Source organism: Equus asinus, chromosome 4 (genome assembly GCF_041296235.1).
Source record: "Equus asinus isolate D_3611 breed Donkey chromosome 4, EquAss-T2T_v2, whole genome shotgun sequence".
In the NCBI taxonomy this organism is placed as follows: Eukaryota; Metazoa; Chordata; class Mammalia; order Perissodactyla; family Equidae; genus Equus; species Equus asinus.
The window spans coordinates 140,546,187-140,685,715 of NC_091793.1; the positions used below are offsets into that span (position 1 = coordinate 140,546,187).

The following is a 139,529-nucleotide window of genomic DNA, read 5'->3' on the forward strand; positions in this document are numbered from 1 at the left end:
ATATTCAGAAAATGCAAAAAAGCATAAAGTGACAACTAAAATCATCCTTAACTCCACTGTTTTGAGAAACCAAACCCTTGACATTTTGGCATATTTCTATATTTTAAAAATATTTATGTGTGATTAGGTTGTACTTGCAATTTTATAACGTGCCCTTATTGCTTCACCATGAGCATTTTCCAGTGACGTTTATACTATTCAAAACCATCCTTTTACTGACTGCCTAAAGCATATTCTACAGATGTTCTCTAAGGCGTTTTAGAAAGCGGGGACTTCGAGGCCAGGGGAAGAACCCCCATGGGGTCTGCCGGGGTCAGTGTCAGCACGCCTGGACCAGGTCAGAACAATGGCCCCCACCAACGTCTCAGTCTCTGGAGAGGTCCCTCCTCTCACCAAGATGCCCCCAGAGCCCACCAGGCTCATGAGATTCAAGGACATCTGGACAGCATGAATTTCAGCAAGTTACTTTTATCAGTTTATTTCTAAAATAGAAATCACCCTTGGTAGCTTCAGCAGTTAGACACAGAGGTTTAAATCCTAAGTTAGAAACTGGAACACAGACAGCACAGCTCATGTGATACCTACGTGTAAGATTTGAAGAGGTTTGGTTTCCGTGAAGAGACGCTATCTCAGCTGGGAGCTGGGGACATGCGCACTCTCCGGGCTAGGGTGAGATGAGTGTCATGGAATGTGGAAGACAGTGCCAATGTGCATACCATACACAGAAGTGTATGCGTTTATTCCTGTCAAAATTATCAATATGTTCTTGCCTTTAATTTCATCCTCAATTTCAGCACTCAAGTACTCCTCATGCTGTCATTATGTCGTCATAAATGCCCTGAATAGCAAGTTTAGAAAGATAAAATTCTAACTTCTCTTAAAGAAACAATGTCCAAATATCCTTTTATTTGCCTTGCTTCACATGAAATGACTTCAGGTGTGGAATGTGTACATTATCCCTACATTCACCCCTTCCACAACGTGAAGACACAGCAAGAAGACAGCCGTATATGAACCAGGACGCCAGACACCAAACCTGCAGGTGCCTTGATCTTGCACTTCCCAGCCTGCAGAACTATGAGAAAGAAATGTTTGTTAAGTCAAAAAAAAAAAGAAAGTGGGGACTTCGTTGCCATCCTGGGACACAAAACCTGCGGTGCTGTCAAACCTGACTTCAAAGCAATTCCTGGTCCGTCTTACGCCGGAATAAAGTATGATCAAGCTAGATCCCAAAGATAAGTACAGCCTAAGAAATATTAAACTGACGATAAAACCCTAGCCAGGCTGCAATTTAGGAAAATAGAAACAGAATCTGGCATTATCTGTCAATAAACAGCTTAGAAAGCTTTTCCATAAAATTAAATAATTATGTGATGTGTTATCCACTACATTTGCAGCGGCATAATTACAATAATGAGACATATTTAATATAATGAGACTCTATATTTCAATAAATGTTAAGTCACGCCAAGCATGCTATTTGGTGCTGCCCAGCTATTAAACCATTTAATATTTTCCATTTAAATGTACGAGGTCCAGGAAGCACAGCGAGGAGAACTTTTTGCTGAATTATAAATATATTGAAGTGGAACAACGGACGCTTCTCTTGCATCCCGCGGGGCCAGTTAGCACCTGAGCCGCCAGGCTGCAGCCTCGGCTGGAGGCCGAGAGCCCCCTCCCGCGGACACAAATTGACGGCTCTTTGATGCACAAGAAAAAGAGCATACTTAATATTTCTCTTTCTTTCCTGTCATTTCAGCTACCCAAACGTCACAATAAATGTCACACTTGGAAATTCATCTGGAAAGAACCCCAAATGATTACTGCACCAGTGCACATAAGGGTGATAAATGCACAAAGCAGGACACTTGAGCCCAAACAGAAAACGGAAATGGTGCTGAAGCGACTACTGGGCAGGAGAAAAAAGCAGAGGCAGACAGATCAGACGAAGGGCCCAGTGCAGAGAAGGGCCTGGCCACCCCACCCCGGGATGGGTCTTTCCTCTGTGGGGCAGAGGCCTCAGTTTGGGATGAGTCGATGTGTCAGAGGGAGGGGGAAGACCCACGTGCCGACGGCTGGACGGTGGGCTTCGAGAGAGCCTGGGTTCCAGCTCCTCTGCCCCCACCGGCTGGCTGAGCGACCTTGAGAGAGTTTCTGAAATTCTCCAAGCCCTGGCATTCTACCTGGAGAGTGGGGGTGCTGACATTATCGACATACTGTCTGTCGGTGTTGTTGTGAGGGGTCAGTAAGACAGCAGAGAAAGCACTGAAGAGTGAGGTCTCCATAAACGTTATGATTACTATGCCATGACTTGCCCACGGTGCTTTCCAGGTAGACTATGGATTGGTAAGTGCTATTATTACCTTTTCGCCGTGGGGCAGGGACACAATTGCCTCCTCAAAATTCTTCCTTCTTTCTTAGCATCAGAACCACAGTTTTGTCTAGGACAGCGATGTGTCTGCGTCTCCAGCTTCCATGGATGTGGAGAAGGGTTGGTATGATTTATGTGGAAAACATTGGCTGGCCTTCAAGGAAAGCTGGCTCTGCCTTGGGGGGTGCGCTGTGGAAGGTCGACACGATGGCTGAAGCTTCCCCAGCTCTTTTGGAACCATAAGGGAAGGAGAGAAGTTACAAGAATCTAGAATCCCCGAGATCTCAGCCCGGAAAGTCTCGAGGCTCTCAAGCAATGCCGACCACCTTCTACCTCCAAACTCACTTTCTTGAGGGACGCAGGCCTTTAGGTCACCATTCCTTTGAGTTTGTTGTTATCTGTTACCAGACCAAATTGTAACTCCTGTATATCACATGATGTAAAATCCCTGAAAAATAACCACGGCTTCATCATTCAAGGTAACATTATGGGAAAGTCTCAGTGTGGGAGGTAAACTGAGTAACTTGTTTTTGAAACAAATGGAAAACTCAACAGACTGAGAACCAACGTCCTGGTGTTGCTGTGAGGATGGAACGAGAAGCAAGTGCATGCACAGACCTCCTGATAGGGTCCCAGGTGGTGAGGACGGTTCGTGGCAGCTCACCTTGAGCCCTCTCACCAAGGGAGACAGGCTGGAGAAAACCCGGCCTTGTCCTCAGAGGAGACACCAGGCACGGTCATTTTCATAGCTCACCAGCTGGATTATTATTATTATTTTCCTGACCCCGTTGAGTGACAAACTCTCTGCTCAGGAGGGTTTTGGCCCAGAAGCGGTTGGGAAGGCCGGGCCGGGAAAGTCAATGGGCCTGGGGAGGCTGGACGCACGCAGGAGCAGCTTCTACTAGGAGAGAGGGCTGGACGGCAGCTGGTACCCTCTGATGCCGTGTTTCTGGGATGTGAGAGACATCCTAGTTTGTACCCGATCTGAGTTCTGAACCGATCGTGTCCTTGCTCGGTGTCCGGGCAGGAAGTCCACTTAGACAGGTGTGGCTGCGCCCGGTCCTGCGAGCTCGGCTCGGCGTCTCCTGATTCTCCACCCAGATCTGCTGGTGAAACGACCCGGCTTCACAGTGAGGGACAGGAGTGAATTCAGCGGCTCGGTGTGAAGGTTTCGAGTGGTGGGAACATCTACAAGGACCTTCACCTCAAACTGTGGGGATCAGTGTGACCACGGGTGACCGAAACTTTCAGACGAATGTCACTGCCAGAAACCCTGAGAGAAGTCAGAGTTTGCATGCCAAGGAGAACTTTTTTTTTTTTGAGGAAGATTAACCCTGAGCTAACATCTGCCACCAATTCTCCTCTTTTTGCTGAGGAAGACTGGCCCTGAGCTAACATCTGTGCCCATCTTCCTCTAGTTTATATGTGGGACGCCTACCACAGCATGGCTTGCCAAGCGATGTCATGTCTGCACCTGGGATCCAAATCTGTGAACCCTGGGCCACTGAAGCGAAATGTGCGAACTTAATCACTTCACCACTGGGCGGCCCCAAGGAGAAATTTTTTATCGCCTCAGTCTGTTGTAGCATCACACTCTTTTAAGTTAAGCCATAAAGGAGCAATAAAATGTCAGAGACCATTCCCAGGCAACACACACTTATCTCATCTTAAGTTTATTCTCACTGGTCTTAGGAGACAAGCTTCTCTGACAATTGTTGGCAGTGTCCTGAGCATCTTATTGTGCAGCCACAGTGTCCCAGATGATGCCTCCCAGCCTTCTGTCCTGCTGATCCACGCTGTGACCTAGTTTAAGTGGGAGAGACATTTGCAGGCAGCCATTCAAGACATGTCATACATATAGAACTGGCAACCGCATTACAAAATTATAAATCATTTTATGACATTAAAAACAAGCTAACTTGGGGCCAGCCCCTTGCTGTAGCAGTTAAGGTCCTGTGTGCTCTGCTTCAGCAGCCTGGGGTTTGCGGGTTCTCATCCTGGGTGCGGACCTACACCACTCATCAGCCATGCTGTGGTGGCGACCCACATACAAAATAGAGGAGGATTGGCAATGGATGGTAGCTCAGGGCCAATCTCCCTTAGCAAAAAAGAAAAAAAGCTAAGTGAATTCTATGCTATATATAAGAGACACACCTAAATCAAAGAGATATGGTACCTCTGTACAGTGGAGTCTTCTGCAGATGAAAAGGAAGAAAGAATATCTCTATATACTGATGTGGAGTGTTCAGCAAGATATATTTTAGTTGAGAAAGATGGGTCCAGAACTGTGTTATGATATGCTGCCTTTTCAGTAAGTCAGGGTGTGTGTATATGTGTGTATGTATGTGTGTGTATTATATATACATATATGTGTGTATGTATGAATGTGTGTGTGTGTATATACATATATGTGTGTGTTGACAAAGAGTCTGCTTGACCAGACTTGACTCTGGCTCCTCTGAACCCACTCTCCAACAAGGATTCTTCCTTGTAGAATCCAGTTTTAGCAAGAATCCTGTTAAATCAGTTTAGGAGAATTCCCCTAAATAGCTGATAAATATGCTAAACTAGCAGTCTCTTCCTCAACCATCTAAGAAATCCAAGCAGTCTCCAAGCCTTGGGGCTATGCCCCTAGATCCCATTGAACAGCCCTAGATACTTGACGGGATTATTCGCCCCCCGCTTGAGGGAGAGAACTTCTTTAGGGTCACTTCTAAGGAAATCTTAAAGAGATCTGTAGGGCCCAAATGACAGCTTCGGATTCAGAAAGAAGTGGATGGGGAAGCTGGATGTTTAATCCACTTCCATGGACTTTGGAAACACCAAGATGGCGGCCTGGTAGCTCCTATCTCTCTCTCTGTCTCTGTCTCTCTCGTCGTTGCATATGGTTTACACAGCACGGCTCACCACAGATGTTCAAATTGTGGGATATGTTAGACCAGCAGTGGTTTGGACCCTTCCCATGGAGAGGGGACTCTTCTAGACCGGTTAGCAGGGTCCTTGCTATACCAGGCCTTATAAGGAAGTGCACAGACGGGCCTGGAAGAAGGGTCAGGAGCCCAACTAAAGTGGTCAAAGAATGTTTGTCAGTAACCATACTTGCTTTAAATAATTAAAAGAACAAATTGAATCAAATGAAGAGAATATAGGGAGAAAAAGTCTCTTCTGTTCTCTTTGGGTCTCTGGCTGGGCCTGGGAGTTAAACTGACATAACCTTGACATTTTAACAGGAGAAAAGCATAAAGTTTTATTAATTTTTTCCATGTACATAGGAGCCTTCAGAAGAGAATGAAAACTGACAAATAAAAATGGCAAGCAATAGGATATATTGGAGAATATGAGGAAGCCATTTGGTGTAAACCTAATTCGGCCTGACCTTGTCTTTCCAAAAGGGCCTGACCGAGGCCATTGAGCATTCATTGTGTATCTGCTTTAGAGATTCTCTATGGCAAGAGCAAAGGCCCTTGAGATAAAGGTGCAACTTCCCTCCCACTCCCAACATTGGCATCTCTTTAAGGATTAAGCATCTTTCCTTAGGCTGGAAACTCATTGCTGCGCTCACCTGTGACCACCCAGCTCCAGACAATAGACTTGCCTCCTGCTACGCCCTCTGAGAGAGCAGACCCACTACCTGCTGTGTCCATCAAGCACTGTGCCGACAGGGCAATCTTGTGACTATTGTGGGAGGGACATTTCAATCATATGTGAAACATCCTGTTTGGGGGTATATAACCACTCTGTATATCTCACTTCTTTGGTACCCTTTCTTCCTTCAGGAATAAAGGCCCCGGGCCATGGTCCTCAGATTTCAGCTCAGAATGAATCACCCAAATTTTCATTTATAGATTATTTTCGTTGACAAAACTCAAAGACGTGACCAGAGCAGGAAGCTTTTATATCTTTTAGACAAAGAAACAAGAAATTTGTGAAAAATTGGCAAGACAAAGGGGTTTGGGTTGGGGCAGTAAATTGTGAGGATGGAATTGGGCAGCTAAGGGTGAGTTTTGCAAGGTTCGTTTGCACAGATTCCTCGGCCCCAGTCCCTGTGTCTGGCGGTGAGGATGCCTCCCTTGTCCCGGCACTGGGAGGGACATGCAGCAGGGAAGTCGCAGGAGGACAAAGGGGTGTCAGAGTGGCCTTCTTGCACCAGCTGTTTCTCAAGTGCCTTTAATGCAAATTAACCACTGTGTCAAGGTGGCATATTTTGGGGTCACGTATTCTGGTTTCCTTCAGGAACAATCCCTAAAAATGGAAAACAAACAGAAACTAATGAACCTCTGTATCGAGCTGGTAGCATATCCACGCAGAGAAAAAATTACTTCAATATCCTGCCTGCACATCCTTGTGGGATATAATTTAAGGACGAAAGAACCGCGTTTTACATTTCGGTTGACAGTTACCATTAGGAGAGAACTGGCACTGCGTCACTGATGGCATATTCTTGCCTAAACTAAATTGAACAGAATCTAATCAAGCCGCTAGCTCTCACTGCCGTTTTACAGGAAATGCGGGGGATGGAGGAAAAGTTAAATGACATCATGACAAAGCTGTCAGCCTCGTCCCAAATGTGAAGCATTCTAAAGGGTCAATGATCCTCCAACAAATGTATGGTGTGAGGAAGAAAGGGGTGAGGAGGTCTTATAAGAAAGAGATCTAAGGGACCTCGTAAGCTAATAAAGGGTCTGGACCTTATTGAATCCTGCCTGCCTTTGTGACAATGTGATAACCTTGCATGAGCGCTGGGTGTTAGATGTGGCAAATAGAGAAATCCTTATCAGTTCTATCAGGTGGGATAAGGGAAAGGTGGTTATGTTAGAAAACATCCTCGTTAGCAGCGAATACCGAAGTATTTATGGGTTCAATGGTATGATATCTAGGAATGGACTTGGAGCAGAGTGTCCAGCCAGGGTATGGTGGCTGTGAAGTCACAGCGAGAAACAAGCCTTTGCTGTTTAAGCCACTGACATTTCAGGGTTGTTTGTTATTGTAGCATAACTTGGCCCATCTGACTTGGGGATTTTTTTAATACAATAAAATATAAAAGATGTTGAATGGATTCTGAGGGTAGCTGTCACTCAGTGGGTCATTGGTGACAAGGCTTCCCTACGTGGCGGAGGGAGAAGTTTGCACCATCTTTTGCTGTCCTCCGTCCCCGCGCACCGCACTTCTGACAGTCGCAGGCAACTGCTGACTTCCGTTTGCTGACTCCAGGAATGGCTGTATTTGTTCCCTGAGCACCTGCACGTTATTCTTCTCTGTTTTCAGAGAAGGTTTTTACATATCTGTTCACAGGAATGGAAGCAATCTCAGGAGGAGACACTCCAAACTTTGGGCAGTCTGTAAGTAGGCGTTCAAGAACATGAGTAAAGAAAACAAAATGTTTGGAAACTTTGACCTAGTCCGCGCCTGGAAACTCTGAAGACCAAGCATGACGGAGTGTGAGGACTTCCTGCCCCAGCTCCAGCAGGATCTGGAATTCGTCACCTGCCTTAACGGTGGCGCCATCACTTAGCAGCCCCTGGTCACTTAGCAGCCCCCAGCCCCACCAGTTCCCTCTGTGGAGCCCCACTGTGCAGGATGGTGGTTAATTTGCCCGTGGCACAAAACTCTGGCTAAGGCTTCGGAGGACCAGGCTTTGTCTTAGATCTTTTCCAGCGGTTAGGAAACCAGCTCTTTCTGGCTCCCTGCAGCGCCTGCTCCAAGAGTGCGGATGCAGCTGCTGATGCAGGGTGGCTCAGGAGGCCTCGTGAGCCAGGGCCTGGCGGCTGGGCCCAGTGCCCTCCCGGCGGGCGTGCAGGCATATCAGGGATGCCTCCTCTACAGCCTGAGCCAGGCTCGCCCAGGATTCAGACTTGCAGTGGCATGATCTGGACGGCTGATGCGGGCCGGGGTTGGCTGTTTGGATTAGGAGCCTCATGGAGAAGAAATTATTTTTTAAGGGAGGAAAGAGTTGAAATTCACAGCTTTGGTTCAAAGTCAGTGAGAGGCAAGTGCTGGGGGCAGGGCATTCTGAGGACAGCACGGTGGGCGTCTGTCACCCTGATGACCCCTGGGCCGGCTCCCTGGGCTGCACTCCTGAGTCCGGCGGCAAGGAGACACGGCTGCAACGAGCATCCAGTGAAGACAGAAGGAGCTGTCCCGCCTGGACCTCTGAAGGTGCAGAAAGGACAGGAGACCCCGCTTTGCAGCCTCAGCGAGAACACCCTGCTCCGTGGATGTCCAGCAGGCTGTGCCCGGGTCACCTCTGGTGCCCACTCCACGGGACTTTCTGTGCCCCCTGCCCCCTTGGTGCTTCTCTTCCCCATTGACCTGGATTTGGAATCCAGGCACTTTCCTGTGATTTTCACTCCTGACTTTTTTCAAAGATGCCCTCACCTAAGGCGTTCATCTGAGGCAGCTCTGACCTGATGTTTAGAGTCCAGACGTTGTACCCTGTCAACACACATGCTCCGCCTCCCTGGAAGGGTCTTCCTATCTCGCTGCAGAGCAGTCTGCCCCCTGCGAGGCCACCTCCACTTTGGCGCCGGTTATGGAGTGCTGACACCCCTCACCTCAAGGCCCCAGATGTTTCTCTGCCTCAGGGCTTCCACAGGCCCAGGACGGGGCTCAACGTACCAGCACTGACCCTCCCCTGAGGGACACAGACAGCCAGACAAACACCCTGCAGGGGGTCATTTCTTGGCATGATCCACACAGCCCCCATGGGTCCCTGCGGGACGGAGAAGAGCTCGCCCACATAGGCCCCTCGCTGGCATTCCTCTCCCGGGCTTCTCTCCCTTCCCTGTCTCTCAGCCCCTCACCTCCGCTTCCTGGCAACACCTCCCAAGCAAATCGCCTGCTCCTGGGCCCTCCTCAGGGGCTGCTTTTGGGGGAAAACCTGACACCAAGACACCTAGTTTCTGCATCTCCCGCCTTGCCGCCAGTTGAGACTCTCCATCCTCCCTTGTTCTCCAGGCCTTTCTTCCTAGAGCTGACGTCTCGCAGCGTCTCTGCTGAGACAGGGGGCCGTCTACTCGGTGGCCCACAGCCCAGCAGCTCTGAGGAGACTCCAGGCCCTTCTCCTCTCCCCTCTCCAGCGTCTGGGTAGAAAGAGGTGGTGAAGACACTGCTTTGTCTCCTGATATGAATGGCGGATGTACTGCGGCAACTTGGAAGGTGAAGTGGCTGCTCTGAGCTTGCTTTAACCACTTTTACTTCCATCCAAAGGGACATTTTCCTCCTTCGGTGCTGCTGGAGCGGGCGGTGGACACAGGGGCTCATGGTGAAGGCAGGAAGGATGTGGCCTTGGTGATATTGCGGTGGCTGCAGAGGCCCTGGCGCCTGCTCTGGCTGCTGAGCAAGGCAGATGGCGGGTTGCCTCAAGGACACCTTGAAGGTGCCCAACAGTGACGAGCAGCACATTTGGGAGGCGTGTGAGGGTGGGTGGGCATTCCCACAGCATGCATGAGATGGAAGCGAGGCCACCTTTTTAGATGATCTCTCTTGACTGGTGTGGCTGGAGGATGTGTGTTGCACTAAGACAGCTTGGAGTATTTCCCACGTTCCCTGAGTTGCTTAATTTAACTGAGCTGATGCACACTTACATGTTCTTTCATGGACAAGCCAGGCACGAAGGGCTATTTTCCCATAAAACAAAGCATGGTGGCAGACAGGCTGTGAGACCAGAGATGCCATCATATTTGAACGTCAGTAGAACCTTATAAGTGAGAAAGGCACAGAGGCAAGGGCTTCCTGACACCTTGAGGAAAGCCTGCAATGGGGAATGATTCGAAGAGATGAATCAGCTAAGAAAAATCCAGTAGGGAGGTCGTGTGGCTTAATTCTTTGGAATAACACAATTCATAAAAGGCTGTTTTAAGACACACAAACTCTTAGAACCTCAGGACTCAGGGGAGCACAAAGGAATGACATCTACTGAATGTGTTCTTAACTTGGGTACATAAACTCCCTCACTCTGGATGCAAACTGCTTCCTTTGCAGGATTTGTAGTTTCATCAGATTATCAATGGGGTTTGTGACCCCCAAAGATGAAAACCTATGGGTGCACTTTGAGAAATACTCTGAGTCACATAGAGCCACCTACATGTGACCTCCGCCCAGTTACTATTTGTGTGTGGATTTGTGCTTATAACAATGACGACGACAAGCACCACCTCATCCAGGGTGAGCCTGAGGATCTGAGGCCACGTGGACATGCATGCTCTTGTGTGTATGGAAAGCTCAGGTTTTGTGCTCAGACAGGTTTGGGTTTGTTGGGGAGGAAGACATTTCATCTACCCACTCAGGGTCCTTCTGGCCGGACTATGAATTAAATTCACATGAGACAGAATGACAGGAGAAAATTAAACAAAGCTTTATAACATGTGTACATGGGAGAGACTCAGGAAAACTGAGCAACTTGCCAAAATGGCAGAAGCTCTCATTTTAAATACCACCCTCAAATAAAGACAAAGGAGGATGTTGGGCGTGGGGGGAGTCAGTTACGGGAAATTACCAGAAAAGCACAGTAAACAAGAGTCAGATTATCATGCAGATTTAAGTCCTAGCCTTCCTCATTGATAAGAGTTTCTAGAGATAAGGCCATCCCCCCCTTCTTCCTGGTACAGAGAGGGAGACACCTTTACAGATGGAGATTTCCTTTACAAATGTAAATGCCTCTTAACAAAGGGTAACTTCTACTTTTCAGAGTTTCTCTCATGCCTGAAGTTTTTAAAAGTAAGGAGCCCAAAATAATCCTCATGCCAAAGAGACATATCTTGGGGTGGCCAATTCCAGTCCCCCATAGGTTCAAAGTCCAGTTCTGCTGTTTAATCATTATATGACCTTGACCTGGTAATTTCATTCCTTTTAGCCTATTTTCTCTTCTCTGAAACGGGAATTCTACCTCATGTGTCACTCTGAGGATGGAAAAGAGTGTCTGTGACCTCCTTGGAATTCCTTCTTTGGTCCCATAGCCTTTCTTATAGGACGGAGCGAAATGGCTGTATTGATCAGGTTCATTAATTGAGAACAGAATCCACTCGAGCTGGTTTAAGTGGAAAAGTAGTCACAATTTGGAGGCTGAAGAAACAGATCCTAGGCCGAGTGTTTAGAAATGACTCTCAAAGTCACACTGCAGAACCAGGACGCCCAGGAAGCTGCTGCATATTCTATCAGGAAACCATCTGCTAAAGGGGGAAGCCGCCACCATGGCAGTTGGCCATGAAGGCATGGCACCTGCTGACTCAGTCGGGAAGGCTTCCTGAAGAGGAGGCTGCCCCATGGCGGCCAGCTTGGGACCACGCACCCTGAGGCCACGGCCGCCCCTCCACAGCAGAGCTGGTGCCTGGTGCGCGGCCTCTGCTCAGGGGCCTCCAGAACCACGCACCTCTGACAACACTCAAAGCACAGACACAGGGACAGCAAGAGTGGGCTCCACCTCCTTGTCTGAGCAGAGGAACGTGAATCACATTGGGAGCCCCAGCTGTGAGGGAGTCTGGAACATGTGGGCGTGCTCATCTCTAATCTTGCACCCTCTCACACAGGAGGGCACACTGGAAAGAGAGTAGGATGGATATTGGGCACTAATCTGCCACATGCACCCTAGTACCTTTTGTCAAGATGTTACCTGACTTAACATCTGCTGCCAATCTTCTTTATTTTTTCTTCTTCTTCCCAAAGCCCCCCAGTACATAGTTGTATATTCTAGTTGTAGGTCCTTCTGGTTGTGGCATGTGGGATGCTGCCTCAGCGTGGCTTGATGAGTGGGGCCGTGGGGCCATGTTGGCTCCCAGGATCCGAACCGGCAAAACCCTGGGCCTCTGAAGCAGAGCACACAACCTAACCTCTCCGCCATGGGGCCAGCCCCAAGGCATTATGTTTTATCTTTTTTAATTTTTCAAATATAAAAGTAATACATGAATATATTCTCTTTGTAGAAGACAAGAACAGAACAGAAATTTGTAAGCAGTGAAAGCCCACCTCAGCTCCCACATTACTCCTCAGGGGAAATTACAGGCACCCATTTGCTCGCTGTCTGTCTGATATTTGTCTGGATGTGTTTGCACGTATAGGTATGCACACACATCTAAGAATTATTAATATGGTAATATCAGTCCTTGACTTTGCTTGGAAACCTTTCCATCTCAGACATCAAGATCTAACCCAAGGGTTAGCAAACTTGTAAAGGGCCAGATAGTGAAAACGTTAGGTTCTGTGGGTCAAATATAGTCTCTGCACATATTCTCCTTTGTGTGTGCGTCTAGTTACTCTTTTTTACAACCATTTAAAACCAAGAAAAACATACTTGGCTTGCAGGCTGCACAAACAGGTGGCAGCCCTGATCTGGCCTGCGGCTGGCTGCAGTCTGCTGCCCCCTGGGCTGACCTCACTATTTTTAACCCCTGGATGGGATCCCATTGTATGGATGTAGCACCATTTGGGGGGGGTGAGTTTTCTCACTGTAATCATTTACATACTTTACAGTTTTTTTCTTTAAGTTGCAATGTTCTAGAAAAAAACACTATCACATATTTCTCAGTGCATGTGTGTGAAAATTTTTGTACATAGTTCTCAGAGGTGGAATTTCCTGAACAAAGGTATATTCAGCCTAAAGTTTCATATACACAGTCACTTTCCCCTTGAGGAAAGCTTTTTACTAATATTATATGAGAATACGTGTGTTCTATCACCCTTCCCAGCCCTTAATATTATAACTGTTAAATTTTTGTTAATTTGATGAAAAATAAATAACATTAACGTAGAATATTCTTTTTTTTTAGTAGTGTATTTTATTTTTTTTAAACAGCTCTGTTGAGGCGTGATTGGTATACACAACCTGCACATCTATAACCTACATGAGTTGATGAGTTTGGACACATGCACGTCTGTGCGCCACAATCAAAGTAGTAGATACACCCACCACCTCCGACAGTTTCCTTGTGCGCCCCCTCTCTTCGTCGTGAGGACATTTAATGTGAGATCCACCCACCTTTTAAGTGCACGATACAGTCTTGTTAATTCAGGCGCTGTGCTGTGCAGCAGAGAGCCAGAACTTACTCACCTTGTACAACTGAAACTTCGTGCCTATTCAACCACAACTCCCATGTCCCCCAGCCCCAGCCCCTGGCAGCTACCATCCTACTTTCTGCCTCCATGAGTTTGATGATTTTACTTACATCATACACGTGGAATCACGTAGCCTTTGTGCTTCTGTGACTGGATTATTTCACTGAGCATCATGTCCCCCTTCATCAACGTTGTCGCATATTGCAGGATGTCTTCCTTTTTTTAATGCTGAAAAGCATTTCATTGTATGTGTATACGACATTTTGAATATATTCGGGCACATAGTGAAAGAGGGGGTGGAACGGCTAGTTCCCAAATCGGGAACCATCATGTTCAGGTGGGACAATCACCAGTGCTCAGTCGCCCTCCGCACCCTCTCCACGTCTTCATCGTCAGGAGCACTGCTCTTGGCGTGGAAGAGTCCTTCAACCTCTTGGTGAAAACTGCAGACTCAATTTGCTTTGCTTTAGCTGGAAAAGAGTAGTGAACAGACTATAGTGTAAATGGAGACCCAAGATCCTGAGATGAGCTTTAAAAACTTGGGACTACACATAGTGCAGGTACAAGAGGTTGGGGGAATAATACTTGACGCAGGCTCGGCGAGCTGAGGAGTTGAAAGAAACATTTCTTGGACTCTCAAGGTCTGGCAGTAGTGCTCCTTTATTCAGAGAATAGCATGGAGTAGCATGGGGACAGGACCCATGGGCAGTGAAGAGCTGCAATGTGTTGAGGGTTAGAACTAAATTTATAAGGCATAGGTATGTGAGTTATTTCTCTACAAGACGATGGAAACATGTTAAAAAAATCGTTAAAATGGTATCAGTGCAGGTGGGATCTGGTTATTGGGTGGTCCCATAACTTTAGATAAGAATTAGATCGGATCAGGTCAGGATGTCCACGCTTCCCTGAGGATGATACAGATGGGTATGCAGGGCAGGACACCTTGGGCTTCTCTCCCTGGCAGGGTCAGCCTTGATCCTCAATACTTACCAGGTTTCTCTCTGGGTTTTGTAAATGGAGAGTACAGTTCTTGGTCCAATAAAAATATGCAGATTGTATGTAACAAGTTTTTGTAAGCAAAAGTAATTTCCGTTACATGTATTCTTTCCTTTTTTAATATGTTGGAATTTGATGTTGTATCTGATGACTCTGAGGCTGTGCTATCCGTTTGTTAAGTAAGCGATCTCCAGCAGACCTGTTTCAAACACAAATACAAACTGAGGATTAAAAGTTTGCTTAAGACTCTGAGTCTGGGGTTTTTCATTTTCTCTTTGGCTGCCTATTCCATGGGACAAACCGGCAGGAGATATGAAAGAACACTTCAGTTGTGTCATCTATTATAGAAGGACACAAAGATTTTCTCCAAGTATTCTGTTATCTAGCTGCAAATACAGTAAATGTTTATTTTTAATAACAAAAGATAGCTTAAAGTGACACAATATGATCACAAAAAACTGCAGACACTGACACGCTGCCCAAGGGGCCTACTTGCAGATGAAGTGAGCACTGGCAGAACTTGCCCTTCTCACCCCTACTGCCAGCACCGGGGTTGAATTAGCTCCAAGGTTTTCTTCTAATTGCACAAAAATTTAAGGTCAGTTAAAATTTGTTGTGCAAATAATTCTGCATATGTATAGTCTGTGGATTTAAATGGTTCAAGCATAATAAATATTTATTTTTTAAACAGTTCCATGCATCACATACCACTTATAAAATCTTACCAACTGGGGCCCGCCCCGTGGCTGAGTGCTTAAGTTCCTGCACTCCGCTTTGGTGGCCCAGGGTTTTGCTGGTTTGGATCCTGGGTGAGGACATGGCACCGCTCGTCAGGCCATGCTGGGGCGGCGTCCCATATAGCTCAACCAGAAGGACCTACGACTAGAATATACAACTATGTACTGGGGAGCTTTGGGGAGAAGAAAAAAACATCTTACCAACTACTAAAATAAAGAGAACCACTTGGATGAATTGATTTTTTGAATTAAGCTCTGGAACCTGGGCCTCACTACAGTCTAACGAGCTGTACCCTGCCTGGGAGGTGATCCTCGTGTGCTATGTTGAGGAGTCAGCGTGAAGCGAAGTGGTCCTAAACAGTTGTTGGAAAGTGAGGTGAAAGGTTTCTACTTGATGATGTCTTCCAGAAGTTCTAACAAATATGGAAATCTGCCAGAGTTCACATGACACCCATGAAGGTGCCTGAAGAGATAGTTATGGCAAAGTCATACGCCAAAAAACAGCCCGGAGAAACTACAGTTTTATAGGTGATGTTAATATGAGAACAAAGAGGAGTTTCTTTTCTTTTCTTTTCTAAAATCTAAACAAGTTAATTCTATCTGTATCTTTAACAGCAAGCAAAATGAAGCAATACTGAGCTCAAACTGCTGGCTCTAGAGGTTAATCCTTGTAGAAACAGACGAGAGAGAGGAATTTCTGTTCTGAACATCCTAGAAGATTGTTTTCAGAGCCACAGTGTAACTATTTATGCTGGTTATTCATTCTCGTTGTGGCGAATTATGTCCGAGACACCTCTAAACAAACAAGGAGTGATTTAAAAGGCCACTTTAGTTAAAAGATTATCAGAGTACATTACTACAGCGACAAATATTGAAACCCGTGAATAAGACCCATCAAGCGACCTTCCTCGAGGGTCTCCTTCCCAGCGGGAGAGGATGGACCTTGCAGACAGAGGGACCTAACTGTTTAACAGGCAAAATAAGGCTCTCCTGAATACGGCGTAGCTCGCAGGAGCAAATGGTGCATCTGAAAAAAAAAATGCAGCAAGAATATTAAAGGGCGGGTAATAATTCTTACTTCATATTTGATCAAATCATTTCTTCATTTGCCATGGTGTTTTATAATAGACTTAGTGAAGGACTTTAAGAATCAAATTATTACTGACACTCTTATAAAGCAAAGCCTGATAAAATATAATGTTAATATACGGTAAATTCAAATGAATCAATATTTACAACTAGCTGATGGATGGTACGTATCTGACAGAATATTTACATATAGAATGCCTGATGTATTCTTACAGGAGTCAGAGATAGGGGTTGTTTTTACACACCATGCACAGAATACGCATTTTGCAGGGGGCTGGCCTGGTGGTGCAGCGGTTAAGTGAGCACGTTCCACTTTGGCGGCCCAGGGTTTGCGGGTTCAGATCCCGGGTACAGACATGGCACCGCTTGGCACACTATGCTGTGGTAGGCGTCCCACATATAAAGTAGAGGAAGAGGGGCTTGGATGTTAGCTCAGGGCCAGTCTTCCTCAGCAAAAATGAGAAGGATTGGCAGCAGTTAGTTCAGGGCTAATCTTCCTCAAAAAAAAAAAAAAGAATATCCATTTTGCATTATAAACCTATTTTAGAAAAACAGGTTCTCAATGCTCATGCACTTACATATTACATAATTATTACTTTATAGAAAGCAGAACGGCATTCCTCATGAAGGTACTTATTTTCAGCTGTAGTACAGAGTGAGCTGCTTCTTGGGTGGGACAGGAACCACATAGTCTTAAATCACCGAAGATACTACATGTTTGTATAATGTCAACTGAACTATGAAGAAAAAAACACTGTCATAATTAAAAATTTCATTAAAGCAAACATTTTGCAACCCAAATGAGGGTACTGTGGACCCTACATCAAACCTTTAAATATATTGTCCACAGCCTGTATACACGCTATCTATAATGGTATACACCACGTGTGATTCCATTTCTCCCCTTTCTTGGCACATCAGCTGTACTTCTTTTCCTATTTTATTATTTTTTGAATTTTTAATTAATTAACTTTTTTAACTCTTTCTGATGAAAAGTTTACTGATTGTATTTGTCCTTTCATAGAACCAAGTTTGGTTTCTGGGATGCAATCTGTACTTACAATTGTACAGATATAAGCAAGAAAACCCACCAGCTACTGAATTCACACTAGAAGCTGGTTGACCGAGGCGGGGAGAATTAAAATTACCAAATGCTTTAGAAAAAGAGTGTCAAAAAATCACATGAATTTTGCATTCACGCAGGTGATTAATTAAATACCTCAGACTGGGTTTTTATTTCTTTATCCAATAAGTATTTAGGATCTATTACGCACAGGCTCACATTTCTATTCTCATAGAGACCTCCAAAGACAGAGGGTCTATAGCTTTCCTTGCAAACTAAAGTCAATTTCAATATCTAATTTGATATCTTAAAAATTTTTTTAATAGTTGCCCTAGAGTGTGCAATATGAATGTACAACTAAGCCAAGTTGACTTTCCACTAACTATACAATTTCATGGGTAGTGTGAGCACCTTATAATCGCAAAATAATCCTCATTCCTCCCTCTGTGCCTTGTGTCACTGCTGTCACTCGTTTTGCTTAGACATACACATAATGAGCATATATGTACACACATAAGATACACACATATGCATACACACTGAACACACCGTTGATATTAATATTTTGAATCAACGGTTATCTGTTAGTTCAATTAAGAATGAGAAAACAAAGGTTTTTATTCTACCTTCACTTACTCCTTTGATGTTTTCCCTTTTTTAATGTTGATCTGGGTTTCTGACATATATTATTATTTTTTTTTTTCTAAAGAACATCTTTTGACAATTCTGACAGGCAGGTCTACTCGCAACAAGTTCTCTCTGTTTCTGTTTGTCTGAGAGTGTCTTTGTTTCTCCAGGGACAGGACGCTCTGCAGACGGCTGGTTGGGGAACAAATCCGACAGCAGCAAGGCCCGACTCCCTGAGAGGCTTGCACGCTGCCCAGCGACTGTCTGAGACACTTGCAGGAGCGTTCCAGCAGAGGACTCTCCCACGCTCTGCGGAGGCTGACTTTTGACTCAGAGAAGCTCAGAGAGAGGAGGGTGAGTGGTTATGGAGTGCTTCCTCCCCGGGGCACACAAGCTGGAGAAATGGTCCAGGGGCCCAGGCGCTGAGTCGTGGGCTCCTGGACTCCGGCCCAGGCACCACGTGGGCAATGTTGGTGGCACCTTCCACAGGCCTGCACGCATGACCCAGAGTGGCAGTGTGAGCCGCTCTCCACAGGGAGCACGAGGAGCACTCTGCTTTTGCCACTCCCCAGTTTTAGTCTGGAAATCAAGGTGACACTTGACAAAAAACCAATATGATGGAGCAGCCATCAGCAGCAAGTGTACCACAACCAGCGGTGCCCTTCAGGCAGGGGCCTGCTGTGGGGTCCAGGGGTGAGGCCAGGCAGTCCAGGGTGTCCTCTCCATGGGGCAGGACCCATCTGGCTCATCTGTGCACTTCCTTGTAAAATCCAGTTTTAGCAAGAACCCTGCTAAGTCATCTTCACCAGAACTGCCCTTCCCACCCCCCCATTTCTGGTCACCCTGGGCATCTGATCAGAATCCTCTTCCTCCCCCACCCCCAGGTGAGGTCTGATAACCCTTCCCTGTGTTCAACAGGTTTCCAATTTGTCGGCACTTAACTGTTTTAGCAGTCTCTAATGATCCCCTGTTTTTTTCTCATATTAGTTGTTCTATTTCCTCTTTCATTTCTGATTTTATTGGAGTCCTCCCTCTTTTCTTTCTCGGTTAGTTTAGCTAAAAGTTTGTCAGTCTTGTTTATCTTTTCAAAACCCCAACTCTTATTTTGTTGATTTTTTCCTCTTGTCTTTCTAGCCTATCTCACCAATTTCTGCTCCAAGCTTTACCCTTTCCTTCCTTCTGCTGGCTTTGGGCTCAGCATGGTCTTCTCTCTGCAGTTCCTGGGATGAAGCTCAGGTTGCTTGTTTCTGATCCCTCTTGTTCCCTGAAATGGGCATTTATCACTATGAAAGCCCCTCATACTGCTGCTTTTGCTGCATCTCCTGAGCTTCCCTTGCTGTGTTTTTCTTTTTGTTTGTCTCAAGATTCTGCTTTCCCTTCTGATTTCTTCTTTGACCGATTGGTTGTTCTGGAGTTGTGGTTTAATTTCCACATGTTTGTGAATTTTCCAATTTCTCCCCACTGGCGATTCCCACCTTCCTACCACTATGGTCGGAGAAGAACTTGATACGATTCCAGACACTTGACCTGTGGCCTGCTGGGCACTCCTGTGGGCAGCGCACAAACACGGGGGTAGGTGCCCTCTGGCCAACATGCTGTGCCTGACGCTGCCAGCGCCTCTCTACAGGGCAGCTGGACGAGGACTCAGCTTTTGGAGCTCCCCAGTTTTAGTCTGGGAAATCATGGCAATACCCAACAAAAAACAGTGCACTGCAGCAGCCATCAAGCCACAAGCGTGCCAAGTTGTAGTTTTTCTGAGAACAGACTACATGACTGCACCTCAGTCTTGGCATGGGCACTTGACTATGTTTTGTTTTAGGTTCCACTTAGCCAGAGTCCATTTCGTCTTCCTCTTGTAGGGGTCCTGTGTCTTTTGTTTTAATTCCACATTTTCCCCTTTTGATCAAAACCTGCCACGAGTGGTGTTGATGATCACTTTGGTGCTTGTCCCATTTCAGTGCCAAGGTAGCCTCTGCCTGCCATGGGTCCATCTAGTCCCACAGAAGGACTTGTGGGCTTAGCAGGACTCAGTTATCCAACTGAGTAACTTGGGCCATACAGGGCAGGGGTCTAGCCAGGTACCTGGTATAGGTCAATTAAGTCTCAGAATTGAAGTTCAGGGAGGTTCCTGCAAGGGTGGGCATTATGATTTGGGTAGGAGTTTCCCAGAGGTATTTGTGGAAACAAGCCAGAATTATTTTAAAGAATAACAAGATGATTAGTCCTAAAACCAACAATAATGTGAGGACCTGAAGACCTAATCTTAAAAGTGAGCCCAGACCTCAGAGTAACCAACTAAAAAGATCTGGAAAGCATGAAAGGGGGAAATAGGAATGAGGTTATACAGGCAGTCTCTTATTTATCATTAGGCAGGGCCATATTTGAGCCATCATAATAAATTGTTTCAAAGTTTTCCCGTTTGTGCCCTGGCAGGGAGAAATCCACCAAGATAACCCAGATGAACTAGAAAGGGGGAGTTGCCCACATATCCAATAGTTAGATTTTGATGTGTAGCAAAGAAATGAGCCCATTGTAAAAAGACATTGCTATTGGGGGTCCATTCAGATGTAGACTGGAAAAACAAACACAGTATAAGAAAAATCTTAAGTGACATTTGAACATCACAATGGTGACATTAAACAGTCATGGAAATGGATATACAGGCCTTGTCTGGGGTCTTGGGACAGCTGCCTAAAAAGGATGTTGGCTACTTCTCCTCCTGGAAGTTGTTATTGCAAGAAGGCTTTTTTTTTTGATGTCTGAGAGCAGAGTGGACTTCCAGTCATCTGAAGGAGGTGGTAAGGCCCTTTCCAATGGGGCTCAAGGGCTGCCTTCCTCTGATGATGTTTCCAGATACCCAGTCACCAGGCTCTAGACTGTGATCAATAGGATCCTTTAAATTGGTATCTGGGACACCTTCTTTAACTTGTTGATAGGCTGGAGCATAAGACCTTAAGAGACTTACAGTAGCTGGTCATACTACCATAAGACAACAAGAGATTGACAGAAGGGTGTGTACCAACAGACATTGATCTGCTAGTGGTCATCCCATGCGGGATCAGCTCATGTTCTCCAAAGAGGGCATTGTGAACTGTTGGCCTGACCAAAGGCAATACCTTAGGCCAGGGGAGTCCAGTCTATAGGTGTATAATGAAACCTCAAAGACAATTAACAGGACTAGAATTCAATATCTACAAAGACGTAACATAATTTTTCTCTCCACAATTACCCTCATCATTTTTTTTTTTACCAAAGATAATTATAGTAAAACTAATTTGTTTATATTAAAAATTTGGCCTGATTATTTATACAAGTGAAAATAAGAATACTCACTGAGAGTTTCTGAATTCTGGAGGGATCAGATAGGGAGAAAAAGTAAATGTTTCATCCTTGTTCACAAAGATCTATCCTACCAAATTATTAATAGATTAAGAGAAAAGATTTCTTTAAATTTGGAAAAACAAAATGTTAGAGCATCCTCCATCCTTATGTAATTAATATTTGTTCTTGATCTCTTGTTAGCAGGTTTTTTTTAAAGCCACCAGTTTCTCTGTTAGAATTCAGTAATTTCTTACTCATTTCTGTTTTACAATCTGAACGTCTATATTCTAGAGTAAGTGTCAGAGTCCTCTCCACGAGTCTCTCTGAAGATAAAACGCATCTGTAAAAGCATTGGAATAAAAGAATAGCTATCTGTAAATGACAAAAGATTTAACATTATAATGTAAATGATGAATAAATTTGGTTATTTCTGTGACATACAACATTTTAAGATAATAACTAGAATTACAAATATAACATTATACCAGGACATATTAGAAACTTGGAAAAGGTCATATACTTTTTAAAACATTATATTGATAACAGATATGCATTCAAGGATGTCTATAAGGGAGGCTGAGCATCACCTATTGACAATGCTTCCCATGCAATTCAACTACCAAGTAAACCTAATTGGTTTAATACATTCCTTTTTATAAGAAGACAACAAATTTTTTGAGAAGTCCCAGGGATCTGCTAGAAATTTTCAAAGTTGTTTTCAGGTCAAAAGGAAGACTTTATTTTGAAGTTGAATTTTGGGAAGTTTGTCAAAAATATCAAAAGGTTTTAGAACACTTGGTCAAATAGGATCATAGGTCATTGTGAAACAATACCGAGCTATCCCCTTAATCATGGTGACAATCAAAGATTTTTGGGTAAATACAGAGATTTAAATAGTTGTAAGAAAAACCTTAGCTTTTGTGATTAAAGACCTGATAAAAACAATATAGGAAATTTATTCTGATAAAACATAAAGTCCCTGCCTTTTTGGTAGACTACACAAAAGTAAAAAAAAAGCCTTTCAAATCTGTTTATCAAGAGCAGACTAAAAGTTCAAGGAAATTACCCTTTCGAGAGAAAACCAAATTCTAATTTTGCACCAGCTTACTTATGATTTTAAAACATTTATTTAATTAAATTTATTTTAATCTAAGCCACCAAGACCACACATAAAACTGTTTCCTCAGGGTTTTCCTTCCACAAACCTGTTATAATTTTCTTTTTTATGTTCAGAATTTATCCCATGCCTTTCTTTTTTCCTAGTATTTTAAGACAAGTTTACTTTTTTAACAAGACAAACAAATAAAAATATCCCCATTCCTTATATGTTCTTTACTAAAAGCATGCATCTAACTTTCCTTAAGTACAGAAATGTTCCCCTTATTAAATTTTAGTAGCTGTAATCACATATAATAATTAGAATTCTTAACCCATAGAAACCTTAATTTTTAGTGAAAACTAAGCAGCAAGCTATGATGAACTGTCTTTTCATGCTGTGGATGGTAGACTTATAAAATACTTTCTAAAAACACATGCTTTCTCATAGAAAATTTCTCAGCATGGCACAAAACTTATTTATTAATAAACCCAAATATTTTAACTTTTTTGTAGTAAGAAGCCAAAATTAAACAAACCTATATTTAGTAGTTAATGCCTAATATTTTATCTTATTTAGAAATTATCCAGATATTCAATAAATTTCTATTTAATTTAATTTAGCAAAAGTCTAAGGTTTCAAGTTACCAAAAGGTTTTGAAGTTATTTTTAAGTACCGTAACACAAAATTATTGTTAAAAAGTTCACCTAAAAGCTGTTTAATGTTATTTATACTTGTTTAGTTTACTTGTTTCTAATAATTATATTTATATTACCTACAAAAATTTCATGAGATATTAGACATAGTTAGCCATCAATTTTTGCTGCCAGATTTTGTAAAAGAGGTAACATGAATTTGTTTGGCTTTTGGTAAACCTCTGTAGAACAAAAGTTTTATATTTAATGTTTATAACTCTAAAGACGACAAACAAGTTAGCTTTAATATTGAATATTTTCCCAGATTACATGATGCTGAAATTCACTAGGGTTAATTTTTTTTCTTCTGAGGAAGACTCTCCCTGAGCTAAATTCCTTGCCAATCTTCCTCTATTTTTCAGTATGTGAGCCGTCAGCACAGCATAGCCACTAACAAAGCGGTGTGGGTCTGTGCCTGGGAACCGAACCTGGGCCACCAAAGAGGAGGGCACCAAACTTAACCACTAGACCGCTGAGGCTGGCCCCATTTGGGTTAATTTTTATTATATTTAGAAATAATTTATATAAGCACTTACTTTAAGACAGTTCAATAGAACTCTTAGAAATTATGCCATCTGGAGGTGAAAATGATCATATATATAACATACATACGTAGAGACCCCATAGCTATTGTTTTAAAATTACTGCCATGGATTAAGTAGAGTAAGTAATACAAAGCTCACTAGTTATGAAGGAATAGTTGAATCCAAATTTGGTTTCTGGCAGATGGAATGTAGCTGTTCACCAGAAAACCTCTCAGAGTCTCGTTAACTCTGGAAGGAGCCCATGCAGGGGTCTTCCTTCAAACATAGATATGTGAATGTCTGTAAAGCCATTAACTTAACAGATTTTCGTATAGTCTTTTCTTTTAGGTGCCTCTTATCTCTTCATTTTTCACTAGGTTTCTTGCAACAAAACTTTCAATGGGGCTAATTTGGAATTTTGAAGCCTTTGCTTTTAACTGCACTTCCTAAATGATGTCATCTAACTGGAATGTTCCTTCAACGGTCCATGTGATTTTAAATTATCCCTGGTGATCTTAGTCCAGAGACCAAGATATTTGCAGGACCCAGGGCCATAATTCTTAAACATAAACCCAGCTGGGGCAGCAGAGGGCAGCTGATCAGCAGAGGCTGTCCTTGAACACAGACCTCCCACGTTGAGCTTGAGTGAACTTCATCTTTCTGAGTGGCAACTTCCAGCTGAAAACTTTATCTTGCTGTGACAAGAAACAGGAACGAGTGCTGGGCGTCCAGACAACCAGACTGGACTCTCCTCTCGCCCTGAACCTTTAGTGAAGGTGTCCAGACAACCAGAGCAGACTCCCTAAACCTTTAGTGAAGGACTAAAGCCCTCAGGCAAAAAGCTCTCCAAGGCCTCTGCCTGAAAGCACGGAAGGTCTTGGATCCCAGAGGACTTACCTGCAGGTCTCTCAACACCATAAAGGAGCAACTGAGCACTAAAAGAGCTTGAGGGGCTCTTGCAGGTGCTGATGCATTGGTTCTGGACAGTGCAGGAAAAGGTCCTCAGGGTGGTGGGGGGAACGTCACTTCAGATCCCACTTCTGACACCCAAGAATGTCAGCAAAAATATCTGGAATACAAGAATTTAGTTAGGAAAGCTTTATTGCTCATACAGTTTGCAAGCTGAGGAGACAGCCTCCAAAACCAATCGGAAGTACGCTCCAGGGAGGGCGTGGAAGGGCAGGGCTTATAAGGCAAACACCCTAGGCCACAGGGATTGTTGAAAGCCCTCCGACTCGCTGGTTCCCCTACAGAGACTGGTGTTCTAAAATCACCTCTGTCAGGCTTCTGGCCGCCAGTCAGGAAGGAATGCTCGGTTTCAGGTACAAGTTGTGTTTTTTCTGAGAACAGTAGAACCGCACGTCCATCCTGGCACGGCTGCTGGACTCTGTCTTGTTTTAGGTCCCAGTTAGCCACACGGAGTCCATTTTTTCTTTTCTTTTAGGCGTCCTCTATCTTTTGTTTTAATTCCACACGTCCAAGGGATAATTTTGAGTAACAGCTTGAGCAGGAGGTGAGGTGACCTTCAGCTGTGAGCTCCTGGGCCAGGTGAGGTGCTCTCCCACAGGGAGCCACAATTCTTTCTGAAAAGCCAGTATGTCTTCTGCACCCTGGCTCATCTGCTTCAGTGCTGGGAAGTCCCACACAGGGCTATCAGGCGAGGATGGTCTGTCTGCTCTCAGGCTGGTGGTGGTTTGGACTAAACTTGTTCAGGTGGGCCCAGGTTCAGGCAGGCAGCAGCCCCTCGATTTCTGAGAAAATGAATCCAGCTGTGACTCCAGTGTGTTTCTCATGGCATGCTCACTTAGGGGGATTCTGAGGTCCAGTCAGTAGCAAATACCCACAGATGGTGTTTCTGAGGGTGCTGAGTTTTCATCCTCGTACTCTCTTCTCCCAGAGTCTCTGGGTCAGGCTTCTGCTCCAGAGTCCATCGCCAAAACTTTATTTCTTCACTGTCTGCTGTTCTTTAGTTTAAATGTTAACTTAGCTAATATTTTAAATAGAAAAATACATTTCTCATGTTGATGATTTCACCATACAAAAAGGCAATAGTAATTATTTTGTTGAAGTTAAATCTCCAGAGGACACAAATTTTGAAGTGCCTTTTGAATTAAAGGAAGGACAAGTGTCAGGTGACCCACATTTTCCATCCTGATTGTTGCCAGAAGTTAAAAGCACTATCTTTGAGGGCTACAAATTGTGTCTCTGCTAGCAAGAAAAAAAGAAAAGAAAAGACAAAGAGTGGACAGGTATAAGCAAAAGAGGAGAAGGAGAGAAATAAAAAGGGAAAGGAGTAGACTCCAGTAAGAATTGGTAAAGAAACGAACTAGGTCAGACCATATTCCAGCCAGGTGTTCGTACAAAGGGGATCACAAGTGTAGCCACGGAGCTGGTCTGATCCATTGAAGGGAGCATAGGATGGGAAGGTGATGACAGAGAAGCTGAATCTCGTTGTGCATGATTTTACATCATGAAGGGAAAACACTATGAGATTAGAGTTTTAGTCGCCTGGCCCAATGCCACTCCTTTGCCCACATCTACTCCAGACGAGCAGAAGCAGCCATTAAAAAATTTATATATATATTGTCTTCAGTTCTGGTAGATCATCTGTATGTTTAATTAAAAATAGGCTTATATTGCTATTTAGTGATTTGCCGACTTTAGACATTGCATATTAAATTCCTACATGATGGCTGAGGATTTAACTCATTTGTACAATCTCCCCCTGCATCTCGTCCCCACACTTACACTGCCACCCTCCCTATGTCCGTGCCATACCTCTCAGCTTTCAGCTATATACTTTAACTTGCATTCCTTTCTCATGAACCTCTTTGTTCCTTCTTGTTCTAATGATCAGTAAGATGAAGACATTAGCACTGCGTCCTTCCCTCCCGTTTCGAATGCAAGTTTTATGAAGGATGGGGACTACCTTACAGGGAGGAGTCAAGGACAAGACAAAATGGAGATATTCTGTGAACATTCCCATTAATTTTTAAATTATGTTTTGAATGGGACATATGGGTGGATCCTTTTCGCTTAAAGATGATATTATAGTCTTTAAAGAGGTGAAACACCAGGCTAATGGGCAAAGCTTCATAGCTATCTCACCTGCCTGTGAGTAGGTAGAGATGCACACTACTAGAATTTCAGGGAAAGATAATCCAAACTCTGCACTGATGGAATCTAAGTTCTTTTATGACTCAGGAATGAGATCGAGGCTTTCCCTCAAGCCTTTTTCCTTAAGACACCAGCCCAATGTTAGCTTAAACAGCTTACAAAATATAGGCAGTATTGGAATGACTTCTGGACCTAAAAGAGCAGGTTTAATTCCTCCTTAGAAGAAAGAAGAATGTGAAATAACACAGACATGGGACATTTTTCTTCCTGGGGAAGGAATGGGGTACATACAAACCTAACTTTGATTCCTAGGGTCCTTTAAATAAATATTTGCTGAATGAATGGGTTTAGATTTATAATGGGTTAGTAAAGGCTTGGGAGAAATTACAAGCTTTCAGAGCTTAATCATATAGATAATTAAGCTCTGCCAAAAAAGCACCCACTGCCACTAGACAGAAACCTGGTCTGGAAGGACTGCTAATCCGACACAGGCTGCCGCTTCCTCTAATTTTATATGATAGTATCATGTTGGGAAAAAAATGCCGCCAACTAAACCAAATGTAGTGATTTCTTGTAATTCAGTAATTTTATTTCCTCCTGAGTGAAAGAACTCTTTCAGATTTAGATACAGATCATTTATTATGTATCACCCTTGTGCATGCATAAAAAGGGGAATATAAGTAAAATCAGTTAAGGCGTTCCAAAATTTCTTCACATTCAGAAGCCAACTTCTGTAAATCACTTCCTGAATTAGTTGTGGACGACTGTGGTTTTCCATACAGTATTGTCTTCTGTGCACCAAGAGCGTTGGTGATGCGTCAAGTCTTGGAAGATTGGTCCAGTGGTGCATCCCGGACTGTTTTCCGAGCAGCTGATCCGATTCTGCAAGCTCTGATGTGGGCACTTTCTGGATCTAAGCAGAAGAGGTCAATGGATGGTTTCCAGGTAACATCCAGGACTCATTTTCCTTCTTCAATGATTTTTCGACTAAAACTCAGAGGGGTTGAAATTGACTAACCATGTCTTCAGGAATAGTAACTAAGTCATTTCACTTTTTTGGGGGTAGGGTAGGCTTATTATTTAACTGTTAAGATATATGGTTCCAAAATGAACTAAGAACGAATGTACTTGGTGAGTAACTCGGCTCCCCTGAGTCTCATAGCTTTTAGCCTACCCACATCTCTCTTTTCTAAGTGCTGGAGGAACCTCTTTTTGGTCCTAGGAAAATCTTCCCTCTTTTCCTAGGAAAAAGTTCCTCAAGTTTGAGAGCCTCGGATGACTGTTAATTGCCTCATCTTAGGGTTGTGTGTTTTAATAAGCACGGCACTTAAATAAGGACAGTGTGAAGAGCTACATCCAATTTTCCATAGGGGGAGGCAAGGACAACTAGGTTAATACGGCCACCTGGCCAATAATACCAGACCAGTTTGTAAGATGCAAGCTGATTTCAGAGACATTAAAGTGTGGCAAATGTATCTGTGAAATGCATTGTCATGGTGGCTGGGTTAATGTATAATGGGTTTTCTTTCACCGATTTCAAGGTTGGAAGGTGGAAAGAGCTTGCTTTAAAAGAAATCAGTACTTTTTGGGGTGTTAAAAAAATCTAAAGGAGGTTATAAACCAAAAAACTGCAACGCCCAGGTTTAAGTGGGAGAAAGATATAGTGGGGGAGGCAAGAGCTGAGAAATACACAAAGAATGAAAACCATGGATGCAAAAGTAACGGACAAGTTTAAAAGGGGGGGGGGGCAAAGTCACAAGCTCCTCAGAAAAGAGCAATGATAATTATAGCAACAGCTAAAGGGCAAAGGAGGCATTCTCACATTATTTTTGCACAAGACATAAGCTCTGAGATCGAGGCCTCTCCTTCTGAGGTATGATTACGCCCTTGTCACAGATCACAATGACACATGCAGTAGGGACTGATGTAGGCTCGCGTCCTCCATTACACCAAGCTGTTTGGCGTACCACTGCACTCCTAGTGGGAAGTACAGAATATCATCGAAATGACAGCGGATTTTGGTTAATATTTGTAACCTTTCTCGTGCAGCGCAGGTCTTTGAATACCTAACCTCCTTGAGCCTCAGTTTTCTCGTTTGTCAAAGGGCGATAATAAGAGGACTCATCCTAGATCCTATAAAGGGAGCCCTGGGGAGGAACGCAGGAGGACCTGCAGAAACTCTAGCCCCGGGCCTGGCCTACAGAGTGGGCGCTGGCGAGCAGCTCCCTGCGGGGCACACGGCCCGGCTGCGCTCGGCAGTCCCAGCCTGCTCTGAATCCGCAAGCACTTTCTGTGCGGGCCCCCAAATCCGGAACCTCGGGGTCTGTCCTAACTGCGCCGCGGCCCGGGCGCTCGGCTGGAGCAGGTCAGCTTCCCAGGCTCGGGAGCGGGGCCCTGCCCCCGAGGAAGCGCGCGCGGCGGGGGCCCGGGAGGGGGCCGGGCGGCGGGGGCAGGGGCTCCGGCGGCGGGGGCGGCGCGGGCCGGCTCCTGCGTCAGAGGGGCCCTGTTTTCGCACCTTCCCTGACGTCAAACCTCCATCAGGGCCGCCGCGCCACCTTCCCGGGCAGGTTTCCCGGGCCGAGTCGTGCCTCGGGCGGGTCCTGCGAAGGGCGCTCCGGCTCCGGTCGCTGTCGCCGGCGGCGGGCGCGCTCCGGGCGGGCGAATCCGAGTCGGAGGAAGCGTCCGGCTCCCGTGGAGGTGAGGGCGCGGCGCGGCGCGGGGCGGGCCGGAGGCGGAGTGCTGCCTGCGCCCCGCGCCCTCCTCCTCCTCCATCTTCCTTCTCCTCCATCTTCCTCCTCCTCCATCCTCCTCCTCCACCTCCCTCCTCTTCCTCCTTCTCCTCCATCCCCCTCCTCCTCCTCCTCCATCTCCATCTTCCATCCCCCTCTTCCTCCTCCTCCTCCATCCCCCTAGTCCTCCTTCTCCTCCATCCCCCTCTTCCTCCTCCTCCTCCTCCATCCCCCTCCTCCTCCTCCTCCATCTCCATCTTCCATCCCCCTCTTCCTCCTCCTTCTCCTCCATCTCCCTCTTCCTCCTCCTCCTCCTCCATCTCCATCTTCCATCCCCCTCTTCCTCCTCCTCCTCCTCCATCTCCATCTTCCATCCCCCTCTTCCTCCTCCTCCTCCTCCATCTCCATCTTCCATCCCCCTCTTCCATCACCCTCTTCCTCCTCCTCCTCCTCCATCCCCCTCTTCCTCCTCTTCCTCCTCCATCCCCCTCTTCCTCCTCCTCCTCCTCCATCCCCCTTCTCCTCTGCGGGCGCCCGGCGGTCCTGGGCTCCGCGTCCGCCCTCCGCGCGGGGCGGGCGTCCCGGCTAGGGTCGGGGTGCGCGGAGGCTGACGGCGCTCAGGGCACTGGGTCGGGGTCTCGCGGGCCGGGACTTCGGGGCACCTGTGGGGCCGGGGCCACCTGTCCACACACCGCCTTCCCGGTGCCCGCGCCCTGCCGGCTGCCCCCACACCCGGGCCTTTACTGGCCCCTGGCGGTTAGAATTGATTTCGGAAATGTTGGATTTTTGCGTTAACCATCATGTTACTGTCGTCGTGCAACAGTTGTGTGAATCTGGTCACGTTGCGCCGTGGCTATGACGCGCTCCTAAGAGGACCCTTTCTTGTTCCAAACGTTATCCGACGCGGTGGTTCCGGCAGCGCGCGGGAGAAATGCAGAACGAGATCGTGCCTCTGAAGGAACTCCGGCGGGTTTTGCCCGCAGAATGGAATTATGTTTAATTACTTTTTACATCAATTATATACTATCAGGAAAAAAAGAAAAAAACGAAACACTGAAAATTCCATAGCCATCCTATCCTCAAGAGAGAGTCTCTATTAACAGTTTGGGGTACATAAACATATGTTTGTGTGTTACATAAATGGGGTACGAATGTGATCTGCTTTTTAAAATTAATACATTGAGGGCTTTTCCCGTACAATTCATAAACATCTTCCCATTGCCTGCTCGACGTGCGGTGATTTGGACCCAAAGCGTGGAAGGCAAGAATTTTCTTTCTCTGCCTGCAATGGTCAACCTCAGTAAAGGAACTCCTCAAAGATCTGATAAAGCAGCGTGCAGTGGCCAAGATGTTGCATAGAAATAAGCTGAATTCAGGGTAGCAAACATCTTCTATAGAATATTCTTTGCTCTGCTTAATAATTTGAGGCAGTTTTTTTCAAACTGCAGCTTTCAACCCGTTAGTGAATTGTGAAATTAGCGGGTCGTAACTGGCCTTTTAAAAAAATGAGGTAAGACAGCATAGAAAATACCAGAATGCATTACATGTAATGAGGGTATTGTTTTGTGAAACTTTGTGTGTGTGTGTGTGGGGGGGGGGTGGTTAGTGCATGTGTGCCTGCGTGTGTATGTGTGTGCACACTCGTGAGTGTCTCCCGGGTCGTGATATAAAATGTATCACTTCCTGTGTGCCACGCTAATTAAGTTTGAATGTCACCAATCCAAGATGCCGTCAGCCCTCATCTCAGAATGGGAGCAGTGATGCAAATAAGCTAAACGTTAGTTTTTCTCTTTTCTTTGGAATATATGACAGTGTTGACTGCAGCAAATTAAATTCCTAATTATTTGTTTTCACCTAATATTGACACGATCAATTAGTATTCCTGAAAATACAGAGAGGAAGTGTTTTATAGAAGTTAAGATGTTACGAACATAAACTGCTCAAATTGACCTAGGGTCAGGTCCTGGCTACACTGGGTATTGGTGTGTGGTTATGGAACAAGATACTGCTTCTTTCTGAACCTCAGTTTCCTGATTTGTAAAGTGGGAGTTACCATAACACCAGCCTCATAGGGCTTTTTGATATTCATATGAGATCGTGTATGTGAAACTGTTGGCACAGTGCTGGCCCAGCGTAAGTACTCACTAAAAGTTAGCTGTTATTATCTTAGTAAGACTGAATGGATGTATCCAGGATAATGCTTGTCACCAGAGGTAAACCCACATAAGATGGATAATCCAAAAAGGTGGGAAGTTGAAAATGAGTTCATATTGTTGTGAAGAAAGGGACTGTGAATTCAGATGGACTTTTTATATCATTTGGCATTGTTTTGTGATTTCTCCCCAATTGTTCTCCAATTGCTATACAGGTAGTTTAGATGACTTCTTCAGTCAACCAAACACGGTTCTGTTGTCTTGTCTTGTTTAATATTAAGCTGTGTCTCTCTTGTCAGGCAACTGAAAGATGTTTCCCATAGGCATTCTGGACTCTGTTAGCTCTGATTCAACACCGTGGTCATCTTGAGAGACGGACACTACAGCTCCGAACTCGTTTCCACAGTGTGTTTATCTCGGCAGCAGGTCCAGATCTCAGGTGCGCAAGAAATAGTCCTAAACAAAGCGCAGCTGTGTTTCTGTTTTGAGACAGTTGTGCTGAAGTCATCTCAGGCGGTCAGAGAGCTCTCTTCACTGCCAGCAGTCCGTTTTAAATGTTACGTAAACCAAGGAAATAAGAGTGTAAGCACTGCCATTTTTTTTATAGTATTTTTATGAAAAATAAATGGAATGCCTCAGACACACAAAAATGCTGTTCCAAAAGTGCCGAGTTGGACGCCACACCTGTAAAAGGCTGAGGAGATTACACCTTCATCTTAGTACTGCTCCCAGTTTTGAAAATGTCTTTAGGTTCTTATTCTGTTTTACAGGAACCAAAATGGAAACTTGCTGAGGGTAAATTATGATGTGGCTTATGAAAATATCAAAAAAAATATGACTTGGAACTAGCTGTCATATCCCCCAAAACCCCTCGATGAAACAAAAAAGCCTAACTTGACCTTAAATCAAGCATATATATATTTATATTTTTTAAGTTAGAGAAAATATTAGGGTTTTGCATGCATGTATTCTTTTTTTTTTGAAAGATTTTATTTTCTTCCTTTTTCTCCCCAAAGACCCCCGGGACATAGTTGTATATTCTTAGTTGTGGGTCCTTCTAGTTGTGGCATGTGGGACGCTGCCTCACCGTGGCTCAGTGAATGGTGCCATGTCCCTGCCCAGGATTCGAACTGACGAAACACTGGGCCGCCTGCAGCGGAGCGCACGAACTTAACCACTTGGCCACGGGGTCGGCCCCGCGTGTATGTATTCTTAAAATCATCTTATTGACTAATTTTTAAAAAGTTAACTCATGGGGCCGGCCCGGTGGTGCAGCGGTTAAGCGCGTGCGTTCTGCTTCTCAGTGGCCCGGGGTTTGCTGGTTCGGATCCCGGTTGCGGACATGGCACTGCTTGGCAAGCCATGCTGTGGTAGGCGTCCCATGTATAAAGTAGAGGAAGATGGGCATGGATGTTAGCTCAGGGCCCAGTCTTCCTCAGCAAAAAGAGGAGGATTTGGGAGTAGTTAGCTCAGGGCTAATCTTCCTCAAAAAAAAAAAAGTTAACTCACCAACTACTGGGTCTTAATCTTGTCAGATAAGAGGGCTTTTATGTTACACTGATAAGATGAAATACGATGCAGTCATTCAACATTCTGTTTTGGAATTATAATATATCATATAGAGGTGTTCATCATTTATGGTTAAATGAGAGAGGAGGCTATAGGATAGAATGTATAGAATCATTCTATTTTTGTAAAAACATATTTAGAACAATGAAAAATGTATGAGAAATGTTAATGATGGGTAGAGGGATTATGGCTGATTTTTATGCTGTTTACTTCTCTATTTTTCTAATTGTACTATAATAAGTATGTTTTGCTTTCATAATAAAAATTAATAAAAGTCACTTTTTAAAGAAAAAATTAGTGTGTTTTCCTGATTTATAAGCATAAAGGAGACTAAGACTTTGCTCTGAGGGATACTGACTCTGAACTTGGGGATTTTGGGTGTTAGCTAATTCCTCAGTACCCTAGGAAGTGATGCTGAATGGTAAGTTATATTTCTTGCCCTGTGAAAAGTGAAAAGCATCATTAAGTAGGAAAGAGCCATTGTTACAGAATTTTGTTAAAGCACTCTGAGTGTAATGCTTTCCAAAAAATTTCCACACATCCTAAAGATGTGGTCTCAATTCTTTAGTCTGCTTTTAAATCCTGTCGTGTTGAAACGCAGTCTACTTTTCTTGCTTTGTTGCCCCTTCAGTTCTTAGACGAGACCGTAGCTCTGGCTGGACCTGTCGTCCTGCTGTCTCCACTGTACCGTGTGCTTTCTTGCTCTTGTACTTTTGCTTTTTTGTTACTCGGAATATCTTTTCCTGACCTTTGTGTAAGCAAATCCTACCCATTTCCCAATGTCCAGTTAAGAAACCATATCACTGAGACATGTCTGCTCTCTCCAGCTGAAACCGAGTTTTGTGACTAAAGCCATTGGCCCTTATTATCTATGCGTAGGCATTTCTCCATTAACACCTAGTATTTTTGCATTAGTTTCCCAATTCCATTTTAAATTCTTGAGAGCAGGAAAGCTTGTCTTATATTTTTCTCTATCCCTCAGAGCTTCCAGCATGGAACACTGTACGGGGTAGGTGCTAAATATCTATCCCTTGATTATACGGTGGTGCCCCCGGCTCTTTTGCGTTCAAGGATTGGAATTTTTGGCCAACCAGTGATCCTGGATAGGGGTCAACACTTTGCCAACAACAATGGGGAGGATAAAAAATTGACAATTTGGCTTAATTGTCAATTGACATAGATAGATGATAAAGAATTGACAGTATTTTTCTTATTAAAACTAATATGGGAGCTAAGAGTTACATGGTTAGTCCAGGACCCAAATTGAATTTCACATGAATATTCCTTTGAAAAGTTTCTCATGAAGCTCATTGTGGCTTTGACAGCATCTCTGTTCTTAACCTCACCAGAGGCACAGTAGTGCCTTACATTCTTCTATAGCTGCTGTTCCCGGAACCCATCAACCTGGAGTATTTGACCATGGGTTATACGGCCATCAGAGTTACTCTGTTCCAGAATGTCTTAGGAGGTCGTGTAGGGTTCAGAGTCATAATATGTAAAGTGCTGCGTGTTTAAAAGTTAATATTTTTTCTCCTATTATTGGAAGCATAATTGTGTCACTTTTCACACTTAAGTGTGACTTGAGGGTACCTATTTGGCCAATGGTAAACACTTATGGGTCTTATCTTTTTTAAAAATTGTTTTATTTTAATTTACAGATATTTGCTGGGACTAATGTAGCTGATGAAATATCTCCTCTTTTCTGCTCAAGGTAAATGATTTATTACTTTATAAAAATATCAGGTACCAGTAGAATTCAGAGTTTGTATAAAAAGACCCGTTCAGCCATGCAGGGTAATGTAATCCCAGACCACAAAGAAATGATCCCTTTAATAAGTAAGAATTTTATTAGCACCTAAAAAATGGTGACATATTATTAGTTCAACCTATTTCAGAATCACCTTGGAGCATTTTAAATGTGCACAATATGCATGTGCCTGGCTCCCCTCCAGGGGGCTTTGATTCAGTGAGTTTTCAGGGGGGTCCTAGCATGTGGCTTTTACACAATGCCAACAGGTGCTTCTGGTTCATTGTAGCTGTGTCATTGTGGTGTGTATATGACACTAGAGACGATGGCAATGGCAAGAAATAATGCCATGGGAGTTAAAGGCCTTAAGGGTTAAAGATAAAAAAAAATTTAAAGTCTTTAAATTTTGTGGATATTTGATGTTAGACTCATACTTTTATTTTGCCTTTCTTTTTTTTTTTTTTAAAGATTTTTTTATTTGTTTCCTTTTTCTCCCCAAAGCCCCCCGGTACATAGTTGTATATTCTTCGTTGTGGGTCCTTCTAGTTGTGGTATGTGGGACGCTGCCTCAGAGTGGTTTGATGAGCAGTGCCATGTCCGCACCCAGGATTCAAACCAACGAAACACTGGGCCGCCTGCAGCGGAGCGCGCGAACTTAACCACTCGGCCACAGGGCCAGCTCCCTATTTTGCCTTTCATTTAATGAATGTTTTAATTATATTTTAAGTAAAGCACTAAAAAGTTTGTTATTTTACTATTTTCAGAGTTTAGGTTTAAACTCTAGAGTTCCCTTGGCCTGAAAATTACCATATCTATAAATGCAACTTAAGGCTTTGTTTCATTTTGTTGCTTCGGGTTAATAAATGAGTAAATTAATGGAAGAAAGACCAAATTTTAAGTAAGTAATCTCTTATATATTCTTTATTTGAGAGGCTGGTTTAATTATTTTCCCGTACGTGTGAGAAGACAAGAAATCAAAGTTTCTCATAACAAACAGTAATAGATAAGTAAATGTTATGGGAGCATTTTGATAAGATGAAGCTTTTCTGTTCTCATCTTGTTGGCTTTAAGGCTGTGGTTTCATTTTTTAAATATTGATTTTAATGAACAAACTTTTTCTGTTGCAAGATAATCTTCTTATCAGAAATACTCATAATATTATAGGATCCTTCTGTTATCCATTTTCCAACAGACAAGAATGTTTAAGATAATTAGAATTAAAAATTTGATGAACTTATTTCTCATAATTCTGTTTTCACTCTAACAAAACACAGCAAAAAAACTGCATTGTATTTGTTACTTAAAATAGTCATAAACTATGTACACTTTGTGTCAGTGAATAAATTGGCAGTGTATCAAAATTACTTTGAGAATTAAAAAAATTGTGAATTCTAGGCTCTATCTCAGGTCTACTAAGTCAGAATTGAGGGCGACAACTTTGCTACTTGGCCTGGTTTGGGAACCACTGCAGTATGTAATGTTGAAGGATTCTAGTGTTTTGGGGGGTGGGTAGAAACTTGAAAATGGTTCTTTATTCGTAGAGAAATCTCGTTGCACCAGTTGGAAAAAATTCCTCTTAGTTATTTGGTTTATGTAACTGTTGGAAGAGAAATGTCTTGTATTTTAGAGGCTAAATTAGTTATCATTTTTATTTTTAGCAACTTGGTTGGGTAAATTATTTTAAAAGCTGCCTCTTGTGGACTAAGCAGAAAATACATGCAGTGCATCTACTCTTGTGACAGAGTTAGACGTTGTATATGACACCGAGAGTTCAAGTAGCCTGGGGTTTGTATAGGAACATAATGGGAAAATGAGTGAGCCTCGTTAGAGTATAGAAAATATACTCTAGTAACAACTTAGAAATAGTAATTTGTCTTTACAAATTGAGTACTGTATTCGTCAATACTGAATCAATTCCTAATAATTCTAACAAGTTATCAGAAAGTTGATAAAAAATTTAGTCATCTGGGCTTCGGTTTTGGAAACAAACTGCTTTTTTAGGAGACGTGTAGCTCTCATGTCTACTCCAGCTCACTGGTTGATTCAGTAGTTCATGGCAGCCTTGTCTATTTTCATAATTATTAGAAATAAGAGTGGGTGGGACTTGAGAATGAATTTCTGTTCTCTGATATTATCATGGCTGTTTTCCTCATGGAAGTAAAGAATTGTTGTGATCTTGACATTTCTCTTTTTTTCAGTATGAGCGTTCAAGGACAGTAGCTGTCTGGCTTTGGTTATTCAAGATGCAGAACAGACGAGCATATTGCAGCTCTTGCTGTGCGCACTATGATAACCTGGAACAGGTAGGAAGATCCTATTCACGTGGTTATATCTCAGGAGACTTACTTGTAACTTTCTCTTCTTTTACATTTTATTAAATTCATTTATTAATTCATCGAACAGATCATTCTGAGAGTCCACTAGTGCACAGACACTCTAGGTTCTGGGGATGTGACCATGAGCAAAACAAGCTCCCTTTATTCGTGGAGGTCACGTTATAGTGCATTGAGACGGAAAAGATATAGTTGTGTACATTAGTGCATAATATGTTAGATTGTAATACATGTCATGAGGAAAATGAAATCCGAAAGGCAGCGTAGTTTTAGGTAGGATGGCCAGGTTGGGTTAAGGAAGAGACGTTTGAGTTGAGATTTGAGTGAAGTGTGGGAGCCAGGCTTCCTTATCTCTGGGGAAGAATTTCTAGGTGGAGGGAAGAGAGAGCAAGGACAGAGACCCCAAGGCGGAAGGGTGATTGGCATGCTCAGCAAAAACCAGGAGGCCAATGTGGTTACAGTGGAGGTAGGCTGGGGGGTGGGTGGTAAGTGGTAGGTGAAGAATTCAGAGAATTAGATTCTGTAAGACAATGTAGGATGAGGTAAGGACTTTGATTTTTTTTTTTTTTTTTTGAGAAAGATCAGCCGTGAGCTAACATCTGCTGCCAATCCTCCTCTTTTTGCTGAGGAAGACTGGCCCTGAGCTAACATCCGTGCCCATCTTCCTCTATTTTATATGTGGTATGCCTACCACAGCATGGTGTGCCAAGTGGTGCCATGTCCACACCCAGGATCTGAACTGGCGAACTCCAGGCCGCTGAAGCAGAATGTGCACACTTAACCGCTGTGCCACCTGGCCGGCCCCAGGACTTTGACTTTTATGCTTTGATGCACAGAAGTTTTAAATTTTGCTTGAGTTGATAACTTTTTTTTCCCTTTGTTGCTTGTGATTTTGGTGTCATAAAGATTGGCTAATCCAAGGTCATGAAGACATATGCCTGTGTTTTCTGCTAAGAGTTTTACAGTTTTAGCTCTTACATTTATCTTTGATTCTCTTTGAGTTAATTTTTGTGTGTGATGTGATTTAGTTATCTCCTAAAGCACTATCTCCAAATACAACCACATTGGGGGTTAGAACGTCAATCTAAGAATCTGGGGGGAACCCAATCCAGTCTATAGCAATTACGTTATTGAGTTTCAGATGGTAAACCAATTTTGCATTTCTGGGATAAATTCCACTTGGTCATGGTGTATAGTCCTTTTGTATGCTGCTGGATTTAGTTTGCTAATATTTTGTGGAGGATTTTTGCATCTATATTCATAAACAATATTGCCTGTAGCTTTCTTTTCTCGTGATGTGTCTGGTTTTGGTGTCAGGGTACCCCTGGCTTCACAGAATGAATTGAATAGTATTCGTTTCTCTTCTCTCTCTTTGTTTTTTTAAAGATTGGCACCTGAGCTAACAACTATTGCCAATCTTTTCTTTTTCTGCTTTATCTCCCCAAATCCCCCCTGTACATAGGTGTATATCTTAGTTGCAGGTCCTTATAGTTGTGGCATGTGGGACGCCGCCTCAATGAGGCCTGACGAGTGGTGCCATGTCCGCGCCCGGGATCCGAACTGGCGAAACCCTGGGCCACAGCGGAGCGTGTGAACATAACTACTTGGCCACGGGGCCGGGCCCTCCTTTCTCTTCTTTTTGTTGGAAGAGCTTGTGGTGCATTGTGTGTGGAGATTTTGAAATAACTGTTCAGGGTTATAGTAGCTGCAGTTTTCTGACCAGGATTGTTAACTGAGAAGAGTCCCAAGTTTGTCCTCAGGGTCTCAGCTGTGCAATTGTCGTAGGTGAAGTAGTAATACGGGAAGTTCTGGTTCTGCTGGTGCTGAATTGTCTCATCTCAGATGAGATGTAAAACAAGTTTATAATATGCAAAATTCTGCTCTTCAGTGGCATTTGTTTTGTTTAATTATCTAATAGTAATGACTTCAATTCATACCAAGGAAAAGGTTTTATTGTGATTTCCACACCTCTGCCTTTTAATTAATTTATTTATTTTTGAAGATTGACACCTGAGCTATCTTCTGTTGCCAATCTTTTTTTTTTCTTCTTCTTCTTCTCCCCAAAGCCACCCAGTCCATAGTTGTATATTCTAGTCGTAGGTCCTTGTGGCTCTGCTATGTGTGACGCCACCTCAGCATGGCCTGATGAACGGTGCCATGTCTGCGCCCAGGATCTGAACCAGCAAAACCCTGGGCCGCCGAAGAAGAGCGCACAAACTTAATCACTCAGCCCTGGGGCCGGCTCCACCTCTGCCTTTTTAGAAAGAAATATTTTTTAATGCTGATTATAAACATGAAGAGGCAGATAATAAAACTCAAAGCTCTCTTTATAATTTCTCTCTTGATTGCTAACTTATATCATCACTTGACTGGAAGATTATTTGTTGAATGTTTGATAATAATAAAACGTTAATTCTTTGTAAGTTCTTTTCAGTATAATTTTTTTTTTTTAAATATAAGGCTTCAGTGCATAGTTGTGTATCCTAGTTGTTAGTTTTTGGTCCTCTATGTGAGCTGCCACCAGAGTATGACAGCTGGCAGATGGATGGTATGGTTCCACCACTGGGAAACAAGCCCAGGCCGTGGCAGTGAGAATGCCGAATGTTAACTGCTAGAACACCAGGGCTGGCTCAGTATAATTTTTTTTCTTAAGCTTTAAAATAATAATTTGTAGACATCTGGATACTCCTGCACTAAATTGACATTTAAAAAGACTTTGTTAGTGACAGCCAAGGTAATTTGGACTAACTACAAAAGCTTAAAAAACAATGTTTCAAGTTTTTGGAGAGGTGTTGAGGTAGTGAAGAAATATGGGTCCCCGGTCTAGCTGAATATTCAACAGAAACAATAGAAGCCAAAAGAAAGAAAACAACTACCAACTGAGAATTCTATATTCAATAAGTATATACTTTGAGAAAGAAGGTGAAATAAAAATATTTCAGAAAACAAAAATTAAGGGAATTTGTCATCAGCAGACCCCTATTAAAGGAAATATTAAAAGGAATTCTTCAAGTAGAAGGAAAGTGATTCCAGTTGGAAGCTCAGAGAGATATGGGAAGGAATGAAGAGCAATAGGCAGGTAAATAAGTAGGCGTTCCAGATAAATAAGGCCGTGTGGGGCTCACAGCAATGGCATGTAAGTCGAAAGAGGAGTAATTTGAATTAATGCTTAAGGACCTTGCATTGTTTAAGAAGAGAACAAAAGTAACAAGTAATTTTAGACTTGGATAGGTCAGGGTTGCTTGTTATAACCTGTCACCACTACTAGACTGGGAAAAGAATGTTTAACTAACTACCAAGTTAACAAAGAGGGAAAAATTGGAATAATAAAATACAATCCACAAGAGGGCTAGAAAGAAGGAAATAAGGACATTGTTTAGGCAAGAATACTAAAAACAGATTTAAAAATAAAAGCAAAGATTAAATCCAAATTATCAGTAATATATTAAGTGAAAGTAGACTTGATGTTTGAATTAAACCATGAACAACATTTTATCAGTAGTCTTAGCCAAGAAAATAAGGAAAGAAAAAAAATGAAAATGATAAAGATTAGATAAGAAGAATTAAAACTTCTTTTTTATTTGTATAAACTGTGATTGTGGACGTAGTTTCTCGAGATATTTTTAGGATTTTCTATTAGAATTGATAAGTGAGTTTAAAAAGCTTGTTGGGCTGACATAAAAAGAAATTTTATTTTTGTATACAAACACTACATAGAAAACAAGATTTTAAAAAGATATTTACAACAGCATCAAAGAACATCAATTCCTAAGGTATAAATATAATGAAATATGTATAGGATCTTTATACAGAAAACTATAAATATTGAGAGAAATGTAAGAAAAATTAAATAATTCATGTGATATACCATGTTCATGGATAGGAAAAAAAATCAATATTGTAGACATGTCAGTTCTGCCCAAACTAATATATTGATTCAATGAAATTCCAATCAAAATTCTAGCAAAGTTTTTTTTTAAATAAAAATTAAGCCAAGTCTAAAAATATATATAGACATGCAAAAAGCTAAGAAGAACCAGGATAATCTTAAAGAAGAGCAAAGTCAGAGGACCTTCTGTACGAGATATCAAAACTTATTATTAGACTACAATCATTAAGACATTGGTGCAAAGTTAGAAAGATCATGGAAATAAACCAGAAACAGACAAATATATGGATATTTGATGTGTGAGAAAGGTGGCACTGAAGAGCAATGAGGACAAGACTTTCTTCAATAAATGATACTGGATCCATTGGGTATCCACATGCAGGAAAAAATGAAACTTTATTGCTAAATCATCCTGGATACAAAAATCGATTCCAGGTAGGTGGTAGATGTAAATATTGTAGGTAAAACAATAAAGTTTCTAGAAACATGTAGGAGAAAATCTTTGTGACTTTGAGGTAGAGGGAGATTTCTTAAACTGGTCACAAAAAGCACTGACAAAAAAATTGGTGAACTGAACTGCAATAAAATTAAGAAACAATGGAAGATGATTAAGAAAGTGAAAAAGCATGTTGTAACTATTCCTAGGGAAGATATTGGATTTACTTTGTGTGTGTATGTGTGTGTGTGTGTTTGTGCACATACCAATAAAACTTTATTTATGAACACCGAAAAAAAAAAGAAGGTGAAAAGGCAAGCCACAGAGAGGGCAATGATACTTGAAACACATGTAATTGAGGAAAGAGCTTGTGTCCAGAGTAAATGAAGGATTCCTATGACTCACTGGAAAAAAAGAGAAAATCTGTTTGAAAACAGGAGGAGACCTGAACAGACACATCGTGAAAAAGGATCTTCAAGTGGCCAGTAAACATGAAAAGCCATCACAACAATCGCAAATTAAAGCCACAACGATATAACTTCAACCTCCCTCTACAATAGTTAAAATTATAGAGATGGACAGTGGCGAGTGCTGGTGAGGAAGCAGAGCAGTGGAGACTATGATACCCTGCGGGTGGGGGTGTAAATTCCAGCCACTTTGGAAGACTTTGGCGGTGAGTGCTAAAGCTGAACATACGCAAACCTTATGACCCAGAAGTTCCACTCCTAGTAATATACTCCACAAAAATCCTTGCATACGAGCAGAAAAAGACACATATAAGCAGGTTCTTTGCAGCATTATTTGTAATAGCCAAAAGCTGCAAATGACACAAATATCCATCAAGAGTAGAATGAATAAATCAAATACGGTATATTCATACAATGGAATACTATACAGAAATGAAGAAGAACAGATGACAGCTATTATGGATAAGTATCACAGATCAAGTGTTGAGTGAAAGAAGCTGAATGCAAAAGAAAACAGAACGTATGACTCTGTTACCCAGCAGGGGCTCTCTGCCCAGTGTGCATGGAAGCCAATACTATGACACCAGCTTTTGAGAAAAGAAAAAGGCTTTATTGTGAGGTCGACTGGCAAGGAGACAGGAAGCAGGGCTCGAATCTGTCTCCCTGGTCCAGGGTTTGGGCAAAATTTAAGTTGGAGTTAGAGAAAGAAGATGATTGGGTAGTCTTGAATCAGTCCATATATGGTCCTCAAGCTTCTGGAAGCCAGATTTTCCTTGCAGAAGGAACTTCTCCCTTTGTAAAGGGCTCTGGTGGCCACATTTCTGAAGATTCTTGGTTCGGGGGTCATCCTGGGCCTGTGGGTTCCCACCTGGCACATGTGCAGTGCTGTCTCTGTTATTGAGGAAGATTTGATTAATCAACAACCTGTTTTAAGGAAGTAAAACTAGTTTAAGCTGGTCAATGATTTATGTGCTGTTTCAACTCCATTTATATAAATTCAGAAACGTGCAAAACTGATCTGTAGTATTACAAATAAGGATAATGGTTACTTTGGGGGGAGAGGAAAGGAATACTAGATGGTAACGGGGCGTTGGAGGGACTCTGGCTGCTTGCTAGTTCTTCCTGGAGAGACGGTTATGGATATTCTCACTTTGTGATAGTTTATTGAACTGTGTACATAGGATTTGTGTACTTTTCTGTAGGTGTGTCGTATGTCAATTGAGAAAATTGACAGAAACCGCCTCCTTCTTCTGGGCTGTGTAGGGTGGCGTTGACTGTAGTTTATGTAGGTGCGGTTCTCCGTTTGCGTTGTTTTTAAGTTTCTAGCCAGGCAGAGGGGACCAGATGGGATTTTGACTGAAGCTTTAGTTGTTACCTTGCGCGTTTGTCCCCTTCATCACGGGCAGGCTGGCTCTGCTGACGGGTCCCTGACGAGGGGAGCTGTGTGGCTGGAGCATCCTGAGACACTCGGAATTTAGATGGTTCCTGGGACTAAGGCAGCCCGAGAGGGGCCCCTGAGTCAGCATGGAGGGAAGTAATTCCAGGAGTGGGAATAGTGCTCAGGAGCTAGCAGCCTAAGTTCTCTCGACACCTTGCCTTGGTGTATAAAACATGACTTTCCCCAAGTATTATTAAATTAAAACTTGTTATTAAATTGTTGTAAATAACTTACGTTAGAAACACGGCATTAGCACCGCGTGACACAACGAGAAGAGAGAGCTTTCGATCGAGACAGACTCGGATGGAAATCCTGTCTTTGTTACTTGCTAGGTACACAATTTTGGCAATTCACTCTCATTCTTTGTGTTTTAATCTCTTCATATCAAAATGGAAACAAGATTCATACTCAGTGAGCTTGCTGTGTGCACGGAACAGCACTGGCTTGGATGTGGTGTAGGCGCTCAGTACGCGTGAGACTCCTCTCCCAGCCCCCCTGGGGGTTCCTAAGTAATGCTAGTGAAGGCAGAGTCTTCCCAACTGGGAGGAAAATTGCAGTAAATTACAGACCATGGAGACAATTGCAGAAGATTTTAGTGTATTTATTCCAATATTCTGTTTAAGTCAGGATTTTAAATTTCTGAAGGAAAATGATGGCCTCTTTGTGAATTAATCTTTGGCTTTTTAAAATGCAGTGATCCAACCCTTTATTCTCGTTTTAACATATTTTTATTATAAAAACATGTATAAGAATTTAAAAATTATTCATAATCATGCCACATATTCTCTTCCTTCTATTTCTCTGTACATTTTTTTTCCAGTGAGATTGGCCCTGAGCTGACATCTGTTGTCAATCTTCCTCATTTTGCTTGAGGAAGATTGTCGCTGAGCTAACATCTGTGCCAGTCTTCCTCCATTCTGTGTGTGGGATGCTGCCAGAGCATAGCCTGGTGAGCTGTGTGTAGGTCCACGCCCGGGATCCGAACCCATGAACCCCAGGCCGCTGAAGCAGAGTGTGCAAACTTAACCACTGTGCCACCAGGCCAGCCCCTACTTCTCTGTACATTTTTAAGCTACAGTTTGAGATGAAAGTGCACATGTAATTTTTACATCCCCTATTTTTCTCTTAATATGTAATATTTCTCCATGTTATTCAAAATTCTTTGTGTTATTTTAGATAGCTGTATAGTATTACGTCTTAAGGCATGTTATAATTTAAGGATTGTACTGTTAGACACTTAGGAGATGTCCTGGCTTTTGTTATCATGCAGTGATAAGCATCTTTTTTTTGCATAAATCACCCACATTTAAGATGATTTCCTTAGGAGAGATTTAGAGAAATGTAGTGACTAAGGGAAATGTAATATCTAAGGGAAAGATACTTTTATGGTTTTTAGATGCATATTTTAAAATTGTTTTATAGAAAGGGTATAGCAATTTATACCTCTGCCAGGAACATATAAATAAATCCATTTTGTGAAACTCTCGCTACTAATGAGTACTATCCATTTAAAAATGTTCGCTTTCTTTTTTCTTTATAGCACACATCCAGTGCTCAGCACAGATACTCGACCACACAGAGCAGACAGCGCATGGGTACCGCTAGTTTGATGGAACGTTTCTTGCAGGATGTACTGCGGCACCACCCATATCATTGTCGAGAAAGCAGGTAAAGTACTGAATGGAATAATAGTACATAGTTATATATATGTAACATAGTTATATGTTACAGTACATGTTTGGGTAACATTCCAAGACTTTGTAAAATGTATCTTTTTCTTTTGAGGAAGATTAGTCCTGAGCTAACATCTGCTGCCAATCCTCCTCTTTTTGCTGAGGAAGACTGGCCCTGAGCTAACATCCATGCCCATCTTCCTCTATTTTATATGTGGGACGCCTGCCACAGCATGGCTTGCCAAGTGGTGCCATGTCCGCACCTGGGATCCGAACTGGCGAACCCTGGGCCGTGAAGTGGAACGTGCAAATTTAACTGCTGTGCCCCCGAGCTGGCCCCTGTAAAATGTATCTTTGAATCAAAGAATATAAAGTGAAATTTTATCTAGTAACTTCCTTTTGCAATATTTTTTTAGTTTTCCCAGCCTAAGTAACAAATTTCACTATAAATACATTATATGCAATTTATATACAATGTGTATACGTATACACCAGTAGCATCTGAGAGAGCTCATTTCCTGTCACTCTTGACACACTGGGAATATCATCTTCTTTTTTTGTCCCCTCTAACATAATAGGCCAAAAAAGTGATCTCTTAATTAACTTTTATTTATTTATGAGTAAAATAGAACTTCTCTCTTTGTATATTTATTAGCCATATGTGTATCCTATGTGTTGTTTGTTCTTATACTCTGCCTATTTTTCTATTGAATTGTTTGTACATTTTGGATCTGTATGCAATATTTATGGTGAATAATCTTTTGTACTTTAAATATGTTGTAAATATTTCTCAGAGTCTTTCATATGTCTTTCAACTGTGTATGTTGTCTTTTACTATGTAGAAATTAAACGTTGCGGCATAATCAGATCTAAGGGGTATTTTCCTTTATGTCTTCTTTCATGTCTTTTTCTTCATACCTTTGTTTTTTGTTTTAAATATTTTTAATCTTCCTGGGATTTGTTTTTATATGTGGTGTGAGGCAGGGCTTCTACTTTTTTAAGTAAATGTATATTAATTATATCCACTGATATAAAATGTCACCTATAGCATAAACTAAATCCTGTATTTGTGTATCTGTATCTGTATGTCTATTTATATCTATATTTCTGATTTGGAATACTGTATTCTTTCCTTGAGTTTTTTTAATCCCATACCAACACCACATAATTTATGTTTATAATCTTTATAACATAGAGTTTTTCTTTTAAATTTTTTCTCTCTTCCCCCCTTGTCTAGACATTGTAGATTTTCTATTGTTTTAGCCTTCATGAAACACAGCTCTTGCTTTATTTTTGTTTCCTATTTAGTGGTTTTTCTTTTTCTTAATTTATTTCTTTGACTTTCTTGAGGGAGGATTAGGTTATTTTTCTATCTTCTTGAATTAGGTACTCATTTGGTTAATTTATGTTTACTAATTCTTTTTTTTTTAATTTTAATTTTTTGATGAGGTAGATTGGCCCTGAGCTAACATCTGTACCAGTCTTCCTCTTTTTTTTGTATGTGAGATGCCACCACAGCATGACATGATGAGTGATGTGTAGGTCCACACCTGTGATCCCTGGGCCCCCGAAGCAGAGTGCATGAACTTAACCACTATGCCACCAGGCTGGCCACAACTTGTTTGATTTTATGATTCTACCTTGCTTTTTCTTTTCTTTTATTCCTTTCTTTTCTTCACCAAATATTCCAAGATTAATTTTATCTTGAGAGTGTTGTGATAATCTTTAAGACAAATGGAGATAGTCTTCCAGGGTTCTGAAAAACTAGGGTAAAGTGATTGTTGTGCTGCAATTTTATTGATTAGGGTTCAGAAGTATGGAAAATTATGGGGTTATTTTGCCCTATCATGATGTTATCTTGATACCCCATCATGATATTACTAACTTTTTAATTTTACAAATACCAAAGAATACTATCTTAATGTCATTTATGATAATAAATTTTTATGGGACGGAAAGTAATATTTATGACATATTAAAAAAGAAGTTGCTTGTGGCTGACACATCTATGCATATCCTCTTAGACAATTGTGGCGTCTCTCAAATTTTTAATAAAGGTATTTTTTAGGTGTTAATGTATTGAAAAATTATTTAGGGGCTGGCTCCGTGGCCGAGTGGTTAAGTTTGTGCACTCCGCTGCAGTGGCCCAGGGTTTGGATCCTGGGCGTGGACATGGCACCATTCATCAGGCCTCGTTGAGGTGGCGTCCCACATCCCACAGCTAGAAGAACCTGCAACTAAGATATACAACTGTGTACAGGGAGGGTTTGGGGAGATAAAGCAGAAAAAAAATATATTTTTTTATTTTTTTATTTTTAAAAACTATTTTTTAGGACAGTTATCAGTTTACTGAGAAGTTGTGAAGGTAGTACAGAGAGTTCCCATATACTCACTGATCCAGTTCCCTCTTCCAAACACCTCACATCCATGTGGTACATTTGTTACATTAATGGACTGATATTAATACATTAACTAAATTCTATAGTTTATGCAGAATTCCTCAGTTTTTACCAAATGTCTTTTTTGTTTCAGGATCCCCCCGGGATAACCACGTTACGTTAACTTATGTCTCTTTAGACTCTTCTTGGCACTGTTACTTTTAGTAGACATTGCCAAATTGTCCTTCGCAGATGTTAAACTAACTAAATGCCCTTTACTTATAATGACTAATTTACTCCTCAAAACACTCTCATGGTGGAAAATGGGATTATTTCCTTTTTTTCAAGGAGGAAACTGAAGGAAACGTAGCCTTCTAGGCTGAGCAACTTGTGTTAAACTTTTTGCTATTTCCCACTCTGATAACTGAAAAATGATATGTGCTTTATTTACATTTTCCTCGTGTTTGGGAGCCATTTGTGTTTACTAGTAGCGGTTGGTGGAGGCACCTCCATCTTCCACTCTGATTCGCTCCCTGAAATATGCACAGTGTACAACCTGGTGTGATGGCCTTGGTTGTTTGTCCTCTAAGAATCTGGCCCAGGATAGAAAGAAAAGAATATGTGTTATGCCTTTATTTTAACATTTTAAACAGATATTGGAATACTTTTATGGATTTTTCTCCTTGCTTTTTAGATCAATGCAAAATGAGAGACATACGAATATTGTGTCACCTCCTGAAGTGGTCCCTATTAATGATTTTGTTCCTGAAGAAATAACCGAGGATGCTGCTGGATTCAGAGGAGAGATGTCCACCAAGGGTTTTGGACCTACTCAAAAGTTATATTCTAGACCTAGTAAATCTCAGGAATACATACAGAGTGTTTCAATTCGACCATCAGTTATTCAAAAACTGGAGAAGGGACAGCAGCGGCCGTTGGAGCTCGTTCGTGAAATTGGGGACAGTAGGAAAGAATTGAATCCAGTCGTCATCGGTGAAGCTACAAACAGTGGACACAAGCTGCCATGTCCTTCAGTGATTTCTGACGCCTCTGCTAGTTGTTTACCTGCACGTTCTCGTGGTGGACCTGTTACAACGACTGGGTTACCATTAGCAGCCCTTCTGAATTCAGTTAGCAAACGTGACCCAAACAAAGTTGACAGATGCCCTGAGTCGCTGGACAGGGGCTCTAGAAATCCTATGCTGTCATCCCCTCTAGAAACGTCTTCAGTTTCATATCAGAAAACTAAAGAATCAAATAAGAAATCTTTATGTATAAATTCAGATAAATTGATTATAAAGGAAGATGTAAAATCTCAGGGTAAAACTTTGTCAACTGGCTTTAAATTCCCTGAGTTTGTGGGTACTGAAGGCTGCTTAAAATTTGAGTCTCTTTCCAAATTAGCAGTAAATCCAGTAATCAACCCGAATGAAATTGACATGGCTTCTGATAAAGGAATCTTTGAAGATGGCATTCCAAAGCGTCATGAGAAATTCTTCTCTAATTTGGATTGTACCCGAGAAACAAAGCATTTGGTTTTTAACAAGTCAGTCCTTTTGGAACAGAAGAACTTAGTGAGTTCCGAAATGAAGTTTGACTGTGGCTCTCTTCACTCAGTATCTGATCAACCCCAAGACGCTGTACAAGACCTTTGGAATGAGGAGCAAATTGACCAAGAAGACAAGAACTGTGAATTAAGGGGTTCTGAAATGAGTTTTGATTGCACTTACTCTTTTCATTCACTGACTGACCAGTTGAAAGGGACTTCCAAAGAAATAAACCTTTCAAAGGAAGTACATGCTGATTTGCAGGATAAGAATAACAAATCTTGTGTTTCTGAAGTAAGTTCTGACTGTAGTGGCTCTCTTCAATTGGCTACTAACCGAACTCAAGTAATTGTTAAAGACACAAGTTTTCAGAAGGCAATGCATATTAGCTTGGTTGGTGAACGCTATGCATCTAGTGATTCTGAGATTAATTTTGATTGTGGTGCCTCACTTCAGTCAACTGATGACTACCTCAGACAGCCTGCAAAGGAAATAAATCTTCCTAAGGAGGTACACGTTGGCTTGGTTGATAAGGACTATGGATCTAGTAGCTCTGAAATAAGTGCTGATTCTGTTTTCCCGCTTCAGTCAGTGCTTGACCCACTCCCAGTGGCTGTCACAGAAACAAAACTTCGGAAGAAGATTCACATTGGCTTGGTTGGTAAGAACTATGGATCAAGTTGTTCTGAAACAAGTTTTGATTGTGGTGTTTCTCTTCAGTCAGTAGTTGACCATCCCCAACTGGCTGTCAAGGAAAGACACCTAAAGGATAGATGTATCTACCTAAGAGGTAAGAACCATAAACCCAGTGATGTCTCTCTTGAGACAGTGACTGATGAACCTCAGAGGGCTGTTGAAGAAATAAATCTTCTTAAAGAGAAGCATGGCCTTGGGGACATGGACTGTGAATCTCATGGTCCTGAGATGAGTTTTCACACTGGTGCTCGATTAGTGGTTGACCAATCCCAGATAGCAGTTAAAGAAAGAAACTGTCGAGAAGTAGCTATTGACCAGGAGAATAAGAGTGGCAAATCCAGTGTTTCTGATCTAAGTTTTGATTCTCATGCTTCTTTTGATCAGTTAGCTAATCATCAACCTGAAAGGGCTCTGGGTGAAATAAATCTGAAAGAGTTAAACGTTGACATGGAAGTGAAGAGCTATGGGGGCTCTAGTTCCGAGCTGACTTTTGATTCAGATCCCCCTCTGCTGTCAGTTACTGAGCATTCCGGGCTTGATGTTGAGGAAATAAGAAAAAGGCACAGTCACCTGGGAGATGAGAGTTATGAGTCAAACAGTTCTGAAATGACTTTTGATTCCGATATTCCTTTCTCTTTAGTAGTTGACCAATCGCAAGTAGCTGTTTATGAGGAGGAACTTACTCATCTGGAAAATAAGAGTAACGAATCTTGTGTTTCTGAAATAACTTTTGATTCTGACATACCTCTTCATTCAGGGACTGATCAACCTGAAGTAGCTGTTAAAGAAATAATCATTCAAAAAGAAGAGTGTGTACACTTAGAGAGGGAGAATGATGAACCCAGTGGTTCTGAAATAAGTTTGGGTTCTTGTGACGCTCATTCGATGACTAGGCTTCCTGAAGCAGCTGTTCAAGGGCTAAATCTCCATAAAGAAGAGCATGTACATTTAGAAAACAGGGGTAATGGACCCAGTGTTTCTGAAATCAGTTTGAAATCTGCTATTTCTCTTCATTTAGTGACTGATCATCCTGACATAGCTGTTAAAGAAATAAACCATCAGAAAGAAGAACATGTAAACTTAGAAGATAAGGGTAATGAGTTAAGTGTTTCTGAAACAAGTTTGGATTGCCGTATCCCTCTTCAGTCAGCGACTTACAAACCTGGGGTAGTTGTTACAGAAATACGGCTTCAAAATGAAAAGCACGCTAAAATCAAAGGTAGAAGTGCTGAATTTAGCAGTTCTGAAGTGGATTTAGATTCCGATGTCTCTCACTGTTCAGTGGCTGAACTTCAAGTAGTTGTTAAAGAAATGAATGTCCGGAAAGAAGAGCATGTTGTTCTAGAAAACAAGAGTGATAAATGCAGTGGCTCTGAAATAATTGTGGATTCTGATGTCCCTCCTCAGTCAATGACTGAAAAACCTCGAATAGCTGTTTTGAGGGAACACCATGTTGACCCAGAAGATGAAAGTGCTGAATCTAGAGGTTTTGAAATAAATTTGGATATTAGTGCCCCTCCTCATTCACTCACTGACCAACCTCAACTAGCCCTTTGGAAGGAAAAACATGTTGATGTGGAAGATCAGCTGTTGTTGTGTTGTGGCCGTGATGTGGATATTGATGTGGAAGATCCAAACAGTGAACCTCGCGACTGTAGAATAAGTTTTGATTCTAATAACCCTGCTCTTCAGCCATTGACTGAACAATTTCAGGAAGCAGTTAGAAAACCAAACCTATGCAAGGAGGAGGGTATTGGTCTGGAAAATAAGGTTGATGGACCCAGTGGTTCTAAATTAATACATGATTCTGATGTTTCTCTTCAGCCACAGGCTGACCAACCTGAAGTCGCTCTTGAAGGAATAAACCTTGAGAATGAAGATCATGTGTACTTGGAAGATAAGGGCAGCCAATATAGTGGTTCTGAAATGAGTTTGGATTCTGATTTCTTGGTTCAATCAATAATTGATCAACCTCAAATCACTATTTTGGAGCAGGAGCATCTTGAATTGGAAGATAAGCACAAGAAATCTTGTGGTTCAGAAATGAGTTTTGATTCTGATGACCCTTTTCAGTCAGTGGCTGACCGGCTTAGAGATACTGTTCAAGAAATAAGCCTTTGGAAGGATGAAGTTGATGTGGAAGGTAAGAGGGATGAGTCTAAGGGTTTTGAAATTGTATATGATTCCGGTGTCCCTTTTCAGTCAGTGGCTGGCCAAACTGGAGAAGTTGTTAAGGAGATGGACCTTTGGAAGGAACATGTTGACTTGGAAGATAAGATTGTTGAACCTAGTGATTCTAAAATAAATTTTGATTCTGATGAACCTCTTCAGTGTGTGGCTGATGAAATTCAAGAGGCTGTTACAGAAACAAATCCTCTGAGAGAGGGGCATGTTTGTGTGGATGGTGAGAATCCCGGTGATTCTGAGCTCGTTTACGTTTCCAATGTCCCCCTTCAATCTGCGGTTGAGCACCCACATGGTTTGGAAGGGGAACATGCCAGTCTGGATGATAAGAGCAGTGATCCTTGTGATCCTGAAATCAATTTTGCTTCTGATGATCCTCTTCAGTCAGTGGCTGACTGGCCTCAGAAAGCCGTTAAAGGAGTAAGTCTTTGGAGAGAAGACCGTGTTTACCTGGCAGAGAGGAGCTATAAACTAGCAGACTTTGAAGTAAGTTATGATTCTGATGTTCCCGTTCATGTTGTGGCTGATCAGTCTCCTGTGGCTGGCAAAGAAATGAACTTGCAAAAGAGGGATCATAATGACCTAGAAAATAAGGACGGTGAACCTAGTGTTTCTGAAGTAAAATGTGATTCTGGTGTTCATCTTCAGTTAGAACTAGAACGACCACAAGTGGTTTGCAACGAAGTAAGCCTTCGGAAGGAAGAGCATCTTGGCATGGAAGAAAGGACCAGTGAACCTTGTGATTCTGAAATAATGTGTGATTCTGATGTCCCTCTTCAAATAGTAGTTAATGACCTTCAAGTGTCACTCAAAGAAACAAATCCTAAAAAGATGCTGTTAGTGGATGTGGTGACCAGTGGTAGTGATTGTGAAATGATTTCTGATTCTGACATCACTTTTAAGCCAACGATTGACTCACCTCGAATGACTGTCAAAGAAATGGACTGTATAAATGTGGAAAGTTTTGATCCAGAAGGTGAGGGCTGTGACTCTAGTGATCGTGACCTGGGATATGTTTGTGAAGCTCCTCCTCGATTGGTGACAAACCCATCCAAAGAGACTTTCAAAGTCGTAAACAGGAAGAAAGACTATATTATTCTGGAAGAGTCAAGCTGTGAGTGTTATGGTTCTGAAATAAATTTTCAAATTGATGCCTCTCATCAGTCCATGACTTATCAATCACAAGGGCCTGATAAAAAAATCATGAAATATATTGACCCAGAAGATAAGAGCTGCGGATCTAATAGTCCTAAAAGAAATTTTAGGTTGGAAGACACTTCTCAGCCCGTGACTCACCAACTGCAGAAAGCTGACAAAGAAGTCAGCCTTTGGAAAGATCTGGAAAATATTGGCCTAAAAGATAAGAACCGTGAATCTAGTGTTTCTGCAATGGATTGTAAGGCCTATCCTGAGTCAGCGACCCATCAAATGACGGATACAGAAAACCTTTTGAAGTTAAAACCTACAGATCTAGGAAGTATGTGCTATGAACCTTGTGGTTCTGCAGTGAATTTTCAGTGTGATCCCTCTCTTCGGTCTGACACTGACCAGACTCAAGAAGTTGTTAATAAGAAGCTGTCTTTTGACACGAAAGAAACGAATCATAATTCCCATTTGAGCCCTGTTCCTGTAGTTGATTCTATAAGGAACTTGGAAGAAGCAAAAGGGATCATGGAAGATAATCCTGATGAACCAGTTCTTGAAGACTTGCCTCATGTCCCTCCTTCATTTGTGGGGAAAACATGGTCTCAAATAATGAGAGAAGATGACATAAAAATTAATGCTCTTGTGAAGGAATTTAAGGAAGGCCGTTTCCATTGTTACTTCGATGATGACTGTGAAACCAGGAACATTAAAAAAAAAAACTTGAATGAAGGAAAAAAGAGTACCTGGGCTGACCTCGATCAGGACACTGCATCAATTCAAGTTCTCTCAGAATGTGATGCTAATGCAGGTGGTGTTTTGGATCTTGATGCCTTTTCAGTGGCCTTCCATAAACCTAGCCATCATTCTACAGCAAAGATGCCTTCTGAGCAAACATGGCGAGTGGCGTCTCGATGCCAGGCTGTCAAAGTCAGCCATGGAACTCAAACCAATCTCATGAGACACCCAGCGACGAAAAGAAAATTCATTAGAGAAGATGAAGACTCGCCAGTAAGGAAGGACAGAAAAACAAAAAAAGTCAAAATTGGAACAGTTGAATTTCCTGATTCATATGTTCAAGTTATGAAGCCTTTGCAGCCCAATGCCTTAGTCTATGTTCTTTCTTCAAATATGAAGCTGAAGGAAGGTGAATCCTTCAACTTGTCTAAAATGAGGCGCCAAAGGGATGTAAATAATCGGAATATTAGCATACGCTACAAATATAAACAGAGTTCCTTTAGTTATTATGACCCATTGAGTAAGCAAATTATAATTGATCCTTCTCTGAACCTAGACGTGCCAAAGTCACACAGCACTAACCACGTCCGCGTTCCTTTTAGTGGCCTAAACTCCAGTGCAGAAGATGATGGTGCTCGTGGGCAAAGTTCTGCCTCAGCATATTTTGTGTCAGTAAGACATGGATTAATGTCACATCAGAGGGCCAGTGGACCTTCTGTGTTTCTGGAAAAATCAGAGATTTTGAATGCTAGTGATGTTCCCGAGGAAAGTAATTTCCAATTAACTCTTTTAAATTGTGATGCTGCCAAAATTGCTCCAAAATCGGTTACAAATAAGTGTTTAGAAAGTAAAAAGAAAATTCAGAGAAGAAAGGTGACAACTCATGATAAGCCAGGTTTTCCCCAGAAGGCTTATGGACCAATTGTTCTCCAGCAAGGAAGGAGAATCACTTCAGAACAACATTCAATTTGGATTCGCACCAAACTAAATGATATAATTAAAAAGTACATTTCAAAATACTCTGTTTTTTTGCGCCATAAATATCAGTCCAGAAGTACTTTTCTTAGAACGCATCTTAAGAAGAAAACATTGGATGTCAGTGGGTTAACAAAGAGGAAGAGAGCAGCCCAGATGCTTTTGGACTCCTCGGTTCCGTCCTCTGGGGCTGAGGAGCACGTGAGACCTACAGCGAGCCCTTCTCGCAAGCAGCCCGTGCAGGATCCTTCCAGTGCTGCGGCAAGTAAGAGGAATGGTAAAAAACGTTCTGGAAGAAAAGGAAGAAAGCCTCCTAGACCAGTTAGTTAGAATATATGCTTTGAGAAGTTTATGTTCTCAGGTGCCATATAAATGAGGTCTCGGGTATCAGGGAGACAGTGAGGTGACGAGGCGGACGGGAAGTGTCTGTGTTGAGGCTGGTGAGGGTTCAATCCTGCGGTTAGAGGGTATTGGGTACTCGGGGCACATAGCTCCCCTAACTTGGGTGAAAAAATTAACCTTCAACTATTTTGCTATAGAAATTGTTGTTGGGAACTTTTATATTCATTTAAAATTAGTGTTTAAGGTCCTTTGTTTAAAGATTCCAAAGCACCTTTCATCTGTTTGCTGTGGAAGAGCTTCATCTTAGTTTATATCCCATAATTTAGCGCAGTATATACAATTTTCTCCGTCAAATCATGTCCATTTATTTGTTATCATTGTACCTCTCTTGCCAGCAGGGTGTAATATAGCAAGAATGAATATGACAAACATTAAATGTTATTTTTACTTTTTAAAAATTGGAACAAATGAATATGGACGTCTATTCTGTGTGTTTCAGAGTGACATTGTCAATGTCACGTTCTAACTGGATAATTAAAAAGGAAAAAATAAATTATCTCAGCTTTTGAGTAGGGATCACTTAAATAATCACAAACAAAATATAATTTATCCTTCTTTTAAAAGCATTCCAGAGAGTGGGATTCCGTAGCCTTTAATGCAGTTTTAAAGCTGCTGGGCGGGTATGTACGTCACATAAACCATCCTGCCTCACTGCAGCTGCACCTGCACGGCTCTGACTTTCCGCCTGTGGACATTTGCACACATACAACCTCTGAAGGCTTTCCTGGGGTCGACGGTCTTAGATGGTAGGGAAAAGACCTTGCTAGTGAGGCGAGGCTCGTCCCCTCCGCTATTCCCTCCTCCAGAAGGGTTGGCGGCTTGGTATGAAAGTCCGGGTTATCTTATGGCCTTCTCTCTTAAAAATATTTTATATATTACCATGTCATTTTTTCATGGTTTGAACTGAAATTATTGGTTTGGTGATTTGGGCAGACTATTAATTGTTGTTATCAACAAATTATTTATAATCTTAATGTTTCGAAAGATCTAATAAAACTAATAACCTAAGTGGAGGCCCATTTTGCAAGTGAAAACCGATGTATTTGCACATGATTTTGGCATTCCTTAGACTTGCTAACTGATTGGTTCACATAAAAGATGTTAGATGTGCAGCTTTGGGCCTGAGGTCCCCGGGATCTGTTTAGATCTTTTATTCAAGGACAGCTGAGCCGGATGGGTGCGTCCTATTACCCTGTTAAGCCAAGGCCCTGGGGCCCTTTTCCGTCATTAATGTTAAAGGGAAGCATGGTTTTCATCTGTACTGTATAAACCATATTTTGCTGAAACTAGATCAGTGTACCTGAATTCAGAGATAAAAGCATGTTACCACAGATTCAACGAGATAGAGTGTAACAGTTTGTTTCCAAATGTAGTTTTATTTCAGGGCCATTATCTAATCTGTGGGTATGTTATGATGATGTTATGTTGTAATATCTTTACTTCTAAATTTAAAACAGTAATTATGTTGAAAAAAATGGACTGATGTTTACATTTTTTAGTTGCAAAGCAACTTCAGCCTTGCCTCGTATACAAACATATTTTAACTTCCTTTCTTAAAATATCACTGTGGGCCACCAGTTTAAAATAATCCTCCAATTTTAATTCAGGAATAAAACCGTCCTACTGATTAGTAAGTAAATAAACAGCTAATCTATAAAGATATTCTATCTGTGGGTGTTGGTGCCTTTTCTTCCTATGAAGTAGACATGTAATGCCCTCATGTACTATTAGGAGCTATTCTTCAGGCTTTCAGTGTAAGTTTAAAAGAAAGAGATCACAAGGAAATAACGTCCTAGGTGATTGTGATGCATCCTGTCCGTTGTGATTACATCATGCAGAGGGCAGTTCTTACAACTCAAGTGATCAGAAACTTAAAGTTCAAACAATTTTACTGCCTTTTTCACATTGGAGACTCTTCTGAGTACCATTTTTTTTTGAGGGAAAAGGTTCATATTTAAAACATATTACTAAAAATATAAAAGTGTACTACAGTCCTGATGATTTTAAAAAAATATTTTAGAAATGCTTACTAAGTTCCTGTAATCATTATTATTTTAGACAAGCCTGAAAACCTGAAATTGTAAAAATTACAGTTTAAATTAAGTTAGAAATGAATTACTTTCAGAATTCGGTAGGATATGAGATGAGCTGCTTTGAAAAAATACATCTGGGCTTAATTTGCAGATTAGATAAAACAATTGGATGCTTTTTGTGTATTCAAGAATGCATTAAATTCTTTTAATACTAAAAAATCAAATTACAGTCACGATGAATATTTTATTAATCTTGTCCTTGTTCAGTATCTTGCACAGGTTTTTATTATAATTGCCCCAAGTTGTACAGTATGTGGACAATATTGTGTAAAGTGTGTGTTGCATTTGTGCGTTTAAATTATTTGTATAACTAGGGCTCTGAGTGACACTTTTTTTGGTAAAGAGAAACTATATTTAAATATTCAAACAATTATATATTTACATGTAAAACTAATGTGAAGACTAATGTATTTTTAATAATGCAATTTAAAGAGTAAATTTGTTTTCAAAGTTATCAAGATAAAATTGATCAAATATTGAAATTTGTCTCTATTTTCTCCTCATGTTAGGAACTTTTTCTGGGAATATTTAAGGAATTAGAGAATAATGAAAACAGATGTTTATTTTGTAGATGGTCTTAGAGATAATAAGTAAGAGAATATAAATGTTGATGCTGGTGATAAAAGAGTTAAACCAAAGATACACAGGTTATATTCGACGGCGTTGTTACTTCAAAGGATTCCAGTTGGACAACTCTCGGTCTGGTGGAGCGGTGAGCGGCAGCTTTTCACTTTGCCTATATTGGAAGAGTCACTGAGCAGGACTGAGTTCAGGAGGCAGGATCCATATCGTTATTCGACACCTACTGGGGAGAGAGAACTCTAGTGCCTCCAGTCCGACTGCGTGTATCATAAAGGACAAGAAAACAGGGAAGTGTGTACGTATGTCAGCGGGGGAGGTGCCTTGGGCCTCAGTACTATTGACTTCTGGGGTTTTTTGGTCCAGGATTATATTGTTAAGATGAACAACAGCCTGCTCTTTATAATAGAAAATTACTAGAGTAAAAATATAAGATGAAAATCCATTTTCAATCAAAGACTTTACATAGACAGAGAAAATGTGGAAAATAGTGAAAAGTCTTGTAAGTAGGGAATTACCCACCAAAATGTCAATTTAAGAAAATCAGAGGCTGAGGAAGAGTCTCACCATTTCCTTGTACTTTGTTTAGACCCTAAATATTAGGGAGATAATATATTTAGTACGTTTCCTCTGTCCCTCTTAAACTTTCTATGTATATTTTAAAAGTTCTCCCAGAGTATTTTAAACTATTCACCTTGATTAAGAAATGGATCGAGGATGAACTGTAGTTTGTTGCTGAATCTTTAAATAAGTATGAACTTAAACGTGTTTCTGAGTTTGTAATTTATTACATGCATTTTATTTTCTGAGTTTTTAAGCAGGACGTATGCATGCATGCGTTCATACATCCTGAGCCCTTATCAAGTGCTGGGCATTTTTCTAGGCTTTTAATCTGTACTTTCTAAGCTTTTAACTTGTATTACCTCATTTGATATTGAAAGAGCCCTTATGAATTAGGTACTGTAATTGCCGCTGAATAGCAGATGAGAAAATTGGGGCATAGAGCCTCAATTTTGGGGTTACAAATGAGTTGTTATTTACTGTGATCACATGGGGATTGTAGTTAACCCTCGCCCCATCCACAGTCCTGGACGACCACTGACCCACTAATTCTGCCTGTATTCTTTAGCCTACTTACGGACGTTTCATATAAACGGCATTGTGCGATCCGTGGTCTTTTGTGTCTGGCTTCTTTCCTTACCGTATGTTTTTGAAGGTCACGTTGTCACATGTATCAGTAGTTTGTTCTTTTATATTGCTGAATGGGATTTATAACCAGTTTTTTAAGAAGCTGGTGACAGAACGCTGGCCTCCCGATAATGAATATGGTAAAAGCCATCAGGTCGAGGCTGGCTCTTCCTTGATGTCTCTCATACCTGTTTTCCTTGATTTCTACCCCAATTCCAAGGCCGACCTGCTGTCTGCCTTTTCAAGTGCTCTTATCCCGTCCTTGAATGCTTTCTGCCGCCTCTGTCTGCGACTCGTATGTCCTTTGCTGCCTGTCCCGGCACTCTTTTCACTGTGCTCTGCAGATCCTCATTTTTAGTGTCAGCACACTACCCTGTGTTCTCAGTCCTTTCTCGATGGCTTGCTGGCAGGTAACTGCATTGTGTCCGGGTTGCCCATTATCCTAGTCTACAGGTGCTGAAGACCCATGAAGTGTTGACAACGGTGCTGGTCGTGGTGGGCGTTCTTTTTAAAGATTCCTCTCCCACGCAGCCGCAGTGCACACCATCAAAATCAGGAAATCGGCCTTGACAGGCCGTAACCCTCCACTCTGCACACACATTAGATCGTGCAGAGTGTCCCAAACGCCTTCCGCAGGTCCAGGACTCGCCCTAGGGTCGCTCTGTTGTGACTCTGTAGGGTCCTTCAGGGTGCAGAGGCTCCTCGGCCTTTCTTTGTATTTTATAATCTGACATTTGAAGTGTACAAGCCGGTTACTTTGTGGAACGTCCCTCACTTTGAGTTTGTCTGATGTTTCTTTATAATAAATGCTTTTTTCGGGGGTGGGGGATGACAGAATTCTGTGGGCTTCTCAGTGGATCCTAACAGGGAGCCATGTGATGTCAATTTGAGTAAACGTGGTGTTTGAAGTATCCAGTCTTTGTCCTTATGTTAGAGGGGAAGCTGTTAATAATCTGAAATGGGGGATCTCATAGAGGGTAAAAGGAGTTATCATCAAATAGTTAGATTGTTTCACAACTGAATTTTGGGGCCATTGTGACTGAAAACGTTGTCTGTTCTATTTATCATATAACGCATCATATGTGCGACAGTAGCTTATTCATACATTTAACAAGTATTACTTACACCACTACTATGTGCCTGGCCCCATGGTGGGTGCCAAGGATCCCAGCATCAACCAAACAGGCCTCCAGTTACTCACTTCCATTAATTGTTAAGACTGAAAGAGAATTTCCATAGTGCCAAGTTAGGGGACTCGAACATAATTCTTATACTTCAGAAGTTCATGAGTAAACCTGTACACAGGATACTGCTATCTGGCTTTGAAAACTCCCTCAGCTCTCTGCCCTAAGACCCACTGCAGGGCATTTCTTGTCATCGTCTGGAAGGATGGTTTCCCTGTGTCTGCATTGTTAGGAACGGTCTCTCGTGCGTTGGTTGGAGGCACCAAGACGAAGTGTTCTAGAGACTCACTCGTTACCCGTCTTATCACAGCACGAAAATGACTTTCTAAGGACAAATTGGGATATTCATCATGTTTAGTTTTTGAGTTGAGATATTGTCACCTCTTTTTAACTGGAAAAATAGAAGGTTTATTTACTTTTTTTGGAGAGTTGTTATTACTGGTCATAGATAATGAAATAAGTAAATTGGGTGATATTTACCATCCACTGAGCTGAACTATTTTACCAGCTGAATGACTCCTTGCGAATATGAGTTCCCTGCACCGACTAGCAGTGTAGTAACTGATTATTACTGCACTTTCCTCCAGTGGCCTTCTTACGTCTAGGATGTATTTAGGTGACATTTGAGGTAGCACTGATGCCTCCATTTATAGAGTCAGGGAAATGCCTTGACCCCATGACTGGTAATTTTCAGGTTTTCATACTGAGTGTACTACTTAAGACATCGATAACCTACAGAACTACAACGTTCCTCTCCTTTTTGTTCCGACAGAGAAAGAATCTTAAGTCTAACATAGAATGTTGCAAGACAAGTGTGACGGTCTTTTGAGAAACACATCACAGTATCCCCAAACTACCCGGCACAGTCAGTAGCAGCCACCAGGACATTTTTTAACTGTACTGGATGATTGTGTGAGATGGGAGAACTCAAGGATATGACAAATGGCAGAATAAAAACAAAACTCCATTTTAGTTTTTTTTTTTTTGAGGAAGATTAGCCCTGAGCTAACATCTGCTGCCAATCCTCCTCATTTTGCTGAGGAAGCCTGGCCCTGAGCTGACATCCGTGCCCATCTTCCTCTACTCTATATGTGGGACGCCTACCACAGCATGGCTTGCTAAGCGGTGCCATGTCTGCACCTGGGATCTGAACCGGCGAACCCTGGGCCGCTGAGAAGTGGAACGTGTGCACTTAACCGCTGCGTCACTGGGCCGGCCCCTCAATTTTAGTTTTGTTTTAAAAGTTGATGATAGCTTTAAATGGCCCCTTTAAAAGTTGATGATAGCTGGGCTGTTTTTAGCATGTTTGGATCACCTGGGTAAATTTCTTGGCGCTGAAAACTTTTTAAAATCAGTTAATTATTTTTTATAAACAGGTTTATTGAAATAGAATTTACTTGCCATGGAGTTCGTCTATTTAAAGAGTACAATTCAGTGATTTTTAGTATATTCACAGAGTTGTGCAACCACCACCACAATCAATTTTAGAACATTTTTGTCACTGAAACCGCAGGCACACTAGCACTCAGTACATACACAGTTCGGTTCATTTGGCTCATTTTGCATTTGAAACCAAAAAGAAAGCTTGTACCTATTAGCAGGCACTCCCCACTCCCCTAACCGCCTCCCGTCTCTGTGGATTTGCCTGTTCTGGCCACTTTATAAAAGTGGAAGCCTTCACCACGTGGCCGTTGTGCCTGGCTTCAGGCACTCAGCGCGATGTGGAGGTTCACCACATTGCAGCTTGTAGCAGATCTTCATTCCTTTTCACTGCCGGTAGCATTCCATCCTATGGATACACCACATTTTATTTATCTGTTCATCAGTTGATGGGTTCCAGCCCTGATTCTTTTTTTTTTTTTAGAGATTTTATTTTTCCTTTTTCTCCCCAAAGCCCCCCAGTGCAGAGTTGTATATTTTTAGTTGTGGGTCCTTCTAGTTGTGGCATGTGGGACACCGCCTCAGCATGGCCTGATGAGCAGTGCCATGTCCATGCCCAGGATCCGAACAAGCGAAACCCTGGGCCACTGAAGCAGAGCGTGCAAACTTAACCCCACTCGGCCACGGGGCCGGTCCCCCTTTGTTTTGTTTTTTTTTTTAAAGGTCCAGCCCTGATTCTTGATGACAGCTCTGGTGTCATCTCCTCCAGGAGGCCTTCCTGATTCAGGTCTGTCACAGAATTGGGAAAGTTTCCTTTCTCTGTCTGCCACTTGAACATAACACTGTGAGGACAGGGACATGCCTTTCATTTCTGCATCCCTGAAGCTTGGCAACTGGCCTAGCCTGGTGTTGCCCACTTTCAGCTGTCTCTTCTGGCTGGCTTTGCACATCTGCATACCATCTATGTTGTCACGTTGACAAATTTGTAAAATAAAGGAGAAGGCAAGAATATTTAGTAAACACTCATGATGCTTCCATCCAGATTACTGACATATTGTGCTATTTCCTTCAAATCACTTCCTCCCTTTTTTACAAAAAAGGAATTAAAACTTTTAGTAATTTATGTCCCCTTTGATCCTCAATATTAGCCATATTCTTTCCTCCCTCCCCTTTCCCCCCACTTTTTTTTTTTGGTGAGGAAGATTGGCCCTGAGCTAACATCTGTTGCCAATCTTCCTGTTTTTGCCTGAGGAAGATTGTTGCTGAGCTAACATCTGTTGCCAATCTTCCTGTTTTTGCTTGAGGAAGATTGTTGCTGAGCTAACATCTGTGCCAATCTTCCTCTGTTTTGTGGTGGGAAGCCACCACAGCATGGCTCAATGAGCAGAGTGTACATCTGTGCCCAGGATCTGAACTCCTGAACCCCAGGCCACTGAAGCAAAGTGTGCAAACTTAACCACTATGTCACTGGGCCAGCCCCTCCCCTTCCCTTTTTTGAGGGAGAATTTTTTTAGATTTTTAAAAAATTTTTTCCTTTTTCTCCCCAAAGCCCCCCGGTACATAGTTGTATATTCTTCATTGTGGTCTCTTCTAGTTGTGGCATGTGGGACGCCGCCTCAGCGTGGTTTGACGAGCAGTGCTACGTCCACGCCCAGGATTCGAACCAACGAAACACTGGGCCGCCTGCAGCGGAGCGCGCAAACTTAACCACTCGGCCACGGGCCCAGCCCCTGAGGGAGAATTTTTTTAAGGAAAAAATGGCAAGAATGCACACTGTGATTATTTTTAAGCAGCCATCTCTGAAGGCTTTTGAACAAAAGCACAAAAAGCCCCCTGGAGCACAGACCAGGACGGGTCCTGCAGGTTACTCTCCTTAATTCAAACATTCCTGTGTTTGGAGATAATTTCTTTCAGGTAGAAAATGTATGAAGTTCCTGTCGAATTAAAGATGTGGGTGAGAATTATTTTGAAGAAAAATGACCAGTTCACTTTAGTGTTAATCGGGAGGACTAGCTTCTTCTCAGATAATGTTGATAACACTGTTTCCGAATGATGTGGCTCGAGTTATGTAAATTTAAACCTCTGGAATAGGCATATTCTTTTTTTGTGTGTCCTTTTTAATCACGAAACAGCTATTTTCACTTGCCATAGTTGAGACTATAATCAAAATTCCTTTTAGTTACGTGCAGGTATATTTCGGCACAGATCTTTTATATAACAGGGTAAGCGCTTATAGTGTGTTTAGTACAGATCCTGTGAGCCAGAATTACCCTATGGAATGATCGTGAAGTCTGATATCCTTCCTCAGCTCCTGTCCAATGGAAAAGCTTCTGATTTAGTCTTCAGTATGTGACCTATCTTTCTGTCAGACGTACAGAAGGGTTTATGTTACATAGAAGTTAGGGCTTACCACTCATGCCAAAGAAATGTTCTTTTCCTTCTGAAGCACAGTAAAACTGTATGGAAATCATTGAAGAATGATGAGATGCAAGTGCATGAGGATAAGTGGAGGCACCGAGAACCCATCCTGAGTGAAGGCAGAGGGCCCCTTCCTTCAGTGGAGTCCATTCTGCCTGTGAAAGGCCCCAGCCTCTGGATGAACATAATGACCCTGCAGCTGAGTCGAGAAGACAGCGCAGCAGGCTCGGCATCATCTCTGTCTCCTCCTTCTTTCTTCGCCTCCATATCCTAACACAAAGTTCTATTAAATATTTACTTACAATTTCTCCCATATTGGTAATCTCCACTTTTGTCGCCACTAACCTCGTCTTGACCTTCATCATCTCATGCCTAATTTATTCTAAAAGAGGCCAGGGCTTCCGGAATGGTGGAATGCAGACCTCCGTAAATCTTCCCCCCATAAAAACAATGGAAACACCAGCAAAAGTGGTCAAGAGCAACTTTTTCAGAACTCTGGAAACTAATCAAAGGCTTGCAATAATATGAGGAAGGTTTATTCAAAACCTCACTGACTCTCAGTAAGATTGGGTTTTGTGGCATTCTAGCCTGTCCAGCTGCCCTTAACCTCTCCCCAGCTCCACTGTCACTGTGAAAACCAACAGCCTTGCAGCTACTGGAGGGGGCAGACTGTGTGTGGAGCTCCTCAAAAAGTCCTATCTCCCAAACATTCACACTATTTGACCTGTCTTGCAGCTCCCTGGAAAAACCTCGTGAAGGGAGTCATTATCTTTTGTCCTGACTTTGAGTTTAATCTGTGCTGCAGCCTCATCCTCAGGGCATTTGTCAAAAACAGCCAGTGGCAATTGTTTAAAATCATGGCTGTGATGCCAGTTGAGGCAAACAAGAGCCTGGACAAAGCTTAAAAGGCAGATCTGCAGAATGGGGTGTCCATAGGAGGATTTGAAAAGCTCTGATAGATTCCTGGGGAACTAAAAGGCTCTACATATGTGCAGGGCTGTGTGCATGCCCTGGAAAGACTCTGGAGGACCCCAGTCTCTCACCTCGGGCTGACTACAGCCCCTGTGCAAGCAGCAAGGGACAGCTAAGGGAGACTTGTAAGCTGCCTGAGAGCCAAGGTCATGCCCCAACCTTCCTACACACAGAGTTTCCCAGCAAAGAATGGAATACTTATTGGTTCAAGGGATTTAAGCAAGTCTCTGAGCAATCATTAGCTAATCAATCAGAGAATTCGGTGGCTGCACACTACAGAGAATAAAGAAGTGATAGAATTAGTCTAGGAAGGTTACTAAAGTAACACACAGCAGCAGCAACAGCAATAAAACAGCAGTAACCCTGGAGGTGGAGGGAATCTGATTTCCAGAGTTGTCACATCATCTAAAATGTCCAGTTTTCAATAAGAAATTTTTAAATATTTTCAAAGAAACAGGAAATTTTGGTCTATATAAGGGAAAAAGAGAGTCTCTGAGGGGTTCACGTGTTAGACTTACTAGACAAAGATTTTAAATCAGCCATTATATATAATATAGATATATAATTTATAATATAAATATAGAAATTAATATTTATAAATGTTAATATGATAAATATATAAATGCAAAGAACTAAAGGAACCTATGTTAAAAAAATTATAGTATGAGAACAATGTTTCACCAAATAGAGGATATCATTAAAGAGAAATTGGAAAAAGGAACTAAATAGGAATTCTGGAGTTGAAAGTTTTTCATATATTTTTCTGTAAACATGGATACATCTTGTCCTCCTTGCTAGGTTATGTAGGCTCCTTAAAGCTGTAATAGTTACCATGTACGTTGTATTTCTGTGTCTCTCAATATGTTAGTATAACACACAGTTTTCCTGCTTAGCACTCAGCATACAGAATTGTGAATATATATTTCCCGTCTTCTCTGCCAGCTTGGAGACTTCAGGAGGATGGGGCCTTGTCTACTTTATTCATCAATATCCATCCAGCTTCTGACTTAATATCTGGCTGGTAGTAAGTTTTCAAGGAATATATGTCGAACAAATAAATTACAAACAAATTAATGAATAAAATGAACTGTCATTTGATGAGCATCTGCTGCACGTCACACACTGAGCTAGATTTAGATACGTTTTCTAAATTAGTCTTCACAGCCCCTCTAGGGTGCATATCATTATCCCCATAACCCAGTCACTAATTTCCTTGTCTTGAAGGTGGGAGAGACCATCAGTAAAATTGGTTAGCATACTATTTGCAAGTTAACAATCAGATGGTCTGTGGGCCAGGTGATCCAGGCCTCCTCAGTTCTCCTGCTGAGTATGGTTGGTTGAGGGGCTGGTTTCCTCCTACCCTTTGCAAACGAGTATTCACAGAACTGCAAAGGTTTCCTTGAGTCTTTACCTAAGAGTCATGATGATGGAATCCGTGCAGGGCCTGTAGGAGAACAACTCCACGTGTCACCCTGGCAACTCTACCCATATCCACATAGGTCATTCAGGCAAAGCCATGAACCACAGTGCATCTGAGTCTTGGCAGAACACCATATTATTCTCCCAGAACATGAGTATGGGGAGGACTGCGCGGAGGTGGTCCGAGGCCATCACCTCCAGTTTCTCATTGTGTGAGGGGTACGAAGTTTTCTGCCTTGTCCCTTTGGAGTATAGCTGCAGGGTATAGGACCACCTAGCTGCGTCTAGAATTAGCTCCACAGCAATGGGATGTCCCACAGCTTGTGTTGCCATCTTCCAGCCTCTGTTCTTCTGGGGTCATCCTTTTGCTATGTGGGACAAGGACAACAGAGAGCTGGAGTTTTGGCTATTTCTTTGCTGTCAATGCGAATAATAAACTGTCTATATACAAAAAGGGCCAGGGTGTCTTCACTAGTTCAATCTGTCAGTCAGCCTTGGCCTTGGCCTTCCTTGCTGTTGGGTGCTTCCTGGGGCCCTGATCCCAGAGTGGGAGTCCTCTCCACCCAGACTGTGGTGTGCCTCTCCCTCACCTGGCTGTGCCTCCCCTCAGCCCATAGGCTTTGAAGTCCAGAGCTTGGTTATTTCTCCTAGATACCTTTTAATTTTTCAAGACGTCAGTGTGGGGTGTGTCATTTTTTTTTTTTCAATTTTCAAAGTAGCATAGAAAAAGATCCTGAGGATGGAGACGGGAAAATTCACTGAGGGGTATGCACTTGGAGCGGTAGCTTGCTTTCTTTTCTTTACGATCAGCCTGGAAAAAATTATCCATCTAATTAATATGTATAATTTATATATATTTATTTATAAAGTATATATTAAAATTCAAACACCTAGCATTGGGATTCTGGAAGGGTTAATCTCTTTTCAATTCCCACGCAGCTTTTGGCTTCTTATTATGCATAAGAGGGTTTTTCTCTTCCTCCCTTGAATTTCACTAAAAAATGTTCTCTAAGAACAAATTAGTGGTTAATGGGGGAAGGGGGTGGAGGGTGGGCACAAGGGGTGAAGGGGCATACTTATTTGGTGTGTGACAAATGATAACGTACAACTGAAATTTCACAATGTTATAAGCTATTATGACCACACACACACACAAATCCTCTCTAACAACTTGCCATTGCAGGATCCTATGAGTGTGTGTGTGCACGAGTGTGTATGCATTCATTTATGTGTGTGTGTGCATATGTGTTCGTATGTGTGTTTTTCTTAACTAGGAGAGGTAGGGGAGAGGGGAAAATCTGACAGGGAGAGGCATTATGATCGATCAATAATCAGTGAATGCTGGAGGCACGTGGTATTCCTACAGCAAGTCTGCACCTGTGCATGCTTTCCAGAGGCTTCTGAGGACGCTGGTGTTTGGGGACTAGTTTTCGTTTAGGCTAGTCGCTAAAGAGCCCAGGACACTTTATCTCCTTCCCAGCTACAGTGTTACGACAAGGAGAGTTGTAGCCATCATAATATTTATTTCCAGAATGTCTTCAACTATCTGAAAGACATTTGAAAGATTTGGTTATTGATATTCAAGTCAGAAATGTTCAGTGACTTTTCCTTACCAAAAATAAAAATGAAAACACAACTTTAAAAAATCTAAAGCAGGGGCCGGCCCAGTGGCCCAGTGGTTAAGTGCACACGTTCTGCTTCTCGGCGGCCCAGGGTTTGCCCGGTTCGGATCCCGGGTGCGGACATGGCACAGCTGGGCAAGCCATGCTGTGGTAGGTGTCCCATATATAAAATGGAGGAAGATGGGCACAGATGTTAGCTCAGGGCCAGGCTTCCTCAGCAAAAAGAGGAGGATTGGCAGCAGTTAGCTCAGGGCTGATCTTCCTCAAAAAAAAAAAAAAAAAAAATCTAGGGCAGCAGATAAAATAAATTTACCTGTTTATGGTAGAAAATTTTGAAGTTATGACAAGCAAACTGAGAAAGCTAAAATTATCCATAATCCCATCATCCAGCAATAATAATTGGTATTTTGGTATATGTTCTTCCAGATACACATTTTAGTGGCATAACCCTGTAAATAGCGTATGGAGTATCATTTTGTAACTGGCTTTTCCCCCACTAAATACTAAATACACTGTGAACATCTTTTATGCCATATTTTTCTATGACATCCTTTCTAATGGCTGTGTGATATTCCATTACATGGACGGCCAAATGTTTATTTAAATGGCTCTAGATTGTCATATGTGATGTTCTTTTCAGTTTGTTTTTGTAAGTATAAAAACTCTGCAACTAATATTCCCGTGGATAAAGCTTTATGAATATTCATGGTTATTTTCTTGGGGTAAATTCCTAGAAATGAAATTGTTGAAATGAAGCCTATGTGCATTTTTAATGTGTTTTTAAAAATATAGACCAAATTGGTTTTATAATTAGTTTTTCTACCAAAAAAAAGTGCAGCAGAGATTTCACATATGGCTTGCTGATATTGGTCTATGATAAAAAGTTGAGGCTAACTCTCATGCTGTCATATTGTGAAAGGCAATTCTATCGAGTTAAAAATGCAATGTAGTACAGATAGGCGTTTTTCCGGTGGTCTATCTTTTTTATTATCTATCTGCCTGTCAGAACATAAATACCATGAAGAGGAGGACTTTTTTCTGGTTAGTTAACTACTGTATCTCCAGTGCCTATCCCTGCACAGAGTAGGTACTCAATAAACAATTGCTGAATGAATAAATTAACGACTCTGGGCTTTTTATAGGTCTTATAGCTAACAATACAAATTGAGGTCATTATTAGATAGTTGACTTGCATGGTGTTAAGTAGAGGCCTATGGGTGGGCTAGTGTGCAAGAAGTGTAAGTTAATTTTATTATATTGATTGACAAGAAAAATTTAATTATTGCATGTGTCAATTAGGTCCTCCAGGAAGAAACACTGGGACAGAGTTAGAAATGCAAGAGATTTATTGTGAGACATACCTGTCAAATAAAAATCTCTGAAATATAAAAAGGGGGGAGCCAGAGCAGGCAGAGAAAGTCTTCAGATGTGGTGTGTGTCTGACACCCGTGACAGCAGAGGGGCAAGAAAGAGGGCTGGGTGGGAAGAGCCACGGACTGCGGTGCCAGTCTGATGATGTCTTGGCCAGCCCCACAGGAGCTCCAGTTTAAAGAGGACCCTTAGAAGGATTCCATGTTGGGTAGCAACGGTTCAGTCATTGACTGGGGGCTGTCCAGGAGGCTCACGGGCTCAGCTCACACTTAGAAGATCCTGAAAGTGCCACAGGTAGAGGTTTCCGCTAACTGCACTCCCGGCTGCTGACCAGCACGCTCTTTTTGAAGGGAGACTCAAGAGGCGCACCTCCTTGGTTACCACAGTCCTCTCCTTGGGCCATGCAGATGCATTGCTCCATACACATTTGGGGAGCAGCTTCCCCAGGGTTTGTTACAGAGTATCGCCTCTAAGCTTGCACCTTAGCAGGCCACTTCACAGGTCTAGCAGGCTGGTTGCTTTGTGGATGGTATTGTATACGATTCGACCAGTTGATCCCCCAGTCATGGGCCCACTACGGTACTTCCTTTGCTGTGAAGAAGGTTGGATACTACCTTGTGCATGATTTCATGGCTGTGGACTAGTCAGTCAAAGCTCCCAGTTCATGGTGTTGGCAGAAAGGTGTTGGCAGGAAAGACATCCCCTTACTTGAAATAAGGAGCTATCCCCGAGAGAGTTAATTGCTGGCCCTTCTGGGACATAACGGGTCCAAACCTGTCAACTTGCCACCAAGTGACTAGTGGGTCCCCTTGCAAAATACTGCCATATTATGGGTTCAACATCAGTCTCTATTGTTGGCAGGTTAGACATTCAGAGCTAACAGTACCTCGATCAACCTTGGTGAGTAAAAACCCATGCTTTTGTGCCCAGGTGCAGCCTCCTGTTTCTGACATGGTGGCTACTCCATTTGTGTGCCCATCTTCCTGTTCTCAAGTGATTGATGACGAAGCTGGCTAGTGTCAACTGGCTGACCGTTTTATCTGCTTGGTTGGTTGCTGCCTCTTCTATGGTGGATACTTCCTGGTGGGTGTTAACATGTGATACAAAGATTTTTATCCTTTGTGCTCATGCCCATTTGTCCATCCACTTGCCTTTACTCCAGAGCTCCTTGCTGCAGTTGCCCAGAATTTCCCTTCTCGGCTCTTGACCAGCCTGTCCGGCCGTTCATTCCCGCCCGTGATTTTGCACATATATTCTCACCTTGCACCACTTCTCCTTCCACACAAAGTGAGCGATCAGGTGTACCAGTCAAAACTCCTGCCATTGTAAAGATTTTTCTCAGAGAGGGATGTCAGGAACATGGAGGAGCGAGCTGTTCCCTTTATCTCTCCCTCTTTGAACTACAACTAAGCGGACATTCATTGACCATTGGAGGATACCCACACAGCACAACAGGACGCCTGAGAGACCCACACAGCTGCACATCTGAAGGTGGGTGACTGCTTGTCTGGGAAGTGGTGGAGACAGGTGAGCACTCTCCCACCTTTCCCTGACAGCCCTGTGCAGACACCCGAACAATTTCCTGGCTGGCACAAGCACCCATAGTACCACTGTGGCCCCGAAAGTGGGAACGCTCCTCAGTGCAACTGTGGGAAGGGGCAGTGGCAGCCCTGGGCCTGTGCATGAATGCTTTCTTGGCCAGTGGGAAAGCCCACCCTGCTGCTGCGGCTCCAAAGAGTGGCCCAGGCTCAGACTCTGTGAAGAAGCCCCATCCACCGAGCAGAATGGCCAGCGTGACCGTAAGAAGAGGTGGCAGCAGATATATGCGCGTGTGAACACTTTACTGGCCGGTGCAAGAGCCCACAGTACCACTGCCCATAGTACCCCCCAAAGTGGGAATGTGCCTCGGCACATGACAGCCCTGAGCCCCTATGGGAATGCTTTCCTGGCAGGTGGGAGCACCCACTGCACCTGCACATCTTCCAGCAGGCGGGGTGGGATCAGAAACACAGCTCCTGCTTCCCTCCAGCGGCAGCAGGTGGATCTGCAACCTGATACCACCACAAATTCGACGGCAAAAGATTAGTTTGTCAAACACCATGAGAAACTACAACTGCAGCAAAGTTGCAGGGTACAAAATCCACTTACAAAAATCAGTTGCAGGGCTGGCCCTGTGACCGAGTGGTTAAGTTAGCGCGCTCTGCTTAGGCGGCCCAGGGTTTCGCTGGTTCCGATCCTGGACGCAGACATGGCAGCATTTATCAGGCCATGCTGAGGCGGCGTCCCACACGGCACAGCCAGAGGCACTCACAACTAGCATATACAACTATGTACTGGGGAGCTTTGGGGAGAAAAGGAGGGAAGAAGAAAAAAAGAAAGATTGGCAACAGTTGTTAGCTCAGGTGCCAATCTTTAAAAAAAAATCAGTTGCATTTTTATACTCTAATAATGAATTAGCAGAAAGAGATGTCAGGAATATGATCCCATTTATAATCACAACAAAAAGAATAAAATATGTAGGTATAAATTTAACCAAAGAGGTGAAAGACCTATACACTGAAAACTATAAAACATTATTGAAAGAAATCGAAGAAGATGTAAAGAAATGGCAAGATATTCCATGCTCATGGATTGGAAGAATAAACATAGTTAAAATGTTCATATTACCCAAAGCAATCTGCAGATTCAACGCAATCCCAATCAGAATCCCGATGACATTCTCCATGGAAATAGAACAAAGAATCCTAAAATTTATATGGAGCAACAAAAGACTTTGGATAGCGAAAGCAATACTGAGAAAAAAGAACAAAGCTGGAGGCATCACAATCCTGGACTTCAAAATACACCACAAAGCTATAGTAATCAAAACAGCATTGGGGCCGGCCCTGTGGCCAAGTGTTTAAGTTCACACACTCTGCTTTGGCAGCCCAGGGTTTCGCCAGTTCGTATCATGGGCTCGGACCTAGCACCACTCATCAAGCCACGCTGAGGAGGCGTCCCACGTGCCACAACTAGTAGGACCCAACACTAAAATATACAACTATGTACTGGGGGGCTTTGGAGAGACGAAGGAAAAAAACCCCAAAAAACTAAAACAGCAGGTACTGGGACAAAAACAGACACACAGATCAATGGAACAGAATTGAAAACCCAGAAATAAAACCACACATCTACGGACAGCTAATCTTCAACAAAGGAGCCACGAACATACAATGGAGAAAGGAAAGCCTCTTCAATAAATGGTGTTGGGGAAAATGGACAGCCACATGCAACAGAATGAAAGTAGACATCTTGCACCATACACAAAAATTAACTGAAAATGGATCAAAGACTTGAATGTAAGACCTGAAACCATAAAACTCCTGGAAGAAAATATAGACAGTAGACTCTTTGACATCAGTCTTAGCAGCATCTTTTCAAATATCATCTCTACTCAGGCAAGGGAAACAAAAGAAAAAAAAACAAATGGGACTACATCAGACAAAAGAGCTTCTGCAAGGCAAAGGAAACCAGGAACAAAATGAACAGACAGCCCACCAACTGGGAGAAAATATCCGCCAATCATATATCTGACAAGGGGTTAATCTCCAAAATACATAAAGAACTCACACAACTCAACAACAACAAAACAAATAACTCAATCAAAGAATGGGCAGAGGATCTGAACAGACATACCTCCAAAGAAGATATATGGATGGCCAACAGACACATGAAAAGATGCTCAACATCACTAATTATTATGGAAATGAAAATCAAAACTACACTGAGCTATCACCCTACACCTGTCAGAATGGCTACAATTACCAACACAGGAAATAACAAATGTTGGAGAGGTTGTGGAGAAAAGGGAACCCTCAACCACTGCTGCTGGGAATGCAAACTGGTGCAGCCACTGTGGAGAACAGTATGGAGATTTCTCAAAAAACTAAAAATAGAAATACCATACAATCCAGCTATCCCTCTGCTGGGTATTTATCCAAAGAACTGGAAACCAATAATCAGTGCCCCTCTCACCACTGCATTTCTGACGGCGTTTGTGAACGGCATGTCATCTAGGTTCTCCTGTGGAATATAATTCTCCGATTGGTCTTCTGGCCCCGCATAATATACACATCCCAGCATATCCAATTCCCTGAGCCTTTTAATGATTTTCTCCACTCCCTACCATGGCAACTCATGCATTTCAAATCCACTGAGCATAGACCATTGCTTTCTCCAGATATTTAAAGCCATCCTATCAGTGAGTTTGTCCCATCCCTTTGGGTCCTTGCCAGGGTGTTAAGTCTTGTGTTCTGAGAGGGTGTCCCTAAGTCAACAGACTGTTGCTTGTACAGGAGTCGATCAAGCACACTCAAGCCCAATCCTATGGCTTCTACTTGCATATCCCAGCTAAGCCTTGCAGCTCCTTTAGGGTGCAATCTCTTCTTCCCTTATGATTCCCAGGCTGTGCTCAGTTATGTTATGCCAGTATTTCTCCCCAGTTATTGATCTGGGAGCCAGGTGAGGAGGTGGGGACAGCTTCTGGGGGGTACCGTGGTCTTGCAGGGGAGACGCCTCTGCAGGGTCTTTCTGCATAGGGGAAGTGCTCACTCAGAACACGGCCTCTGGGAGGAAACTCTTACTGGGGAGGGTAGGTGGCCTCTGCAGAGGGGTAGGGACCCTGTGAGGGTCCAGGGTAGTGTACAGAGCCAGTCTTTTAGGGGATCCACCCCTACCATGTGTCAGGGTCCCGTATTTTCTACCAGAGCCCTGGTCTTAGCATAACAGACTTGCCGTGGCTGAGTTTTCAGGAGTCTCTGAAGTTTGGCTACCCTGAACTTGCCCCACAGCTCTCTGTTCTCTTACTGCAGGAGGTAGGTCTCTTTGTAAGCTGTCCTCAATATTTCCACCGGTCGTTAAGTAGGGAGACCTCTGGCTCCTGTGTCCTACGTTGGAGTTCTTCTTTGTTCCAAACACTGCGGCTGAGTCTTCATCTCCGTACTGATGGGGTGCCAGACCTGGAACTCGACTCCTTCCCTCCCTCTGTGACGGCTCTGACTTTAGTTTCAAGTAACAAAAATGAACTCAAACTGGCTTATGCAAAATAAGGACATTAGCCTCTTGAGTAGTGAGTCTCAAACTTTTTAGGCTCAGGATGTCTTTATACTGTTGAAAATTATAAAGGAGGAGGATCCCAAAGAGCTTTTGTTTATATGGGTTATATCTGTTGAAATGTATTGCATTAGAAATTAAGGCTAAGAAGAGTTAAAAATACATACTTATTAATTCAATTAAAAATAGCAATAATGATTCCACTATGGGTTAACATAAATAGTACGTTTTTAATGAACTATATCTATATTTTCTAAAGCAAAAAAATTAGTGAGAAGAGTAGCATTGTTTTATAATTTTTCAAATCCTTTTGGTGTTTTGGTGTTTAATAGAAGACAGTTGATTCTCATATCTCCTTCTGAGTTCAGTCTGTGGCTTTGGTTGAATTATGAAGAAAATTTGGCCTCACAGAGATGTAAATTGGAACAAAAAGGGAATATTTTAATAGCGTCGTCAGGTAATTGTGGATATTTGTCTTTGAAACTACACCAAAACTTGACAAGCAGTAGTTTCTTAAAGGATAGCTCCAATGTGGAATCTAAAACCACACCAACGATCTTTTTATACTTTGTTACCTTCAAATCCGTTGGTCTATCTTGCACTTGAATGGATCTCTTACCAGAGCATGATTTTGTAGCATCAGGCATCAGTCATTTCGAAAATACTATTTCACTGAGTTATGCAGATCTTCCAAATATTGACACGTTTTATTAAGCAACGTCAAAAAATCACATTTGTTTATATCACTACCAATATCATCAGGAAAGTCTTTAAGTATTGGTAAACTGTTAAGCTCACAGTGTTGGATACAGTTTTCTAAAATCCTAATTTTCACTTGAAAGCTTGCGTTTTATCATTGGCAACAATATTGTCAGTTGTTTTCCTTGGAGTTAAAGGCTCACTTTATTTTCAATAAAATGTCTGCCAAACATCCAGATCTGAATGAGCGTGCTTCGCCCGTCGGTGGTTGTTTCCAGTAAAATGGCATTACAGGGAAAAGCGGCTGGTCCAGTTCCTGGCTCGGCTGCACGCGTGCTCGTCCTGGAGATGACGACTCCGCCCCAGTGGACAGCGGTTCTCTATGCGTGTTTCCCACTTCGTCTCACAGAATGCTGCAAAGACATGTACTCAACCGTCCAGATTCAATACAGTTAATAATTTTTACTGATGCGTCAAGGGCATTCTTAAGTGAAACTGTTTGCTTGTTTTTTTCAGTAAGTGCATTTGGTGAAGGGTATAGTGGCCACTTGCACAGTTTGGTGCCACTATTGTGACAGTTACTAAGGTGCCAGCAGTTTCTTTCGCTATTGTTTTGTGCTACCAATAGAAGTGTTGACATGGTGGAGCAAAACCCTCAAATAATGTCTTAGTGATACTATGATAACGATTTTTTACTACATAACCCCATGAAAGAGCCTCCCAGATCCCCAGTGGTCCACGGTCGTATTCAGAGAACTGTAGCCTTAGAGCATCTTTTTTTCCAAATGCAATGCTCCTTGGAGCTTTAAGCCTCTTCATCTCAGCCAAGGAGCCCTGACCGTAAGGTTGGGCCTGCAGACTTCACAATTTTGCATTGAAATTAGGTGTGAGACAAAGAAACTTTGATGTTTAATCTGCCAACTATCTATTTATCATCTGGCTTGTTTGCTAATTTATTTATATCACTTGGTTCATATGGTCTATATTAGAAGCTGCAGCAGTGAACTTATCAATAAAATTTTGTAAATATTTTATAGTTAGTATGAAACAGATTGATGAGATAAAGATAATTTTCCAGCTTGACAAATGAAGCTGTCCAACTTCTAGATGGTCCAAGGATAAGAGTCACTTAGAAGAGGGCAGAAATCAATTCTGGTATCTCATATTGGCGAAGTCCATTTTTCTTTTCTAGAATTAATTACAATTATACCAGAATTTAAAAGGATGGCCTTTTCAATATGAATTCTGTTTTTATGAATTGCTGTTCAAAATGAATAACACATTGATAAGTAACTTCACAGAACACAGAAGTTCCTGTATTTTTTTAAGTGCATATTTCAATTTAGGCCAGTTTCAGCTTAAGCTTCAACAAGATCAAAAAGCCATCATGTGGTGGGGAGTTATACTATAAATATTTTTATGACGGTCATGAGGACTACAAAGGAGAATTTCAGTGTGTCTTCAAGTGATGTGAAGAACTTGCTTTATCCTAGCAGCCGCCAGTGAGAACGTGGAAATCCACAGATAATACTGCTGTAAGGGAACCAAGATGTGAGATGCCATTGCCTTGAGAGAGAACCTGGAAGGTTTGACCAAGTGTCTGCCAGCGTTTCTTCTGGATAAAGTGCTCTGAGCCCAAGGATTTAAAGACTCCTTGTTAGAGAACGTGTCTGAAACAGCGACCCTCAAAGTGGTGAGGGAGCGCATTCATTCGGACCACTTTTTTTTTTTTTAAATTGAGGGCCCACTGTAGTCCAGGCACTGTACTTGATCTAACGGAAAATTATGAATATGTGTCAAGTCTGAGTGTTGGAATTAACCAAACGCTTAATGGAAGTTCATCGATATCATGACATGATAGAGGAAAATGGAGATGGTCCCAGGCTGGAGGCGTGTCCACCGTCTCCACTCCTTGTCTCCCTACTTTCACTCTGGACCCTGCACTGTATCCTCTCCTCAGTCTGTCACTCTCTGAGGAAAAGGTGTTACACATTTCCTTCCTTCCCACCCCGTTCCCTTATTCAACAAATATTTATGGGCCATTGCCCGTATGCTGGGCTCTCTGCCAAGCACCAAGGACACAACCATGAACAAGGCAGATCGGTCCCTTTGGCACTTGCAGGCTAGTTGAGGGGACAAGAGTTAGACAAATAATTGCATAACTAATTACAGTTGTGGTAAGTCTTACAAAGGAAAAATAAAGCAGCCGTGGCAGTGTACAGCAGGAGATCTGACCTAGTCTTGTGGGTTGGCATTTAGATTCTGCCTCACATACAGCTCAGGCAGCCAGAGTCACCAGGATGACGACTAACTGTGCAGACCGAAGGACCAGGGGACACATGAAGCCACACTAGGGTGACCAGCGGCCCAGGTTTGCCTGGGACTGAGGGCCTTCCTGGAACGTGGAACAGTTAGTGTTACCACGGGGGAAGTCCTGGGTTAATCCAGATGAGTTGATTGCCCCAAGCTACCCCCATCCCAGGACATTTTCTATCCAGAGAAAGGCCATTGGCTCCTCTGGAATTGATGAATCTCAAAGAGCCTCCTGGTAGTGACATGGATCTCCCCCTCCTTGCCATCTAAAGGAGTGGGACGCAAAGGGATGGGTTGTAAGATGCACAAACTTGGTCACAGCAGGGGAGTCCTGAGGGAGATCTCTGCCACTGCAGAACACAGTCTAGCGTGGCACTGGGGAATTCCGCGGCCCCAGGCCCAGGGAGATTTCTTCAATTACGGAGGGAGGTGCGATTAAGTGACCTTACTATGGTTACAGAGTGAGCTGAAAGAATAGGTGATGCAGGTCTGGTTTCCATGGAAACAGACTCTGAGACGAAGATGCTGTTGCTGAAGATTTATTCGAGCTCACTCTTGGGAGTGAGGGAAGCAGGACTGGCCAGAGAGAGGCTGACGGTGAAGCAGCTGTGTAACCAGGAAGCCTTAGCCAGGAACCTCTGCAGGTGGAGGGACGTTCAGAAATGTGCAGACTGAGGCAAGAGGTCTGGGTCCACCAGCCGTTGTATGTAGGCTGACCCCGGGAGGAAGCATAATCTTTTGGCTAAGAGTGCTTTCTTTCATTCAGCCAAGGAAACGAGGACTCAGCCTGAAGAGGGCATCTGTGGGGGTACACGGTCTGCTCACTGGGTCCTTGGGCTTCAGTTCAATGTTCCCATGATACCGCGTGTATCACTTATCAGGAACTGCCCGGAGACATCTCTGTAGCATGTAATTAAACAACTCTCCTGACTCCAGAAGGATGCTGGTGGATATGTAAAATCATAAAGTTGCTGAACGGGCTATAATTACTGTGTAGTGCCTTCACAGAAAAGACACTGATTATTTCAGGTGGAAGCTGACTTTTAAAATACAAAGTGTGATGCGCCCCTGAGCAAAGAAGCAGACATTTCTATAATGCCCACATTTGCCAAGACAACATCTCATTAGTTCTTGATCTGCTCTTGTAGTTTACTACACTTCTTTAAGAGGATTATTCTGAATTCTTTGTCAGACAGTTCATAGATCCCCATTTCTTCAGGGTCAGTTATTGGAGCCTTATTAGTTTCCTTTGGTGGTGTCATGTTTACCTGACTTTTCCTGATCCTGGATTCCTGGTGCTGGCAGAAATGTCTACTAAGCTCCCTGGCCAGATGGGGCTCTGTGGGAGGGCAGAGCTGCTGGCTGGGCTGTCTGCTGAAGTGCTGCTGGGCCACTCAGCTTTCCAAGCACTCCAGCCAGGCTTCCTGATTCGGGGGTGGTGGGGAGGGGGTACCCTCAGCCTAGGCAGGGCTGTGAATGCCCAGGCAGGGAAGCAGAACGGGCTCTGAGGACAGCAAGGCTGGTTGTTCGGGGTCTTGAATCAGGCAGAACTGTACACTGAGTTCCCCAGACGGATGAGGCCCTTGTCTTGCCCCTGCAGGTGGGCAAGGCCACAGGTGGGGCTTTCTATCTGGGCACCACTGTGCACAGGGACTCCATCTACCAGGATGCGAGCCCTGGTTGCTGCAAGACCCGCCCTCTCTGAGCTCCAGAAGTCAAGTCCCACAGATTCCACCTACATCCCTGTGAGGTGAGATCCGAGGGGCCTCCGGGAAGTGACCCACAACGCTGGGGGAGCTGAATGTCCACCTCGGGCTCACTTTTTCCCCCTGGGGAAGCTGTAGGCTTGGGGGCCCTCCTGGTGTGGCGATAGGCCAGCTTGCAGAAGGGGCGTGTGGTCAGCACCCGGCCCCTGCTCTCACCTTTCTAATGCGGTTTTCTCAGTCTGTGGTGCAGGGAGATGCTTCAGGCTCACCCCGGGGTTCTGGGATTTTCACAGTGGTGTCTTGTCGCTAGTTGGTTTTCCTGTGAGGGGAACTGAAGTCAGGAATAACCCATGCTGCCATCTTGATGACTGCATTTTTCATTCAATTCATTGTGTTCTTCAGCTCCAGAATTTCTATTTGGTATTGTTTTGTGATTTCCGTCTCTGTTGAACTTCCCATTTGTTCATGCATTGCCTTCCTGATGTCATTGAGCTGTCGATCTGTGTCCTCCTGTAGCTCAGTGAGTTTCCTTAAAACAATTACTTTGAACTACTTGACAGGCAATTTGTAGATCTCCATTTTTGGAGTCGGTTACTGGAAAATTATTGTATTCCTTTGGTGGCGCCATGTATTGATATTTCACGTTGACATCTTGCATTGCTGTCTTTGGATCTGAAGAAGGGGTCCTCTCCTCCAGTGTTACCACCGGCTTCATGAGAGCAATACCCTCACCAGTCAGCATGGCGAGGGATGCTGAGGCTCTCTCTGACATTTTCTAAGGATGTGCTCACTCCACACCTCCTGTTCCCTTGTGAGGGGGGCATTGCTAAGATTATATGCCTTATTTCCATCCCACAAAACCAGGCTGGGTGCTGGGAGCCTCTCTTTTGTTTTCCCTGGGGCTGTGCCCCAGATTGCCCCAGTTCGTGTGCCTTCTCCCAAGCCTGCAGATTCAGGCTGGCTTTCTGCATGTGCTTGCTTGCCTTCTGTAAAGGCTTGCTCTCTCCATCCTCAGGGTGCACATGGGGAGCTGCCCACAGTGAGGGTGTGTAGGTGAGGTACTTGGAGCATTGGGAGTGCTCTGGGCCAGTTGAGGGGGTCTATAGGCAAAGCACCCCAGCGACTCGTGGGCAGGCGTCTTCATGGGCTCCATGAAGTGGTTAGTAGAATCCACGTCCCTCTGATGAATTCTGAGTTGTGATTGCTGTGCTCCCAGCTTCTCCCAGCCTTTCAGTAGTCCCGGTCACCTCAGTATTCTGGGTGGAGCGGGAAGGAAGTGGGCCTCTTGAGCAGCGACCAGCATGGCTGGGGAAGCCAAGCGCTCACTCATCACGCTCTCAGTTTCCCGCGTTGGGAGAAATCGCAGGTGGAGGGGGTCTCTCCAGCACTGAGTTGCGCCACCTTCGGGGAGAGGTGACGTGGATAAAGTGAAATTATTCCTCTTACTCTCTTTAATGCATCTATTTTCAGATTTTTTGTTCCAGTGGTATGCTGGAACTTCTCTGCTGGACTCCCTGGCTCCAACAAAGGATACTCTCATTGGTGGGTGTTTGTCAAAATCAGTGTTCTGGGGGGGATGGTGATCTTGCTGATGTCACTTAATCCTTTGCCCATTTTTAAAATCAGATTTTTGTTGTTGTTGTTGTTTAATTGTAGGAGTTCTTTATATTCTAGATATTAATCCCTTATCAGTCATATAATTTTCAAATATTTTTTCTCATTCTGTGAGTTGTCTTTTCACTCTCTTAATAATGTCCTTTGATGCACAAGTTAAAAAATTTTTTTTTCAAGGAAGGATTTGCTCAGAGCTAACATCTGTTGCCAATCTTCCTCTTTTTTCCCCCCAAAACCCCAGGGCATGGTCGTACATCCTAGCTGTGAGTCCTTCTAGTTCTTCTATGTGAGCCACCACCACAGCATGGCAACTGCTGTGGTGCTGCAACTGGGAAAGGAGCCTGGGCCACCAAAGCATGGGAGTGCCAAACTTAACCACGAGACCGTCAGGGCTGGCTCAAGGTTTAAATTTTGATGAAATCCAACTTGTCTGTTTTTTCTTCTGTTACCTGTGCTTTTGGTTTCATATCCAAGAAATCATTTCCAAGTCCAATGTCATGAAGATTTTCTTCTGTTTTCTTTTCAGAGTTTTATAGTTTTAGCTCCTGCATTTAGTTGGGTCTTTAGTCTGTTTTGAATTAATCTTTATATGTAATCCAAGGTAAGGACCCAACTTCATATCTTTGCATGTGGATATCCAGTTTTGCCAAGATTGTTTTGTTGAAAAGATTGTCCTTTCCCCATTGAATGGCCTTGCACCCTTATTGAAGATACTTTGATCAGCTATGTGAAGGTTTGTTTCTGGGCCCTTGAGTCTATTCCATTGGTCTAAATGTCTGTCTTTATGCCACAATGACTGTTTTGATTATCATGGCTTTGTAGTAACTTTTGAAATCAGGAAGTGTGGGGCTTTCAATTTTGTTCTTTTTAAGATTGTTTTGGCTATTTGGGGCTCTTTGAGATTCCATATATGTAGTTGACTTTTAAATTTTTTCTCTTAAAAATTATTTTTAATTGAAGTATATGACATATTAAAAACTGCATGAAACACAAATGGCTTATCAATAAATTATCACAAACACCCGGGTGCCAATCACTTGGTCTAAGAAAGGGAACGCTGCCAACACATGAGGAGTCCCCTCCCAACTGCTATCTCGTTATCCCCCACTAGCTACCCCCCAAAGGTAATGACTGTCTTCTTGCTCTCTGATGCTGCAGTTTAGTTTTGCCTGTTTTTGAACTTTATATTAGTGGAATTGTACAGTACGTACCCTTTTAGTGTCTGACTTCTCTTGCTCAGCGTTTGCCCGTGGAGTCCTCCATGGTTGTAGTTCCCTCGTTCTCATTGCTGAAACACTTGCTTATTCACAAGCAGCCTTACCTCTAATTTCAAAAAGACTGGGCATTTGTTTTACTTCTATCTCCTAAAGAGGCACATATTTAACAAGATGCGTACTCTCTGGGCTTTGTCGTTTGTCAGTCAGCCAGAATCTGCAGGCCTGACATATTCACAAAGCTTTCTCAGGCAGCTGGGAAAGCTCTGCCATACCTAATGGCAGGACGTCTAGGCAGGAAGGTAAGAGGGTGGTCTGGCAGTAGGCACTGGGGAAAAGTACTAATATTTGCGTTTTCCTAGAGCCCTTCCAGAGAATGATGCAATTTAATGGAAGCGTTATAATAGTGAGGATTTCGAGTCCTATGTCAAATTGGAAGTGCAAACGCTTAGCACAAATAGACCTTTCAGTAGCTCTTAAATCACACCGCATAGGTAGGTGACTGCTGGTTTTCAATTTGAGAACAAGCAATGTCTGACTGGGAGCTGGACTACTCCTTCCATCATGAGGTGCGTTGAAGTGAGCCTGTATGAAGAGTCACTGGGCTGAGTAACGCCAGTGAACCGGCACGTGAACAGAATTCTGCTTCACACCCGGGCCCACCTTTCTCCCAGCTGACCTCCCTCCCTTCCCCTTTCTCTCCACCCCACTTCCCACTTGCTCTCACATCTGCTGGAACTATTTTCAGAATTCCTTGTTCAAGCCAGCTCAGTTTGACATAACTGGCAGGTTGACTCATGTGACTAGTTCAACTAATCACGGGTTAGAAGTCTGTCATTATGGTACCACTTTGAAGCTATCATAACTCAAATGTTGTCTTGTGAACAAATTTTCCTCCCTTGCCCTCAGCTTAATGTCTCATTCCCATTTTAAGTGAGAGATCCCTGAAACTGTCTTTTCTGTCTCACTCACTATTCTGGCTTAATTCACTATCTTCATTGCTGAGCTAATTGGAGTTGGAATGTTATTTCCTCTATTTTGGAAGAGATATAAAGTAGTTGGAATATGACTCAGAATTAAATAAGCTATTTTGTGCAGGAGGTACCTATTTTACAGTAAACACAATGATCATAATCATCTTTTGGGTGTATAAGCTGTTCAGATCATGATTGTGTCACAGGTCTTCAGAGCTCAAAGAGGCTCAGTCATCATTTAGTTGAGACCAGCCTGTTTTAGAGATTGATACCTGAGCTAATGTCTGTTGGCAATCTTCTTTTTTGAATTTTTACTTAATTTTTACCTTCTTCTTCCCAAAGATCCCCAGTACATAGTTGTATATTCTACTTGTGGGTCCTTCTGGTTGTGCTATGTGGGACGCTGCCTCAGCATGGCTTGATGAGCAGTGTCATGTCCACTTCCGGGATCCGAACCAGTGAAACCCTGGGCCACTGAAGCAGAGCACGTGAACTTAACCACTCAGCCACAGGGCCGGCCCCTAGAGAGCTTTTTAGTAGCTATTTAGCAGCTGTACTCTCCTATGGGAATAAGATAAAATGAAAACATGGTGATTATAAAATATGAGATCTTGAAACTGGGACTTACGTTTATTCATCTTTTAATGCCGAGTACTATGTAAGTAAGTATTCATGAAATACATGGCTGATCTAAAGGGGTTTCCCTTATTTATCTCCCCTCGTTTATCACTCCCCTATGTGTATGATGTGATTTAAGAGATACTGAAAGGTCTATTTGCCCCGGTTTTTGCCATTCCAGTTGGATATGGTACTTAAAATCCTCACGATGACAGCCATTACATTAAAGTATGTCATTCTCTGGAAGGTCCTTGGGAAGATGCGAAAATTAGAACTTCTGCCTAGTACCTACTGCTTTGATCTCCCTTGTGACATTGTTCACTGTTCTTGGTGCTACTCACACTTGGCCCATTCAAACCTTTCATATCTCCTTCCTCAGAACTTCCATAGCACGTTGTGTATTTAACAGATGATGGCTCTCTCTGCCTGTGGTATGGCCCCATCAACCTTGAAGTAGGGTTTAGCTATTCTTCACATTTCCCTGAGAATATCTACTCCATACAGATCAGGGGTTTTCCTCAGGATTTCATAGGTAAATTGAGGAACAGATTTACAGAGTACATATTCTAATTGTCTTTCACGTCTAATTGTCTTTTAGTTGTCCACAAGGCATCTCTTGAGAAGGCTCTCGTCTTGGCTTCAGCTAATGTGTCATTCTGTCTCTGTCTTGGCTCTTTCTTTTCTCTCCTGTCCTCCCTGCCCTCTTCTCTCTTCCTGTTTCTTTTAACCCTTCTCCCAGATCTAGTCATCTTATGGCTCTCCTCTCTACACTCAAGGTCTTCATTCCCTCCTAGAATACAGAGAAAATTTGGTTGTTCCAGCTGCTCTAAAATGTTCAGAACCATTCTCACACTCATTGCCCCAATTAGCAAGCAACGGACTCTTAGTTACCCAACTGCACCCTCCTTAGAAGCCAGGGCATGGTTATAAAGGTTTTTTCCCCATCTCCTTCATAATATGCTAAAGCCTTTATTATAAAGTATTATTGTTGGTTGTGTATGTTTCCTCGTCACCCCCAAAGATGTGGGAAGAAAACGTCTTTTGTTCATCGTGTTGGTTGTCACAGTCTTAAGTCTCGTCTTGTATATTGCACAACTTTGTGTTGACTGTGCTCGGCTACAAAGGCCCTGGATCAGTTAGGATGAGATTCAACTGCACGTTACCAATAAGCTGCAAATATCAGTGGCTTAAATGATATAAAACTTTATTCTCTTGTCATGTGAAAGAAGTCTGGAGTAGGCATTCTAGGGCTAGTGTGGGGAATTTTCACACTGAAGAGTCTCTCTGTAGTCGCCAAATAGGGCTTGACCTCTGCCTGTCAGCAGACCCAAGCGGTCCCCTTCAGTATCATTAGCTACACTTGAAGGAACGTAACTAGGCTTCAGGGTCCTAGGCCTCTTCTGCCTTTCTACTCCGTCATCCTGGTGGATGGCTGTCATCTTTTAGGTCACCTCATGGACAAGGTGACTGCCAGAGCTCCAGTCATCCTGCTTTAGTTGCAAATCTAAAGAAGGAAGAAAGGTGAAAAAGTCAATCAGGGGCTTACTGTAAGGAGTCTTCCGAGATTCTGCTCCTTTGAGGTGTTTTTCTAATAGACCCGCTTGATGCTTTTGCTTGTATCTCATTGATTAGAATTTAGTTATATGGCCACGCTTCTCTGCAAGCAAGCCTGGGAACTGTGGCCTTTATTTCAGGCTGCAATGTGCCCAGCTAAAGACTGGAGTCTCTGCCAAAGAGGGGGATGAGAATAGCTGTTTAGAAAGCAATGAGCTGTCCTGCCACCTGCCTCCAGACTGTCTTTTGGGTATTCCCCCTTCCACGGACTGTCTGGGAAATTGCTGCTTGGGATACCTTGATGAGCAGAAAACCATATAACACGTGTAAATCCTACTTGCCGTACGGAAACCAAGACCAGTGGCAGTCCCAGTCTTTACGCCCTTCTCCTTTATGGGGAGTGTTCCTGTCCTGTTCCTTCCTGCCTGCCATTTTGAGGTCCCCATCATCACCCCATACACTCCCAACACCGACTTCTCCCTGTTTCTCAGCCTTCCACTCTGCTGCTTGCTCTTCAGACGTGCTTCATTCTTCCACCGTTGACTTGTCCTCAGCTCCGTCTTATACTCCCTACTGTTACTTCAAAATCCGTGCCTCCGAAATGATTTCAGTCTTGATGGTGGGTGTTGAGGATGGGAGATGGTGGGCAGGCAGGTAAATGGAGATAATTTAGGTCTTTTCTCTCCTACCATATCTGTCCTTGTTATTGTTGTTTTTCTCCTTGAGTCCCTTTTTAGTCACCGAATTGGGTTTGAACTCTGACTGACAGCAGACCCAAGCATTCCCCTTAATTATCATTAGTTACACTTGAATGAATGAATGACCCCCATTTAACTTTCTAGCAGAAATTCTTTATTTCATACTGGTTGGTGTTTTTGACTTTTCCTTCCCATGCCCAATCCCACCAGCTTTGAAATCTCCTCCTTTTCTCTTGCTACTTCCCCTCCCACCTGTGTCCATTCTTTGCATCACGTTCTTACTTGAGTCATAAATTCTACATCAGTAGTGACTGAGCACTCTGTGCTGTCTTCCTTGATGTGTCTGCCCACATCCATCTCTTTTGCATTTGAATACTTCAAACCGTAGTAGTTTGTTTCACACACTCAAACACTTCACTGCGTACCATCATGTATCGTTTTTCTGTTTACTTCATGAGCGTAAGCCAGCTCCCCAACTACGTTGTAAGATTTTAGAGAGCAGGGACTGTGTCTTTTATTTATTTAACTTCTGCTCAAAATCTAAGGTGGTATTGGGAAAGTAGTTGGCGTTAAACATCGATACCTTGACAAACAAACAGGGTGAATATGACTGATGCGTGAACACAGTAGGAAGTAGGGAAACATCTTTGCCGCAGTCTATGGTGGTCCTGCTGACGTTCCCAAATAGTTGAAAAAAGTTCATATAGAATCTTGCTTGTCATTAGCAGAACTTTGACAAGTTCACTCACACAGTGAACTCTACACAGGACTCTAAGAAGGGGAAAATATAACTTTATTTACAATAGTGTTTTGTACTCAACAGCCTGACTAATTTTCATCTGTGCTTTTCAGAATTAAGTGCGTCCTTGGGAATTGAAAGGGAGATTCACAGCCTTTGAGAAAAAGCCTGCACTGATCAGAGAGGTAAAAATTGGGGGGTATTCTTTCTTATAAAACATCCAATCTTGTCAGACTGTGATTTTCATGAGATATAAATGGGCTTTAAGATGTAGAACCATCAAATCTTAAATGAAAATACTGTTCTGTTCTTGAACTAGAGAAAAAAGAACAAATGAAGCCCAAAGTCAGCAGAAGGAGAGAAATAATAAAAATCAGAGCAGAAATAAATACTATTGAAACGAAAAAAACAGTAGAAAGGATCAATGAAAGAAAGAGCTGGTTCTTTGAGAAGATAAATAAAATTGACAAACCACTAGCCAGACTTACGAAGAAAAAAAGGGAGAAAGCTCAAATAAACAAAATCAGAAATGAGCGAGGAGAAATAACAACAGACTCTTCAGAAATACAATGGATTATAAGAGAATACTACAAAAAACTATATGCCAACAGAATGGATAACCTAGAGGAAATGGATAAATTCTTGCACTCCTACAATCTCCAAAAGCTCACTCAAGAAGAGGCAGACAATTTGAACAGACCAATCACTAGGAAAAAGATTGAAACAGCAATCAAAAACATCCCAAAGAATAAAACCCCAGGACCAGATGGCTTTCCTGGGGAATTCTACCAAACTTTCAGAGAGGATTTAATACCTATCCTTTTCAAGCTATTCCAAAAAATTAGGGAAGATGGAACGCTTCCTAACACATTCTATGAGGCCAACATCACACTGATACCAAAACCTGACAAGGACACCACGAAAAAAGAGAACTACAGGCCAATATCACTGATGAACATAGATGCAAAAATTCTAAACAAAATTTTGGCAACCAGAATTCAGCAATTCATCAAAAGGATCATACATCATGATCAGGTGGGATTCATACCAGGGACTCAGGGATGGTTCAACATCCACAAATCAATCAACGTGATACACCACATCAACAAACTGAGGAATGAAAACCACATGATCATCTCAATAGATGCAGAGAAGGCATTTGACAAGATCCAACAGCCATTTATGATAAAAACTCTGAACAAAATGGGCATAGAAGGAAACTACCTCAACATAATAAAGGCCATATATGACAAACCCATAGCCAACATCATACTCAATGGGCAAAAACTGAACACCACCCCCCCGAAAACAGGAATGAGACAAGGATGCCCTCTATCACCACTCTTATTTAACATAGTACTGGAGGTCCTGGCCAGAGCAATCAGGCAAGAAAAAGGAATAAAAGGAATCCAAATAGGGAGGGAAGAAGTGAAACTCTCGCTGTTTGCAGACGACATGATCTTATATATAGAAAACCCCAAAGAATCCATTGGAAAACTGTTAGAAGTAATCAACAACTACAGCAAAGTTGCAGGGTATAAAATCAATTTGCATAAATCAGTAGCATTTCTATACTCCATTAATGAACTAACAGAAAAAGAACTCAAGAACACAATACCATTCACAATCGCAACAAAAAGAATAAAATACCTTGGGGTAAATTTAACTAAGGAAATAAAGGACCTATATAATGAAAATTACAAGGCCTTTCTGAGAGACTTGGATGACGACATAAGGAGATGGAAGGACATTCCATGTACATGGATTGGAAGAATAAACGTAGTTAAAATGTCCGTTCTACCTAAAGCAATCTACAGATTCAGCGCCATCCCAATCAGAATCCCAATGACATTCTCTACAGAATTAGAACAAAGAATCCTAAAATTCATATGGGGCAACAAAAGACCCCGAATTTCTAAAGCAATCCTGAGAAAAAAGAACAAAACGCGAGGCATCACAATCCCTGACTTCAAAACATACTACAAAGCTACAGTAATGAAAACAGCATGGTACTGGTACAAAAACCGGTGCACAGATCAATGGAACAGAATTGAAAGCCCAGAAATAAAACCACATGTCTATGGACAGCTTATCTTTGACAAAGGAGCTGAGGGCATACAATGGAGAAAAGAAAGTCTTTTCAAGAAATGGTGCTGGGAAAACTGGAAAGCCACGTGTAAAAATGAAAATTGACCATTCTTTCTCACCATTCACCAAAATAAACTCAAAATGGATCAAAGACCTAAAGGTGAGACCTGAAACCATAAGGCTTCTGGAAGAAAACGTAGGCAGTACACTCTTTGACATCAGTATTAAAAGGATCTTTTCAGACACCATGCCTTCTCAGAGAAGGGAAACAATAGAAAGAATAAACAAATGGGACTTCATCAGACTAAAGAGCTTCTTCAAGGCAAATGAAAACAGGATTGAAACAAAAAAACAACCCACTAACTGGGAAAAAATATTTGCAAGTCATATATCTGACAAAGGCTTAATATCCATAATATACAAAGAACTCTCACAACTCAACAACAAAACATCAAACAACCCAATCAAAAAATGGGCTGGAGACATGAACAGACATTTCTCCAAAGAAGATATACTGATGGCCAATAGGCACATGAAAAGATGCTCATCATCGCTGATCATCAGGGAAATGCAAATCAAAACTACACTAAGATATCACCTTACACCCATTAGAATGACAAAAATATCTAAAACTAATAGTAACAAATGTTGGAGAGGTTGTGGAGAAAAAGGAACCCTCATACACTGCTGGTGGGAATGCAAACTGGTGCAGCCACTATGGAAAACAGTATGGAGACTCCTCAAAAAATTAAAAATAGAACTACCATACGATCCAGCCACCCCACTACTGGGTATTTATCCAAAGAGCTTGAAGTCAGCAATCCCAAAAGTCCTATGCACCCCAATGTTTATTGCAGCATTATTTACAATAGCCAAGACGTGGAAGCAACCTAAGTGCCCAGCAACAGACGAATGGATAAAGAAGATGTGGTACATATATACAATGGAATACTACTCAGCTGTAAAACAGAACAAAATCATTCCATTTGCAATAACATGGATGGACCTTGAGGGAATTATGTTAAGTGAAATAAGCCAGCAAGAGAAGGATAATCTGTGTATGACTCCACTCATATGAGGAATTTAAAACTATGGACTAAGAACAGTTTAGTGGATACCAGGGGAAAGGTGGGGTGGGGGGTGGGCACAAAGGGTGAAGTGGTGCACCTACAACATGACTGACAAACATTAATGTACAACTGAAATGTCACAAGATTGTAACCTATCATTAACTCAATAGAAAAAAAGAAAAGAAAAAAAAAGAAAATACTATTCTATTCCTTCCCCTCTCCCCACGTCCACGTCAAGGTGGCCTCTATCATGTTTCTGCATGCTCCGGAAGTCCCACTGTTTCAAAAAAAGTCAGTCTATGATTCTTGCTTTCCCATCGAGAGTTCCGAGTGTCTCAGCGGGAGAAGGAGGGTGAGGGGTAGCCTGGTAGAGAGTATAACCCAAGAAGCTGGACTAAGGTTCCCAAGGATCTGAGTGCTGCTCTATCTCAAGGATTATCTGCTATTGACTTCTCAGAACATTCCTGGATTCTTAAAAATTATGTATCATTTCTCTTTGTTTTACATTTATATCCACAAGCTTGCTATTCTTAAAAATGCCAGCATGGACCTCAGCTGCCTATCTCAAAACTATTCTTTCATTTGCCGCACTGTGTCACTTTATTTCTGCTCATAATTGAAGACAACCATTCAGTTTCCTTCTCAGTCATCTTTGGCACTTTGACTATAAACAGCTGTGAATGTGAATGCAGTGACGATATTCCTGAGGGTAAAGGGGAGAAATCTAATCTGCACAATGGTGGAAGAAAGGCCGTCATCCCATAAAAAGCCCCCAGCACTGCTGTTCTCATGAAGACTCGCTAGGGGGTTGGGGATTAATCATCAAGATTTGGGGTTTGTGGGGAGGGTGGCACCACACAATGTCATGAAAAGTCTTCTGATCCAACCTTAAGGACATGTGTCTCTATTTCTTTGAGAAAAGAACCTATAAAAGAAGAGTCAGGCTGCAGTTTAATGAGCCATTGAGAAGGGCCCTAATCCCGGTGGAGAGATCGCCTTGAACCCTCTTAATAGAAGTGGTAAAGGCGATATCGGCAGTGACGGATGGGAGTGGCAGCTGCTGTGGAAGCTGCACCTGCTGGTGGTGACTACACTATGGTGGAGCAGAGAGCCGGTGGTGCTGGTGCCACAGAAGCAGCAAGAGCGCTGTGACGGCCTCTCATGAGAAAATAAACCACTGGAGACGCTGCTTTGCCAATGGAGAAGATTGGAGGCACTGTGTGAGATGAGACACTCTGGGGTCTCCTCCACTGGCCCAGAATTACCAGAGTGCTCCAGAGCATTGAGAAGGAATAAGGCTGATCCACAATTTCATGTAAAAACAAAGTCCATAATAACAATCCTGATGATGACAGTCGCTAACACACTGATGATGACGGTCGCTAACACTTTGGTGCTTACTGTGTGCCAGACAGTGTGCTAAGGCTTCCCGTATGTACTAACTCTTCCTGCCACCACCACCGCCTCTCAGCTCCCCGAAGGCACCAACTGGCCACCGTCAGCCTGTCAAGGCTGAGAGGCACTGAGGACTGTGTGGGAGTGAAGACGTGTCATGGAGAGCAAGCCTGGGGCTTAGGGCTTTCTTCCTCTGAATCTACTTTTTCTGATAAGTCTTGAAAATTGCTAGGAAGACTATTTTTGTCCAAATTTTCTCTCTTTATCCTAATTTGGGAAGACATTTTCATTTGAGAAAGGCACTGCTGGGTCCCAGTGGGGAGTGAGTAGGCTAACAGAGTAGCACTGGGCAGTTACGGCTTCTGTGACACATGATCTATGCGGCACTGGTTTTCCAGAAGAGCCTCAGGGTTAGACGAGGTTCATAAAGGAAGCAGACCATTATGCCACGGGCAGAGCTTTCAATAGGAGCTGACCACTTCTGCTTCTATTCCTGTCTCAGAAAAACTTTTTGTTTAAAGTGAAAGTTTCCCACAGGTTACTGGGCAATTTTCCATTGCTATCTGGTCAAGTGTGACCCATAGTATACTTTGGCAAGAAAAGCGGGTTTTGTATTTCACAACTTCGACAAAACATAGGTCATTGCCTCCCTGGTATGTGTTAGACAGGCAAAAGAACGGTCAAAAAAATTTATTCTTCCCTGTAGTAAAAACTAGAGTTGGTATTATGATAAAGCTGCTTATAATCTGCGGAAAATTAGCTGAAGAAACTGTGTTCTTGAGGGTGCATGACACCCCATAGCTTCTGATGTCCCCGTCAATGGGACCGAATGTCTAAGTCTGTGGAACAGATTCTGCAGCAGTGGAGGCAAAGCAAGAACGAGGTAGCTCGTGATCAAAACATCATTTCCAGTTTTTACAAAAAGCATCGTATGTGCAAGAACCAATTCAGACAGATACATGAGAGGTGGATAGATCTGGTATATCTAAGATTTACCCCGAAGAAATGTTGTTGCATGTTTTCCCCGTAGATGGCTTTGATCTTTTGAATTCTTAGGTATATTTCCTTGGTGTGAAAGATAAACCAAATTAGGTAAAAACTACATGAAATAAGCATTCTTCTTCTTCCCCCTCCTCCTCCTCTTCTTTTTTGATGCTCATTATCATTTTGATGATTTTCGATGATAATCAATATCTTCTGCGTTGACAGTCTTGCTGTGGTGGATAATTAGAGCGAATATATCTAAGATTCAGGGCTTAGCTCAACATACTTTGTGTACTTGAATTTAAAAAGCGAGTTTTAGTGACTTTAAAATAGAGATTTAAGTTCTAGTTAGTTTTAAATGGACAATTTAAAGTGATTTATAGAAATTACGTTCCTGACTCAATTGGAAGGGAACTCTAGTGCTATTGCTGCTATTCTTAGGTTCTAAAATGGTCTTGGAAGGACATTTGTCATGAGGCTGAAGGGACTGTCAGAAAGACATTAAGGGGCCAGAACGTGGCAGAGCCAGAGCGACAGTTAGGAGTGGCAGGTGTGCGTGGCTGATTTTTGCAATCAGAAATGAAGTGAGGAAAGTGTTTTAATTGTTTTTAAAAAGCAAAAGCTTGACTCAAAAATATCTGAGTATTTGTATGCTTCTTGCTACTCTGATATCCACGTACGTGACATTTCTGCATAATGTACCTTTTCTTGACAGAAAACAGCCTCAAGAGTCCTCAGAAACTGCAGTAATTTCCAACCCAATATAGCAGACACCACAGGATGTCTCGACTGTGGGATAGAGAGCGATTCCTCCCCAGGTTCCCTTCAACTCCGTGACTTATTCGTGGCGATTTTCAGGCCAACAGCGGCCTTACTTTCTCCCCGGTTGTCTGGCAGGTAAGCCTACCGAGCGAGGCCTTCCCTTAGTTTTTACCAGGCCCCCGCCAGTGACACCTGGGCTGCCATCACCCACCTGACCAGGCCTGCACATGGAGCCAGACTCACCTTTCTAAAATGCAGATCTTAACACATCATTTCCTTGTTTCAAGCCATCCACATCCCATCTCAGACATTCCTGGTAAAGGGGCAAATTTGTACGTCTTTTGGAAAAGTGTTTGTATTTATCAAAAATATATCAATCTCTTGACTCCTCTGTTTCGTTTCTCAGCATCCATCTTCAGCATTAGGAAGGTGTTTCTCTAAATCTTTGGTACGGATTGAGACCGTCTGAGAATTTTTCTTTGTCTCCGTGTGTGTGTGTACATGTGATTCAGTGGTTCCTGATGAATCTATCAGGAAGAAAGAAGAGACATGTCTTGACCTCACAGGGGTAGACAGAGACCTTTCCATCTTCCATGGAATGTTATTCTAGACCAGGAAGCTCAGACTTTGGGAAATGTTCTCCCGTGGGTGTGTCCTATGAGCTGCCAGAGGGAGGAAGCAGGCGAAGGCGGAGGTCTGGGTCTGCGCGTGGATCGCTCTGGGGGTGATGGTCCTTTTTCTGGACTGTAGGAGCAGTCACATCTGGTGCTTGGTTTGCATTTTTTCTCTGCCAGCCCTGTGTGGTACTGTTGAGGAGAGATTAAGAGGTGGGTCAGTAAAGGCACTATGGGACCCTCCCACCTCACCCCTCCACCAAGGTCAGTGGCACAAACAGCAGCATTGTCCTAGGAAGGACACTAGGCCTGAGTTCCAGGCATTGGCGGGCAGAGGAATGAGCCACGGCCAGAGCAGAGCTGGGAATGGGGGAGTAGCACTCGATAGGGAGAGGAGACTGCCAAGGGGGGCTCCAGGGTGCACTGAGACCGTCAGCTTCTTCTCCACAGAGATTAAACAGAGCTTCTACCCCAGGGTGCTCATTGGAACCTCCTGGGAGCTTTTTAAAGCTACTGATACTTGGGTCGCACCTCATAACAATTGAATCTGAATCTCTGAGGATGGGGGGGTGGGCATCAGGGTTGTGGAAGAGCTCCCCAGGTGTTTCTGAAGTGCAGCTGGGTTGAAACCACGGCATCAGAGAAGATGGTCAGGAGTGGGAGGGGCTGACCTTGAGTAATATATCATAGAAATCTCAACAGCAACACTGCGAAAAACTTAACGTGTGTCAAAAGTCTGGAAGGAAATACTTGTCACAACAGTAGTTGTGTTCCGTAAAGTTCTGGAACACTGAATTAGTGAATACTGGATCATTGCTCCCAGAGGAAATGTGTACTCATATATACATATCTCACATAAATTATAATCTTAAATCCTAAAAACAAGTCATCCTGGTAGAGTCTATTTTCTTTATTTTACAAAAGAGGAAAACCTGGTCAGAGGTGTTCAGTGCCTTGCCTGAGGCCATCCCAGTAGCAGCTGTCAGAGCCGGATTCAAACTCCATCCAGCTGGGCCCAGAGCCCGAGCTTCTTGCACTGCACTGCCCCCTACCGACTCGATCCTCTGGTCACCTCTGTGCAGGAGCTGAAACAAGAAGGCCGTGTGGGCTGGCTCGACCTCAGGTGGAAACAAGTGCAGGTCCGAAGGGCCACTCAAATCTTTCACAGCTGTGCACACGTCCACAAGCATTGATTTTGGAGTTACAAATAGATTTGAGGGAGTAGGTGAATTTTCAAATATGGAATCTGCTAATAATGAAGTTCAGCTGCATATAATATTAACAGTAATTGTATTTGAATAGAATTGTGACTTTTTCTCCCTCATTTCTCCATTCTTCTGAAATTTTTTTATGAATATGTGTTACTTTTATAAGAAAAAAATGTAAAAACAAACTAAGAATATTTTTCATGACGTCCCGTGTCTACCACCCTATTTCTTCTCAAAGTGCGGCCTTGATGTATTTACATCAGAATCATTTTAGGTGCTTGTTGACAAGGTGTAGTCCCATCCCATCCTTCTAAAGCCACCAGAAGAGTCTCTAAGGAGCCCACGAACCTGCCATTGACAAGTCCCCCCAGATTATTCTTATGCACACTCATCTTTGAAAACATTCGCTATTGCAGTCTCCAAAGAGTGAGGATGAAATAAGGGCATTCAGATAAAGTGGCTGAAAGAATTTACCATTCACAAACCATCTCTGAAAGAACTGCGGAAGGACATGCTTCATGGCAAGAAAGGAATGAAATCAAGAGGAAGGATTGGGGTGCGAGAAGCAATGGAGAGCCAAACAACTGGTGAGCATATGGTAAATCTGAATAATTGCCTACAGCAAACAAAACGAAACTAATAAAAGGAGAGGCGAATTAAAATGAGGTGAAATTAAATTGAAAGACAACCATAGAGGGGACAGGAGGAGGCATGCCTGGTGTTAGAGCATCCTGAGTCTCTGGAGAGTTTGAGAGAAGAAAGGAAATACTGATTAAACTTTTTTTGGAGGCAGATAAACGTGACCTAAGGACAACCAACAAGAGAATACAAATACAAAATATAACTTTGAAATGTGAGTAGGAAAAAATGAATTAAAAAATTGTGACAACCATAAAAGAAAGGAAGAAGGCAGCACTGACAGGAGGAAGGAATGGTCCAGGCAGAGAGAATGTGTGGGCGATGGAGCAGAGTGGAGAAGAGACGCCATTGTCAGGTCTGCAGTTGATTTGACTCAACTCACACACTAATCCTTGAGCCTGTTAGGTTTCATGGATGTTGGCAGAAGACACAAGATCCCTGGGTAAGATACAAAGGACTGTAGTCCTCACAGCCTGGCAAATAGCATCAGCACCAGGCAGCATATTTGTGTCAGGTCTCTGGTTTCCTAAGCCCATGACGGTAACACAGAGGCCCAGAGGGATGTTCGAACATGCAGTGAGTTGTGTTACAGGAGAGGAACGCTGAGCTTGGGAACCTCTTGTTTTATAGTAAGCAGTAAGCGAGCCTGCTCTGTCCCAGAGGGAGACATTGCCGCATCTCCACAGGTTGCTTGATGCAGACATGAGAAATGGTCCTGGTAAAGATCAGCCAGGTTTTTCCATTCCTGGCATGCCCAGCAGGATCTGTAGGAGCGTGAGAGACCTGTGGAGGAGCACTCCCAGCACGCGTGAGTGAGATCTGGGAGCGAATTCGTTTGCTGGCCCACATGGTGCATTGGGTTGGGGAAGAGAAAAAGGAGGAGGGAAGGAGTAGGGAGAAGTCAAGTAATTAAAACCCCATTGCTAAGGGCCTTGCATGGCCATTTGGGCTGATACAACAAAAACACCATAGACTAGGTGGCTGAAACAACAGTTTGTTTCTCACAGTTCCGCAGGCTGGGAAGCCCAAGATCAAGGCGCCAGCTGGGCTTATAGCATTTTAATAAAGAACGAGAAACTTGTAGAGAAGTGACAAGACAAAGGAAAAGGACTTTGAGCTTTTAGGGGGTGGCAAATTGTGGGAAGGTGAGTATATGGGGGAGACTAATGGAAGATAAGGGTTGTTCCAGCCAGGTGTGTTATGTGGGTTTCTCTGCCGCCGTCTCTGGGCTGAAGGGTTGTTTCCAAGGATCAAGTGTCAGCCTGCCCTTCCCGGTAGATGGGCGAGGACAGAGTTTTTCTTGCGTCTGTTTCTTCTCACTTGCCTTCAGCTCAAAATAATCCTTACGCCAGAGTGGCGCGTGTTAGGGTGGCAAACTTTGAACCCTTTCGACCACTACATTTATTATGTGCATTTTAAATATACATGCAAATAGATTAAAAAGTATAAAATACATAAATCTATGTTCAATGTTGGTTCTCGTATTTTCCTCTCACATTGCACCAGATTGTTTTAGGTACCCTGGGTGTTTAAACTCAACTTGGAGACCCCTGCAGTTTAGCATAGCCATCTTTGGAAATGTGTTCATGACATCATAATTTCTTTTCTGTGATCTACTTGCCAGTAATTGGACTTTCTTACCAAAAAAATGCTGCAGTGAAGATCCCTGGACAGACGTCCTGTTCGACTGTCTGCTCTGTCTGCAGAGTGAGTTGTGTCGAGTCAAACTGTGCACACGCTTCGCATTGTGGTACACACTCTTAAATTGCCCAACAGAAGAGCTGCGCCAACTCATACACCAAATGAGAGTCTACAAAGGTCCCTTTTCCCACACTTTCTACAAAACTACATACCAATCTTTAAAGTTTTGTCCAATCTAATAGGCGAGAAATAATATATTGTGGTATCAAATAGTATTTCTTTAACTATGATTAAGTTCAAACATTTAAATTAGATTTAAGCCTCTGAATCACCAGTTTATATCCTACGTCAATTTTTCGTTTTTTGGGAAACATATCTCTGAGCTCTGTGTAAATTAAGAACGTTAGCCCTTTGTCACATATGCTATCAGCCTTTCCCAGGTTGCTGTTTGTTTGCTCAACTGCTTGTGGCCTTGAAACATGTCACTTTTTCTCTAATGTAGTTGGACGCATCAGTAGCTGTCCTGTAGGTCCTCATGCCCGGAGCAGCGTGAGCAAGGTGGCAGCTGCAGCATCCACTTGCTTGAATGACAGACTAGGAGCCAGGGTGGGGAGGGGAGACCTTAGGGTTGTGACGTGGGGGTCAGGGTCAGGGAAAGACCAGCAAGAGGGAGGCTAGTTAGGAAACTCTTAGGGTAGCTGGGTGGTTGGGTCACATGGGAAAGGTGAGTCAGCCTCTGTGGGTTCAAATCCCAGGACCAATATTTACAGAATGACTTCGGGGGAACGTGTAGTGGACCTTTCTGCGCCTCAGTTTCTTCATGTAGAAATTATTAGTATTTTATCTGAGGCTTGAATGAGATAAGAAACTGGCACAGTGCCTGGCAGAGAGGGAACACTTCTTAGAGAAGGAATAAGAGAACTTGGGCTAGGTCATAGGAGAAATGGAAACGAACAGACACGTCGAGAGACTTGTAGAATGTGGGTGGGCGAGGCCGAGAGGAATGGGTGGCCCCGTTTCTGTGACTGAAATCATGATGATATTAATGAAGACAACAGTCGCACGCAGTGGCACTGTGGCATGTAGGTTCAACAAAGAGAACTTAGAACCAGACAACTTGTTCCAAACTCCAGCTCTACGTGGCCCTTATCGGCTTGTAACATTGGCAAATCACTTAGTGTCTCTCCACCCTGGTTTCTCCCACTGAGAGCATGGAGTAGTAATTATACCTGCCTTAGAGAGGAAGAAATGAGAAGGGAGCTAATATACAGAGAGCCCCTAGAAAGCTATCTGGCACAGAGCATGTACTTAAAAATATCAGCTGTTATTATTATTAATCTCTTTTGCATGTTTCAGAGGCTTTTCTACTATCACGTCATCTGAGTTTTCTGAGACCCTTGTTCCTTTCACTATGCATCCCCTACTGCCAACACGCTGTTCCTGATTTTTTTTCTTGTGTCATCATCTTGATTATTTTTCTCAAATTCTTTTTTTTATTTTTTAAAATTTTTTTAAAGATTAGCACCTGAGCTAACAACTGTTGCCAATCTTCTTCTTCTTTTTTTTTCCTGCTTTATCTTCCCAACCCCCCTGTACATAGTTGTATATCTTAGCTTCAGATCCTTCTAGTTGTGGGATGTGGGACGCCGCCTCAATGTGGCCTGACGAGCGGTGCCATGTCTGTGCCCAGGATCCTAACCCTGGGCCACCGCAGCGGAGCGCACGAACTTAACCACTCGGCCATGGAGCCAGCCCCCCTCAAATTCTTTTTCCGCTGAAGATTAGGAATAAATGGAATAAATGGGCTGCCATAAAAAGTGTTTGAGAAGCTCCAAGATAGCCCATAAATAAATGGTGGATTGGTTTGGAAAGGCTTTATGGTGGTTTGGGTAGAAAGATGGTATAGAGATTTAAGCTGCTATTTGACTCACTCACCACTTGGGAGAAGGGCGACATGGCCAGGGCTGTGGCCAATAGGTGAAGTGAGGTGGAGTGAGGACTCCCAACCCAATTCTGTGGTGAATCTGAAGTCAGAAATGTAAGTAAAGCTGAAAACGGTTGTGCAGGAGTTCTGAGATTCAGTGGGTCATAAGGAAAGCTCTGGGGACAGCCATAGCCGAATGGAGCTGGAGGCAGCTGGGCCAGCCAGTGTTTGAAACAAGAGTCATGACTTCTGTAATGGCATATCCTCTTGGTGGCACTCAGGAACTTTGACTAGGCTGGGTGCTGTGAGTATATTAAGGGTAGAATCAGACCGTGTCACCCACTTAGTTATACTCCTTCAAAACCAGCCGAGCCATCATAGTCACTTGCTCTGTGTCCACACCTTTGCTCAATTGTACATAGACAGCCAAATTATTGCTGTCAGGCCAGCTGTAGAAAGGGCAGGTAGATCTCCTGGTGTATTCCTTTACCAACCTCACCACCGGACAGTCAGCGGTCCTCGTTTTCTGGACTGCTGAACTACCTCCACTGAGTAATCAGAAATCCTGAGGTATCCCCAGAGAGGAAGACCTTGGATATCAGTCGGTCAACTTCCAGGAGAAGTAAAACCCAAGAAAGACCACTCCCTGATCCTGCGTGTCAATGTGTAACTATAGTTAGCCTAGAAATCCCCAGAGTTCGTTGTTTTCGCCTGGAAACACAGCGGCTGCCCCTGCACCCTTGATTCTGAATGTTGTGCTGAGAGTGAGACCACCTGTCCCCATATCGTGTTTTTTTCTCAAAGAGCTGAGCAATTGCCTGGAACAGCTGTGGGTATTTGTGTTTTATTTTTATCAGCCCTAAGCAACTGAGTGAAAAGCAAAGCCAATTATGTCATTGAGTCATTTAATATGTATGAACAGGATAGCAGAAAATTGAGTTAGCCATGGCAAACACAAGGTTTACAGAGAAGAAACACTGAATTTTACTGATGAATCGGTGAACAAAGAGGCAAAATGCTTGGTTTTTAGGGGAAAGACTATTTTTATTTTGTTTATGTTCATTTAGATAAACTATCTTTACACAGATCTCTTAAATCCTACACACATTGGATTTGTCCATACAAGATGGCAGAGGAAGCGTGGTGGAGGACATGCTACATACAAGTCTGGCAAGGAGAGGTCGGTTTTTATGTGCAGTAGCTCCCACAGATCTGTTTGTTCTTTGGACTGTTTGAAATAACTTTCCCTTTCTCTTTGAATTCTACTGAGTTTAAATGTTACTGTGGGGGCCGGCCCCATGGCCGAGTGGTTAAGTTTGTCTGCTCCACTTTGGCGGTCTGGGGTTTTGCTGGTTCAGATCCTGGGTGCGGATATAGCACAGCTTGTCAGGCCATGCTGAGGCAGCGTCCCACATAGCACAACCAGAGGCACTCACAACTAAGGTATACAACTATGTACTGGGGGCTTTGGGGAGGAGAAGAAGAAGAAGAAGAAGGAGGAGGAGGAGAAGGAGGAGGAGAAGGAGGAGGAGAAGGAGGAGGAGAAGGAGGAGGAGAAGGAAGAGGAGAAGGAGGAGAAGGAGAAGGAGAAGGAGAAGAAGAAGAAATTGGCAACAGATGTTAGCTCAGGTGCCAATCTTTAAAAAAAAACATTACTGTGACGTTCAACATCCACTCTGAAAACTTACCTGTAGCATCATATCTTTAAGTCAAGGATTTAAATAGCTGGAGCCAGATTTCTGGTATTGATATCAAATGCCAGAGGGCTTTTGGCCACTGGCTATTATCAGAAAGTCTTCAGGTCAGAGTAAGTGAGAAGGCAGTCTTATTTAGTATTGTGTAGCATCTTATTTGGGATTACAAGTCTCTTGCATCCTTGAGGGCTAATTTTTAGTGCTGGTGGTGAGTGGTGAGATTTTGGGAAGTCAAGTAAGTGGAATTTCTAATTTTAATATGAAAACTCACAGAATCTTTCTATCTGAAACAACTGTCACAAAATTGGGGGCATTTTCCTCTTTTTTTTTCCTTATTTTCCTTCTTATTTTAAGGTGAATCCAGTCTGTCTCAGTTATATTTTTTCTTCTTTATTGTGAAAATGCTATGTATTTATTGTTTTTAAAATTTTGGAAAATACAGAAAAACTAAAAATAAGAAAACTTCTATTCCTAAGGGCAAGTGTTATTAGTACTTCTCTTAGTCCTGACCCAAGTTTGTGTGTGTGTTTTCATAAACTGAGACCACATCACATGTACAATTTTGTATTCTTAAAAAAATTAACACCTTCATAAGCTTTCTCCAATGTTATCAAAAATTCTGGAAGCAGTTCTACGTCCTCCTCTTTTATTCCTCCTTCTCTTCCCTTCCATTCTCTTCTTTAAAAAGTATTTGTTGTCTTACATTGTTTTTCTTCATCAAAATGCCATTAAAGAAATGTTTGCTTTTAGACAAGATAGAGTGAGAGGACTGGATTTTCTCTGAAGTCTATGAGGAGATGGCAGTGTGAGTCCATGGAGGACACAGCAGTTAGAGGTCACGGGGCACAGTACCAAGGAAGAGAGGGCTGCACAGAAATGAAGCTCTAAAGATATGAAGAGCATCCCTTTCAGTGTTCAGCTGAGTACTGGACAGCATATGTATGTGAGAACACTGCTCAAGTTTGGGGAAAGAACTGCCTAAAAGGACAAGAAGGAAAAATCATTGGGATTCATACAGGGCATGGAAGAGTTTGCGTTCCCACCAGCCAGAATGGATAACCTCATAAGTTGCAGATGATGGACAGTGTGTCAGGAGGATAATGCTGGGCAGCAGTGGGACAGAATTAGCCCTAGATTAAAAGCTGCTCTGGTATCACATAAAAAAGTGCAAAAGCAAGCCTCGAAAGGATAAAACTGCTCTCAAGTAAATTTGTTCCAAGAACAAATCTCAAGACCAGACGAAAAATCGATGAGGAAACAGTGGAATTAAATGAAAAGCTGGAGCAGTTGGACTTAATACATAGAGAGCGCTCCGCCCCAACAGCAGAATGCACTTCTTCTCAGGGCGCACGGGGCGTCCTCAAGGACAGACCATACGTCGGGAAACAAGGCAAGCCTCAACAAATTTAAGAAGACTGAAATCATAACAAGCATATTTTCCTATCACAATGCCAAGAAGCTAGAAATTAATTACAAGAAAAAAGCCAAGAAAGGGACAAAGACATGGAGACTAAACAACAGGCCATTGAACAACCAATGGATCATTGAAGAAATTACAGGAGAAATCAAAAAATATCTGGAGACAAAAGAAAATGAAAACATACCACACCAACTCATATGGGATGCAGCAAAAGCCGTATTAAGAGGGAAATTCATCGTAATACAGGCTCACCTTAACAAATGAGAAAAATCCCAAATAAGCAATCTCAAACTATATCTAACTGAATAAGAAAAAGAAGAACAAACAAAGCCAAAAGTCAGTAGAAAGAGAGAAATAATAAAAATCAGAGCAGAAATAAATGCTATTGAAACAAAAAAGGCAGTAGAAAGGATCAATGAAAGAAAGAGCTGGTTCTTTGAGAAGATAAACAAAATTGACAAACCCCTAGCCAGACTTACAAAGGAAAAAAGAGAGAAAGCTCAGATAAATAAAATTAGAAATGAAAGAGGAGAAATATCAATGGCTACCACAGAAATACAATGGATTATAAGAAAAGGTATATGCCAACAAAATGGACAATCTAGAGTAAATGGATAAATTCTTAGACTCTGACAACCTCCCAAAGATGAATCAAGAAGAAATAGATAATCTGAATAGACCAATCACAAGGAAAGAGATTGAAACAGCAATCAAAAGCATCCCCCAAAAATAAAAGCCCAGGACCAGATGGCTTCCCTGGAGACTTCTACCAAACTTTCAGAGAGGATTTAATACCTATCCTTTTCAAGCTAGTCCAAAAAATTAGGGAAGATAGAATGCTTCCTAACACATTCTTCGAGGCCAACATCACTCTGATACCAAAGCCTGACAAGGACAACGCAAAAAAGGGAAAACTACAGGCTAATATCACTGATGAACATAGATGCAAAAATCCTCAACAAAATATTGTCAACTCAAATACAGCAATACATCAAAAAGATCATACATCATGATCAAGTGGGATTTATACCAGAGATACAGGGATGGTTCAACATCCACAAATCAATCAATGTGATACACCACGTTAACAAAATGAGGAATAAAAACCACGTGATCATCTCAATAGATGCAGAGAAAGCATTTGACAAGATCCAACAGCATTTATGATAAAAACTCTTAACAAAATGGGGATGGAAGGGAATTAACTCAACATAATAAAGGCCATATATGACAAACCTACAGCCAACATCATACTCAATGGGAAAAACTGAAAGCCATCCCTCTGAGAACAGGAACAGGACAAGGATGCCCACTATCACCACTCTTATTCAACATAGCACTGGAGGTTTTGGCCAGAGCAATTACGCAAGAGAAAGGAATAAAAAACTCCAAGCAGGGAGTGAAGAAGTGAAACTCTCACTGTTTGCAGACGACATGATCTTATATCTAGAAAACCCCAAAGAATCCATCAGAAAACTATTAGAAATAATTAGCAACTACAGTAAAGTTGCAGGGTACAAAATCAACTTATAAAAATCAGTCGCATTTCTATACTCTAATAACAAACATGTAGAAAGAGAACTGAAGAATACAATTACATTTACAACTGCAAAAAAAGAATGAAGTATCTAGGAATAAATTTAACCAAGGAGGTGAAGGACTTATACAATGAAAACTATAAGACATTATTGAAAGAAATAGATGATGACATAAAGAGATGGAGAGAGAGTCCATGCATGTGGATTGGAAGAATAAACACAGTTAAAATGTCTATACAACCCGGAGCAATCTACAGATTCAATGCAATCCCAATCAGAATCCCAATGACATTCTTCACAGAAATAGAACAAAGAATCCTGAAATTCATATGGGGCAACCAAATACCCCAAATTGCTAAAGCAATCTTGAGAAAAAAGAACAAAGCTGGAGACATCACAATCCCTGACTTCAAAATGTACCACAAAGCTACAGTAATCAAAACAGCATGGTACTGGTACAAAAACAGGCAGACAGATCAAAGGAACTGAAAGCCCAGAAGTAAAACCACACAACTACCGACAGCTAATCTTCAACAAAGGTGCCAAGAACATACAATGGAGAAAAGACTGTCTCTTCAATAAATGGTGTTGGGAAAACTGGACAGCCACATGCAAAAGAATGAACGTAGACCATTATCTCATGCCATATGTAAAAATAAACTCAAAATGGATCAAAGACTTGAAGATAAGACCTGAAACCATAAAACTCCTGGAAGATAATATAGGTAGTACACTCTGACATCGAACTTATAAAGAACTTTTCAAATACCATATCTTCTCAGACAAGGGAAACGGTTTCTTTTTCACATTTTAAGGCTTTTTGGGGAGAGTAGGGAAGGTTCTCAAGCAAATCTGCAAATGGCTTGAGAGAGCAAGGAAGGTGACCGGTTTGGGCTTTTACGGTGGTTAGGAGTTGGGGCTCCTGGTGAGGGTTCCCAGGCACCGCCAAGGCCTCTGTGGTTGGAACTTCTTACCTGCACCAAAGGAGGCAGCATCTGGGCTCTCTTTCTGATTACCTTGCCCAGATGTGGGGCTGGAGAAGAGAGAGGGGTAAGACTTGAAAGCTATCAGCAGTCAAACGTCAAAAATGGAATCACACTCTTCATCACAGGGGCCAATGGATGCCATGTTCCACCCAGTAAGTGCAATGAGAAGAACACAGCATCTGTGATATTCTAGACCCGAATACATTACCTGTGTCTAATCATGGGAAACATCGGACAGACCTACTGTGCAGGCGAGAGTTAACATAGCAGGCCTTAGCAGAGGCCTTTCCTTGTAAGATTGGCCCTTGGTTGGCGTCTGAGAACTTGGATTTCGGGAGTGTTCCCACCACACTAACTGATAGGAGTGGCAAACTGTGTACAAAGAGTGTGGTTTATGCTGAACACCTGCTTTCCTTCTGGGAGCTGGAATTTTGGTACCTACCGGGCGGCAGGTGCTGAATGTGACCACCCCCAATAAAACCGTGGGCACTGGGTCTCCAATAAGCTCCCCTGGTCGATGACATTTCCCATGTGTCGTTACAACTCACTGCTGGGGGTGAAGTGTGTCCTGTGGCCCCATGGGGAGGGGACTCTTGGGAGCTAGCAAGTGGACTTTGCTGGGCTTTCTCATTGTGCCTCTTCCCTTTGCTGGTTTTGTCCTGAATCCTTTGGCTGTAACAAATTATAGCTGTGAGTGAGACAATATGCTGAGCCCTGTGCTCTCTCCTAGCAAACCATCCAACCCGGGGGTGATCTTGGGACCATGATACATTCACACTGAAAAACATTCTACAGAATGATTGCTCTGTTATCTTAAAAAAACATCACAGTGATGGAAGTCAAGAAAGTCAAACCGGCTGGGAATAGTGTGAGATCCTGTATTGGATCCTTTGCTGAAAAGGGTATTTCTGGGGTAATCGAACAAACCTGAATGGGGTCTCTCGGTGATGGGTATACGGTAGTTCTTTGTGCCAACCTTGCAAGTTTTTGCTAAGCTTAGAACTGTTTCCCAATAAAAAATATTTTTTTCAAAATTCTGATAGCATATTTTTATTGGCCACATAATATTCTACTTAATGATCTACGGTAGTTTCCTTAGCCTGGTGGTTCTCAGCCTTAGCTGCACGTGAGAATCACTTGGAGAGTTTAAAAACATATACATGCCCAGAGCCCACTCTCAGTGATTCTGATTCGGCTGTTCTGATATGAGCCCAAAACATCATTATTGAAAAATAAAGTTTCCCAAGTGATTCTAATATAGAACCAAAAATGAGAACCACAGAAACTAAGAAAACAGTGGGAGCAACCAATCCCTTAGCGTTGACTCTTTCGGTTGCTTCAATCCATAATATTTCCATGAGAACCTTTCCACACAAAGCTTTCCCCTTAATTGGTATTATGTTCTTAGCATCAACCTCAGAAGTCAACGGGAATGAAGGTTTTTAAGGTTCCTTCTGATATTTTTGAAATTGTTTTCAAAAACAAATTGTCCAGTGTCTATTTTACTGTATGTAAATGCATCATTTTAGCATTTTAAATATCTTTGTTAATATGATAGACAAAATGTTATCTTGTTTTAATTTTTGCTTCTTTGATCTCTTTAGAGGGTGAAGTGTTTACGATTTTTGTTGCTTGTTAGTGTTTCCTCTTTTGGAAACAATCTTTACATGTTTTTATCTATTGGGCTGCAGTCTTTCTCTGATCGTTTTATATAAGTGCTTTATCAGAGTCGGGCGGGTATTTCCCCAGTTTGTGGTTTGCCTTTTAATTTGGGTTGCTTTACTCTCTAAGGGAAAGAACATTTTTTTTTTGGAATGAGAAAATGTGCCGCTGGAGCAGGAAGACTTGCAAATCCAGCGCTCATTCCGTGTCTGGAAGGAGGTCCCAAGCCGGGGAGGAGGAAGCAACGCTAGCTGGGCGGAGGGGCTCCGTGGGCTGTGTTCTTGAGGGGTTTTTCGGTGAGGGATGTGTATCAAACCCCACACAGTTTATTTTGTTCTCAGTCCTAGGACTAGACGTCCTGTTTTTAGGATACATTAGAGTAAATGGCACACACTGGAGTTATTTTTCTCCTTGGTCATAGAATATTTGGAAAAACAGATACTAAATTAATTGTAACACAGCTCTGAAAATAAACACTTGCTCAAAAAATGAGTTCACATAAGACATGCCGTGTGAGCTGGCAAAAACAGATAGGAAGAAGCAGATTGTGCTGACTATTACTGAGAAAAATATTCTGGGCTAACCCCAGTCATAATCACTGCAGTATTCAATGTTTCAGGACAAGAACTCATCACAAAATGATGCTGTTTCAGAAAACGCTATTAAAAAAAATTATAAAAAGATAAGTGGCTTGCACACAGACCTGAGAAATCTGGGATGGTCTGCACACACCTGTTCATTCAGTGCAAATTAGCAGAGGGTTTCAGCCACGTGGGGGAGCTCGAACCTCGCTTCCCTCAGTCGCTACTCCACCTCCAGAGAGCCGGGTAGCAGACACTGGATTGGTCACCGCCAAGGACATGGTTTCTTTCTTAAAGCTAGAAAACACAGGGATGCAGACTTCCTCCCTCCCTCCTTCCCTCCTTCCCTCCCTCCCTCCTTCCCTCCCTCCCTTCCTCCCTGCCTTCCTTCCTCTCCCTTCCTTCCTTCCCCCTCCCTCCTCCCTCCCTCCTCCCTCCCTCCCTTCCTTCCCCCTCCCTCCTCCCTTCCTCCCTTCCCTCCCTCCTCCCTCACTTCCTTCCTTCCCCCTCCCTCCTCCCTCCCTTCCATCCTTCCTCCTCCCTCCTCCCTCCCTCCCTTCCTTCCTCCCTTCCTCCCTTCCCCCTCCCTCCTCCCTTCCTTCCCCCTCCCTCCTCCCTTCCTTCCCTCCCTCCCTCCTCCCTTCCTTCCTTCCCTCTCGCTCCTCCCCCCTTCCATCCTTCCCCCTCCCTCCCTCCCTTCCTTCCTTCCTCCTCCCTTTCTTCTTTCCCACCTTTTGTTCATTCATTCTTCCTTTCCTTTTGGAGGTGGTTTTATCTATGATATATCAATAATTGCCTTTCCTATTTAAAATTAATTTTTAACTATATCTGTATAAGTGATTTCTGAATACATTCTCCTTCCAAAAAAACTGGGCACCTACAGCTTGAGCTGCCATGAAGTCCTCTTTGAGTGCTATCGCGCTACCCAGATGCCGTATCCCAAGCTCTGTGATTAAAGGAGGAGCTGCAGCCAGATTGCCCAAGCTCAGTTTAACCCTACCGGCCAACGGGCTGTGCAACTTTAGGCAAGTTACTTAACCTATCTGCGGATCTCGTGCCCATTTTTAAATTGGGTGTATTTTTTCTTATTGTTGAGTTTTAGGAGTTCTTTGTATATTGTAGATAACAATCCTTTATCAGACGTATCTTTTGCAAATATTTTCTCCCAGCTGTGGCTCGTCTTCTAATTCTCTTGACATTGTCTTGTACAGAGCAGAAGCCTTAGCTCTTAGTGACAGGCCTGTTTCCTTATCTGGAGAATGGAAAAGTTATTAATAGCTACCTCATAGGGTGTTTTTAAGGATCGAATATGATGATGTATGTGAAACACTTAAACACGGTGTCACACTTAGTGAGCTCTTAATAAACGTTAGCTGCTCTCATCCCGCTTCCCACTTGTGACGGACACTTCTCCCTGGTTCCCAGAGGGAACCACTATTGTGAGTTTTCAGAATATTGTTTTAGTATCTCGTGTGTGTGTGTGTGTGTTTGACAAATGGTGTCATATTATACACATTATTCTGCAGCTTGCCTTTTTTAATTAGCAATGATGTTTTGTGACTTATCCATGTTAATACAAATGGATCGAGTGTACTCATTTTAACTGCTGTATCATATACTATTGTGAATGTATAATTTCTTTAGCTATTTCCTTATTGATGGACAGTTTTAATGTTACTGATTTTTGTCTATTATAAACAGTGCTGCACGGGACCTTCGCATAAATGTCTGTGCCAGAGTTCCTCGCAGAGGGACGTCTCCACGTGGAACTGCTGGGTTGCAGGGACACGTGCATTGGTTGGACCAATCTATATTCCCACTAGTGATATCTGAGAGTGCTCAGTTCCTCAAAACCTTGCAAAAGCACCTTAATAAAATTGAACATTTTTGCAATCTAATGGAGAGAATATTGTCATTATTGTTTTAGTTTGTATTTCCACGGTTTCTGGTGAGATGGGGCATCTTTTCAGATGTTTATTGGCCATTTGTATTTTCTCTTCCGTGAATCCTCTGTTCGTAACCTCCCTTCACATTTCTGTTACATGGTTGGTCTTTTTCTTACTAAGCTGTAAGTTAATCTCTTGCTAAGCAGGTGGCAAACACTGTTGCCGGATCAGTTTTGCTTTCTTTTAGCTTCATTTGTGGAGTCTCTGATCAGACAGGCCTAAATTTGGATAGAACTGAGTTGATCAATCTTTCCTCATGGATTTTTCTTGTGTTTTTCATTTTGCTTTTAGCACCTTATTGAAAAAGTCTGTTTACCGCAAGTTTGTGAGGATATCCATATCTAAGTAAGAACGTTTATTTGTTGTTAGTCTGTCCAGCGGGTTCTGACTCCTAGTGACCCCGTGTAGAACAGAGCGGAATCCCACCGTCTTTCTGCCCATCCTCTCGCCTTCCGACGCTCTAGCAGACATGCTCTGCTGCTATGCACAGGGTTTTCATGGCCTGTTTTTTCAGAAGCACGTGGCCAGATCCTGCTTCCTAGTCTGTCTAGTCTGGAAGCTCTGCAAGACCTGTCCACCACGGTTGACCCTGCTGGTATCTGAAATCCCGGTGGCACAGCTTTCAGTGTCACAGCCACACATGGCCACCACAGTGTGACAGCTGGCACACGGCTGATGTGGCTTCCTGACCAGGAAATGAACCTGGGGCGTGGTGGTGAGGGCGCCTGATCTTAACCTCTAGACGCCCAGGGCTGGCTGGGACGCCTCTCTCTCTGTGTAGTATACACATGTAACAATATAGATAGACAGATAGATGTCCTTGTATCTATATATTTTTCCCCCTAAGTGGACCCTCTCTACACGGGGCTGGGTCACCCTCTTGGAAAATAGGAAGGCCCAGGTGCCAGGACACTCGGGCTCTGGGTATACTGTTTGCTCGGAGACAGAGGAAAAACTGCAGACAAAGCAGAAGAAGCGTTCAAAATCCACTATGCGATCAGAACAACATAGCTTGGGCTTTGGAAGTGGCAAGTCTGCAACATGGAGAGGAACAGGACTGGCTTTAAAAATTTGTCTTGAGGTCAAGTGGAAAGAGAACACAATGGGAAGATGACATCGGTCAGACAAACAATGGACACCTCTGTGCTGTAGTGGAGGAATGGGACTAATTTAGTAAGAGGTGGAAGTTTCCTAACTGAATGAAACAGGGCTTCCTGTAGGGGAGATGGAAATGGAACACGAGAGGAAGGAATTAGGTTGTGCCGCTGCAGAAAAGGGGGCAGAGAAAGTAGAAAGTAGCCTTTCTGTCGGCCTGAAAGAAAGCTGGAGAACGCCTGGGGGAAGACATATTGCTGCTTCCGGCAGCACTTAAAGCCTTGAGAGACACCAGCGGCGCTAAATCCGGCTCAGAAAGGCGTGGACGGAAGGATTCTCCAGCTGGTACAGATGTGGAGGCAGAAGGGAAATCAAGCGAGGAAGCAGAATTGTTGGGATTAAAACACTCCAAAGTCTGAAACAGTAGTGTCTTCAGCATAAATGACATCACAGGACTTCAAACACACACACACGCACACACACACACACACAGCATCTGGTGGCAGAGAGAGAAGTACAGATGAGCAGGAAACTGGGACTGTGGGAAACCCAGGCCTGGAACATCAGCTGCTTGGAGATGTCTCCATAAATGGGCGGCACTGTCACCAGCATGTCCTAGATGGGGTTCAAATTCAGTCAGCATCGGGCACCAGGAATATGGGAATAAATGTGAAAGCAAGTTAAGAAAATTTTAATATGCAGAATACACACCAATGAGAAGAAAAGGACCTTACAAAGCCCTGGGTACTGGGGAGAACCTCAGAGCAAATTTCTGAATCATGCAAGAAGAGGCACGGTCTATAGGACTGACGGATTTTTCAGTGAGATTTAGAATTTAATATCACAATTAATCTCTTGATTGCATTTCTTCTGAGTTTAAATTCATGGGAGATGATGGAACGGACTCTGGAAAACTGCATGGATTATCCTGGCAATGCTTTTTTCTCTTCCTCTTTAGAGTGTATCTGTATGAATCTTACAGTAAATATGCATTTCAGCATTATTCCTTCCTCAGCTGACACGCCTGTTGCGTTTGGTTAGATTATTTCCGTGTCTTTGGAAGCAAGGCTGTCCTTAAGCCAACTGAGATGTCCTTCCACCTCTGACTCCTGACCTACAGATTTATCTACAGACACATCCTACTTACTTTCTTTCCAGACTTCCCCATCAAGTGCATCTTTAAAATTTTCCCCTGGGCTCCAAACTTCAATGACACAGCTATGGAAAAAAACAAACCAACAATAACTAAACATTTTCATGGGCCAGAAATGGAAACGCCCGGCAGTGAGCCGCGACCACAGCATTGGCCTGCTGGGCGACGGGTCCAGAAATAGGCAGCGTTAGGAGGGCGGGTCCTGCAGGGAAGGACAAGCAAAGTGGCCCACATGTGGTGGGGCACCAGGGCCAGCCTCGCCGTGGAAAAGCAGAGGCTGGGGAACCTGCCTGACCAGGAAAGGAGGTTGAAACAGCTCTGATCACCACTTGAAGCCGTGGCTTTCTGAAGCTGAGTCCCTGCAGGGGCTGGGAGGAAGTGGAGCAACAACGGCAGGGCCTGGCGGCTCGGGAAGCAGACCTAAAATAGCCCGTCCCTCTGCTCGGAGCTGTCCCCTCAGTGTAAGACCGCTTTCGGGACTTGGCTGGGGGTCTCCTGGGGGTTGAGGGGAGGCAACTGCAAAACTTACACATACAGGGGAGCGATGTCAGAGGAAGCAAACCAGGCAAGGCAAAACCCACCACAACAAAGCCCAGTGCCCCCCACAGTCAGCCTGCCAACCGGAGCATAAACTCACCGTCGGGACAGCCACAGCAGCAAGGTGGTCAACGAAATAATCACCAATGGGTTTACTCCCAATGAAATGCAAAATAATAGAAACTCTTCAAATGATTATACACTTATCTCCCAGATCCTCAAAGAGAGAGAGAACAAGAAGTTACAGAAGAGAAATAGGCAGACCTAAGTAAAGAATTGATAGACTACTAGTAAAAAACAATTAGAAATTGTGAGAATGAAAATGAAGTTAATGAAAGGAAGCATTTAATAGGACAAACACTATATGGCACACAATGAAAGAACATTCCAGGGCACGGGAACTAGTTAACATCACATTTCTGCTCTTTCTCCAACAGTCCTGTGCATGAAGGTGCTCTTTAGATCCATCCTCTTTCTCACTTTTATCTCCTTCTCACTCTGTGTTCTTATTACACAACTTGCCTTCTCCTATGGCTTCAATTTCCTCCTATAGCCTAAAGACATGAGAATATTCGTCACGAGAATAATTGTGCAATTATGCATAACTGCAAACATGGCAGATGATACATGGACCACTGTAGCTTTTATTATTGGATAGTTTGCTAGAATAATAAAGCTGTTTTCAGCTAAAATAAAATATTACACTTGCCACAGATTGGCTTCCAAAGTCTGTCTTGACTTTCTGCTACAGGCACTACGATGAGCAAGCTGCAGAGGCTTCAAATGTTTGTATGATTTATTAGTTACATGTATAGAATTATTCTGACAAGCTCACCTTCTTTACCAGTGTTCCCATTGTGAAATCGATTTTGAATTTTGAAAACTACCAATAAGGCTCTGGCCTTAACTGAAGAGAAGGTCTTAACATGCACCTACTTGGAGGACGCTTCACCTTCAGACTTCAGTTAAGGGGGGTAAACTCAACCTCAAAGAGTTAAAGTCGCTAAACCAGCCAAGCACCTGTGGCCAGATCCCAGCGAGCAGCTTCCAGCGCCGGTAGAACAGGTCTGAACAATTGCCTGGACCAGGTATGTGCTTGGAGCTGGCCAAGAAAAAGGGATTTGGTTGGTGGGCAGAGTTTTAAATCAAATTGAATGCATAGCAGTTTTGGGACTTCTAGGCTGTAACCAATAGTCTGATGCCTAGGATGGGAGCTTGAGGGAGATGCTCTGGCTGCCTTCCCGATTTCCCTACCCCTTCTTCTTTGCTAGCAGAACCCTGATCTTATTCAGCGTGGCAATGTGCTCAATCTTAAGCAGGGATTCCCAAGTAAAACCCATTGTCTAAGAAGCCAGTTGTGACAATCCTGTTCTCTCTCGCAGCCTCTCTTACCCTTCCTTAGGGGCGGCCATACGATCCAGTCCTAGGAAACGTGATGTAAACGGAAGTCTCCTAAGAAAGGACAGATGAGCTTGGTGCTGCTCCTGCCTCTTTCCTCCGGCCTTGAACTTGATGTTGGAAGATGCGGCAGCAATTTTGGGAATGAGGGAAAGACCAAGAGAACCATAGAGTCACCAGCACTGTCATCACCAAGCTGGGCAAATGCCAGCAGGAGCCTCCCAGTCCACACTTCGTCATGTGAGAAAAACAAGCTTTACTTACATACTTAAAGATGCACACAAGGGGCCAGCCTGTGGCCCAGTGGTTAAGTTCGTGTGCTCTGCTTTAGTGGCCCAGGGTTTGCTGGTTTGGATCCTGGGTGCAGACATGGCACCACTCATCAAGCCATGCTGAGGTGGCGTCTCATATAGAAGAACTAGAATGACTTACAACCAGGATCTACAACTATGTACTGGGGCTTTGGGGAGAAAAAAAGAGGAAAGTTAGCAACAGATCTTAGCTCAGGGCCAATCTTCCTCACCAAAAAAAAAGAGAAGAGAGCTGCACACAGTTCTAACTGATACTGTGTCGAAGTAAAATAGTTGGCTGCTTTAATCTGCATTTTGAAAGACTAAGATGACTAGATCAATTCTAGGCTTGAATTAAAGAAATGCCACTTGCCACTGTCATCTAACCGGTTGCATGTTATTTTTATTTTGAAATATTTTCAAGCTTACAGAAATGTGTAAGATTAGTACAAAGAACTCCCATATACCCTTTTACCCAGTTCACTAATTATTAACATTTTGCCACATTTGCTTTATCATTCTATTTTAGAAAGACAGATATAGATGTAAATTTTTTTGAACTATTTGAGAATAATCTGTAGACATGATGTTCTTTTGCCACTAAACTGTTCAGTGTGTATTTCTCAAGAAGATAGAAACTCTTACATAACCATGTACAGTCATCCAAATCAGGAAATAGTATTCATAGGATATTATCACCCAATAATAATACAGACCTTGGTCTAATTTTGGCAGTTGTTCCAATAAATGTGATAGACAGACAGACAGACAGGTAGGTAGGTAGATAGATTGATGTATCTTTTGGTCCATGATCAATTCAGAATTGCATATTGTATCTAGTGGTCATGAATCCGGTAAATTTAGAGTTAAAGCCACGCCATGTGCCTTTTTTCTTAGATGACTATACCTAACAACCGTGAAATAAGAAACGCCCTGCTGAGTTGCATCCATGGTCTGTCCAGCTCATTATGCTGAGAAGTGAGGGAGATGATTTGCAAGAGTATGGAGAGCATCCTTAAAGTAAGTTTTAATTTGCACGTTTTAAATACATGTAGTTTGAAGAGTTAAATAATTCCAAAAGGTTTCTTATGAAAAAAATAGCAGCCTCTACTCTGAGTTTTTAACTTCTCTGTTCCTCCTTTCTCATAAGCAAATATGTTAAACTATTTTAGCTGATTCTTTTGGTGCCTACTTTCACGTATCTAAATAACAGGCTTATATTACTACTTTTATTTAGAGGGAGTCATACATAATCTATTGATTTCCTGCCATGGGCGATGCCAGGGCAGCTGAGAGTACACCCTTCCATGTGTCTGACCTCCCAATATAGTCATACTGTAAATTTTGTTAGATTAATATTTGGAGTTTATACTATTATCACTATAAAATGCTATTGATTACTGATATCATATGATGGCTTTTCCTTTTCTGCCCAAATTTGCTTTCCTTGGCCTCAATAATTATCCTGCTTTTTACATTGACTTATTTTTCTCTGTATCTATCACTAATTCAAGACCAAATTCCTCCAGTGGTCTGAGTCTCTTTTTAGAATATTCAGTTGTATTTGGTCTTTTATCAATTCATCTTCTTGACAGACATCTCCCCTGGGGCCTTCTGACCTTCTTCGATCTGGACCAGTTGCCCCTCCACCAGGGACTGTTGTCACCCGGACATCTCTCTTTACCCTCATTCTGGGCTCCCCATTTCCTCTCTCCTTTGTTGCACCCCCATTTCCTATAGTCCATGTCTGTCTCTGTCTTTTTTCATTCTAACAGTTTTTGGATGCTGTCAATTTGGGGGCATTTTGGCACTTCTAATGTATAAATTGAATCACGTTTTTGCTGCTGTCGCTGCTGCCTTTAGATTCAGCTTTCCTGGTCATGTTCAAAGACAAGAGATATAACACAGGCTGCAACATGGGTGGACCTTGAGGACATGATGCCAAGTGAAATAAGCCAGTCACAAAAGGACAAACACCCTATGATTCTGCTTCTATGAAGTACTTAGAGGAGTCAAATTCACAGATATTTTATAGAAAGCAAAATGGTGTTTGCTGTGAGCTGGGGGGAGGGAAGAATGGGCAGTTATTGTTTAATAGGTACAGAGTTTCAGTTTTACACAAAGAGTTCTGTAGATGGACGGCGGTGATGGTAGCCAACAGTGTGAATGTTCTTAATGCCACTGAGCTATACACTTAACAATGGTTAAGATGGAACAATAGGAAGCCCTCCACCCTTTTTCCCTCGTGGGCACACAAATGCAACAACACACGGGTCAATTCCCTTTGTAAGAGATCCAGTAGCCTACCACCAAGGCAAGAGCAAAACCAGCTGCGTAGAAGCCGGTAGGAGAATTTGAGGCTCCCTTTTGCCGTATTCCCTCTCCTTGGCACAGTGCCACGTGATGGGGAGGGAACCCCCAGCTCCCAGCTCCTCCCTGGGGAGGGAAAGAAAGGATCGGACTGCGTGTCCAACATTCCGACTTTTCTGTGGGCCGATCATATACTGATTTCTTCCGTGCCCAAATCTGAGTGCTGATGGCAATGACCCTAGGTTGGGAACTGTTAAAAACAAAGGCAGCTGTTTGGACTAACATGCAGGCATGCGCCGTAGCCTTTCCTCTTGCCTCGGTGCTGACTTGGTGGATGAAAAATCTCAGCTTCTCCCTGGGGAGGGCAAGGGTTGGGCCACATCCAAAGTTCCAGTTTTCCGGGGAAACTGATATCTGTCTCCCTTGTCTCAGAGCACTGTCAGACTGGCATACTCTAGACCCCCGAGGGCCCCTGAGATAAAGGCAAAGGCCTGGATTGGTGCACGACCACCCCCCAGACCTCCTCCCCCAGGCTCAAAGTGGAGTGAGAAGAATAAAATCCCAAATACCAGCCTCTTGGGGAGGGAAAGGATCAAGAAAATGACCATAGTAAATCGTAATCTATTGATAATTAATTTAAAGGTAAATGGATTAAATTCCCCAGTCAAAAGACATAGAGTGGCTGGATGGAAAAAACCAAGATCCAACTACATTCTGTGTACAATAGACACAATTTAGATTTAAAGATAGACAAAGACTGAAAGTGAAGAGATGGAAAAAGATATTTCATGCAAATGGTAACCCAAAGAGAGCAGGAGTTGCCATACTTGCATCACACAAAGTGGACTTTAAGTCAAAAGTGTCATAAGAGACAAAGAAGGACGTAATATAATGATGTAATAGAATGATAAAAGGGTCAATTCACCAAGAAGTGAAACAATTATAAATATGTATATATCCGCAACCTCAGAGCACCTAAATGTATAACGCAAACATTGACAGAACTGACAGAACTGTGGTGGTGGCTCACACGGAAGGACTCCTACTTACAGCTAGGACGTGCTGGAGCTTTGGGGAGGGGAAAAAAAAGAGGAAGATCGGCAACAGATGTTAGCTCAGGGTGAACATTTCCCTGTAAAAAAAAGCAATTTCCTTAGTGTCCTTGAAGCCTTCACTGTTAACCTCCTTGAGACCCTTCCAGCTTCTGCCTGCCACTCAATCCCAAAGCCACTGCCATGAGTTTCGGGTTTTTATTATGGCAACACCCTCCTTCTATGTACCTAATTTATGTTTTGGTCATCAATTGCTGTGTAACAAACTACCTCAAACCTTGGTGGCTTAAAGAAGCAAGCCCCCATTTCTCATCTCTCACTGCTCTGTGTGTTGACTGGCAGCAGCTGGACAGTTCTACTGGTGTCGCTTGTGGTCTTTCTTGAGGCTCTGGTTGGACGGTCACTGGGATCCTTGGGCCTCTCCCTTTCCGTGGAGTCTCAGACCTCTCTGCAGTCTTTCTAGTAGGGTAGCTGGACTTCTTATATTGTGACTCCAGACTCCCCAAACTGAATGTTCCAACTGGGAGGAACGAGAAGCAGCCAACCTCCTTAGAGGCTAGAACCGGTCCTGTGTCACTTGTGCCATATTTTACTGGAGATCTGGAGTCAGCTTAGGAGGGGACCATTCAGGGGTGTGGATACCAGGAGCATGTGCTTTGGAAGCCATCTTTGAAGACTAGCTACCACACGGTGTTGTGGTTAGATACTGGCTGTCTGAAGACAGCAAGAATGGGGGAGTCTTCCTTAATGCTAGGCAGGATTGTATTAGGGGTTTTGCTCCAGTTCAGCTAGGAATCTCCCTACATATGTTCAAGTATGTTTGTGTGTGTGTGTAAGCATCTGAAAATTTGAAAATGCATGCAGCCATTGCCTTATGACAGGTAATTCAGAGATCATTTACGTGTTGCCCGGTGAAGTGACATGGCGGAAAATGTGACATATAATGAAGAATAGCCTGGAAGCTGAGGAATTCCTCATCTAAATGAAGAATTGCTACAAAAACCAAAACCATGATTTTACTAAGATATTTTATGATTCCAAAAATATAGCTGTATTACTGTAGAGAACTTAAAAAATACAGAAAAGTAGGGTGAGCTTGGACAAGCTCCAATTTCTCTGGATCTTGGTTTCCTCCCTGTAAGAGCCCTTTCGCGCTTGAACCCCTAAGACTCTGACCACCTGCTGTATTCTCACATCTCTCAAGACTGAGCTGAAATATTGCCTCCTCTGTGATGTCTTCCCCCAAATCTAAATCACCTCCGATGTAGAGTGACGTGAAGTTCTCAGATTTATGGCAGCCAAGTTATGCAAGAAAGTTTTAAATGTTTAACCACATTTATACAGCAAGTGATTTGCTAAATCAAACAGTAACTTGAATTATTTAGCAATGGGCTGAAAACATCAAATTTGTCATTTTTTAGTCTCTGTTTTTCACCATGAATATAAAACATTGGTGAATTTCTCTACGTCGATGCCTGTTTGAGCAGTTGCTTCAGTATACGTCATCATGTCTATTTTAGTCAGGACAGGCTAGCGGCTAAAATGAACCGCCCCGACATTTCAGTTTTCACATAATAAAAGCTTAGTTTCTGCTCATACAATAGTCCAACACAGGTGTTCCTGGACAAATAGTTCCGGGGCAGCTCTCCTCTTTCAGTCCTTTTTTATCTTGTTTCTTCACTTTTCTTTACATCCTTGGTGGCTTCTCCATTCAATGGCAGTGAGGTGAGAGGGAGGATGGCACGAGGCAGATTTCATGGTCCAGGTCTGCAAGGGATCTTCATTTCTTCAGCCTGTGTTCCATTGGCCAGAATTCAATCACGTGACTCCTGGTAACTGCAGGGGAGGCTGGGAAATGGAGTTCAGCTACGTGCCCAGGAAAGAGAGAGATTAGATATTGGTGAGCCAGCTGGCTCTGTGACCCTCTGCCACAGTGTCCCTCTTGTCTTCATCATATTTTACTCCACGGGTCTTTGACATTTGTTTTTCTGCATGTACATTCTATTCCCCACTTTAAGATTAGAGATGGGTGAGTAGAGGGAATAGAGAGAACAGGAAGGATTTCCTACTCTGTCAACGAACCTTTGAGTTGATGGTAAAGTGGCTGGAGTTATGGCCCCAGGGTGGAGTGAGGGGAAGGACACTTCTTGGTAAAGACTTTCTCTGATGTACTAAATGCTCCATTAAAAAAAAGAATCTTAGTTTAAAACTGACAATTCATCACTAGCTAAAATGCTGCTCTGGAGTAATTCCTTTAAGTCCCAGCACATTAAAGTCCAAAGTGATGGGCATGTTGTGCTTCAAAGAACAGGAGAAGTAAATCTCACCATTTGAATGACTTGGCGTCTTGATTGCTCCCTCAGGTCCTCTCTGTGTTCACCGTCAGATAGACAGAATCATTAGAGACTTGGCACTGCTCGCTGTCCAGTCCACTGGAGCAGTGCCGGCCAGTCCTCTGATAATTGGGCTTCCCGATGCTCACAGTGTCAGATTTATGAAGTGGAAGATATTCTAGTAACAAGGCAAAATTCACGTCCAAGGAGGAAGTGCCAGCCATATTGCCAGTTCATGTCAACACAGAGCAGCTGAAGGATGGTCCCCTGACCGGATGCTAGATGCGGTGTCCTTTTTTGGCTGACTTTCCATATCGGTCACTAAGACAAATGGATCTTAGATAAACATGTTGAAGATGAAAAAGACAATAAGGAGACATTGTATTTTTATAATCTTTGTGTCTGTTAAGCAGTATTTTCTTTCTCAAAGTGCTTTAAATTTAGAAACTGACTTGGCTGGAGTTTAGGATGGAGAGAGAAGTCACTATTTGTAACAGTGCAGAAAATGTCAGAGTTTAACTGCTGTTCTCGAGTCTGACAGTGACTGCAGGCTAGAGTATAAAAATGGAGTTGAATGGGGTCTTTTTCAAGCTCACAATGAATCTGTTTTAGTGTCACTGATGTTTTTGCCAAAGATTTTCTCCTTGAATGCCAATTACATCCTCCTCCAACTTAGCTTTAATCTTCTACTTTGAAAATCCTACCAAGTATCGTCTACTGGTTAACTTTAGAATAAAAAATGAGGAACTTTATTGCTGTTATCAACATGAAATTAATATACTGTCATTGTGTGAAATTGAAAAATGCAGAAAAGTGGAAATGAGAATGATAATTGCCCCAATCTTATTACCCAGACATAACCACATTTATTATTTTGGAATTTTCTTTTTTAAATATAGATAGACTTTTTACAAAAGTTAAATAGTTGTAGCCATACTACCATCTTGATTTTTTACTTACTATTATAAGCCTTTCCATCTCACTACAGATTCCAAAACCATGATTTTACTAAGATATTCTGTGATTCCAAAAATATAGCTGTATTACTGTAGGAAACTTAGAAAATACAGAAAAGTAAAGAGAAGAAAACAAAAATTGCCCATAATCCCATCACCAGTGATTGTTTGGTCATTGTTTGAATATTACTATGTTTATATATATTTAAAATGATTGGAATTGTAATTCATATACCATGCATTCTGTTCCTATCATCTAATAGCACAATGTAATCATTTTCCAATGTCATCAAAACTCTTTGTAAATGAAGTTTAAAAAGCTTTATAAAATCTCATCATATGACAATTTACTTAATCAATGCCCTGTTTTTGTGCAAAATAATGTTATGACAAATATTTCTGTATACAAGTTTTGTTGGCATTTTTGAAATTTTCCTTAGCAGAGATTCCTACCAGTCCAAGGCTATGAAAATGTCAGGGCACTTTGTTCACGATTCCAGAAGGGTGGCACCTGTTTGCATTTCTACCAGAGATGAGTGTGTGCTTGTCTCACACTGCTGCAGGCATTTTAATATTTTTTTAGAAACCTATGTAAATGGTAGATGAGGACCAACATCAGATCCCTCCAGTCAAGCTGATTCTGAATGGTCAGCCCGGTATTCTGGGGACTTCAGCTATTTGAGTCCTGCGCCCTCCGCTCCCTGGGGTCTGACGAGCCTGCACGTTCACGTCTGTCATTCAATACTGTTTTTGAATGTGGCCGCCCTTAGTTAGATTCTGGGGATTTAGAGATAAATAAGCCACAGTCTCCGGACTTCAGGCAGGATTTTCCTACTGATATTCCAAGGCACACAGTGTGCTAAGATATTGAGCCTTTGGGGCACCTGGCTGGAGTCTGAGGTCACCAGAACCACTGGGACGGTCACCGCTGGCAGACAGCAGACTTCTCTTTGCCTCCGTGTGCCATACAAATAAGGTTAAATGTTATCACTCTTTGTGTCGGCCCTAATATGACTAGGCAGCTGGGAAACACTGCCCCCTAGTCACCGTGGTGTTCTCTAGGTCCCCGTCTTCCTCGGGACTGCAGAGTCGTGGGCAAGAGCAAACCTTCTGTAAGTCAACTAGTCTCTCTTCACTGCCCCCGCCGTGCACAGCCTGTGCTGCTGGTGGTGGAGGGCACGCTCGTTCTCTGTGATCTACAACGTAACTTGCCCAAACTCAGCCTTCCCCACTGTGGGCTGAAGCAAGCTCCTTGCACGGCCGCAGCATGCCCTGGGCCAGGAAAATCTCTTTCCTGAAAGGTTGAAAAGTGTTTAGACAAGACTCGGCATTCCGATGGGAAAGATCACATTTTCAGAGAACTTGAAGAACCTTCCTTTCACACGTGTGCTTCTGATGTAACGGTGTGGTGGCAGTACGTAGTTTCTAACAAAGTCCTACAACTTGTAGGCAAAGAGTCTGGGTAGAGGCAGCTTCACGGTCCCCAGGACCTCCCAGATTTTTTTTTTTTTTTTAAAAGAAGTTGGTATTTTTTTTTTTTTAAAGATTTTATTATTTCCTTTTTCTCCCCAAAGCCCCCCAGTACATAGTTGTATATTCTTCGTTGTGGATTCTTCTAGTTGTGGCATGTGGGACACTGCCTCAGCGTGGTCTGACGAGCAGTGCCATGTCCGCGCCCAGGATTCGAACCAACGAAACACTGGGCCGCCTGCAGCGGAGCGCGCGAACTTAACCACTCGGCCACAGGGCCAGCCCCCAGGACCTCCCAGATTTAATGGGCGCAGGACAAACCCAAAGGAGCCAACAGTCGGCCTCCAGGTAGTGTGCAGTTCCGTGTCAGGGCCTCCACATGGCTAAATTCAGTGGGAAACCCCCAGTCCTCACCTTCCTTTTCCGATCCAGCGCTGGCCCACTTGTCCCCCCTCCTTCTTGAAACGCGGCCTTTCGTTGGCTTCCGGGCACCACACTCCTCTGGTTTTCCTTGTGTCTCACAGGCTGACCCTCCCCAGGCTCCTTGCCCCTCTCCCTCCTCTTGCAGTTGGGCCGCCCCAGGAGTCAGTCCTCAGTTCCTCCGTCTCCACTCACCTCCTTGGTGATCTCATGGTTTGAAGCACCACCAACGCTGCGACTCCCAGTTTTATCTTTTTCCCTTGAACTCCATTCTCATCTGTTCTACTGCAGCCTATTATGTTGGCAAAGGCCAAGTGGAAGCCACTAGAGCTACCTCTGTCTAGGAAAATAGTAAATTGAAAGCAGTTATTACATTCCTGGAGGGAATGCAGAGGTTGGTGCCACCAGCAAGGACCTGAAAGATGCAGGGCTGGGGACGCCCAGCACATCCCCCATTGAACTCGCCTATCTGGCCTACGCAGAGGACACGCGGACTTGGAGAATGACGGTGGATCACTGTAAGCTTAGCCAAGTGGTGACTCCAAGGGCAGCTGCTGTGCCAGATGTGGTTTCATTGCTTGAGCAAGTTAACACCTCCCCTGGTTCCTGGTACACAGCTTTTGAACTGGCAAATGCTTTTTCTCCGTCTCTGTCCATAACACCCACCAGAAGCTGTTTGCTCTCAGCTGAGGAGGCCAGCAATATCCCTTCACTGTCCTGCTCAGGGACGTATCAACTCTGCCACGTCATGTCACAATTCAGTCGGCAGGGATCTTGATCACCTTCCCCTTCAGAAGATGTCACATGGGTTCATTACACTGATGGCACTGGGCTGAGTGGACCTAGTGAGCAGGAAGTAGCAACTGCTCTAGGCTTAGTGGCGAGACGTTTGTGTGTCAGAGGGAAGGAGATGAACCCAGCTGAGATTCAGGGGCCTCCACGCAGTGGAATTTCTGGGGGCCCAGTGATGTGGGGCATGTCTACAACGAAAAAAGAGGCACAACACTTAGTGGGCCCCTTTGGATTTTTGTTGGCAACGTATTCCTCATCTGGGTGTGTTACTCAGATCCGTTTACTGAGTGGCCCAAAAAGTTGTTATTTATTTATTTATTTTACTTTTCCTTTTTCTCCAAAGCCCCCGGTACATAGTTGTATATTTCTAGTTGGGGGTCCTTCTAGTTGTGGCGTGTGGGACGCTGCCTCAGCATGGCCTGATGAGCGGTGCCATGTCCGCACCCAGGATTCAGTGAAACGCTGAAGCAGAGCGTGTGAACATAACCACTTGGCCGCGGGACTGGCCCCCCAAAGCTGCTGGTTTTGAATGGGGCCCAGAACAAGAGAAGACTCTGCAGCAGGTCCAGGCTGCTGTGCAAGCTTCTCTGCCAGTCGGGCCATAAGATCCAGCGGATCCAGTGGTGCTTGGAGCGTCATGGCAGGTTGGGGTGCTGCCGGGAGCCTTTGGCAGCCCCCATAGGTGAGTTGCAGCACAGCCTTTAGGATTTTGGAGGAAACCCTGTCATCCTCTGTAGGTAGCTGCTCCCCTTTTGAACAGCTCTTGGCCTGCTCTTGACCTTTAGTAGAGACAGAATGCTTAACTATGGGACACCAAGCTAACATGCGACCTGAGCTGCCCATCATGAACTGGGTGTGATCTGACCCATCAATCCAGAAAGTTGGATGTGCATAACCCACTCCGTCATCAAATGGAAGGAGTGTATATGTGACCAGGCCCTGAAGGCACAAGTAACTCACATGAAGATGTGGCCCAAATGCCCATGGTCTTTCTGGAATAGACTCTTACTCTGGATATGGATTTGCATTCTCTGCATGCAATGCTTCTGCCTAAACCACCATCTGTGGACTCACCGAATGCCTTGTCCAGCACCGTGGTGTTCTGCACAGCATTGCTTCAGATCAAGGAACTCACTTCACAGCAAAAGGAGTATGGCAGTGAGCCCACGCTCGTGGAATTCACTGGTCTTAGAATGTTCCCCACCATCTTGAAGCAGCTGGTGTGCTGGTGGAATAGCCTTTGAAGACTGTTACAGCGCGAGCTGGGTGGCAATGTTCTTGCAGCCTGGGGCAAGGTTCTGCCGAAAGCCATGCTCTGAATCAGCACCCAATATTTGGTGCTATTTCTCCCCTAGCCAGAATCCGTGGGTCCAGGGCTTAAGGGGTGGAAAAGGAGTGGCACCACTCACTGTTACCCATAGTGACCCACAACCAAAAGCTTTGCTTCCTGCTCCAGTGACCTTCTTCTCTGCTTGCCTGGAGGTCTCAGTTCCAGAGGGAGGGGTGCTTCCACCAGGAGACACTCCAGTGAGTCACTGAACTGAAGTCAAGACCACCTCCAGCCACTTGGGACTCCTCGTGCCTCTGAACCAACAGGTGAGGAAGGGAGTCACTGCGCTGGCTGGGGTAACTGATCCCGAAGACCGAGGGGAAACGGGGCTGCTGCTCCACAGTGGGAGTAAGGAAGAGTGTCTGCAGTACAGTAGGTCCTTAGGACTCTTTTTTCCCCAGCTTTATTGAGATACAATTGACATACAACATTGTGTAAGTTTAAGGCGTACAACCTGATGATTTGATGCACTTACATGTTGTGAAACGATGACCACAATAAGGTTGGTTAACACTTCCATCTCCTCCCATAATCACCATTTTCTGTGTATGGTGAGAACATTTAAGAACTTCTCTCTTAGCAACTTCCAAGTATACACTACAGCATTGTTAACTATAGTCACCACCCTGTCCATTAGATCCCCAGAACTTAGTCATCTGATAACTGGGAATTTGTACCCTTTGACCAACATCTCCTCATGTCCCCCACCCCTAGCCCCTGGCAACCACCATTCTCCTCTCTGTTTCTATGAGTTTGGCTTTTTTAGAGTCTGCATATGAGGGAGATCATACAGTATTTGTCTGTCTGTGTGTGGCTTATTTCACTTAGCGTGATGCCCTCAAGGTCCATCCATGTTGTTGTGAATGGCAGGGTTTCCTTCTTTTTTATGGTTGAATAATGGTTCGTTGTGTATCTATACCACATTTTCTTTATCTGTCCATATGTTGTCAGATACTTAGGCTGTTCTTGTCTTAACTACTGGGAATAATGCCGCGAGGACCATTGGGGTGCAGCTATCTCTTCAAGATGGTGACTTCATTTCCTTCAGATACATACCCAGCAGTGGGATTGCTGGATCATATGGTAATTTTAATTTTAATTTTTCAGGAAACTCCACACTGTTTTCCACTGTGGCTGTATCAGTTTGCATTCCCAAAAACGGTGGAAAGGGTTCCAATTTCTCCACATCCTCACCAGTACTTTTTATCTCTTGTTTTTTTTGATGATAGCCATTCTAATGGGTGTGAGGAGATTTCTCACTGTGGTTCTGATTGACATTTCCCTCATGATTACTGATGTTGAACACTTTCTCATGTACCTGTTGGCCATTTATATGTCTTTCACTGTTGAGTATGATGTTACCTGTGAACTTGTCATATACAGACTTTACTGTGTTGAGGTACATTACTTCTATACCCACTTTGTTGAGAGTTTTTACCATGAAAGGATGTCAAGTTTTGTCAAATGCTTTTTCTGCCTCTATTGAGATGATTGTGTGATTTTTATCCTTTATTCTAGTAAACTTTTATTAATCTTTATTCTATTGAGTGAACCATTCTTACATCTCAGTGATGAATCCCGCTTTCTCATGCACATGATCCTTCTAATGTGCTGTTGAATTCAGTTTGCTATTATTTTGTTGAGGGTTTTTGCATCTATGTTCATCAGGGATGTTGGCCTGTGATTTTCTTTTCGTGTAGTGTCCTTATCTGGCTTTGACATCAGGCTAATGCTGGCCTTGGAAAATGAATTTGTGGGTGTTTCTTCCTCTTCAAATTTTTAGAAGAGTTTGAGAAGGATTGCTGTTAATTCTTCTTTAAATATTTGGTGGAAGTCACCAGAGAAACCATCTGGTCCTGAGCTTTTCTTTGTTGGGAAGTTTTTGGTTACTGATTCAGTCTCTGCCCAGCCCGGTGCTGGGGTGTGCCTGGGGTCCAGGGCTGCGGGAGTCATCTGGGATGGCGGGAGTCGCCTGGAGCTGGTGCAGGCCTGCTGGAGTCCTTGGAGAACTGGGGTCTCACTCCACTCTCCCTCCCCCCCAATTAGGAGTATAATTCCTAATCCATAATGGTGGTTTCTCTCCATGTGGGGCTGGCCAGGCTTGGGGGAGGAGGGAAGGGCGTACTGGAAACTCCTTCCTACCCTCTTCAGCGCCTCTTTTCTTGTTTCTGTGCTCCACCCAGACGCTAATTCCTCACTTGGAGTCCTTAGTTCTTGTGAAGGCATTTTCACGCATGGAGAGTTGTTCAGACTGACATTGCAGGGAGGGGACAAGAACTAACAAGCCTTATCCTGCCATCTCGCTTGAGCATCTCTTGGTATCACACGCCCGGTGATAAAAGTCAACAGAAAACTCCCATCACCCAGGCCAGGCTGGACCACTAGCGGCCCAGGCTGTTCAGGGATGAAGGTTTGGGTCACCCCACCAGGTAAAGAGCCACGAACAGCTGAGCTGCTTGCTGAGGGCAAAGGGAATGCGGAATGGGTAGTGCAAGAAGGTAGCTGTAAATACCAGCTGTGACCACGTGGCCAATTACTGTAATTGTCATGACAATTTCCTCTTTACAAAACATTTTTTGTTATGAATGTTCATATATGTATATATATTTATAAATATGCTTATATAAATAGGCGCATATTTATAGACATATTTGTTTTCCTGCCTCTCGTTCCCTTATCATACAACGTAGATGTCTGGACTTTATATCCCAGTATCAGTATTGCTGAATTGACATCGCAGTGTTAGAGTCACAGATATCAGGGCAAAGAGTAAACACGTCTGGAGGACTTCACGTCCTCTTCCGGGGATGTGGCTCGTGCACTTTTGTTCACACGCCCCACAGTTGTGTCATGGTAGGCAGAACTACGACCTCGTTATTGTCTTTATTTGGAGATGAAGTAGGGTTTAAGGAGGTTTGTATGGGTGCCAAATGGACAAGGGGTGGACTTGTGATCATTAATTTTATGTCAACTTGACTGGGCCACAGGGTGCCCAGATATTTGGTCACACATGATTCTGGGTACGTCTCTGAGAGTTTTTCTGGATGAGATTAACATTTGAATTGGTAGACTGAGTAAAGCAGATGGCTCTCTCTGACGTGGGTGGGCCACACCCAATCAGTTGAAGGCCTGACTACAACACAAAGGCCGACTCTCCCGTGAATAAGAGGGAGCGCCTCCTGCCTGACTGTGTGAGCTGGAACATTGGTTTTTGCTGGCCTTCAGACTCAAGCTGACGCAGTGGCTCTTCTTTGGTCTTGAGCCTGCTGGCTTTTGGATTGGAAGGCAGACCCTCAGCGCTCCTGGTCCTTTCATGTGCAGACTCAGACTGGACCCAGACTTTGATCTCAAAGGGTCTCTAGCTTGCTGAGTAAGCTCTCGGCATGCCTTGGCCTCCACAAGCGGGTAGCCGATTCCTTACGGTATCTTTACACAGTGTCTCCTACTTCCCTGTGCTTTTCTAATACATCACTTCTTCGGGTGTAAGAATTAGCAGAGTTCCACGCCATGAGACCTCCTTTAATAAAATAAACTGGCTAGAGTTTAGATTCCTTAATGTACTTGTAAGAGCAATAGAGTAGAAATATTGTGGCAAAACTATTTAATTAGAATTTATGATTCCTAATCCATAACGATAGTTTTGAATTTGACCACACATCAATAAATATTTCTTTTTATGGTTCTAAATTTTTCAAACTTCCAAATCCTGTTTTAAAAATGTGGCTTAGTGTCTCTTATTAACTGGCTAGTTTGGGGGTGAGTTACTTTAAATTCTCAGGTGTTCACTTTTCCTGTCTCTAACATGATGGTACTGAACGCAGTATGCTCTGAGGTTCCTCTCAGTTGCACGATCTGCGGCATTTCAGAATCTTCTGGGGTGAGAAGAAACATGGTGCATTGTTTTTCAGAGAACTCAATAAATAGCTCCTCAGTTGTCTAACCAGATTCTGAACAAAGTGGAAGAAGCTGAGGCTGGAATGTCACTCTGTTACTGGTGGAGGAATTCTGGTCTCTGCGGGTAGCTCCATCTTCGCGGGAGGAAGGAGAGCTGATCTGAGCATGTCTGGTTTATTCTTCTCAGATTTACTCATTTGATAAATCACTTCTCTGCCCCAGAAGTAGAGACAGCAGAGGGACGGAGAGAAACCAGGAGTCAGTGCAATAGACGTCCGCTCCCTTGGACAGAAACATCGGGAATAGGAAGATCATTTCCTGCTGACGGTATGTTAGAGCCGAAGGTACAAACCAGGAGATTTAAGTAGGTGACCGTGGGTGAGACCATGAGGGGCTTGAAGGAAAGGCCATAGGGAGTTTCTGTGGTACGTGAGGAGGAGCAGGATGGAAACTATTTAAAGAAAAGCACAACTCAGCGATAAACTTTTTTAAAGAAAGGTGTTTGGAGAGCAAAGAAGGACTGGATGGATTCAAAAAGGAAAGAAGTAATAAAGGCTTAGGTGTTGTTTTTGGAGGACATATTTCAAGAACTAAAGGGAAATACAAGGAGCAGGTCACCCATGTTGATGCAGAGCAAGGAGTTCTATCGCCTAAAGCAAAGCTTTGCCCGCGTGGGTGGTGGGTGGGCGTGGGCAGGGCTGGGGGTCCGCTGCTGGCGTGTGGTCATGCTTCCCCTAGAGCAGTCATGGCTCTGAGCCGGTCTGGTCCGCTTTCGTATCTTCCTGGGCCTCAGGCAGTGTTATAAAACGTTTGAAGAAGGAGTTAACATTAAATAATTTTTAAAAGTCACCAAAAAAATGGATTTCCAGTTTCTCTTGGAAAGTTGCGAGATCTAGCAGCCCTGGGCCTGCCTAGCTGGACAACTGGGCAGAGCCGGGCAGGGGCTCAGTTTGAATGGGACCAGTTTCCTCTGCGATGTGCTTTTTCGTTGTCTCATTTCACTGTTTTAGTAACATCTCCTCTTGCTTTGGAGCAGCCCTGTGAGGCTCTCATGGGCAACAAGCAAAAATTGGCAACAAAATCTGTAGACAGGCCTGGTCCCAGGCAGAATGGGGATGTGACCACATCTGTCACAGGCACAGCTTTCGCCCGCAGTGCGTCCTCGCTGAGGTGATGAGAACGAGGCTTCTCCTTCTCTGAGTTGCTGCCCAGGCTTTTTACAGTGTGACAACCGGCTCACGCCCAGTGTGGATGGTAAGATAAGACTTGAGTCAGGATTCCCGCTGTGAGTTCGTGCTTTACTTTTCCCAGGGCACCTTTTAAAATAACCACTGTACTTAGATTAAGCCCCCAGAAAGCTGGACCTCCTCCTGAACCACATTCTAAGGTCGGTGCGTGCTCCCCTGCTCGCCGTCTCCTGCTGCCTGGTGACCTGGGACAGAGCACTGCCCTTCCCCGGATCCCAGAGCCCCCTATTCTGGGATCCATAAGTAAGAAATCTTGTGACTCTATGTCCTTTTTGTGGGTGTATTGAAACTGCACCTTCAACCACAACAACCTGGTAGGTTTCTTTTCCCCAAAGTGGGAGCTCGGATGCTGAGGGAGGTACCTGCAGACCCTGTGTGGGTGGCTTGAGCCCATCATCCAGCAGGTCATAATCTGCATATTCCTAATTCAATATGCCAGCTCCTGCTTCTCAGCACACCTGGGATGGAGGCTCCGTTGAGTACTTGCTCTGGGTTCACTGTCCGGGCGTGCCCTCCCTGGGCGTGACTTACTGAGGCCTCGTGGCACCTGCGTGGCTCCTAGTTGGCCCGTGGACTGCTTAGTGTGGCTTAATTTCTGAGAAGTGATTCCAAAGCCATGACAGAGACATTATTTCCTCCATAGTCAGCCCCAGGAAATCTGATCCAGGAGGAAGGAGATAAGTGAGGCTATGATTCTACAGCGGCTAGAAGGAGATGCAAAGGATGATGACGGGATAGAGCAGTGGGGGCCAGACGGCTCAGGCGGTGATGCAGAGTGGGGGAGGGGCTGGAAGGGGGGACAGAGCAGGGCGCGGGAGCACTGCAGAGGGGCCAGCGGACCTGGGCCAGAGGGATTCTGACTGCTGCTGTCAGAATGATAGCTTCGTAATATGTTTCATAGTATAATATGAAAGATGACATTAAATAAATCAAAGGTTAAGTATCAGTATTTCTCTTTAAAAGGTAGCAAAATTAAGTCCTATAAAGTGGAAATGAATGTCTATAGGTTTTGATTACACAAGGGCTCAAATATACCACAAAGTTTATATAAAGTCCACAAAAATTCTAGCTGTACTTTATAAACATGTTCCATCTAAAGTGAACGTGTTGACTACAGTAACCATCAGTAGGTGTGCAAGACAGACACATGTCTGCTACTGTAACAGCGCACATAATACTCAGATAGGGTTTTAGGGTTGCAACTAACTTTTAAGAAACTACCACTCATATAGTTTTAGTTTAATATCAAAGATGAAAATCCACAATTATCTGAAAAGATTATTAAAAACCCTCATACATATTTGTGTGAGACTGAGTTTTTCCATATACTTTAGCCACAATAACAAATTAAATGCAGAAGCAGATCTAAAAATCCAGTCGTTTTCTAAAGAAACAGACGAATGCAACTTGCAAAAATGTAAAATGTAAAGAGACCCACTCTTCTCACTACACTATTTTGTTTTGGAAAATAGGTATTTTCATAAAAAGATACTACTTCTCTTAACATGTAATGGGTTATTAATATTATTCTAAATGAATAAATAAATATTTTTAAAATCATTAAAAAATTAACCATCAGTTAAACATTTACTTAGTGATCATTTTCTTGTCATTTTAGACTTTGAAGACCCTTTGGGGTATTGTTTTTATGATCTATGTTTTTCAAAATTTGGGCAAAACAGAGGTTGACGCATTCTGTTGTGAGTTGAGGTCTCTGGGAAGCAGACTCTCAGAGGGAGCTGTCCACACAGGATGTTTTTTAGGGGATGGCAGGGGTGGGGGGAGAGGGAGGCAAAAGGAGGCGAGCGGAGCTAGGAGCCGCCCTGCACCCCCACAGGGAATTCAGGGTGAATATGGCGCACCAGCGGTCCACTGCGTTAGCACAAATTACAGCTGCCAGGTTTGAATTTCAGGTTCAAACTTTGAACGGGACATACTTATACTAAAAAATTATTCATTGTTTTTCTGAAATTCAAATTTAACTGGGTGTCCTGCATTTTCATTTGCTACGAATCAAAATCGTCCGGCCTTTCTATCCCGCCTCCACCCGTGGCTGGATGTGGATCACCTAGAGAACGATAGGACCCAGGGCACCCCTGGGAATGGTACTTCATGCCACTGAAGCAGTCCCCGAAAGGGCTGACGTCTGAGAGCTGTCTGCTGACACTACTCCCAGCAGCTGGGGCAATGAGTCCTTTCTTAAGGGGCATTCTGGGCAGCTCAGCTCCATGCCGATTACACGATTTTGTCGCTATTGTTGTTGTTTTCAATGTTTCCCTATAGCAACCAGAAATATTCAAAAGTCACTTAATCAACCTTAGTACTACAATTAAAGTGAAGATCATTCTTTTTCAAAACCAGCCTCTGCAGTATTCAAATACTGAACACATAAGTAAATAAAGAAGACTAGCCATGGTCCGTTCCTCTCACTGTAGTCTCTGTTTGTTAGTAAGGACTTAGGGGGACCATGCATCTGAGTTTTCCCAAGACATTCCCAGTTCATGCCTCATCTCTTGGCTTAAATATTAACAGCCTCCTTCTCACTCTCAAAAGTTTCTTGGTTTGGAAGGTAAGTTTTCTGGTCTCCCTGGTTAGCATCCTGTTAGTGCTTCCCACTGCAGATGGCACCATTCTCAACTTCTGTACAATGGGAAACAAAGCCACTGGGCTTCATACACCCAGAGAGGGACTCATTCTCCCTTCTTGGTCCCAATTTAAGAAAAGTCCTGGGATTGGCCCTGTGTCTGAGTGGTTAAGTTTGCACGCTCCACTTCAGCAGCCCAGGGTTTTGCCAGTTTGGATCCTGGGAGTGGACCCAGCACTGCTCATCAAGCCATGCTGAGGCAGCATCCCACATAGTAGAACCAGAAGGATCTACATCTAGAATATACAACTATGTACTGGGGGGCTTTGGAGAGAAGAAGAAAAAAGAAGAAAGAAAAAAAAAGATTGGCACGATGTTAACTCAGGGCCAATCTTTAAATTAAAAAAAAAACATGAAAAGTGCCTACAAGGCAAGGATGTCCTCTCTCTCTACTCTTTTTCAACATTATACTGGAAGTTCTAGCAAATGCAATAAGACAAGAAAAGTGAAAAGAAGGTATACAAATTGGGAAGGAAGAAATAAAACTGTTTTTCTTTGCAGATGGTATGATCATCTATGTAGAAAATCCAAAAGCATTGACAAAAAACTGTTGGAACTAATAAGCAATTACAGTAAGGTTGCAGGATTCGGCATTAATATTCAAAAGTCAATCACTTTTCTATATACCAGCAATGAAAAGTGGAATTTGAAATTCAAAACACAATATTATTTATATTAGCACCCCCCAAAAATAAAATACATAGGCATAAATATAACACAATATGTACAAGATCTACATGAGGAAAACTACAAAACTCTGATGAACAAAATCATAGAAGAGATATTCCCTGTTCATGGATAGGAAGACTCAGTGTTGACAAGATGTCAGTTTTTCCCAACTTGATCTATAAATTCAATGCAATCCCAATGAAAATCCCAGAAGATTATTTTGTCTATGTTGACGAAACTTATTCCAAAGTTTATATGGAGAGTCAAGAGACCCAGAGTAGCCAATACAATACTGAAGAGATGAACCAAGTTGGAGGACTGATGCTACTCAACTTCAAGACTTGCTATAAAGCTACAGTAATCAAGACACTGTGGTGTTGATGAAAGAATAGACAAATAGATCAATACAACAGAACAGAGAGCCCAGGAAGAGACCCACGTAAATATGGCCAACAGATCTTTGACAAAGGAGCAAACGCAATTCAATGGAGCAAAGATGGTCTTTTCAACAAATAGTGGTGGAACAATTGGACATACACATGTAAAAAATCTTATACTCTTCATAAAAATTACCTCAAAATAGATCACAGAACTAAATGTAAAATTCAAAATTATAAAATTCCTAGAAAATAACATAGGAGAAAACCTAGATGGCCGTGGGTATGGTGATGACTTTTCAGATACAACAACAAAGGTACAACACATACAAGAAATAGCTGATAAGCTGGAGGAGTTCATTAAAATTAAAAACTTATGCTGTGCTAAAGACAATGTCAAGAGAATGAAAAGAGAAGCCACAGACGGGGGGAAATATTTGCAAAAGACACATCTGATAGAGGACTATTATCTAAAATATAAAAAAAAACCTCTTAAAACTTAACAATAAGAAAAAAAACCCCTCAAATTAAAAATGGGCCAAAGATGTGAACAAACACCTCACCAAAGAAAACACACAGACGGCCAACGAGCACATGAAAAGATGCCCTACCGCATATGTCAGCAGGGAAATGCAAATTCAAACAATGAGATCCCACTACACACCTATGAGAATGGCCAAAATCCGGAATACTAACAGCACCAAACGCTGGCGAGGACGTGGAGCAGCAGGAACTGTCATATCATGCTGGTGGGAATGCAAAATGGTGCAGTCACTTTGGAAGACAGTTTGGCAATTTCTTACAAAACTAAACATACTCTTACCATACGATCCAGCAGTCATGCTCTTGGTACTCACCTAAAGGAGTTAAAGACTTACGTTCACACAAACACCTGCACACAGAAGTTTATAGAGCTTTATTCATAACTGGAAAAGCTTGGAAGCCACCAAGATGTCCTTCAGTAAGTGAATGGATAAAATAAAGTGCGGTACTTCCAGACAGTGGAATATTATACACTGCTAAAAAGAAATGAACTATCAAGCCATGAAAAAACTAGGAGGAACCATAAAATGCATACTACTAAGTAAAAGAATCCAATCTGAGAAGGCTGCACGCTATATGACTCCAACTATATGACATGCTGGTAAAGGCAAAACTATGGAGATAGTAAAAAGTTCATTGGTTGCCAAGAGTCGGGGGAAGGAGTGGTGACTAGGTGGAGCACAGAGGACTTTTAGGGCAGTGAAAATCCTCCATAATGAGGGACCTATGTCATTACACGTTTGTTCAACCCGTAGAATGTGCACCACCAAGAGTGATCATCATGTAAACTATGGGCTTTGGGCAATTATGTGTCAATGCAGGTTCACCAGCTGTAACAAATGTACCACTTTTGGGGGGGAGGATGTTGATAATGGGAGAGGCCATGCATATTTGGGGGGGATAGGGAAAATTTCTGCACCTTTCCTTCAATTTTGCTGTGAACTTTAAACTGCTCTAAAAAAAATTGTCTTATTTTTAAAAAAGTCTCAAGTAAGGACTTGATTGCCACACTGAGCCAAGCAAGTGCGCCTGGAAGGTGAGGCGCTGCGAGTGGTCCATCTCGGGTCAGGTTCCTGATTCGAAATGAACACGCTATGGCTGGATTTGAGGAGGAATGAGGACAGCTCGAAGTATAGATGTAGTCATGGGACCGACTTCTCAGAATGTTTCCAGAAGTGGGGAGATCTCTGAGCAGGCAAAGCCCCCCAAGCAGCATTCACTACAAATTAATTTAATGCCGTGTGTGGTACTACTTGTTATTTGTCCAAAATTTCTCCCTCAAATTTCAGGCGCTACCCCTTCATTAGAGTATTTTAGGACTTGGATGGTTACGTTCACCTTATCTAAACTCTTCATGGTTTTAAAGTGTTTGAAAATATCCTCTCTCATTCTTTATCTTGCCAGGTGATAACGGTTCTTATCTTTTTAGGTCGTTCTCATCTGGTAACAGCCTGGTCTTTTACGATGCTTTTTTCTGCATCACGTCTAATTTCTTCATAGGGCTCATACATCATGGTTTGCTATAATTTTGATCATATTTTCTATTTGGTTATCAATGTTGTTTTGTTGGCCTTTTTAGACGTTGTTTCATTCAAGAGACAGTCAACTCCACAGTCTGTTTCCCATTTTGGTGTTGAAGGAGTGAGTGCGTGCGTGTGTGTGTCTCACCAGCTGTAATTTGGATAATAACCTCCGTGTGCAGCGATGTTCGAAGGTGAGATGTATAGCTATTGAGATATATAAATAGTTTAGATTATTTCTTTCCAAAACTTCCTTGTTGACCTCGGAATTCTCTCATTAGTTCTTTGGCCATGTCACACAGCCTCCGAAAATTTGTTTACAGTTTTTCTCAGTTCACCCAAACATTTCGTTATGTGGAGGAATTTGTTTTCTGTAACGCAGGGCGTTTCAGCATGCAATCTATCCCTCAGACAGTTTATCAGAATCGCAAATAAAGAGTCTTAGACCTGGACTCTGCAGAGTCTAGTGTTTGTCTTTTCCTTCTAGAGAAGAGATTGTGTGTCTCCATCATTTGTTTCCTATCTCTGACCTGTGTCTATGTCCATGACATGAATGGTCTAATTCCACGGCAATCTAACAGAAATAATACAGCCAGGTCAGCTTTAACTTATGAGCTGCAATATAGTAAATGACAAAAGGTGTGCAAAACTTGTTATCTGATCCAAGGAGCTATATAAATGTTAGCCGTTCTTTTTGCCTTAGAACAACAGGATGAAAATACGTAACGACTGCTGATCAGGGTTTAAGCTTTCCTAGTTATGTCTTTAGAAATCTGAACATGCTAATATGTTGGAAAAAACAAATATTTTTATTTGATAGGAGTGAGATTAACAAATGTTGCTGATTATAATTAAACTAAATTTAATGAGCAGCTATATGGGTTAATTTAAAACTTAGAAAAAATAAAATCCTCTGGTAAGTGAGAATCTTGGCCTTCTCTTGTGGAGTGCTACTTCAATGTAAGAAAAAAGTGTCTGGTTCATAATTTTCTTTAGGAATTGCACAAATAATGTACAGAATGGCTGTATTCAAAAATCTCTAATGTAAAGTTAGGAATGTAATGCAGAACAGTTTTGTGTATGAATCAATGTGTCAGTGGCTTTAAACGGACAAAAATAAAATTTAAAATTGCATTTATAGCCGAGTGCCATGATTTCAAAATATTCCAGGTCATCTGAAGAGACTGGTCAGGTGTTTCGTTTGGGGTAGTGGTCAGAGAGACTCCATGGCAGCAGTGTTTGTCAGCTCTGGTTTAAACAAAGTACATTGCTGGAGACATGTGGACTGGGTAGAGGATTGAGTTATAGTCATCTTTGGGTGAATGTTATTATTAGTTGATAGATGGTGTGTGTGAGTCATTGTGGTGTGGTTGGGAGTTTACGCTGTGGAGTCAGGCAAACATGGCCCCGGCCAGCCCTGCTTCTTTGCAGTCATGTGACCTTAGACAGGTTGTTTAACTTCTCGAAGGCTCAGTCCCTCGTCAGTCAGGATGGGAGTCGTAATCAGAGCTCCTTCACGGAAGTGCACGAGGAGTAAATGAGGGCGTCCAGATAAGGTGCTTAACACAGTATCCGGCACACGGTGGGTGCTGCATAAACAGTTCCTCCTCCCCCTCCTCCTCCTTGTTAGCATTTCACTTTTATTATTTCCTGTGTTCTTTTCTGTTTCCCACCCAATTTGGGACCACCTAAAACATGATTTAAGAAGCTGCAGTTGTTAAGTTCTTAAGACATCCTGAGGTTATTGCAAGCAACTCACTGGATGAGAAACTGTACCTCAGAAATCTGAGTGACACAAAGACAAGAGCAGTAGGACAGGAGGTATCTGTTGGTGGGGGTTCCCTCCGGAGGTGCGTGGGGCCTCGCCACAGGTACTTTCCTCCGTAATGCAGGACGAGGCTGCTTTGTGCCGCCAGCTCTGGGCCTAAGAGGAACTGGTGAGCTCACAGCCGTGTCCTTCCTTCTCTTTACAAGCAAGGTCGTGTGGGAGCCTGGAAATGAGTTACACCACAGACTGACGAGAATTTTTGCAAGTCACTTTTTTTTTTTTTTTGAACAAACCATTTACAAAGCACAGTGGAAAGTACTGGAAAGCCTAGAAAATGGAACCCAGAATCCAGCCCAGCTCAGCCACAGATAGGTGTGACCTTGGGCAACAAGCTTACACTCTTTTCCTACAACTGTCCAACAATGGGTTTGAACTGGGTGATCTCAAAGGTAACTTGTGGGTCAAACATTCTCTAATTCTCATTTTCTTGGATCCTGCAGCAATTATACTAAACGAGTTTTCAGTCTTTATCTGTTCAAGGTTACCTTGCTGCAGGAGTAGAGACAGGGAAGAAGACCTCGGGAACAGGCTGGGACTGAGTGCAGGGTTCCGGTTCTGCTGTCGAGCAGCTGTGTGATCCTGGGCGATCCCTTTGTGGGATCTGCCTCCACCCTGGCTGCACAGTCAGTCAATCTGGGAGTATTTTTAAACACTAACGTTGGACCCCATTCTGGAAGATGCTGAATACTCAGACAGCGACGGGTCATGAAATCGGTCCAGTGACCTGCATGTGCAGCCAGAGTGGAGGTCCCTGCAGAAGCCCGTGAGCCCAGCATCCTCCCGTCCGAGACAGAGCTCCTTGGAAGGGTAATACCTGCCCTCCCGGGATCAGAGAACTGAGGAGCAAACCAAGGAAAGAGATGAAAGTGCTTGCGATGTGTGAATGCATGGTAATTATTAAAGCAGACATTATTAAAGGGCTGAGCTTTCGTTTCTGTGCAAACGGTATATTAGTTTTGTTACTGGGGTTCTCGTCTTTTCAGATAAAATTTGCTTCTGCCTCTAAAAGTAGCTGAGGTTCCTCAATTAGTTAGTGGCAACTTACCCCTGCAGAAACTCCCGGTGCTGCTCTGTGACCCAGTGTGGGCTTAATAACTATGTGTTGACTCAGTGATTATTCTGAATAAACACAGTTCTTCCAAGTTTTGCATAGCATGTGTCGTCACCACACATCATCATGACGTGCTTGTTTATCCCCTCGTATGACAGCTTGTAAATGCACCAAACTGTGGGACGAACGAGCCTCATGTTTGCGTAGTGGGAAAAAACAAATTTGTCTTATCCTGTCAGAAATTCCTAGTTAACCTTCATTTAACACAATATCTTTTAAGAAATTAATTGTAGGTTTCTCCAATGGTTATCTTTCTTCAGAGATTTTTACACTTTGACACTTTGATACATTTTTGCCTGTTCAGATATTCCATGAGACGCGTCTGTGACCGCTGCAGTTTCAGTAATAAGTGCTTTTTCTTTTCCCAGTAGTGTTGGGATAAGCCACACCTTGACTTCTGAAATTGGCCCACTGTGGTCTACGCTTCAGAACGAGCAGAGGTGTGTTTAGCACAGCCTTGCAGGCTTACTTGTCATTACCTTGAAGGTCACCTGAACCATCAGGTGCGGCCCCGTGTCTGTAGGATGCACTCGTGGCCTCACGGCCGCTCCTCGGGATCGAGTGCGAGGGGCACAGGCGGATCACAGGTGACGACAGGCTCCAGGAAGGGCTGTCCCCGCCTGTGCTGCTCCCTCGTCTGGCCTGGCACGGCTGCAGCATCGAGTCAGCATCTCCCTGCTCACCAGAAAATACATCTTGGCGAAACAAAAGTCTGGAATCTTTTCAGTATGTGTATTTTTTCTGACATTTCCCTCCATTGTCTAAGTCTTGGAATTATCTTTAAACAGAGGAATTCTTTTGTCTTAGGAATCCCTTCAAGTGATGAACATCTGTTAAGACTTAGGCAACTTCTTAATGATTGTGCAAAGAGTTAAATCTCAATGAGGAGCCGGCTCTTGGAGTTAGAGCCATGTGTATTGTTGCACACGTTTTTCTGCTCAAAAGCATAGAAGATAATGCAGTTGATGAAGAATTTTAACCTTAAGATATATATATGTACATATATATAACTATGTATATTTATATATAGTTAAAAATGGTAGGTTGATAAACTAGGGTCTGTAGCCTGCATGATTTTTACATTTTTTAAAGGATCATAAAAAAAATAGAATATGAGTCAGACACCATATGGCACATGAGGCCTAAAGTATTTACTATCTGGCCCTTTATAGAAAATGTTTGCTGACCCCAGAACTATGTGGAAAGTACCATAATAGAACTCACTTATTTTTTACTTTCATCAAGAGGTAGGCTGTCTTCTTGGGCTGAGAAGCCAGAGTATGGAATTAAGAACATGCAGATTGTGATCTGCTGAATGAGGGGCACAAGCTGCCCACACGGGGTCAGCAGGTAGCTCCCCGGCATCTGAGCTCCCACCTTGGGGAGGTGAAACCCACTGGCTTGTTGTAGTTGAAGGTGTTGTTTCAATACTCCCACACGGAAGAAATAAAGTTGCAGGGTTTCTTATTTACAGACCCCAAAACAATGATGGGGGAAGGGCGGTCCTCCATCCCAGGTCACGAGCCAGCAGGAGATGGTGAGGAGGGGAGCAAGCGCCTGTTACTTAGGAGGTGGTTCAGGCGGATGTCACTGGCTTTTCTTGGGCTCAACTCTAAGTGGTCATTTTAAAAGGTGCCCTGAGAAAGGCAAAGCAAGGACTTAGAGTGGGAGGCCTAACTCAAGCCTTATCTCAGTGTGCAGACTCGGTGTGAGCAGGGCTGTCATACTGTAAAATGCCTGGGCAGCAACTTAGAAAAACAGAAGTTGTTGTTCTCGTCACACT

General features: G+C 43.0%; 2 protein-coding genes across 5 annotated transcripts; one reads left to right on the forward strand and one right to left on the reverse strand.

Annotated features, from left to right (window-relative positions):
- Window positions 1-18,145: 18,145 nt before the first annotated feature.
- On the forward strand, window positions 18,146-56,838 carry ZDBF2 (zinc finger DBF-type containing 2). Of its 3 annotated transcripts, none has more exons than XM_070508448.1 (5): window positions 18,146-18,283; window positions 34,792-34,844; window positions 37,079-37,183; window positions 44,984-45,111; window positions 48,189-56,838. In XM_070508448.1, exons 3-5 carry the CDS (start codon window positions 37,124-37,126, stop codon window positions 55,105-55,107), a joined length of 7,107 nt encoding a protein of 2,368 aa, XP_070364549.1. In that variant the 5' UTR covers window positions 18,146-18,283; window positions 34,792-34,844; window positions 37,079-37,123; the 3' UTR covers window positions 55,108-56,838. The 3 variants fall into 3 exon arrangements, with proteins under 3 accessions (XP_070364549.1, XP_070364550.1, XP_070364548.1); XM_070508449.1 differs by lacking the exon at window positions 18,146-18,283 and adding an exon at window positions 28,914-29,047; XM_070508447.1 differs by lacking the exon at window positions 18,146-18,283 and adding an exon at window positions 29,253-29,379.
- On the reverse strand, window positions 27,217-30,436 carry LOC139045148 (RNA-binding protein cabeza-like). Of its 2 annotated transcripts, XM_070508461.1 has the most exons (3): window positions 29,198-30,436; window positions 28,505-28,659; window positions 27,471-27,595 (listed from the first exon to the last, which is right to left on the reverse strand). In XM_070508461.1, the coding sequence occupies exons 1-2, from the start codon at window positions 29,921-29,923 to the stop codon at window positions 28,627-28,629; spliced, it is 759 nt and encodes a 252-aa protein (XP_070364562.1). In that variant the 5' UTR covers window positions 29,924-30,436; the 3' UTR covers window positions 27,471-27,595; window positions 28,505-28,626. The 2 variants fall into 2 exon arrangements, with proteins under 2 accessions (XP_070364561.1, XP_070364562.1); XM_070508460.1 differs by lacking the exon at window positions 28,505-28,659 and having other exon boundaries at window positions 27,217-27,595.
- Window positions 56,839-139,529: the final 82,691 nt, after the last annotated feature.

Bases quoted from the DNA above. Each gene is read 5' to 3' on its own strand.
- LOC139045148 (XM_070508460.1), bottom strand. From the start codon at position 29,923: ATGGAGGAGGAGGAGGAGGAAGAGGGGGATGGAGGAGGAAGAGGAGGA. The intron at 27,596-29,197 runs GTGCGAAAACAG...TCTTCTGCTTAG, and splicing joins GAGGTTTGACGTCAGGGAAG to ATCCAGAAAGTGCCCACATC.
- ZDBF2 (XM_070508448.1), top strand. From the start codon at position 37,124: ATGCAGAACAGACGAGCATATTGCAGCTCTTGCTGTGCGCACTATGAT. The intron at 37,184-44,983 runs GTAGGAAGATCC...TTTTCTTTATAG, and splicing joins ACTATGATAACCTGGAACAG to CACACATCCAGTGCTCAGCA. The intron at 45,112-48,188 runs GTAAAGTACTGA...CTTGCTTTTTAG, and splicing joins TATCATTGTCGAGAAAGCAG to ATCAATGCAAAATGAGAGAC.